This window comes from Nicotiana tomentosiformis, chromosome 9 (assembly GCF_000390325.3).
Source record: "Nicotiana tomentosiformis chromosome 9, ASM39032v3, whole genome shotgun sequence".
Classification (NCBI taxonomy): domain Eukaryota; kingdom Viridiplantae; phylum Streptophyta; class Magnoliopsida; order Solanales; family Solanaceae; genus Nicotiana; species Nicotiana tomentosiformis.
In genome coordinates, this window is record NC_090820.1 from 112,768,988 (window position 1) to 112,905,054 (window position 136,067).

Sequence of the window (136,067 nt, forward strand, 5' to 3'; positions counted from 1 at the left end):
CTTTTTTGTTGTCTCAAGTCCTGTCACATCTTGTCTTTTCCTTCATTTGACTATAGACTCTGTAATATTGTTATCTTTTTTATCTACCGTTGTCATCCATGTATCATATCTTACTCTTAATGCTTCATTAGCTCTCTTCTTATTTCCTGCTAACATTTCTGTCTATTACTTTATTCTGAAAACTTCATCAAGATAGTCTTTTTCTTTTAGCTCCCCTTTACTCCATCCACTGGCTCTTCGGGTTGCCTAGCATTATCTCTCTACTAGGGACGGCAGTCATACTAAGATAATATTTATCCTTTACAGGCTTCCAGTGCCTATCTTTGTAGCACTCATATCTAGTTGTACATTTTAGAGAACGCCACTAGGGTGTCTCACAAGGAGATTTATTAGCACCTTTGTAATATCCTTCGGAAATGTCAGCTAACGCTAACAATCCATTTACCATTTTGGATTACCCTAACCCCAGTTAGATCCTAATATCATGTCTTCTCTTATACTATGTCTGTTAGCTCCCATAAGGCATAATTGAGATCGGTGTGGCCGATTGTACATACATTTGTCACTGTTGAAGGTAACTCAAAATGATTATTTCTCCCTTTCTGAATAATGATAATCTTTATTAACTGGGTACCTCGTACCTTTCTTCATCTTGCTTCTTTTATTCCTTGAAACTTGTATTTATCTTCTGAATCTCTCATTGTCTTTCACCATAAAGGTGGATAAATATTTGTGCCTTAAGGCTCCTTATCAAGAGGCTTACACGTCTTAGTACAGACATGATCTGTTGAATACCTCATGTTTATCCATTATAAGCATGATGCAAAAATCGAGTCCCTCTTACTCAACTCTTCCACAGCTATATCTCTTACCAACCATCTTTCTGAATGTACGCATTGCTGTATTATGACTAGGATAGAGTTTAGGAAATTGAGTTCTTACAACTGAGCTCTACCACACGATCTAGAGTAAGAAGAAAGAGTGACAGTCCTAAATGCCCTGTAGCCTCTTGCTTATAAGTGCGGTGCACAACACACCCATAAACAAGACTCTACTAGAGACGGCTTGTAGACCCCTAGGACAGACCTGCTCTGATACCACTTTTGTCACGACCCAAACCGATGGGCCACGACGGGCACCCAGTACCTTACTCAACCGAGTACCAATGTAACATATCTTTCTTATTACTTCATCATATACACGTGACATACTGTCCTAATAGGCCAACATGATCATTTATAAATTCAAAACATAGGCCGGCAAGGCCGTACAATCTTTCACATACATGACATATGTCTACAAGCCTCTAAGAGTACATAATTGTCATAAAGGTCGGGACAGAGCCCCGTCATACCAAACTATACATATCCAAATCATACTAACCAAAGAAGCAACTCCGGAGCAAATGGAGTGCACCAATATCTTTTGCTGAGCTGATCGCCTACTTGGAAGACTCTCGACCTGTCTATCGAGACCTGCGGGCATGAAACGCAGTGTCCCCGAGAAAAAGGGACGCCAGTACAAATAATGTACCGAGTATGTAAGGAATAAAAATCAGTAAATAATAGACATGAGAGAAACTCTGTGAATCATTTCATTTTTATAACGTCATGCATATGCGTATAAATGTCATACTATGCATAGGTATATGTGTTCATAACATCATCAAGCCTCTGAGGGCATCCCATCATATCATTTCAGCCACTATGGGCAAATCATCAACGTATACCAGTTGATCAGGTGGTGGTGCGTATATAACGCCATAACCTTTTTTCATATCCCATATACATATAATATACGCGTATATAACGTCATTTGGTCATGGGTCAATGTACATGTATAAATGCATGAAATGCATAATAAATACGTTAATAAGATTTTCTCAGAATGTCATAAAAATAATATGTCTTTCCGATAAATTTTATCAAATACTATCGGTATATATATTTATAACAACATGTCTAATTGCTGGTGGATTGTGTTAGTGTATTAGTGAAATTCTAAGATCGTGCCCCATGCAATTACTTCGAAGATATCGGCACCAACGTGCAATCCCAGGATTTGGAATCGCCATTCATTCCCTTAGCTATAAATACCTAGCTATCCAAAAGCTATCCCCGCTTGTTAAGAGCATCAGAAAATAACTAACTACTAAAGCTCTTTTTACATACAAAATAGCTTTGAAATAGGATCTCTCCCATCAATACTCTAATTTGATTTCTCCCACTTTTGGAGATTACTTGAAGATTGGAAATCAAGAAGAATCTCTTGCTCTTTATTGCATTTCTCAATTTATTTTCGCTTTAATTATTCATTATTGTTTATTGTTCATCGAGGCTCTGAATCAATCAAATTGCTAGTACCTTACAGATATAAATTCAATTGTTTAATCTAAAATCAGTGTTTAGATCAAACAGTTAGATAAAGCGGTTTTAATTATCATATGAACAAAACCTCTCTTGATAAAGTACAAGTAAAAACTTTGTCCAATTTTTCTATTTTATTCTTTATAAGTTTTGATGATTAAAGGCTGATAATGATAAAATACTGAAATTGCAGATGTGTGAATGTACCTGCACCTTCATTTGCTCCCCATTTCCAAGGCCAAATCAAGTTGGTTGGTGGGATAAGATGCACAATCATCCCACTTTTTAGATGTCCCTCATCAAGTGATTTCCTTAGTTTTATATTTTGGATTGTCACTTAGGTTCATTGAGAAGCCAAGAGAAAAAATAGATGATAAATTGCAACAAAAAATTAAAATCACAGATTGTGGATAGACATGTGACATACCAATATTAAAGACTCTTATTATTTCTATTTCTGTTTCTATTTCTATACTAGCATTTGAGTTGTCTTCCCTCTCACGCAAGACGCGCATTAGTAGTACTTGACTAAAAAGAGAGAGGTGGACTTTACAAATCTGATCTAACAATTCATTCAACGAATTCAGGGTCACCAAAGACATAAGATTACTTACTTACCTAACTTAAAGCTAAACTGTAGGAAGTGACCTAAGTAAGCATCTCTCTAATGCAAGTGCCAATTCGGAAAAACTTGGGTGGAAATATTAGGGATGTCTTGGGATAATAACAACAATAATATATCCATATAAATGGGGTCCGGAGAGGGTGAGTTATACGTAAATCTTACTCCTACCTTGTGTGAGGTAAAAGAATATTTCCGATAGATCCCACTTTAGGGATGTCTTGTGAGCTGCCATGAAAAAAAAAAAACTTTAGTATTGTGATATTGAACATTGCATGTTACCCCATTGGTATAGAGACCTTATGACAACCATGTACTTGGGCATGATATACTCCATCAACTCTGAACTCAGAGCTCGCCCTATTAATTATTTTATACACATGCGATGTTGTGGCTTTTTGACCGAACAGATAAAGGGGGAAATGAAAAGGACTAGTGAAAAAAGTAGTGTAAGCAATGAGTTAAATTTGACAATCACATTCATTATAATTGCTGCTAAAAGCAAGAGCCTACAATATACTATGACTCTTATCTCTTCACTTTTTGACTCATTTCTGATCTTAAAAGCTAAAGTTGTGTTGTCACATGTGTGTATCCTCTATTAGAGTGTGATATGTTCGTGAGAGATTGATGGTGGTCCATATCTTGGTGGGGTTCTCTGAAACATATATATTAATTAATTCAAGAAAGAAAGTTATAAACTGAACTTGTAGCAAAATTTGATGAAGAGTTAGGAGGAGGGGCTAAAACATAAAAGGCTGTAAGTTGGTGTTTGAACTAGTTGAATGTTTCACTTTAACATATATATATATATATATATATATATAGAGCACTATTATCACCAAAGAATATGGTGGGATGAACGAGATTTCTTATACAAAGTCTCAGGTTCCACTTTAGGCAATATAGAAACTTCTGTTAGGATGCACGTCTTCCTTAATGGATCACGTTGTAAGTTGACGAAGGATTAGGAGGATTAGGAGGAGGGGCTAAATTATAATAGGTTGTAAAGTGATGCTTGAACTAGTTGAGTGTTTCACTTTAATATATGTATATCACCGTTATCACCAAAGAATATGGTGGGATGAATAAAATCTCTCCGTTCTTACATAAAGGCTTCGGGTTCAAGCTTAAGCAATGTATAGAGTTAAATATGATATGATACGTGAACGTCTAAAGAGAGGACAAATGGGACCCAAGGCAGAAATGACCGAAGACCGAACGCAGTCATTTCAATTGTCACCGGAAATGATAACGTTCATAAATGTGTGTTAAATACTCTGTGCCCGGTAGCATTTAATAGGGAATATTCTGCAGCATTAAGAGCGACGGTCCGTTACAGAGAATTTGGCATTTATGTTCACTGTTACGTCTTCATCAATGACCCTCGTAATTGATATTATAGGAGGAAATGATCCTAGAACTTCCTTCCCTAGACATAGCAATAAATAGTGAACTCAATTATCATTGTAAAACAAATGAATTTTCTATCTAAACTTACACTCTATTCTATACAAAGCTTTATAGAATTTTACTTTCTTGCTTTTTGATCTCATCATCGCTGTGCCCGGAAGCACTGTCCCGGAATTGTCATCTCTGCTATTTTTATCTATATTTCAGGATCAAATTAATTCACTTGTCTAGAAACCACGTATAAATTCAACTGTACAGTTTTACGGGTAAACAGTTTGGCGTCCACCGTGGGGCCTAGACAGTTGTGCAATTAAATTGATCCTTGCCTTTTTTACTAACGTGATTTGATATTTTGTCTTTGAAAAAATCATAAAAAATGGCAGATAACACTATTAACGACACGCACAACCCTGACATTCAAGGAGATCAGCCTCATTTCGAGGATTCAATTAGTGACACCCGCAATGAGGAGAATGACTCCATGTTGGTGCATGACAGGCAGTACCTTCGACGGGTTCGGGATACAACTCTCGATGATGCTGATGAGGAACATGTCGTGGATGCGATGAGGGTCCTGCGAGAACAACAGGCAATCATTCTAGGCCATCTCACGTGGCAGAACCAGGTTATGACGGAACTGAAACAGGCAATATCGGGGACTTCGAATAATGCAAACAGACAAGATCCAGTTTCTCCCATTGTTCCCACATACCAAACAATGTAGAGAGTCAATAACAACACTCCCAGGGGTAAAGCTGGCTCCGACGGGGCTGGGGGAGCAGATCCGGTCTCAACAACAAAAACTATCAGTTCAAGAATGAACTTTTACGGCTCGTGAGGGAAGTGAACGCCCGCATGGACCAAATCTCGGGCGCACCACTAGTATTGAAAGGCTCGAACTCAAAGAAGTATATTCAATTACCGTACAAGCTGAGTGCGGCACCCGAACTAATCCCGAAGCGGTTCAAAATACCTGAAATTTCAAAGTATGACGGAACTTCAAACCCACAGGAGCATACTACTACCTACACAATGACGGTGAAAGGAAATAATTTAGATCCTCGCGAAATTGAATCTGTGTTGCTAAAGAAATTTGGAGAAACTCTCACGAGGGGAGATCTAACGTGGTATTCATTATTACCCGAGCAATCCATAGATTCCTTCGAGATGCTCACGGATTATTTCATTAAGGCTCATGCCGGGGCCAAAAAAGTGCAAGCCCGGAAGGCTGACATATTTAGGATAGCACAGGGAGAATCTGAATTATTACAAGAGTTTGTTACTCGGTTCCAGAAATAAAGAATGTTACTGTCGGCCGTCCCGGATGAATGGGCAGCTGAAGCATTCACCAAAAGGTTGAATCCAAAAAGTTCAGATTCTTCCTGGAAGCTGAAGGAGAGCCTGCTTGAGTTTCAAGCAACAACTTGGGCAGATGTACACAATCGGTATGAGTCAAAGATAAGAATCGAAGATGACCAGGTAAGTTCTACATCATTGGCCAAAGGACGGGAGAAAAGCAGAGAAAAATTAAAGGATGACTACGACGCGGATAGAAGGACTTCGAGGGACCGGTTTTTGCCCTACTAGCGGACCGAAGGCCGTGGCAGAAACTTCCGGGAAGCAAACAAGTTCATCGCTAATAGAGGGACCAATCGTGGTCGAAACAATAGATCACTCCAGGATAAGGAGACGTCGGGATCTCGGGATCCTTCTTACCCCAAGTTATCGGAATACAACTTCAACGTCAGTATAGTGGAGTTGGTGTCAGCCATGAGAAACATTAATGATGCACGATTCTCGAGACCTATGAGATCCGATTCCAGCCAGAGAGATCCCAACTTATGGTGCGAGTACCATGGGACGAACGGTCACCGGACAGGGGGACTGCTGACACTCCGAGAGGAGGTGGAAACGTTATTGAAAAGTGGTCACCTCAGAGAATTCTTGAGTGATCGACCTAAGAACAACTATGGTCATAATAGAGACAATGCGGAACTTCCGAAAGCAAGAGAAGAACCCCCACGCCAAATGATCAATATGATCTTCAGGGGGCAATGAGATTAACGGGATCACCTTTTCGGCAGCAAAGAAGACGAAAGTATCAATAACTCATAGTAAAAGACTCCGGGAAGATGATTTCACTTTCACGGAGGAGGACGCAGATGAATTGTTGTTACCACACAATGATGCACTTGTAATTTCTTTAAATATGTTAGATTTTAAGATTAAACGTGTTCTAGTGGATCCAGGAAGTTCGGCTAATATCATACAATGGAGAGTACTGGAGCAAACTAAACTCACTGGAAGCATTATTCTGGCAACAAAGCAATTCATTGGATTCAACCTTGCAAGTATGATGACCGGAGGAGATTTTGTTGCTCACAAACGCTGAAGGAGTAATGAAAACAACTCTCTTCGAAGTAGTAAATGGTGACATGGGATTCAATATTTTCCTGGGAAGGCCATGGTTACACAAAATGAAAGATGTACCATCAACATATCAACAATTGTTGAAGTTTCCAACGCCCGAAGGAATCAAGCAGATAAGAGGTGATCAACAGGCAGCAAGAGAGATGGATGTAATCTCAGTTTCTAGTAGCAAAGGGAAGGAACGCATGGCATAGCAATTATAGGAATCGGAACCTATTGCCGAACTAGAAGGAGTTAGCTCGGAAATAAATTTGTCAGAACAATATTAGGTGCCAAGATATTTTCAAGTTCTAGAAGAGACGGATGCAACGAAGTCCACAGCAGAGGAACTGGAGCAAGTTGCATTGTTCGAGGAATTCCTAGAAAGAAAATTGCATCCGGAGCTCAGGTCTGGTTTTGTTGAATTCCTTAAATTTAATGTTGATTATTTTGCATGGTCGCACGGGGATATGACAGGTTTTCCAACAAAAATAGTCGTGCACAAACTGTGTTTGGATCCCAACATACCTTCGGTAAGGTAGAAGAAACATCCTATAGCCGAGGCCAGGAATAAATTCGTCAAAGAAGAGGTAACCCGCTTGCTTAAAATTGGTTCGGTCAGAGAGGTAAGATATCCAGACATGCTAGCCAATGTAGTAGTAGTTCCGACGAAGAACAATAAATTTCGCATGTGTGTGGACTATAAAGATCTTAATAAGGCGTGCCCGAAAGACTTGTTCCCACTGCCAAATATCGATCAAATGATTGATTCCACGGCTGGGCACGAGTTGATGAGTTTTCTTGTGCTTATTTCGGGTACAACCAGATTAAGATGAACCCAGAAGATCAGGAAAAAACTTCGTTTATAACAAATTTTGGTACATATTGTTACAATGTAATGCTCTTCGGGTTGAAAAACGGCAGAGCCACTAATCAACGGCTCGTAAATAAGATGTTTGAAAAGCAAATAGGAAAGACCATGGAAGTTTATATAGACGATATGCTCGTTAAGTATTTGAATGCAGGTGACCACCTTAAGCATTTACAAGAAACATTCGACATCCTAAGGAAGCATAATATGAAACTTAACACGGACAAGTGCGCTTTCGGGGTCAGTTCTGGTAAGTTCCTGGGGTTTCTGGTCTCACAACGGGGAATTGAGGTAAACCCCGACAAAATCAAGGCCATAGACGATATCCCGGATCAATTGTCAAACGTAAAGGAAGTCCAAAGTCTTACAGGAAGGTTAGAAGCTTTGAGCAGGTTCATTTTCCGGTCGTCGGAAAAATGTCATCGCTTCTTCTCATTGCTCAACAAGAGGAATAATTTCGAATAGACACCGGAGTGCCAGCAAGCTTTGAGGGACCTGAAGAAGTACTTATCAAGACATTCATTGCTCTCGAAACCAAAAGAAGGTGAAACATTGCTAATCTACTTCGTTGTTTCATAAGTTGCGGTAAGTGCGGTTTTAGTCCGGGAGGACGAAGGTACGCAATTTTGCATTTATTACGTTAGCAAAATTTTAACGGGAGCAGAAACTCGCTACCCACATTTGGAAAAACTGGCCTTAGCATTCGTAGTCACCGCTCAGAAGCTGAGGCCCTACTTCCAATGCAACCCGATAGCTGTGGTGACTACTTTCCATTTGCGGAACATCCTCGACAAACCCGAGCTCATGGGTAGATTGGCTAAATGGGTCACCGAAATGAGTGAATTCGACATAAAATATAAGCTAAGGACTATAATTAAGTCACAAGTCTTGGCTGACTTCGTGGCCGATTTTAGTCCGGGGCTACTACCTCTGGAAACCAAGGAGGCAATAATGGTGTCGGAATCTTTGGGGGTTTAGACCTTATTTACGGATGGAGCTTCGAACGTAAAAGGTCCGGGCTCGAAATAGTCTTAATCACGCCTTCGAGGGAAACCTTAAGGCAGACCATATCAGAACAATCCCTTTAACTAACAATGAAGCAGAGTATGAAGCTTTGATTGCAGGGCTCGAATTGGCCCAGGGACTCGATTCCAAGGTTATCAAAATCAAATGTGACTCACAGTTGTTGGTAAATCAGGTTCACGGGATCTTTGATGCCAAAGAAGAACGTATGCAACAATACGTGGTAAAGGTCCAAGCTCTTTTGGCACGATTCCGGGAGTGGTAAATCACTCATATCCCGAGAGAGGATAACGCAGAAGCGGATGCATTAGAAAACTTAGGATCATCGACGGAAATAAAGGGACCGGAGTCTGGAATGGTGGTACAACTGATGAGCTGAGTCCTGGATATGGATGGTTACTATGAGGTAAATTTGGCTAGTCTGGTCTGGGACTGGAGAAATGAAATAATTAACTACCACGAGCACGAAAAGTTGCCGGACGATCCCAAAGCATCACGGGCGTTACGCGCCAAAGCCGCACGTTATAGCTTCAGGAAGGGCCAATTGTATAGAAAATCTTTTCAAGGCCCGCTGGCCCGGTGCTTAGGAGTGTCAAAAGCTGACTATGTCATGAGAGAAATCCATGAAGGGATATGCGGCAATCACTCAGGCGCAGAGTCTTTGGTGCTGAAATCGGTGCGGGCAGGATATTATTAGCCTCGCATGGAATAAGACGCCAAAGATTTCGCATTAAATTGTGATAAGTGCTAATGCTACACATCATTAGTACATCAACCAGCAGAACCCTTATATTCGGTTCTGTCCCCATGGCCGTTCATGAAATGGGGGATGGACATCGTCAGCCCGCTACCACCGGCTCCCGAAAAGGTAAGGTTTCTATTAATTTTGACTGATTATTTTTCTAAATAGGTGGAAGCATATTCTTATCAGAATATAGGAGAACGCGAAATGGTCGATTTCTTATGGGAAAATATAATTTGCAGGTTTAGAATACCAAAAGAGATAGCATGCGACAATGGGCCATAGTGAATAGGTGCAAAAGTTACAACGTTCCTCGAAGACTTGAAAATAAAGAGGATCACATCTTCTCCTTATCATCCGAGTGCAAATGGTCAAGCGGAGTCAACGAACAAAATGATTATTGAAAACCTCAAGAAAAGGTTGGAAGCAACAAAAGGCAAATATCCCAAAGAATTTCCTGGAGTTCTATCGGCCTACCGAACAACGGCCAAATCGAGCACAGAAGAAACTCCTTTTTCCCTTGTTTATGGTGCTGAAGACCTAATCCCGGTAGAAGTGGGCGAACCTACTTTGAGATATTCTGATACAAATAAAGAATCGAATGACGAGGCAATGATAATCAACTCGGAACTGCTCGAGGAACGCAAGGACTTAGCGCATGTAAGGATGGCAGCTCAAAAGCATAGACAACAACAACAACAAAACCCAGTATAATACCATTAGGGGGTCTAGGGAGGGTAGTGTGTACGCAGACCTTACGCCTACCCTGGGGTAGAGAGGCTGTTTCCGATAGACCCTCGGTTGTCTCCCTCCAAGAACTCCTCACCTTTCTCTTGGGGTGACTCAAACTCACAACCTCTTGGTTCTAACCAAAGATCCAAGATCCAACTTAGTTTATTTCAAAGTAGAAGACTTGGTACTAAGGAAAGTAACCCAAAGTACCCGAGAGCTCAACGTGGGGAAGCTAGGTCCAACGTGGGAAGGTCCCTACCAGATTTCAGCTATCACTGGGAAAGATTCATACGAGTTGGAGAACTAGAATGGAGACAAGTTGCCCAGCAACTAGAACGTGGCACACCTCAAAAGATATTACTGCTGATGAACATTATTCAAGTGGAAAGTATGTGCTGCACTCTTTTTTCCTTAGTTCAATTTTTGTCCCAATTGGGTTTTCTGGCAAGGTTTTTAATGAGGCAGCGACAGAAAGCATACTACGAAGATAACAGCAATAAGACCTTTGATAACAAGGCAAACAAACAAGCTTCCACTCGGGGATGATTAGATAATCTTTGGTTCGATATCAAATTCCCACCGGGAAGTTAAGTTTGCTACCGAACAAGGGTTACCCGACCGTTCACGAGCGCAAACCACTAGAGGGTTGTTAGGTATTCTTTCGCTCGATAGCATGGATTCCTAAGGGGAAGTAAGCTATGTTGCCGAGTGAAGGGTTACCTAGCAATTCATTGGTAGAACCTTCGAAGATACAAGACTTTCAGTGTTCCAATTCGCACTCTCCACATTCGAACACTAGGGGGAATGATATGGGGATATGGCAACAATGACTGCCACGTCAACCGAGAAACAAAAATCTGGAAACAAAATGCATCATCAGGATCGGGGACTGCGTAGCCAGCCCTGTAGAAATAAGTTGTACAAGATAGCCACAAGTAATGGCAATTTCTTTTCCGCATAGCAAGATGATTATGTATTTTTTAAAATAGAAGGAATAAAATAAAATCCTTTTACTTTTATCTTGTTTCTTGTCTGAACGATGAGCTAACTTTGTCATTTGAAAGTTAAACAAGCACTTCAAATGTTAGTGTCGTAATGAACATGAGACGTTCTCTTCAAGAACATTATAAACATAAGAGGGCCCTCTCTTATAAAAATCCTCACGTTAAAGGGTTGGTTCTGGAAGAATCAATGCCCAGAATCTAAAATGCCATCGGGAAAAAATACACCTGAAGCCGCATATGAAAAGGACGCAAAAAGCAAACTTGCACAAAATATTCATAGAAACCCTCACATAAAAGGGATAATACTCGGAACCAAAATGCTTCGAAGAAAAGGCATCCGAGACTACACATAGTAAAGTGCAAATAGAACAACATGCGCATAATGCTTGAGCAAGTGCAAAAGTTAAAGACTTGCATGGATATTCAAACAAAAGTAGGACTCAAATGATACTTGAGAAAAACATATGTCTTTATTTACAAGAACGGGCCAAAACGATAAAAGTACAAAATGTGAAAAGAAAGATAAAGCTAAACTGCAGCGCCTCCGAAACCAGGAGGAAGAGAAGTATCCGCATTCCCGGGAAACGTAGGTGGTTCCACCGATGGTTCAACGTTTTCCCCAGTTTGGTCTTCGGCATCATCGCCTTCCGATACCTCTTCAGTTTCCGAAAACTCGAAACCAGAATCAGAAGAACCTGGAGCATCAGACTGCGCTGGGAGTCCATTTCTTGCAGCCAACTCAAGCTCTCGGGCCATAGCAATTTCGGCATCAACGTCAATGATTCAATCTTTGGCCTCTTCCAAGATTTTTCTCCTCATGCTATACATGGAATAAGTTTTTTCAACAACGAGGGAAGCCGCTCGGCGCTTAAGTTCTTCTTTGACTTGAGTAACCTCGGCAGGATCAGCCAAAATATCCTATTCGGGGACAACAACAAAACCCGCAGGTAAACCTAATTTTATGAACAAATCAGAAGGGTTCAAACAAGTTCTTCATAATGGAAGCAAGGTAAATTAAAATTTCATTATTTTTGGCTTTCCATCCGTATTTAAGGGCCAGTTCTTTCCATAAACGAGTTTCGGGCGTTGTGACGTCCAAGATCTTTTGAACCCACCGGTCCAAACCTTCCACCACCGGTGGGACCCATCGAGTTGCTGAAACGTGTGAAGGGTGAAGAGTTAATACGACCACAAAGGAATATATAGTAAAAAGAAATACAAAACAAAGAGCTTACGAGTGCGGTTCCAAACGACCGGAAAGGATGAAGCCGTTGTCGGAATGATGTCGTTGGTGGCAACTACAACGAATCGTTCCATCCACCCACGGTCGTTGTCATCATCCATGCTAGACAGCAAAGCATGGGGCCACGCTTGCAAAGGTTTATCATTCCCCCACGGAAGATTTTGGGGGAATAGAGATTCATCATATGAGCTAAGGTTAGCTCCTCTCCAGTTTCCTGGCACAAGTGTCGAAGACAGACGACCGTCCTCCACACTAAAGGACTTACCTGTGCCAAACACACTTGGTAGCGAAGGTAAAACTCCGCAATCACTGAATCAAACTCTCTGCTCAAAGAAAACTCCCCCAAAGTAAAGGGATACGTATAAAAGTATGTAAAATCTTCCTTGGGAAGGGCTACTCACTCCGATAGATCAGGAGCGATGATATCCAACTCATGGCAGCGATAGTCTTCCTTCACAGCAGGAATACTGGAAGGACGAATAGAAGAAGGGTATTTACTAACAGCCCATGTACGAGGGTTAGCAGTAGGGAATTTCTCTTCAAGGTCCTTTATGGTACTGAGTTTTCTTGGGATGATGGAACCCACCGTTGGAGGAACAAAGTCCTCAGTTTTATTCTTTGTAGAACCAACACGTTTAGAGGAAGAAGCCATTGAAAAAAGAAGAAGAAAAATATTTTGTGTTTGAAGAGAACAAGAGAAAGAATGAAAAACAAATATGCAGATCAGGAGCTCGAGAAATTATGAAACGCAAAGGAAAAGAATGTGGCGTATAAATAAAATTTTGGCAGCTAAATTCATGGCCATGATTACCTCGATAATCGGTAAAAGTTATGTTGGATCATGGGATGATACGTGTTCGGGGCATTAAATGCGGAGAGACGTGCGTCTAATCAACTGTCAGAAATTTTTAGAGGGAGTTATATTAATTCTCGCAAAAAAGTTATTTCTACCAATTTTCCGGTAATACAAAGTTATGTCACCGGAAAGCAGGGAGACTATCTGTATAGGGTAAAATATGATATGACACGTGGACATCTAAAGATAGGACACGTGGAACCCAAGGCAGGAATGACCGAAGACCGAACGCAGTCATTCCGCTTGTCACCGGAAAGGATAACGTTCATAAAGGTGTGTTAAATACTCTGTAGCATTAAGAGCGACAGTCCGTTACAGAAAATTTGGTATTTATATTCACCGTAACGTCTTCATCAATGACCCTCATAATTGACATTAAAGGAGGACATGATCCAAGGACTTCCTTCCTTAGAGATAGCTATAAATAATGAGCTTAGTTATCATTGTAAAACACATGAATTTTTTAGCTAAACTTACACTTTATTCTATACAAAGTTTTATATAATTTTACTTTTTTGCTTTTTGATCTCATCATCGTTGTGCCCGGAAGCACCGTCCCGGAATTGTCATCTCTGTTGTTTTCATTTATATTTCAAGGTTAAGTATTACACATTTCTTCAATTATTATATTATTATAGGATCACATTAATTCACTTGTCTAAAAATCACGTATAAATTCAATTGTACTTTCTTTTTTTTTTTTAGATAAACAAGCAATACAGAAACTTCTGCTACGAAGCGTGTCTTCTTTAATGGATTTTACATGACACAAATCTGAATTAATCGTATGATTTTGGATACAGAGTGTTTCAAGCATAGGGAAAAAAATGAGAGGGAAGATAGAAAATTGCAGAGAAAAATTCCTTCTCTATTAGTTATTGTCAAACCGACCATGACATTGAATGCACATGAAAAAATAGAAAATATATTTGGGTACGGCACTAGTGAGTGACTTTAGTTTTTGCATATCATTTATAATAGTTTGGTCTTTTTCCAATGTCAACACAAGCGTTTGCCAAAGCGAAAACTCGGGTATAAGAGCCATTTTTGCTCATGCCATTGATTTGGTCTTTTTTCAATATTGTTAAGGCAAGCGTTTGCCTTAACAAATTTCTCATACGCAAGCCGTTGACATATTGACATATATAAATATGGAGAGTATTACTCCTTCGGTCTCAATTTACGTGCACTAGAGAGTATTATGTCTGTCTCAATTTATGCATTATATATTTTTTTTAGTCTGTCCCAGAAATAATTTTTTTTACTTTCTAATTTAAAAAGAATATAACTTAAACGTTTCCTTTTACTCTTATTGAGATGATTTATAGCTACACAAATTTTTATACCCTGTTTTAGACCATAAATTTTAAAAGTATTTATTTTTTTCTTAAATCTCGTACCTAATCAAATACTGCAACATAAATTGGGATGTAAAGAGTACATTTTACGTACCTACATATATACCATCATAAGGCATGACTCTCTCCCTATCTCGTTTTTCATGTACAATATAATGAAGTATCTGTGTTTTCTTTTTTTTTTTAAGATGGATAAAATATAACTTGTACTTAAATAATAATACTACCATGTAATCTTACTTAGAAACTATTAGTAGTGTCATCCCGCTCAATAACCAGCTTATAGTTGATTACCAACTTATGACTTTTCAATTGAATCGTTTTTAGTTTAACTTCATATTTAATTTTGACCCATAAAATGCAATATGTGTTTATCGTCCATATTTGAATCAATAATTACTTACTTTCCAAAAAAAGGAAATGATGCCCCAGACTTGGCTCAACTAGCAAATGTTGAGAAAATATGACAGCATACAAAATTAGACCATTTTTCTATCATTAAAAAAAGAAATTAATCTCTTATGATCAATATTAATTTAGATTAAAAAAATATGACCTTACAAGAATCTCATATGTTTTATTTATAAATCCTTTCTATTACTCTTCTTTTACCAATATGGTATGAAAAAAGTGATATAAATAAAAGAATACTAAATAGATAAATCACATAAATGTAACAATCAAACATCTGATCCGACAGCGACAACAGAAACATCGAACATTAACTAACAGTCCCGCGGTTTTAATTTTGCCGCCCCCGCCATTACCACCACTTTCCACTTTAGTCACTTTCACCTTTCCCAATTTACCAAGCCCCCTCTCTGTTCTGGCGTGCTTATGTTATGACATTCAACCATCATTATCATTTCCATCAAATTTCACACTTCAATAAGTAAGAATCTTTCCTCCTTTTTCATATACTCCTACGTGCTTACTACCACACTTTTATCTTTTTTTTTCCTCATTTCTCCCTCCATTTTTGTTGTGACTTAATCCTCTTTTTAAATTCTTTTCTTGTCTACTTCGAAATTTTTCAGCACAAGTACTGTACAAAAATATCTGATTGTCCCTATTTTCTTTTGTAGTCGAGCACAGATCTTGTAATAAGGTAAGTATTTCAGGCCAACTGATGAGTTCAATCCATCTCATTTTGTTTGTTTAAACTTTTCTAGTTTAGTCATCTTCTTTAATTATAAAAAAAAAATTGATGCTTTGCCATGTGTATATTCTGGTATTCTCATTTCCTTCTGGTGGTAAGCCTATTCGTTGTGTATACTCTAAGCTTTAAAGTTTCTAACTTTTTCCTTAACCTTTCCTTTCTCTGTATATTCACCTTTACTCTCTTGTCCTCCTCTCTGTTAGGAGTACTTTTTTTTTGGCTTGAAATCTAGTAGGGTATTCACCTCATAATTATATTTGAGCTGTTGCTTTGTGGGTCAATCACCTTTTTGTCAATCCTATCTTCATGCATTAATAATGTTGTATTTTCTTGTTGTAAAATCTTTAATTGGGACATTTTTGGCCTAGAAAAATCTCTTGTTTATTGTTCAAGTTTTTCGGGTCTTGATCTCAGAGTCGGATCAAGAATTTAAACTTGATGAGTTAAACTTTTTAGATGTTTAGCAGTGAATTATTTGTAATTATGGGTTCAGAAATTAGTATTTATTGAAATTTTATTGATTATTTACTACACCTCTACATTCTTCTCGAAAATAATAGATTCAGTTGAACCGGTATTATATAAGCTCCATCCTGCCTTTGCTTGATCTAGGTGTCATCTTCTTGAGTTTAACCCTTGAAAGATTTGTTCTTTGCGTTTGTAGCTGAAGTTTTTCGGGTCTTGATATTCTTGCCATTACAATGCCTCCGACGTATTTACCTCTTCGATGGGAGAGTACTGGGGACCAATGGTGGTATGCTTCCCCAATTGATTGGGCAGCTGCAAATGGTCACTATGATTTGGTGCGCGAGCTTCTTCGCCTAGATGGCAATCACCTTATCAACCTCACTTCACTGCGTAGGATAAAGCGACTCGAGTCTGTTTGGGATGATGAAGAACAATTCGATGATGTGGCTAAATGCCGGTCACAAGTTGCAAAGAAGTTGCTTCTTGAATGTGAGAACAAGAAAGGGAAAAACTCCCTCCTTAAAGCTGGATATGGTGGATGGCTTTTGTATACCGCTGCCTCTGCTGGAGACCTGGATTTTGTTCGAGAATCGCTCGAAAAAGACCCCCTTTTAGTCTTTGGAGAAGGAGAGTATGGTGTCACCGATATATTATATGCTGCTGCTAGGAGTAAAAGTTGTGATGTGTTTAAGGTTTTGTTTGATTTTGCTGTATCCCCGAGGTTTATAGCACGTGGTGGTAGAGGGTTTGAGGAACAAATTGGGGAGATTCCGTCTGCTTATAAGTGGGAGATGATGAATAGAGCTATTCATGCGGCTGCTAGAGGAGGCAATGTGAAGATGTTGAAGGAGCTTATTGCTGACTGTTCTGATGATATATTGGCTTACAGAGACATTCAAGGTGCAACTCTCTTACATACGGCTGCTGGCAAAGGCCAGGTCGAGGTAGGATTTGTTTGCTTACCAGTTTTGAGCTTTTGCAGATTTCATGTTGCTTGGTTTTGGTTCTTTGTTTGTTACAAATCAATACAGGCAGTGGCGGAGCTATCTGTTAGCACGGGGGTTCAATTGAATCCCCTTCTCCGGAAAGTTGTATTGTGTAAATAGGGCAAAAACGATTTTTTTTTGGTTATATATAAACTGTTGAATCCACTTGATATAAGATGACCCTAGGCATGACATTCTAGGATTTATTTTGGAATCCCTTTGTATTGTAATCTTGGCTTCGCCACTGAATACACGGGTCTTGGAACTAACAAATAGTATAAATGCTTACTATTTATGTAGCAAGATCAACTATTTAAGTAATATTTGGTGGTGTAATTGCAACAAATCTCAGCAACTTTTCTATTTTAACTAGCCAAGGAGGATCTGGGTCTTAATTTAACCATAAGTTATTAGACTACAGAAGTTTCAACCATGAGGTTTTGACATAAGCACTCAATATTAGTATGAAATGGTAAAACCAGGAATCATCATGCTTTGCTTAATTTCTTGGAAACTTCTTTACTTTTAGTGAAAATGTTTACTGTAGAAATTTCTCCTAATAGGATTTCTGAGTCTTAGATTTCCTAACCATTTCCCATTTCAGTTCCAGATTCTCACATCAAACGGAGATGACCAATTGCTTTTGTTAACTATAGTTAAATGAGCGTTTAAGCCAATGCTAAATAGTGATGCATGTTAACCCGGCATTTCAAATGGATTTGCACCTTTACTTGACCAATTGAACTTTTCTACTGAGCTTTGCTTTTTGCGTAGTCAGAAAACAGAAAGATTATGCAGATGGTTTGCATCCCATTAATGAAACCAAGAAGTTTTAGTTGGATTTCAGATATCATATTATCATCTAATAGTAAATGATTAATCTCTGATGTGGTGGTAATTTATACTTGTTATCTTTGTCATGTTTGAACAATACCTCATAACAAGCTTAGATGTTAAACATGTGGCTGCAATTCTGAAGTATGCTAATGCTAATGGTTAGGCAATATTTATGTCCTTCATTTGCTCTATTTTATCGGTGCAGGTTGTTAAATATCTCTTAAAAAGTTCTGATATTATCAACTCCATAGACAATCAAGGCAATACAGCATTACACGTGGCTGCTTCGAGGGGCCAATTAGCTGTTGTTGAAGCTCTCATCGTTGCTTCACCTTCATTGGTCAATTCAAGAAACAATGCCGGAGATACATTTCTTCATGTTGCCATTACTGGTTTCCAAAATCCTTATTTCCGTAGATTGGACCGTCAAATTGATCTCATGAAGCAATTAGTTTGTGGAAAATTTTTCGACATTGAAGAAATCGTCAACGCTGAAAACAATGACGGTAGAACTGCTCTTCATTTAGCTATCATTGGAAATATACATTCTGAACTTGTGGAATTACTTATGACCGTCCCCTCTATTAATATCAATACTCGTGATAAGGATGGAATGACACCACTTGATATCCTGAAGCAACGGCCACGTTCTGCTTCATCCGAGCTACTTACAAGACAGTTGATCTCTGCAGGGGGAATTTTTAGTCATCACGATTATTCTGCAAGGATTGTTGTTGCATCCCATTTGAAGATGCTAAACATAAGTAGCAGTCCCGGAACTTCTTTTAGAATCTCTGACACCGAAATATTCTTATACACAGGCATTGAACATGCACCAGAGGACAGTAAAAAGGCTGAGCTTAGCAATACAAGTGAGCTGAGTCATCGATACATGAGTCCTGATAGCTATTGTTCTCGAAATGACAAGAAACCTGGTTCGGCAGATCATGCAGCTGAAAAGCTGAAACGCTTTTTCCATTGGCCAAAAATTAAAAAAAGAGATACTAAGAAGGTCAAGATATTAGTGGATCAATGTTCTGCAAGTAATTCGGACATGGCACCAGTCCCTCTTCGGGAAAGGTACTCAAAGACTTCATCATTCTCAAGTCACAAACGGACGCTCTCTGCTAGTAGTAACGTTCCAAGTCCAACAGCAAAGAAGAAGTTTGCTTCAGGGATAGTAAACGGTGTCATGCAAGCCATACCACATCTCAGCCTCCCTCGTAGATCACCTCGTGCTAGTTCATTCTCGATTTCATCATTGTCTTCACGCAGTTCTTTGGACAAACAAAAGGCAATCGTGATTGAGACTGAGCTCGCTGGACCTTCTTGTTCTAATCAGGTAGATGGTGTATCATCAGACTCGACACACAAACAAAGCGCAGGACATAAAAGATCGGTGAACCAATATTTGTGTTTTGGTGCCTCGGGACAACCTGTTAAGGCGAGTTCAAGTGGGATGCAGCCGTATGAACTTTATGAGCGGTCTGTTCTATCCACAGCTTGAACAATGGCACGTACGCATAGACTTCAATAATTTGGCAGGTCAGTGACCTCCCTATCAGACTTCCCTTGCCGATTGAAGAAAGCCTTATATGGCTTCAAACAAGCAAGAAAGGCCCTTTCCTGATTAATTTCCTAGTTGACGCATTCAGATGTACTATATAGCTCAAAAGCTATTGACATTTCTCTGAATTTAGTCTTTTTATTCCAGAAGAAAATGTAAATATGCTTAATGTTTGTAGCTGTAACTAAATGACTTTCTTTATGTAGCTCTTTAGTTGAATGTAATAAGGAACTTTCCGCAGCTGGTTGAACAAATTTACTTTTTCTCCATTGTGTGCTAGATTTTAGTTTAGAGCTATGTACATAATATAGTCTTGTCCTACATTGGAATAGGAGTAATATGTTCTTGTAGTGTATATCTATAAATAAGGACTTATTGTATGTATTCATCATCCAATATCAATTACATACTTTCTCTCGTGCTTTCTCACATGGTATCAGAGCAATTGTGAGAGATTTATCGTTGTATATAAATTCCAGCGACTCCGGGAAGAGAAAGCAGTCACCAGAAGTCTTTTTCCTACGACTTTTTCAAGGTTGTTTGTGTCTGCTTTATCTCCGTCAATGTTGTTCAAAATCCAACACTACTACAAAAATAGTCATTGCCCGGCGACCAAACCCCAGTAAAAATCTCCGGCAGAAGCCTCATCACGCGCGTGAGCTCATGCGCCGGCGTGTACACCCATTTCCGGCCATTTTTTGAAAAAGTCCCTTCAGAACAGTTGGGTCATCTGGTAATTCCGATCCTACCCTTACTGTTTTTGTTTCATTCCGACCACTTTGAGTTTTTTCTATCAGCTACAGTAGATTTCGGCAGGTGCAATAATTCATTATTCCGTTTCAGTGTTTCCTTACTCTGTTTCAGTGGATTACAGTTGATTCTTTCTTTTATTTGGTAATAATTTACAACGATGTCTTTGGGATTTGATGTTTTTGGGTCTAAAAACATGAGTTCTGGAAGCTCTAGTGTTATGATTACCTTGGAACCTTTAATGGGAAGTTCAGACTACTTAGCTTGGACTTCATTGTCGAGTTGTGGTGTAAAGGTCAAGGTATTCAAGATCATCTAATCAAACAGTCTAGCGAAGGAGATGAAAAGGCGATAGCACTTTGGGTAAAGATCGATGCTCAGTTATGTAGCATTATGTGTTATTAATTTCAAGTTAATGCTCTTATTTCGTCCATTCCAGACATGTTGTTTAGTTTGGGCAAAGGCTCGTATCTTATACACTAATGACATATCTCGCTTCTATGATGTGATATCGCGGATGACAACTTAAAGAAGCAGGAACTAGATATGTCTACTTACTTGGGTCAAGTACATGCAGTCATGAAGGAATTTGAGTAGTTGATGTCAGTTTTTGCTAGTGTGGAAAAATAACAAGAGCAGCGACAGAAGATGTTTCTAGTTCTTACCCTCGTTGCACTTCCTAATGATCTTGATCCAGTACGCGACCAGATTTTGGCTAGTCCGACTGTCCCTATAGTTGATGAATTATTCTCTCGATTACTCCAGCTTGTTGCAGCACCAAGTCACCGAGTGATCTCATCACAGATACTTGATTCCTCTGTTCTCGCATCCTAGACAGTGGATGTTCGGGCATCTCAAACTATAGAGAATAGACGAGGAGGAGGTCGTTTTGGAAGATCTAGACCCAAGTATTCTTATTGTCACAAACTTGGACACACTAGTGAAATATGTTATTCCTTACATAGTCATCCACCCAAAAATACTTACGTTGCTCAGACCGAGACTACAGGTAACCGGGGATTTTCTTTATCTAAGGAAGAATATAATGATCTCCTTCAGTATCGAGCAAGCACACATCTCCACAAGTAGCCTCGGTTGCCCAGACTGATACTTCTATTGCTGGTAATTCTTTTGCTTGTGTTTCCCAGTCTAGTACTCTTGGACCATGGGTCATGGACTCAGGCACTTCTGATTACATCTATGGTAATAAATCACTTTTGTCGAATATTGTATATTCACAGTCTCTTCCCACTGTTACTTTAGCCAATGGATGTCAAACTAAGGCAAAAAGAGTAGGACAGGCTAATCCCTTGTCTTCTATCATCCTAGATTCTGTTCTTTATGTCCATGGCTATCCTTTTAGTCTTGCATCTGTTAGTCGTTTGACTCGTGCCCTCCATTGTGGTATATATTTTACTGATGATTCCTTTATTATGTAGGACCGCAGTACGAGACGGACAATTGGTACAGGACGTGAATCAGAAGGCCTTTACTACCTTAACTCACTTAGTCCTTCTACAACATGTCTAGTTACAGATCCTCCAGACCTAATCCACAGATGTTTAGGATATCCGAGTTTATCCAAACTTCAAAAGATGGTGCCTAGTTTATCTAGTTTGTCTACATTAGATTGTGAGTCGTGTCAGCTTGGAAAACATACCCGAGCCTCCTTTCCGCGTAGTGTTGAGAGTCATGCAGACTCTATTTCCTCCTTAGTTCATTATGATATATGGAGTCCTAGTAGAGCCAGTTCAACATTAGAATTTCGTTATTTTGTTAGTTTTATTGATGATTACTCAAGATGTACTTGATTTTTCTTAATGAAAGATCATTTTGAGTTATTCTCTATATTTCAGAGTTTTTATGCTGAAATCAAAAATCAATTTGGTGTTTCTATTTGCATTTTTTGTAGTGATAATGCCTTAGAATATTTATCTTCTCAGTTTCAGTAGTTTATGACTTCTCAAGGAATTATTCACCAGACATCTTGTCCTTATAACCCTCAGCAAAATAGGATTGCAGAGAGAAAGAATAGGCACTTTATTGAGACTGCTCGCACACTTCTAATTGAATCTCGTGTTCCGTTGCATTTTTTGGGGCGATACAGTTCTCATAACTTGTTATTTGATTAATCAGATGCCTTCATCTCCCATCAAGGATCAAATTCCGCTAGGGTTGGGCATATATCGGGTATAACCGATAGCCCGAACCGATAAAATACTATAGGGTTATCGATATCGGGTTATGGGTAAATAGTTCGATAACAGTTTAATGTTGTTTGACTATTGGGTTATCGGTTCAGGTCTCGGTTTGCCCACTTTCATTAACGATTTTACCGATAGCCCAATAAGCTTTAACAAAATTATAATTTTACCAACTAAGTATATAAAGCCACCTTATGGCTTCATTCTCTCATTCTCTTAATATCTCTCGGTAGTTACTCTTCATCTTCAAACCTTAACCTTAGAGTAAGTTTTAAACTTTTCTGAATTTCTTATATTAATTTTTCAATTAAGATTTTTAGTTCTAAACTTTAAAGAATTAATTGTTCAGATTTTTAGTTTTTCTATTTGTTTCTTTTCTTGCACTGATTCTTTAGTATTTATAAGATTAGGATTTTATTATTTTCATGTGAATTATGCCCGCCCGCAGTGAGATAGTTAGTAAGATAAGATTGTTGAATGTCTTATTCCTTACTCCTACTAACTTATAACTTTGAAAATTTAGATCATTCATTAGGATCTTCAAATGCATAAAAAGTTTTCTTTTTCTAAAGTTGAAATTTAATCCCTCTTTTCTTGAGAGCAAAAATTCAGTTCCTTTCTCTTAACAATATGATCACGATTTCTATAATAAAATATGAAATTTTTGAATATTTTTTATTCTTATTGGGTAAACCGATAACCAAACCGATAAGGATTGATAACTGAGTAACCGATACCAGATACGATTTCTTATCGGTTCGGTTATCGGTTTAGCATATTTAAAAACCGATAACCAATATGCCTAACCGATAACATTCACAATCGAACCGAACCAACCGATACCCACCCCTAGATACCACATTCAGTATTGTTTCCCCAGTCAGCCTTATACTCTCTTCCACTTAGTATTTTTGGGAGCACGTGTTTTGTTCATAACTTAGCCCCGGGGAAAGATAAGTTAGCTCCTTGTACTCTTAAGTATATCTTCCTTGGTTATTCTCGTGCTCATAAGGGATATCATTGTTATTCACTTGATCTTCGTAAGTACCTTATATTAGCTGACGTCACATTTTTTAAGTCTAAACCTTTCTTTACTTCTGCTAACCACCATGATATATCTGAGGTCTTACCTATACTGACCTTTGAAGAGTTTACTATAGCTCCTCCTCCACCTTCGACCACTGTGAGCACTTATTTTTTAACCATGCTAAAAAAATTTCACTATCTCACCAATACCTTACTTCTCACTTCAATTTCCCTTGTCCCCCATATTTGTGCCCCACTCTTTATTACCGCTCCACTTTTCTTTTTTCTCCATACTTGTCCTCCATGCTTGTCCCACTCAAAATCCCCACATGTCCTTCCTTCAAAAGAATACACAGACAGAACCCCACCGGAGGAAGAAAAAACAAAAGAGGACCCTAGGAGCTGCATACACACAATGAGAGAACGAAAGGGGAGACAAAAAATTGAGATTAAAAAAAAAAGATGAAAAAGTTGTGGAGTTTAGAGGAGAAAACCACTACTCTGTTCTGGAGTGCTGGAGTTCGACTGAAGCGAGGTCGTACCTCGAGGCGTAGGTCCAAAGTTTCTCTGTTCGGGTTCGCCGAATCTCTATGGGTGTTTGAATTTCAGTGTTTGTCTGCTTGTACTCGCATATAAATTGAAAGCTTATCGAGGTCCATTCCTCTACTCTTAACTCTCTTTATCATTTTCATATGTTTCTGATTGTGTGATAATGTTAAGTTTGATATTGGCTTTGAGTTCTATTTGAATTTTCTAATCATGTTCCTTAGAGCTTCATCAAGATTAATTTATATCTTGTATGCTATGTGAGTTTTACAACATATGAGTCATGAATTTCGGGACTTTCGTTGAATTTTCCACAATATCCCTTAGTGAAGCTTATAGCGGGAATTGGATCGATCTTTGATGAATCCTTGAGATTATTTGTCCTTAGTTACTTCTTGCAACCAGTATAGTTCAGTGGGAAGTTTAATCAAGCAATTATTTGTTTCCTTGAAAAAAAAAAAAAAAAAAATCATGTCTTCGAGAAGATGGATATTAACATGCTTATGACACTTATATGATTCATTATTGTTTGGTTAAGGTCTTTAGGAGTAGGCTGCTATAGGATCTTATAGTTTAATTAACTTTTTAAGCTTTGGTGTATAAGTTCTCAAATGCAGTAACAACAACGTGGAGCCTATTCGCTTTAGTCGAAGTCATCTTTGTGAGGTTTATCATAAAAAAAAAATTCCGTAGGATCAGTTTACTCTAGTATTTCGTATTTCCCTTCATTTAGCCTTATCTAAGTCCATAGGTTATATCATGTTTAAGTTGCTTTATTTGGTTACTTAAGCTCCATTATTCTATGTGTGGTATTTGTATGTTTATGGTATTAGTTAGTTAAACACGTATAACATCGTAGCTTGCTTTAAGCGCGCCAAAATAAATTATCGTGACTATGGGTACAGCTCCCGTGGCATGATCACGATATGTAAATCCTAATTCGACTGTGCGTTTCACGTGACTCTACCACAACTTCAAATAATTATAAACATGTTGTAAATCATGGGTGCGTTTCACGTGACACGATTCATAATATGTACACAAACAACGAGTGCGCGACATCGCGACTCGTTCAAATAAATTTCATAAATACTAAAGACAGTTAATTGAATATCAAAAGCGGATAGAGAGTTAAAAATGCACAATATGTTTTAAATATGTATTAAATCAGATAATTAGGCCAATTATTAATAGTTGAGTGACCATGCTAAAATCACGAAATTCGGAAGTGCCTCACACTTTCTCTCGGGTTAACATAATTCCTTACCCAGTCTTTTAATTTTCGTAGACTTTAAAACAGAATCAAATTTCCTTGAGTTGGGATTTAAAATAAACCGATGACTTGGGACACTATAAATTATTCCAAGTGGCGACTCTAAATTAAATAAATAATCTCATTTCTAATAATGTCACTTTAATTGGAAAAGCTCCACCATCCCTCGGAAAAAAAGAGACGTGACAGCTCTGCCGACTCTGCTGCGGACTATTCAAGTATTCGAGCTTGTACATTGACTTTCTTTGGCTTTATCAATTTTTGTATATAATTGTGATCTATTTGGGCCTAATGTGCTACTTACATGCTCTTTACAGCTTTGATGTTGTTGAACTATATTATAAACTGTCTTCTTGCGCACTCCCTTTGAGTCTTCTGAATACAATTTCGGGAATCGCGGATACGCACCCCATTCTTTTTTAGATAAAGACGGTGGGCCTGGGCTCCCGATGAAGGATTATTAGTCACCCATATTTAAGAATGGGGAGGGTCCAGTAGTTAAGCCGGAGAAGTATTACTCCTGGTACGCTACCCCTTCCCAACTCGAGTTGTCCGCTCGTTTTATGGCCAGCCTAGATACACCCCATCTCCTAAGGGTTTTAAAACCTAGAAGAACAAGCCACATGCCTGGTTATCTCTAGTAGGATCGTTTTGTTACATCATGTGCATTTGACTTAGCGAAGCTCGGTACAAAGTCGGGCTCTTATAAGACAAGTATCCTTTTTGAGACCATCATGTTCAATTTTGTGCTATTTGCTACATCATCTGGAAGGGTTGCTTGCATTGTTGACCGGCTTTAGAAATTAGTTGCGTGAAATTATTAAAAAAAATTATTCTCCTACTTTGGTACAAATAATATTTTTTACTAAGATTTTGTAGTAGTCTAGCGCGTGGTGTAAAGATTAATTTTCATAAAAAATCAAAAAGAGAAATAGTCGGTTTGACCGAACTACGCGGGTCTGATTCTCACTCGATGTGAGATACGTAGGCAAACTTAATCGGTTCCAGCCCCCAATTGTCAAAAATCCAAAAAAAAAAAATTTTTTCTTTTACTTCCTTCTTTAGAAGTCTTTCTTAAATATATATATATATATATATATATATATTAGAAGTCGTTCTCCCAAAATTCAAAAAAAAAAAATCAAAATCGAAAACAAATATTTTCTTTCTTTCGAAAATTACCAAAACAAAAAAGCCAAAAATATTTTCATTCTTCTTTAGAAGTTTTTCTTTCAAAAGTCCCCCGGAAAAAAAACATAAAACAATATTTGAAAAAATCAAAATCGAAAAATATTTTCTTTATTCTTAAAGAAGTTTTTCTTTCAAAAATTTCTCCAAAAACATTTAAAACAAATAAAAAAAATTCAAAATTTATAATATTTTCCTTGTTAGAAGCTTTCGTGGTATGTTTTGTATATGAGTAGAAACAATAAAGGCAAAAAAAAAAGAGCTAGTTTATTCCTGATCTTTTCCTGAACTACGTAATGATCTGATTCATGCGACATGATACGTAGGCAACCCCAAAAGGTTCGATCAAAATATTTTTCAACGATTCTTAGATGAGAGATCAAAATGAGGCGTGAGTAAAAAAAACAAAAATGGTGATAATGTTAGGAGCGTAGCATATTATGTGTGATTCATATCTATAAAATGCCTAACCCTAACATATTTGTTGTCTCTTATATAGTAAGCTTAAGGTAGTTGGTTTGTGGTGAAACTGGCAACACATCATTACTTCACCAGATCAAAGGGAACGGTAGTAATGGATAACAATGATGAAATTGAGTTGGTTAGTGACAATCCCCAGGGTCCGTCAGTTGAGCAAGAGTCGGAGGAAATAAGAAAGTTGAGACAACAACTATCTGATGTATATCAAGCTTGGGTTTTCGGTCAGCCTCCACCCCAGGATCCCTCATAGGGAACTTCCACCGAACCCCGGGCTACTCAACCATCGCTCCATGCAGTGAGCAATCACATTCTACCACCAGGGTATATGCCAAACTACAGCCCCCATGCTGCCCCTAGTACCTCTAATATGCGGCCTCCACTTGCACCGGTCAGGAACACCCCTCTCGTCGTGTCTGGCGCACCGGTTCATACAATTCCACCACCACCTTCTATGACGAGTCCACACAACGAGCCACCACCTTAGACTTATGGTGGCCAATACAACTCTCCAAATATGGCTTTCAGGGTCTCGGCTCTATACAATCAGATTCCTCAGTCGAGTCACCAATTGAATGAAAAGCCTGCCAAGACAGTTAAGCCAGATGAGATGGCCAGGAAAATGAAAAGTCTTGAACAAAATATAAAGAACATACAAGGACTAGGTGGTCACAAAAGTATTTCGTTTAGTGATCTATGCATGTTCCCTCACATCCATTTGCCACCAGGGTTCAAGACCCCAAAATTTGAGAAGTGTGATGGACACGGCGACCCTATCAGCCACTTGAAAAGGTATTGCAACCAGCTGAGGGGTGCAGGTAAAAAAGAAGAATTGTTGATGGCTTATTTTGGGGAAAGTCTTATGGGGGTAGCCTCTGAATGGTTCATTGACCAAGATATCTCTCACTAGCATGTTTGGGATGACATGGCCTAGGCCTCCGTCAAACAATTCCAGTACAACATTGATATTGCACCAGATCGCAATTCCCTGTCCAATATGAAGAAAAGCTAACGGTAAGCTTTAGGGAGTATGCCATCAAGTGGAGGGAGCAAGAGGCTAGAGATAAGCCACCCATGGACAATCATGAGTTGATCACTGTTTTTCTCGAGGCTCAAAAGCTTGATTATTTCCAGAACATGATGTCTGCTATAGGTAGACCATTCGCTGAGGCTATCAAAATTGGGGAGATGGTCGAAAATGGTTTGAAAACGGGCCAAATCTTGAGGCGGGCTGCTTTTAAGGCCACATCACATGCTGTTCAGAATAGTTCGGGGGGTTTGATGCACATAAACGAGAGAGAAGAGAGAGCCATGATGGCTTCCAGCTCGAAGGGGTCCCACAGGGCATTCAACCAATAATATATGCTTCCTGAGGTCCCACTACACTAGTATCCCCATCAAGATGCTCCTTATGGCGTGGCACCGCCTCTCTATGCGGTGACGAATGCGCAATCTTACACGTGGCCACAATATTATACACAAAACTGAGCTCCACCTCCCAGAAAAGTCTACCCCTACCAAGCTCCATATAATCCCCAACCAAATATTTCCCAATACACTCCTAGCCCAAGAGAGCCCCTCAGAGGGAATCAGTTCACCCCTATTGGTGAATCATACTCTAGCTTGTTCCAAAAGCTAGTCAGGCTAGGTCAGTTGCAGCCAGTGGCCCCGAACCGGCCAAACCCCGAGTCCCCCTCTCACTGAGCTGATGCTAGATGTGAATACCACTCCGGAGTGGTGGGACATGATACTGAAGATTGTTGAACTCTCAAAAGAGCAGTAGAAGACCTCATCGAAGTCAAGGCAATAATTCTTCAGGACGAGGAGGCTCATGATGTGACATACAATCCCTTGCCTGCTCACAACACTAGGCCAGTGGTTTGAATGATTTGTGAAGATGAGGAATTTGATCTGGCACTGAAGGCTATTGCATACATTGCCGAGACAGAATAAAAGCCAAAAAACGGTCGCCAAACCTGAAAGTTCCCTATCAGACGAGAGTCTCAATAGCCGGTCTTGCTATCCTTTTTGCTTTCGGATTATTTCAGGGTGTGATCCAGATGTTCAACTTTGTTGTCTTACTTTCCAATGTAAACCTTCTATCTTTAAAATTTTAAAAAAAATAAAAATAAAAATAAAGTCAAATAAAATTAATATTTCATTGTCTAGGAATGTCTCTTTTCTTAATCTTGTCACTTTTCTTATTCTCTTTTCAGTTCTACTAAATGCAGATTTTAATGACAAGATATGCTTGCGGACTTCAGGCCCAGATCCTAAAACGCTGTCAGACTTTGAAATAATGAATCAAAAATCAGAATGCAATGAAGATAATTTTAAGCAAATAAAATAAAGAATCGGAAATGTCAAAAGGTCCATACATTGTGACGAGGGTACTACCAAAAAGAGTGTTGTACTTGGGAAACAACGAAGGAAATGTCCTTGAAACAACAGTCAACGCAGGTGCAGTCAAAATGTACTATATTTGATCCTTTATATAAAATTATCGGTTGGGATGAAGAAGGCTTTCTTTCTCACTATGCAAGTACTATCAGCCTTTTACAAACCCTTTGAGCCAGTTCCCTTTTTATTGATTACCCTCTTTGGAACTTGGAAGTTATTATAATAATAATGAATGAAAATGTAAAAAAGAAGAAAAATAAAAAAAAAGATAAAACAAAACAAAACAGAAGAGAAAACAAAACAAAACAAAAAAGAAAAAAAAGAAAAAAAAAGTAGTCGCTTGAACTACGTTTGACTTGATTCCGAAAGGATACGTAGGCAGCCTCTCTCTAGGGTTCAGTCACACCAAAACAAAAATCTACATTCCCCCAAAAGTTGAAACTGGGGCAGATGTTATAATGGTTCGGTGATGGTTTCGCTTAAAAGGTTCCAAAGTTGCAATTCAATCCAAATCTTTTTTACCCAAATTCTTTTTAAGTCCTTTCGATCAATCAACAAGAATGTTCAAAGTTGGAGGATAAAGTCACTTGGATCTTATGCAACCAAATTAGAGAAATTAAATGAGAGAGTCTTATTGGTAAAAACTCTCATGGTCACCATAAGGCAATGGTGAGTAAAGAAACTAAAACGAGAGTATCTTTTTATTGAAAACTCGCAAGGAGCACTATAAGGCGATGGTGAGAAGAGAGATGTCAACTGGTGAAAACCCACAAAAGGCGCCACTGATCGAAAAGAAGATCCTCACAGCCATTGGCATCGACACACACTGGGCAAGATTTTTCGATTTCGAGGCAAAGGTTGTGATGCGTTTCTGAGAGTCGGACGGTTTACACAAATCATGCATCCAGTCCAAAAAGCATGTCATGTTCATTGAAGTCCGCATAACCTTTTCAGGATAACCATTCCCAATATTTTATTGCTTTTAATAAAGAAGTAGTTTATAATTTTATTACAATAACTCACGAAATTTTCCTAGTGAAAATTAGGGCAGAAAAATTTTGTTTGTTTGTTTGTTGTGGTGTCTGAGAAGGTTTTACCTTGAGGCACAGGGTTCGAGATGAACAAAAGAAGAAGTCTTAATCCAAAATAAATGAATAAAAAGAGAGAGAGATGTGAATCCCAATGCAGAAGCAGATGGAAAGGATATGGACTGCTCAAGACGACTCAAGTCACAAGCATTGCATTTCTCGTTTTGATTAGAAGAAGTCGTAGAAGAATGAACTAGCACCTGCAGCTAGCAAGCATCAAGATTCAAATCAGAGTCTGCATAAATAACCAGTCAAGACTCAAGACCTAGTTTTAGAAGACTTATAAATAGGAATCTTGTAACTCATAGTTGATAGGTTTGTTTAGTTTCTTTTGATTTTGACGTAATAACAGGACCACAGACCGGAGCATCGACGGAACCTCACTCGACTCTCCAACTCATCATTTTATCACTCTTTTTAAGCTACACGCGACCTGATTCCCTTATAACCCGGGATATGTAGGTTGTCCATAACCAAGACTCGGTCGTACTCTTTTCCCTTTTCTCTTCCATTTTGAATAATGGTATGGCCATCGCTCAGTTTTTCTTTGCCTGAAAACTCTTCATGTTTCAAAGTAAACGGGGGCATGCTGTGAGCACCTATTGTTTGACCATGATTGAATTTTTTCACTCATCCCACTAATACCTCACTTCTCACTCCACTTTTCCTTGTCCCCCAATCTTTATTCCCACTCCACTTTCCCTTGTCCCACATGCTTGTCCTCTATGTTTGTCCCAATTCACAAACCCCGCATGTCCCTACTTCAAAAGAACACACAGACAAAACCCCTCCGGAGGAAGGAAAAAATAGGAGGACCCTAGGATCTGCATACACACAATGAGAGAATGAAAGGGGAGACAAAAAATTGAGATAAAAGAAAAACGAAGAAAAAGTTCTGGAGTTTAGAGGAGAAAACCACTACTCTGTTCTGGAGTGCTGGAGTTCGACTGAAGTGAGGTCGTACCTCGAGGCGTAGGTCCAAAGTTTCTCTGTTCGGGTGAATCTCTGTGGGTGTTTGAATTTCAATGTTTGTCTGCTTGTATTCGCATCTAAATTGAAATCTTATCGAGGTCCATTCCTCTACTCTTAACTCTCTTTATCATTTTCATATGTTTCTGATTGTGTGATAAGGTTAAGTTTGGTGTTGGCTTTGAGTTCTATTTGAATTTTCTAATCATGTTCCTTAGAGCTTCATCAAGATTAATTTATATCTTGTATGCTATGTGAGTTTTACAACATATGAGTCATCTTATGAATTTCGAAAATTTCGTTGAATTTTCCACAATATCCCTTAGTGAATCTTATAGCGGGAATTGGTTCGATCTTTGATGAATCCTTGAGATTATTTGTCCTTAGTTACTTCTTGCAACCAGTATAGTTCAGTGGGAAGTTTAATCAAGCAATTATTTGTTTCCTTGCAAAAAAAAATACTAAAATCACGTCTTCGAGAAGATGGATATTAATATGCTTATGACACTTATATGATTCATTAATTGTTTGGTTAAGGTCTTTAGGAGTAGGCTGCTATAGGATCTTATAGTTTTATTAACCTTTTAAGCTTTGGTGTATAAGTTTTCAAATGCAGTAGCAACAACGTGGAGCCTATTCGCTTTAGTCGAAGTCATCTTTGTGAGGTTTATCATAATTTATTTTTTCGTAGGATCAGTTTACTCTAGTATTTCGAATTTCCCTTCATCTAGCCTTATCTAAGTCCATAGGTTATATCATGTTTGAGTTGCTTTATTTGGTTACTTAAGCTCCATTATTCTATGTGTGGTATTTGTTTGTTTATAGTATTAGTTACTTAAATATGTATAACATCGTAGCTTACTTTAAGCGCGCAAAAATAAATTATTGAGACTATGGGTACGGCTCTAGTGGCATGGTCACGATACGTAAATCTTATTCCGACTGTATATTTCGCGCGACTCGACCACAACTTCGAATAATAATAAACATATTGTAAATTGCGGGTGTGTTTCAGGTGATGAGATTCGCAATATGTACAAAAACAACGAGTGCGCGACATTGCTACTCGTTTAAATAAATTCCATAGATACTAAATGCGGTTAATTGAATATCAAAAGCGGTTAGAGAGTTAAAAATGCACAATAATAGGTTTTAAATATGTATTAAATCAGATAATTAGGCCAATTATTAATAGTTGAGCGACCGTGCTAAAACCACGGAATTCAAAAGTGCCTCTCACCTTCTCCCGGGTTAACAGAATTCCTTACTCGGTCTTCTGGTTGTCACAGACTTTAAAACAAAGTCAAATTTCCTTGATTTGGGATTTAAAATAAACCGGTGACTTGGGATATCATAAATTATTCCAAGTGGCGACTCAAAATTAAATAAATAATCTTATTTTGATTAATGTCACTTTAATTGGAAAAGCTCCACCATCCCTAGGGAAAAAGGAGGTGTGACAACCACAGAGGTTTCAACCATACCAACTGTTGAGGAGTCTAGTATTGTTCCTCCTAGTTTCCCAGACAGAGGAATACCACTCTTGACTTATCATCGTTGTCCGCGCCTTACATTATGACCAACTTGTTCCCGTCTTGCACTTGACCCTGTTCCTACTGCGGACCTTGCTCCTAGTACACCGATTACACTTTGGAAAGATATACGGACCATACTCAACCTTAATCCTCATTATGTCGGTTTGAGTTTCATTGTCTCTCATCTCCCAATTATGCTTTTATATCTTCTTTGTTCTCGGTTTCCATCCCTAAGTCTACAGGTGAAGCTTTGTCTCATCCAGGATGGCGACACGCTATTAGAGACGAGATGTCTGCTTTACATATAAGTGGTATTTGGGAGCTTGTTCCTCTTCCTTCATGTAAATCTACTGTTGGTTGTCGTTGGGATTATGCAGTCAAAGTTCGTCCCGATGGCCAGATTGATCGACTTAAGACCCGTCTTATTGCCAAAGGTTATACTCAGATATTTGGGCTCGATTACAGTGATATCTTCTCCTCCGTTGGTAAAGTGGCATCAATCCGCCTTTTTTTATTCATGATTGCGGTTCGTCATTGGCCTATCTATCAGCTGGACATTAAGAATGCCTTTTTTTACGGTGATCTTGAGGATGAGGTTTATATAGAGCAACTACCTGGTTTTGTTGCTCAAGGTAAGTCTCGTGGCTTTGTATGTCGCTTGCGTCGGTCACTTTATGGTCTAAAGCAGTCTCCTCGAGCTTGGTTTGGTAAGTTCAGCACGGTTATCCAGGAGTTTGGCATGACTCATAGTGAAGCTGATCACTCTGTGTTTTATCGGCAGTCTGCTTCAAGTCTCTGTATTTATCTGGTAGTCTGTTGATGATATTGTTATTACTGCAATGATCAGGATGGTATTACCAATCTGAAGCAGCATCTATTCCAGCACTTCCAAACTAAGGATCTAGGCAGATTGAAGTACTTTCTAGGTATTGAAGTTGCTCAGTCTAGCTCAGGTATTGTTATTTCTCAAAGAAAATATGCTTTAGACATTCTTGAGGAGACAGGGATGATAGGTTGCAGACCTGTTGACACTCTGATGGATCCGAATTCTAAACTTCTGCCAGGATAGGGGAAGCCGCTTAGTGATCTTGCAAGCTATAGGCGGATGGTTGGTAAATTAAATTATCTCATAGTAACTAGACCCGACATTTCTTATCATGTGAGTGTTGTAAGTCAATTTATGAATTCTCCATGTGATACTCATTGAGATGCAGTAGTCTGCATTATTCAGTATATAAAATCGGCTTCATGCAAAGGGTTACTATTTGATGATCGAGGTCATGAGCAGATCGTTAGATACTCAGATGTTGATTGGGCAGGATCACCTTCTGATAGACGTTCTACGTCTGGATATTGTGTTTTAGTAGGAGGTATTTTGGTGTCTTGGAAGAGCAAGAAACAGAATGTAGTTGCTCGGTCTAGTGCAGAAGCAGAATATCAAGCAATGGCTATGGTAACATGTGAGCTAGTCTGGACCAAACAATTGCTCAAGGAGTTGAAATTTGGTGAAATCAGTCGGATGGAACTTGTGTGTGATAATTAAGTTGCCCTTCATATTGTATCAAATCTAGTATTCCATGAGAGAACTAAACACATTGAGATTGATTGTCACTTCGTCAGAGAAAAGATACTTTCAGAAGAGATTGCTACAAAGTTTGTGAGGTCGAATGATCAACTTGAAGATATTTTCATTAAGTCTCTCACTGGTCCTCGTATTGGTTATATATGTAACAAGCTCGGTACATATGATTTGTATGCACCGACTTGAGGGGGAGTGTTAGTTTAGAGCTATGTACATAATATAGTCTTGTCCCACATTAGAATAAGAGTAATATGTCCTTGTAGTGTATAGTTATAAATAAGGACCTCTTGTATTATATTCATCATTCAATATCAATAACATATTTTCTCTCGTACTTTCTCACAGGTTATATATGAGTTTTTTATATGGTAGAAATTCATGTCTGTAAATTCACAAGTTTGTACCTTCATAGTTTTGACAAGGGCGTCTCTTAGTTAGATTTAAGGGAAAAGGTTAATATTTACTCCTCAAATATACGAAATGGTCTACATTTGTTCTCTGAAGTATCATATTGTTGCCGTTCATTTTTGCCCTTATTTTCAAACGGCTCTAGCTATTCTGTGTAGCACCAGAAAAAGCCACGTGTCCCAACCTAGAGACTAATTAGTCTTTAACTATCCAAACTTTGAAAATAAGGGCAAAATAACCCACCTATTAACTGATGCCATATCATTTTGTATAGTTCTTTCTAAGGAGCAAATATGGACAGTTCTTCCCATATATCTCAATCAAATCTTTCAAATTCGTAGAAAAATCGTCTTTGCTTTCCTTTTAACTTTCTCATTCTATAATATTTTCACAAGTTTACTCCGGAAAATTAGACTATTTTGTTAGATAATTTTTTTTATTTTATGTATATTTATTATACGTTGACTCCCCTTAACTTTTTGATGTATCTAATTATTTATATTTTGATATCCCTTGATGAAAATTCTGGATCCGTCATTGCCTAAACCGTCGCTGATTCTAGAACATTGTATGTGGATTTTCAGGAATTCATTAATTTCTGCATAGACCCTGCTTTGCTATTAAAAATTTACTAAATATATATATCTGATTGTAATCTCAATTATTATTGTATATTAAATTGAGATTATGGTAGAAACTCATAAATTTTAACAACCTGACTCGGATACTAAATAATAGTATTAGGTAAGAGTTGGAGGGTATAACGTTAAGACAACAATATTAATTTCACAATACGACCAAGTAAAATAAAAAAATTCGACCAAGTAAAAGAACATTTAAAGAGAAAGAAAAAAGAGACGAGCTACAATTGCTAAGTGATGTCACGTTTAGTGACGATTTTTAAGCAGTCTGTATAGAAAATTCCAAACGATCCACATTTTTTTCAAATCGACAGCAAGTATATGTTGACTAGAAGTCTAGAAATAAGTTTGAGAAAATGATACTTTGCGACCGCTCAAAATTTTAATAACCCATATTTTTTTTTATTGACACTAAATGTTCATCCGGCCCAAATATATTGCACCTAATAGTTCGAAATGTCTATTTTATATAAATTTTGTATAGTGATAGTCTATTTTGTATATTGGCGATCTATTTAATATATTTTTTGTATAGTAACAGTCTATTGTATATAAATTGTACAGTGTCAGTCTATTTTTATATATGTTTTGTATATTGATAGTATATTTAGTATATTTTTTATATAGTGACAGTGTATAGTATAAAAATTATACAGTGACAGTCTATTTTGTATATTTTTTGTATAATGATAGTCCATTTTGTATATATTTTATATAGTGACAATCTATTGTATATTTTTTGTATAGTGACAATCTATTTTGTATATTTCTTGTATAATGACAATCTATTTAGTATATTTTTTATATAGTGACAGTCTATTTTGTATTTATTTCAACGTTATGCATAATGGATATTCAGTGATATCCAGGTTTTTCTTTTTCATCTCCATATACAAGCACACACTCATTTTTTATATAGTGACAGTCTATTTTATATATATTTATATATAATGACATACTATTTTAGTATATTTTGTGTATATTGACAATCTATTGTATACAAATGAAATTTGCTCAATTAGTTTTAGGAAACAATTTTTGTTGAATTTGGTATTCTTCAAAGTATTTTAAACAAAACAACAATTGTTGTCTACTACGTATCAATACTCAGCTATTTAAGACATGACTCCCATTATACATTTCGCTCAAATAATATGATGATTTTCGAAATACAACAAGTATTTATTAACTTTTGAAAATACATCAGCAAAACCTAAAGTCTTAAGTCACTTATTGGTCACATTGCGTTGTGCCTATTTTTTTTTTAATAATTTTTTTAAAATATTAAAGTTGATCAATTCCTTTTTTCAGTTTGATAAAATATTGTTATTTTGGAATATTTGATATCCAAGAACATTCTTGGAGTAATTCATCACATCGAGCAAAATAAACCAAGTACTAGGTAAAGAATTAAAAGGCACTTGTGATAATAATGTTATTTCATATCCAACAATTGCAAAAGCAAAAGCGGTATTTTTACAATAAGAAACCTGATTTTGCATATCATTAGTGGAAGATTGGAACGGCTCGATGGCAACAAAATCTACTGCATTTGAGCAAATTTAGGCTAGCCATTATAATTTGTTTGGGGTGATAAATTGTATGGTTTAATTGATGGCTAGCGAATGATAATTGTTTCCACCGACCGGCTACAAATGAAATTTGCTCAATAAGTTTGTTGCGTATATTATAGCAGCCTAACACAAGTATTTCATAGTTGGTTAATTGGTTTTAAACATCAACTGGTGGAACGAATAAGTAGTTGATGTATGATAGTAGGCTATATTTATGCAATTTAGACACTACTTACACTCTAATTTAGCTGCACTTTATTGATATTTGAATGCTAAAAGATAATAAAATGCTCTAATTAAGAATTTGATGCTTTGCAGGAGCTACTCCGAGCTAGGAGGGAGCTAACGAGTATTTTGGAGTTAACATGGAGTGTGAAAGGCCAATCGAAGATTAGCCCGATCGAAAAGGAGCGAGAAAAGCAAGCGAGATGACCCCTCAAGGTGCGCGGCCGTGAATTGGTCTGTGAACTCAAGGCAGTGAGGCAGTGGAAATTCGCGATCGGATCCGCGGTCACGGACGGGCGGACGAAAGCCAAACACACAGGGTTAATTATGTATTTTCCTAGGCGACTAACCTAAACCTATATGAAACCTAAACTCGCCCAGAAGTGGGAGATATCTATTTTTAGAAGATTTTAGAGGCAAGAACGAGGGAAAGAAGACGGATAATTTCCTAAGAATTTTCATCTTCTTCTTTATACTTCTATTTGTTGATTATGAATTATTTTAGTGATTTATTTTCCATTAGTATGAGTAACTAAATATATTATCTAGGATTGATGGAACCAATTATTGGATGAAGTCTTGAGTCTATTTTGTTATAATTGAGCTGTGTTTGTTCTATGATTGTTCAACTACGTATTGTATTATGGTTAATTAGAACGGCCCTCGATTAATCGTGTCTAGTTACCTTATGTTGCTTGAGAAAGAACACTTGGTTAGATTGTTGTTGAACAATACCACTTTTGGGTAAGTTAAGAGATTAATTACTTGAATTTAAAAGTGGGGTTAGAAATAACGAAGCTTTGGTGGGATAATTCTGAGTTGCAAAAATTATTAGTTAGAGTAGTTCGAAAGAATACTTCTAGTAAATTATCGTAATTGATCGAGAGGTAATTACGGTAGTCCGGAACTCATAATCCTCATAGAGTATTACGGAGAGATTATAGCTAAAGAGTTAAGATTTAATCCGGCAATTAGGGAAATCAATAGCTCTAAATCCTTTTACCCTTGAATTCCATTTTAGTCTTGATTATTGCTAATTTTATTGTCATTTTCCCTTAGCTAAATAAATTCCACTGATTATTCATAAAACTCTTGCATCTGGAAGTTGCCTGAGCTTATCATTAGCATTATTTAAAGTTGTAGTAAATAGGTAAATTCCATGTGGGATTCGACTCGGGACTTGAACTAGGTTATATTTACAGCGACCGCTTAGTCCTTTTTACAAGGCATAGTTGGGCGTGATCAAATTTTGGCGATGTTGCCGTGGAACTAACGGTGTTATTTATTACAACTTAGAAGAATTGCTAGGATTCTTAGTTTAGATCAATTTCTTACGGTGTTTAAATTTTTCCATTGAAATTCTCACGTTTGAATTCTCCTGTGACTCAGGTGTATGCCTAGAAGCTCTTCGAGGACTGGTGAATTTTTTGAAGGACTCTCAGACCCCGAGAAAGCATTCAGGATATTAAATCGAGCAAACAATAAGAACAAACAGTTACAACAAAAAAAAAACACTCGAAATTGAAATGGACAACGTGGACGATGTCAACGAAAATAATCGGAATAATCGGGTTGACCCAAACAATGGAGTGATGGTACCTCTTATGCCAGAAGCTGCTCTTTATAAGTGGGCACAACCATCTGCTGATAACTTAGCCACCGCCATTGCTCTACTTCAGATACAAGCGGAGACATTCCAGATCACCAACAATATGATGCATCTGTTGCAAAATAAGGGATTGTTCTCCAGGTAATACGTTGAAGACCCACAACAACATCTGAAGAATTTTCTATCAATATGTGTGACCCAAAGACAGCCGAATGTGACTCCTGAAGCCATCAAGCTATTACTGTTTCCATTCCCTGTGACTGGAGAGGCTCAAACTTGGCTGAATTTGCTCCCAATAAACTTCATTGCCACTTAGGAAGAATTAGTCAAACAGTTCTTAAACAAGTTTTATCCTCCCAACAAGACTGCAAGGCAAATTGATGAGATATTGTAGTTCCGGCAGAAATCAACTGAGACCTTGCAAGAAACCTAGGAGAGGTTCAAGGGTATGCTAGTGAAGTGTCCACACCATGGCATTCTAAATCAGATGCTGGGAGAGAGATTCTACATGGGTTTAGCAGATAGTTTGAAGGCCAATATAGATGCTTCAGCTGGGGGTGCTTGTTTGAGCAAGACATTCACATAGTGCAAGATTCTTCTTGACAAGATGGCTCAAAATTCAGGCTGGATGGCTAGAGATACGACACTTACACCAATAGTACATTATGTTGCTCTTGACCCAAACAATTACCATGCAGAGAACATAGCCACTCTCATGACTCAGATGAGTATACTGACAAAGAAAATTGATGAGATGGGTACAAAGCAAGTGCACACTGTTGATACAACGAATGGAGGATTGTGCACTCCTTGCATAAACCAGTCGTATGTGTGCTCGTGGAGTGGAGAGAATGACAATCAGGGCTTCAGAGAAGACATGAATTATGTCAATAATTTTGGAGGTCATAGGTAAGGTGATCAATAATGGGTACCAGCAGTACAGACCCAACCTGCCACAACACAACCCCAATTCTGGAGGCGCACGACCACAAGGTCAAGTTGTGCCTTATCAAAGGCAGCAGGGCTATAATCAGCAGCACCAGCAACAGTTGCCTACCAACCACCTCATCAACAACAGAACAACAACATGGTAGAAATCAGGGGTATGCTGCACCAACTCATTGGAACAAATGGTAAGATGCAAGAACAGTTAGCAGCACATGATTCAGCAATCAAAGGCATTGAAACTCAGCTGGGACAGCTATCTATGGCCTTGAACAATCACCCCCAAGGAACATTGCCTGCGGATACAAATATTAACCCAAAGGAACAGAACCCAAATCAGCTAATGGCAGTGAGTCTCAGGAATGGAAGAGATTTAGACAGAGAGCAAGAAGTTGCTCAATTTATGAGAGAGACTACGCCAACTACGCCAGTTACATTAAAGGCATATGAGTCAGCAAAGCTCACCGAGGTTGTAATTGAACAAGCACAGGTTGATAAGGGTAAGGAGAAGGACGATGAACAAGTCTTAGAACAGGTGGCACCTCTTGTGCCAGAAGCTTCCAACAAAGAAAAGACATTAAGTAGTGGACAGAGGTTGACTCCTGCACCATTCCCTTAGAGATTGGCAAAACAAAAGAAAGATGATCAATACAAGAAATTCATGGAAATGCTTCGACAGATTCAATTGAATATTCCACTGATGGATGCTTTGAGGGAAATGCTAGGGTATGCAAAAATGATGAAGGACCTGATGTCGCAGAAATTTGACTTCCAGGACCTGTCCACTATAACTCTGACACAGACCTGTAGCGCGGTAGTGACAATACATATGGCCTAAATGGTGTCTGATCCAGGTAGATTCAATATCCCATGCACTATTGGGAGTTATGCTTTTGCTAAAGCATTGTGTGACTTGGTGCCAGCATTAACTTGATGCCCTAGGCAATCTATACAAAACTGGGCATTGGCAGAGCTAGACCGACCTCAATGTTGCTGTAACTGGCAGATCGCACAGTCAAAAGACCGACAGGAATTCTTGATGATGTGCTTGTGCAAGTGGGGAAATTTGTATTTCCTGCAGACTTTGTTATTCTTGACTGTCAGGTGGATGAAGAGATACCCATCATTCTGGGAAGGCCATTCTTAGCCACTGGGAGAGCATTAATTGATTGTGAGACTGGAGAGTTAAAAATGAGGTTGAACAATGAAAAATAATATTCAACGTTCAACAATCCATGAGGAGACCGAGTGAATTTGCAAATTGCTCACTAATGGAGGCCGTAAATGTGATACTGCAAGAAGAGGATGAGACCCTTAATGTCAAGGATCCACTAGAAGCCTGCTTGATGAATTTGGAAGAGATGGACGGTGAAGGGTTGGCATAGTGGGTCATGGCTCTCGAAGGTCAAGGATTCTGGAAAAGGGAACCTCAGTTCGAGCCCCTACGCTTAGAAGAGAGAGAAACACCACCTGCAAAACCATCAATAGAGGAGCCAAGTTTAATGTGATTAAGAAGCTGTCACCGCCCACTTCGGTAAAGGCAGTGAGAAGTTTCCTTGGGCACGTCGGGTTCTATAGGCAATTCATTAAAGATTTTTCCAAAATTGCTAACCCCTTATGTAAGCTGCTTGAAAAGGATCATACCTTTATGTTTCCAATGATTGCAGGTTGGTTTTTGAGGAGCTGAAGAAGAGATTGGTGATTGCACCCATCATAGTGGCACCCAACTGGGAGCAACCATTCGAGCTCATATACGACGCCAGTGATTATGCTATATGAGCAGTCTTGGGGAAACGCAAAGACAAAATGATACACCTGATTTACTATGCAAGCAGGACGCTCAGCGGTGCACGGCTCAATTACACTGTAATGGAAAAGGAAATGCTGGTTGTAGTGTTTGCCTTCGACAAATTCATGTAGTACTTAATTGGTTCAAAAGTTATTGTTTATACTGACCATGCAGTAATTAGGTACTTGATTGCAAAGAAGGAGTCAAAGCCACACTTGATTCGCTGGGTTTTGTTGCTACAAGAATTCGATCTGGAAATCCATGGCAGAAAGGGGATGGACAATCAAGTGGCAGACTACCTCTCAAGATTGGAAGGAGCTGAAAAGAGAATGGAGATTGAAGACATAACAGAGACATTCCTGGATGAATAGTTACTTGTTGTGACAATGGAGGAGACGTCATGGTATACTGATATTGCTAAATATTTAGCAAGCGGTATTTTACCTTATGAACTCTCCTCAATTCAAAAAAAAAGTTCTTCCGCGATTGTCGAGCCTATTATTGGGATGAACATCTATTGTTTAAAATATGTGTAGATAACATGATCTGGAGGTGTATCCCCGAGAAAGATCAACCTTCTATTTTGCAGGCTTGCCGTGCTTCACCATATGGTGGACACTTTGGAGGAATCCGAACAGCAGCAAAAGTGTTGGAATCGGGATTGTATTGGCCTACCTTGTTCAAGGATGCCCGTGCTAGGGCCAAAAGTTACGATGAATGCCAAAGGACAGGCAATATATCTCGTCGTCACGAGATCCGATGACCACAATTCAAGAGGTAGAGGTTTTTGACATGTGGGGGATCGACTTTATGGGGTCGTTCGTCAGCTCGTATGGTAACAAATATATATTGGTAGAGGTTGACTATGTTTCCAAGTGGGTCGAAGCGGTGGCTCTCCCAACCAATAATGCAAAAGGGGTAATAAATTTTCTAAAGAAAAACATCTTCACACGTTTTAGGACCCCAAGAGCTATAATCAGTGATGGTGGAACCCATTTTTTCAATAGAGCGTTCACACGTCTGTTGGAAAAGTATGGAGCTTTCCACAAAGTAGCCACACCGTACCACCCACAGACGAGCGTGCAAGTTGAAGTGTCCAATAGAGAAATTAAAAGTGTCCTGACAAAGACAGTGAATGCAACAAGGACTGATTGGGTGAAGAAGCTGGATGATGCATTATGGGCGTACCGCACAGCATTCAAAACTCCAATTGGTATGTCACCGTACAAGTTAGTATTTAGAAAGGCATTCCACCTTCTGGTAGAGCTCGAACATAAAGCACTTTGGGCATTACGGCAGTTGAATCTGGATATAGAGACCACAAGCACCAACAGAGTCACTGAGTTACATGAGCTCGAGGAATTCAGGCTCCATGCATTTGAGAATGCTAGATTATACAAAGAAAATATGAAAATGATCCATGATAAGCACATCTTAGATCGGAACTTCAAACTCGGAGATCTAGTGTTGTTATACAACTCGATATTGAGATTGTTTCCGGGTAAGTTGAAGTCCCGATGGTCAGGACCCTTCAGAGTGGTGCAAGTACTCTCAAGTGGAGCTGTAGAGATTGAATCTGAAGATGGGACACACAAGTTCACGGTAAATGGGCAAAGACTGAAACGTTACCTTGGAATGGTCGAAGAGAAAGGGGATAGAGTGGTGATAACTTTGGAAGAGCCCCAGTACGTGAACGAGGAGTGATAATGAAAACCTGCGTCGTGCCACGACGTTAAATCAGGCGTTTCTTGGGAGGCAACCTATGGTTTGTTGTAAATCGTCGGGCCACGACGTTAACTTAGGCATTTTTTGGGAGACAACCCATTAATTTCTTACTTTGATTGTTGTAATTGATTTTGAATGACTTTGACCGATCTACTAGTGTGCAGGGCAAAAATTATGCGCATTGGAAGGATTCAGGGGTCGAAATTAACCCGAGAATAGGTAAAAATATGGTAAAGATAAAAATTGGCTGGAGACGGAGATCCGCGGCCGCGAATTGGACCGCGGATTTTGGCATGTGTTCTGTCCCCCTTCCGCGACCGCGGATTGGGGCGCGAAATTTTGGCTCCCCTCTGCGCAGATTTCGCGACCACGGATTGGACCGCGGATTGGGGCGCAAATTTGGGGAGGTCTAGGTAAGTTTCTTCTTTTTTTTTTTAGTCAAATATTTTTTTTTATCCCCCCTTATTTTTCCCTAACTTCCCACAATCCCCACTTCCCTTCCCACTTCCCCCACGTCTCTTCTTTCCTCCCTAACTTCAAGTGCCCAAACCCCTCTCCTTCCTTCTATTCCCCACTCAACCACTCTACCACCTCCATTCTTCTCAAGATCTCCAAGTACATGATTTTATTCCTCTTTCTTAGTATTATTTTTCTTTTTTTTGCATTTCTGTATAGGTTAGTAAAATCATAGGTACTTTTGTCTGGGATTTAGATTGTGGTTTATATGTGGTATATGGAGTATTTGAATTGATTGATTTGGAGGAAGCCATTGTTGGGTTTGTGAGGAATGGTAGTCTAATTGGGTCTTTGGGTGACTTGGGAGAACATATGCACACTACATGTTTGTTGATTTGCTTTAATGAGCGTTGAATATAAATTGTGACCAATTGTGTGAGTGAAGTCTGAGTAACCACCATTGGGACATATATTCCTCTCTCTACTGATAGTAGTATTTATTGTGTAGGTAACATGAAACCTTCAAGGAAGAGACGCGCTACCAGGGCCTCATCAAGTGGTCACGGAGGCTCATCTCGGGGACGGGCACCGACCAGTGCAGCTCAGTTTGATCGTACCAGGTTTGTCTCCAGAGCTGCCCAAGACCATTTCAGTTTGAAGGCCACTAAAAAACTGTACCGGAAAGGAGTATTGATAGGGCATCCCTCCAGGATGAGTGCCCTAATATGTATCGGGAGTTGATCAAGCGCAGATTGGATAGCTTTTTTGAAGAGCCAGAGGAGGGTAACTTGATGCTTGTTCGGGAGTTCTATGCGAACTACCCCGAACATGAGGATAGAATATGCACTGTGCGACACACGAGGGTGGATGCCTCGATTGAAGCCATCAGGAGAGTGTATCGATTGCCTGAATTCAATGGGGAGGAGGATTTCTATGATACTTATAGGAGAGAACCCATCACGTGGAAAAGGTTTTTCAGAACTATTTGTGCACCAGATAAAGAGGTAGTATGGGTTGTGCCGGGATCGAAGCTACACTCTTCCTCACTCACTTTTGAAGGAAAATCTCGCTTGTTGCCGTCCCACAACACCATGGAGGTAAATGGTACGAGAGTTGCCTTGATATGGTGCTTCGTGAATGGCCACGACTTCGATATGGCCAGGGTTATTCAGTTTGAGATGTCCGTTCGTTCACCACAGAAGAGGTATGGGTTCTTTTTCCCCTCTCTGATCACTAGATTGTATCGGGCAGCAAGGGTGCCTGAGAACCCAAATGCGGATGGCATGGTAAAGAAAGAAGCAAAGTTTCGGGAAGACAAAGTGACCATCGAGAAAGACCCGGTGGCACTAGGGGCAACTCATAGTGACGATTCTAATGCGTCGGAAGAGGGCGATAAAGGGCAGGAGGAGGTTGAACCTACCTCACCCCCACAGGAACAAGCTGCAGTAGCTGAAGGACCATCTGAGGACAGCCAGAGCACGTGAATGACAGCCCTAGAACAAGACATGGCAGGACTGTGCACTTCCCGTCACGGAATTGGGGACCAGAGTTAATGCTTTGACCACCTAAAATGCGAAGTCAGAAAATAAAATCATGGGCTCGCTGCGTGCGATGGGGAGAGCATGTCATCTCGACCCTGGCACTGTCTCCGATCAAGACTGATCCACCAGGGAGGTTCCTTTACCTCACATCACTTTACTTTGTATGACATGGAGACATGCCATCTTTTTAAGTGTGGGGTGGGGAATACTTTGTTGTATGTTGTATGTAGATAGTTTCGTAGTTTATTTGTATAAATCAATTTTGACTTGGCCCGGCGATGGATATCATTCGATGGGTTTTTTGAGGGACTAAAGTCGAAAAGAAAAAAAAAGAAAAAAAACCAAAAAGATTTTTATTTGTAGTAGTGTATCAATTCCCCCTTGATTTTTCTTCAAACCACAGTTCTTTTCCAAGGGTTTTGTTTGAACCGGGTGTAGTTAGCTTTTTATTTTTAGTTAGGAACTTATGGGCTATGCGTAGAATTAGAATAGGATCCCGTAATTTCGTAATGCCTTGAATATAGCAGTTACTTCAGTGTGACGCTTAGGCTCATTTGTTGACTCTTGTAAGAAGGCCTTAAAATGTATGTTCTTAATTTGGCTTAAGTACCCTGATCTGAGTGTTTGATGATCTAATCTGGAATGAGTTATGTGCCATGTGTGTGAGAGGCTTGTTATATTCTGTGCACGACATTTAACGCCTAGAACTTGCCCCGTGTGTCTGCAAAGCGAAATGGTAGTCTTGTTTAGTCTGGGAAGTGATATAGGCATTTCTTTGTTGAACCATATATATACATACTCCACCCACCTATTTTCTATGTACCATAGTTAACCCCGTTGAGCCTGTAATCCTGTTTTCTTGGCAACCACATTACAAGCCATATCCCTTATTTGAATTAACCATCTTTTTGAACTCTTTACCTCTCGTAAGCACTTGAAATGCTGTGAATTTACAAAGGATAAAGTGTGGCGTAGTTGGTGGAGCTTTTGAGTAGAACTAGGGAAATAAGGAGAAAAGTATATCTTGTTAGAAAAACCACTTGTGAAAAAAAAAAACATTGTTAATAGTATATCATGTTGATTGGTAATAATTCTTTGGTGGCTTTTAAGGTGATTGTGCTCAAAAAAAAAGTGTGGGGTGGTATATGTGGTGTTAAAGATGAAAATATTGGTTTAACTTAGGTGTATAAAATAAATGTATTAAAGTGCTTATGGAGATGTAGTCACTATTATATTCAAATATATCACACCCAACATGTAGCCTACATTACATCCAAATAAAGTCCTACTTGATCCTAGACTGAGTGAGCTCAATTAGTAGAGTCGTACACTACGGGAAAGCCTATGGTGCATTTTTTGTGGCACAAGAATGTCATTTCTGAGGGTGAGTGAATTCTGTTCCTTTTAAAGTTTCTCAGTGTGTGTGAAATTTACTAACTTTGAAATGAGTCTCTTTTGTTGTGAGCAGACACTTGATTCATGAAGGAGAGGTAAGTCTGGACCTATGAATTAGAGTAAGTAAGCCGGTTAGGAACATTGCGTGGCTAGAGGGAGTCAACTCTTGAGGTGTAGATGTTGCACTAATGTCCTCAATTTATGTGAAATATTCTTTGTGCGATGAGTAGGGAAGTCGCTCAGTGAAGTTAGGCCTCTTAGAGTGTGGTTTAATTGCTTGGAGACGAGCAATGGTTTAAGTGTGGGATGTTAAGAGTAGGCAATATTTATGCAATTTAGACACTTCTTACATTCTAATTTAGCCGCACTTTATTGATATTTGAATGCTAAAAGATAAGAAAATGCCCTAATTAAGAATTTGATGCTTTGCAGGAGCTACTCCGAGCTAGGAGGGAGCTAACGAGTGTTTTGGAGTCAACATGGAGTGTGAAAGGCCAATCGAAGGTTAGTCCTGTCGAAAAGGATCGAGAAAAGCAAGCGAGACGACCCCTCCAGGTGCGCGGCCGCGAAGTGGGCCGCGAATTGGTCCGTGAACTCAAGGTAGTGAGGCAGTGAAAATCCACGGTCGCGGACGGGTGGACGAAAGCCAAACACGCAAGGTTAATTATGTAATTTCTTAGGCGACTAACCTAAACCTATATAAAACCTAAACTCGCCCAGAAGTGGGAGATAGTTATTTTTAGAAGATTTTAGAGGCAAGAACGAGGGAGAAAAGACGGATAATTTCCTAAGAGTTTTCATCTTCTTCTTCATACTTCTATTTGTTGATTATGAATTATTTTAGTGATTTATTTTCCATTAGTATGAGTAATTAAATTTATTATCTAGGGTTGATGGAACCAATTGTTGGATGAAGTCTTGACTCTATTTTGTTATAACTAAGTCGTGTTTGTTCTATGATTGTTCAATTATGAATTGTGTTGTGGTTAATTTGAAGGGCCCTCGATTAATCGTGTCTAGTTACCTTGTGTTGCTTGAGAAAGAACACTTGGTTAGATTGTTGTTGAACAATACTACTTTTGAGTTAGTTAAGAGATTAATTACTTAAATTTAAAAGTGGGGTTAGAAAAAATAAAGCTTTGGTAGGATAATTCTGAGTTGCATAAATTGTTAACTAGAGTAGTTCGAAAGAATGCTTCTAGTAAATTATCGTAATTGATCGAGAGGTAATTACGGTAGACCGGAACTCATAATCCTCATAGAGTATTACGACGAGATTATAGCTAAAGAATTAAGAATTAATCCGGCAATTGGGGAAATCAATAGCCCTAGATCCTTTTACCCTTGAATTTAATTTTAGTCTTGATTATTGCTAATTTTATTATCATTTTTCCTTAGCTAAATAAATTCCACTGATTATTCATAAAACTCTTGCATCCGGAAGTTGTCTGAGCTTATCATTAGCATTATTTAAAGTTGTAGTAAATAGGTTAGTTCCCTGTGGGATTTGACTCCGGACTTGGACCGGATTATATTTGCAGCGACCGCTTAATTCTTTTTACAATGCATAGTTGAGCGTGATCAATATACAACAAGGTACCTTTCGTAATAATAAGATTAGTATTTAAGCTATATATATTGTCAGTGGAATAAATTGTTTGTCACTGTAATAAATTATTTGCAACATTATCGTAATTTAAGTTGCTATAGCCGATTATTTACTATTTATTTTAGACTATCAAACAATGCTATTAAATAGAGTACTTATAATTTCCTTTTAATTAACTTTATTATGTAAATATCTTTTACATCGTACAGAACTTAAACCCGATAAGACAACTAAAAAGTAGAATAATAACACGTTACATCATACAACTAATTAAAATCGTAAAATGTGGTGAAATAAAGAGTTGACTCTGAGTAGTTGAAAGAAAGAAAATCTTTATTTAAATTAAAAATTGTTCACAAATGAGCGCAGCCCAAGTGTTTCCTAACATGACCACAAATTAATTGGATCAGTAGGTGTTTCCTGGACGCTAGCTAGAGTGAAGACTACATATCTATTCTAAGGATTTGAGTGAAATATATTAATTGAAGGTGTAAAATGTTAATTTAATTTCAAACATAGTATAAATTTATTTTCAGTCTTTATACAGGATATTTCATCTTACCCCATTAAATTTGGGATTATATTATTCCAATTTGGATAAATTAGTCCAGAGATTATAATCTCGATATAATTTAATTCGCATACCAAACAACCCGCCATATCTATCACAACCAAAAATTGATACAAAGAGGAGGACCGAACCAAATCTCTTGCAGATACATTTGTGAACAAGCATTATGCTTGTTAGATACAGAAGAAAAATACTCCTATACATGTTTAGCTACCAAAATCAGTTTACTAAACACTTATACCTACTCCAAAAATTGCCATATAAGTGGCATTTCCTCGGCCGAATTCTGAAATTGACAATTCCTATTTTATCACTCTTCATTCTTCAATGTAGCTATAACCTGTTTAGGTAGGGAAATAGGTGTAAGGTTTAGTTAACTTTACAACATACACGAATTGATATTAGAGGTAGAGCCGTAATTTAAAGTTTATGAGTTATGAACTGACTACCGAACTCATAACTCGTCTTAGTTACTGGATTCTCAATTAAATATTTATATATAATTACATATTTGATAGATTTTCCATACAAATATAGGATCTAAAAGGCCGAACCAATACCTTACACTCTACCTCTGATTTTTTGTTTCCTTAAATTGAGCACGAAAGCAAAAATTTCTCCTTCATTTGTTGTGCTACTTAATAATTTTAATTCTATAATTAATTAACTAATTTGTTGTTGTTAGTCATACAAGTAGGAGTATATATCTAGTGCAGTGCACAATTGGTGGCAAAAGTATAAAAAGATCGTGCTATGTTCGTGGAATTTTCTTTGGCATACGACTAATTAAGCTGTGAAAGGAACGTGTAAGTATAATATAACTACATAATTATGAGTTGTTATAGCAATTCAAAATTGCTATACTATGATACCCGGAGACTCATCGCTTTCGTTTAAAGACTTTGTTTGTAAAATAATATTCTTAGTCAAGCAAAAGCATTACCCACAACCTCTTCCTGTTAAAAAAAACTATTGCAGGTCATATAAAAGATAATCATATAGGTAATCGTTGATATAAATGAAAATTGGTAACCTGTAAATACATTGCAGTTTACCTGATTACAACATATTAAAATATAGAAAAATCATCAGACGAAAAGTGTATGTATATGTTAAATCCTTGTTTAAATATTGGCAAATTAATCGCGGCCAAAGAGCTAGAGGGTGGAAGTGGGTTCACTCAAATCTCTTTCGCGGAAAAATTATTTTTTATTTATAAGATTAATTTTTGTTTAAATATATACTCCCTCTGTTTTAATTTATGTGAACTTATTTGACTGGGCATAGGGTTTAAGAAAAGAGAGAAAACTTTTGAACTTGTGGTATAAAATGAAGCACATATATTTTGTGCGGCTATAAATCATTACATAAAAGTAAATAATTTTCAAATAAAAAATTGATCATTCTTTTTGGCACAGATAAAAAGAAAATAAATTTACATAAAATCAAACTTACAGAGCATATGATAAATGTTGAACCTCTCGGTAAAAGTCCTGCCTTTTAACTATGAACCAATCATTTTCTTAGCTAAGAGCTATTATTTTGTTTATTTAAAGACAGACAGCTCCTATAATTTTCGGAAAGTCCCATATTCCTTCAGTTTGGATATTGTTTTCTACTATATGAATCCTCTGTACCTTTGGTCTCTCTCTCTTTCTCTCGTTTTAATTGCTAAAGCCATTGATTTCTCGAGTCTTCAGAAATGCAACCTGCAACTATGGGAACGCAAACTCCAAATATTTCCAATTACTACTGCTCCAAGAGTGTAAGTTTAATTCAAACTTCTTACTCGAATTATAGACAAACTTCTTTTTATCTTTTAGCAACCAGGGTTGGAGTCAGTGGTGGATCCAGCATTTTGTGTAAGCGGGTTCAATATTAGAAATAAATAAGTTTAGTCGTAAAATAGTAATTTTCAAGTGAATGAATCGGGTTCAGTTGAACCCGCTTGCCACCACGTGCGTCCGCTACTGGGTGGAGGTAGCATAGGGTTTATGAATTCGATCGAATTCAGTAGCTTTGATCCATAAATTATTTACTTATTATCTAATAAAATTCGTTGAATATATACAAATTATTAGTTTAGAATTCACTAAAATAACTTGTTTGGTTCCCATGTTGCGCCTTCATTTTGTTTTTTCCTTGCGCTGACTTTTCTGTTCCCAAGAAACACCAAACAACTAGTTAGAGATTTATCACTATTTAAATTTGATAGGTTTAATTTTTTAATTTTTATGTTAGATTTATTACAATTTTGAAGTTATGGGTTGTGAATTCAATATTTTTTAAATCTTAATAAACTTTTATATATATTTATGTGTGTATGAAAAATATTGAGTTCAGTTGAATTATCGATTACTTTAGTATCAAATTTTTTTTTTGGTCATAATTACTTCATTATCAAATAATGCTCTCCGTCCTATTTTATTTTATATGATACATTTTAATTTGATTGAGTATAGAATTAAAAAGAAAGAAGGATATTAAAAACTTGTGGTTTAGAACAAGTCATAAATATTTATATGATTATAAATTATCTCATTAAGAATAATAAGAAGATATCATTCTTTTACAAATAGAAATATACGATCGGAAAATTAAATTAAGATATCTGCTTTATATCATCTGTGGAAAGGAACATATAAATTCCAAGTTCAAGGGACGCTATCTAAATTTGTTGGCAAAAGGTAAGATGCCCGTGACGGGAGATTATAAATTAAGGACCTATCTACAAATTGTCTTTTGGTACACCTCTTAAGAAAAAATATTAACTCCTAGAAAAATAAGTATTTTGACTAAATTACCCTTAATTTTAATAGGTATATTGTTAACTTGACACATTGGTATATGTAAAGGGTAAATTTGAAAAATCAAAGTTAATTCATTCTTGATTATGTAGAAAGGGCACTTATTTTGAACCAAAATAAAAAAAAGCAAAAATATCATTTATTATGGACCGAATGGAGTAATAATTAATTGTAGAGGTGGTATAGTGCATTTAAATTTGTAACATTCTCACAAGACTTTTCACTTCTTTTGCCTTTAGTCCTAGTTATTCCACCTCCAGAAAAAACTTCCTTTTAAATATACTCAGAAAAAAATTGCTTTGCCTTTATTCCTAGAGGTGGTTGAATTTTATTCTAAGTAAACGCTAAGTACACATCACAGAGCACTAGACCGATAATGTAATGTGTGAGTTCACTAAAACACAATAACTTTATCATATATTTTAAAAAGAATTCACTGAATATCTATAAATATTTAGTTATAAATCCAATTATTAGCGCATGTTCCTATTAATTTGAGATTGTCGTAAAGTCTTATAAAAGTTAAATCTTGAATAGGTTATGTTCTCAATTCTATTTATAATGGTAACTAAATGTACTTAATTTAAAATAATTAATGGACCTATAATCAATGACAGGCTGATGAAAGATCTGCAGAAGAGAGGGCAATAGACGCATGGCTTCCTGTTACTTCAAACAGGAATGCGAAATGGTGGTATTCAGCTTTCCACAATGTTACTGCCATGGTCGGAGCTGGTGTACTCGGTCTTCCTTATGCCATGGCACAACTTGGATGGTATATACGTAAAAATTCTTTTTGATAATCCTGAGACTAGATTTCATGACTTTTGTCTTCTCTTATACGTATCGTGTTAGATTGTTTAACCATTTCATTTAAAAATTTAAACGGCTAGCTAGATAAAACACATTTTTATTTACTTAATTATGACTTCAACAGAAGCTAATAAGCACTTAGGAATATTCGCCAACAACGAAAAAATAAAGTATCTCATTGTTACTTAATTTTATATGTAAATTAATTTGAAGCAATAACAATAAATTTAATATAATCCCATAAGTGGTATCTGGGGAGAATAGCGTGTACGTATACCTTATCTCTGCCTGGCGAAGGTAGATAGACTGTTTCCACTAGATCTTCGATTAAAAAAAAAGTGAAAAAAGGATGCAATAGTAACAAATTAAACAGTAACAACAGCAGAAAAATAAGATAACATGTAACTAATTTGAAGATTTAACCTAAATATATAGTTGTCCACTTAACCACTAAAACTAACTAGCCGGCAGATGCATACCATGTGTATAACCCTGTATAATCAGTGTACTATCTATATATATCGACTAGGAAAAATAAAATAATGAATTAATTCGACTGATTATTTGTGTAAAGATCCCATATAATTTCAGGGGACCAGGAGTAGCAGTGCTGGTGATTTCTTGGATTATAACATTTTACACATTATGGCAAATGGTTGAGATGCACGAAATGGTTCCTGGGAAACGTTTTGACAGATATCATGAACTTGGGCAGCATGCTTTTGGGAAAAAACTTGGGCTATGGATTATTGTGCCACAACAGTTGATTGTTGAAGTTGGAGTTGACATAGTTTATATGGTAACCGGAGGACAATCACTCCAGAAATTCTATGATCTAGTCTGTAAAAAAGATTGTAAAGACATAAAACTTACCTACTTCATTATGATCTTTGCCTCTGTCCATTTTGTTATCTCTCATCTTCCTGATTTCAATTCCATAGTAGGTGTGTCTTTGGCTGCAGCTGTCATGTCCTTAAGGTATGCATATTACTTATTTCTGTATAAGTTATATACGTTGTCAGTATAAAATATTTTTTATACAATCAAGTCATCCAAAGTTACGTACAGGTAAACCTTATTAAAATGTGATATCTGTAATACTGAAAATAAGGGAGGTACCTGCTATAACAGGTAAATGTGACCTGATTGTATAAAATTGTCTGACGGTGTATATAACTTAAACTCCTATTACTCATACTCAATATTGTTCTTTTTCCAATTTTTGGAATTAGGGTGTGTTTGGTGTGATCGAAAATATTTTTTGAAATTTTAAATATATTTTTATCAAGCATTTTCAGGTGTTTGATTGCCAATTTTTTTTAATCACCAAAAATCATTTTTGGTTGTCTGATGTAGATAAATATTTTTCAAGGAAAATATTTTTTATTAAAAGGGGAACCATTTTCCAAAAAATAAGTCATTTCCGGATAATATTTTTCGAAGAATGTCTTCCGTTGTATCAACCACACACTTGTAGTAGAGGAATTCTGATGAAAATGTAGAGTTTTAGTTGCTCCCAAAAATAATAGTACCCCATTAGCTAATAAAATATATATTTTTTGTTTATATGTATATTATATATAAAAAATATATATATAATATAAGAGTGGGTTGCTCTAGTGATGAGCATCCTCCACTTCCAACCAAGAAGTTGTGAGTTCAAATCACCTCAAAAGTAAGGTGGGGAGTTCTTAGAGAGATAGAGCCGAGTTTCTATCAGAAACAGTCTCTCTACCCCAGGGTAGGGGTAAAGTCTGCGTACAAACTACTCTAGACCTCACTAGTGATATTGTACTGGGTTGTTGTTGTTGTATTTATTAAAAAAAATATCCATATTTAATATACTTTTTAGCTAGCGAATATAATTAGCTTCGGCGGACCGACTAATTTTATATTTTGTCCAATTCTGATTCTCTTGATTTTGTGATATGTTATGATTGAAGTTACTCAACAATTGCTTGGGGAGCTTCAGTTAAGAAAGGTGTAGTACCAGATGTGGAATATGGATACAAGGCAAAGTCAACAGCAGGAACAATTTTCAACTTTTTCAGTGCATTGGGAGATGTTGCTTTTGCTTATGCTGGCCATAATGTGGTGTTAGAAATTCAAGCTACAATCCCTTCAACACCTGAAAAGCCTTCAAAAGGACCTATGTGGAAAGGAGTTATTGTTGCTTATATAATTGTTGCTTTCTGTTATTTCCCTGTTGCTCTTATTGGCTACTGGATGTTTGGGAATCAAGTGAAAGACAACATTCTTAAGACTTTGGAGAAACCTACCTGGCTCATTGCTATGGCTAACTTGTTTGTTGTTATTCATGTTATTGGGAGTTATCAGGTCCGTTTCTCATCTCTTTCTATTATTCAATTTTAATAATGTTTAGAGCCTATATTAATTCACGAGTTTGAGTTGTGGAATTAGTCGCTAAAGTCTTGGTAAGATAAGCTGCCTGCATTAAAAAAAGGGACCTTTGGCGTAACTGGTAAATTTGTTGTTATTTGATCAGGAGGTTATGTGTTCGAGTCGTATTGTAGAAATGCAGGGTAAGGCTGCGTACAATGTAGTCTGACCCTTCGCTAGATCTCGCGCATAGCGGGAGCTTAGTACACTGGGTTGCCCTTTTTTTAAGCTGCCTACATTATACTCTCTTGGAGTGTGGCTCTTTCCCGAATTGTGCGTGAACGTGGGAAGCATGCTTTGTACATCAGATTGCTTTTTATCTTTCCTTCTATTTCCTCCGATCCAATTTATCTGACGGTATTTGACTGAACAGGAGTTTAAGAAAAAAAGATTTTGAAACTAATGGTCCAAAATAAGCCATAAACGTATATGTGGTTATAAATCATCTCATTAAAGATAAAACTGAAAATTTAAAATTAAATTATTTTTAAATAAGAAAGTGTGATATTCTTTTTGAAATAATTAAAAAGGAAAAAATAAAATATAAATTGACGCAGACAGAGTTGTTTTTTTTTATATATATATATTTATGTTTAGAGACTAGATTTTACCTAATGAGGTGTTTCTATGATTTGTGATTGTAGATATATGCAATGCCAGTATTTGACATGATAGAAACAGTGCTTGTCAGAAAACTTAAGTTCAAGCCAAGCTGGATGTTGCGCTTTGTTACTAGGAACATTTATGTAGGTAAGTAAGCTGGGGTGCCTTTCATTTCTCTCTGTGTCAAAATTTAGCTCATTAAAATATAACACGCCTAACTTGTTCAATATTGGACAAGTCAGGCTGAATATATATTCATAATTAATTAATGTGTTATTCTGCGCAGTCTAAAAAGTTTTGGTCAATTGGGGACGCAAAAGAATACTTGTCAAAAAAAAAAAAAAAAAAAAAAGGTTTTTTTTTTTTTAAATGTATTCATGATATGAGTAAACTCATTTATTGATTCGATCAATTTTAACCCATCCAAATATGTCAATTTTGCTTTCCGTTTGAACTAGAATTGTAGTAATGCATTTTGCTTTTGTTACAGCTTTCACAATGTTTGTTGGCATTACCTTCCCTTTCTTCAATGGGCTGCTTGGATTCTTTGGAGGATTTGCTTTTGCCCCAACAACCTATTTTGTGAGTGATTTTCAATCTTTTTCTCTTTCATTTTTTGCTTTGTGGATCATTTTTTTCATTTCTATTATATTCAGCTCCCTTGCATCATGTGGCTAGCAATCTGCAAACCAAAGAAATTCAGTCTCTCTTGGATTATTAATTGGGTAGGTACAACTTACTCAGCTGCTAATTACATATATACAACTTTCGCTATTCAGTTTAAGTTATATATACGGTCAGTGTAAAGAATTCTTACATTATCAGGTCACCAAAAGGATATATACAGATAAGCCATCTTAAAATGTGAATTTTATAATTTTGAAAATAAGAGAGGCTGCCTGCTATATAACTAAAGTTGTCCTGATAATGTGAATATTCCTTTCACTTAACAGTTTATATAACTTAACTCCTCCCTTTATAGCTTAAAATAAAAATCTAAAATGAAATTTTGATGACAGATTTGCATTATTCTTGGAGTACTATTAATGGTTATAGCACCAATTGGTGGCCTAAGATCCATAATCATGCAAGCCAAGGGCTACAAATTTTACTCTTAATCTATACAATGGAAAAGCCTTCGTCATACCAAATTTCTTGAGGGAAGTCTAATATTTATTACGGGCGCTGATACGGTGTATTGTGAGTTGTGACTAATATAGTATTTTTTTTTCTAAATTATTAAGATGAATGGCTCAATGATCCATAGAGCGAGTCTTGTACTCATGCTAGTTATATTGAGATAAAAAAAATTACAAAGGAAAAGTAAATCATCTATTATTATATTATATAGGATATAGCAATATTATAGTTATGTACACGAGTTATCACATAAAAGTTTCGATTGACAAGAATATTGGTGTCTACATAATATGAATTGCACTTCCTTGTTGAATGCATATGATTTTCAAAAATGTTTAAATGGTCATGAATTACTTCACTTATTAGCTTAAGATTTTGGATTAATTGGATTAGATTATTTTACATTTTACTAGAGTCTTAATACGTCTGTTTTTACAATCACATCTTACTTATCTTTGTTTGTTATTCGATCGCTAAGGACTTTTCTCCCACTCCACTCAGCCCATCGAACCATTACCTTTGCTCCATGTTCATTATATTTTTGTAGCTTACTCACTCTCTCTGCTCCGAGCAGCGGCGGAGTCACTTTATGCTAAGGGATATCTTTATCGAAAAATTACGCTGTTTAACTGGATTAAAATTTTATTTTTATGTATATATACTACTTATTATGTTAACTTTCCTTATTTTTTCGTGTGTTTTTTTTATTATTATATATTTTGATATTTTTTAGTAAAATTCTTGGCTCCACCACTGGCTCAAAGCCCATCCTTCAGCATGTTGAGCCTACTGTAGCTCCCTTAACTTCAGAGTTCAGACCATTCTTCAGCTGATTTTTCTGTTTATTTTTCGTCTTCTCCAAAAATTGATAAAAACGAGCAAAAAAGAAAAAAATAGTAAAAGACCTCGCATAATAATAGTCTACATATTACTTCATCCATGGAATTGGATGCTCAAAATTTTCACAATTTCAATCCTCTCAAGCAAAAAGAGATTGGAGACACGAGGTAAAAGCAGTGTTTTAAAAGACGTTTTCGAGGTGAGTCCTGGGACGAGGCACACCAAAAATGCCCCGAGACGATGATATAGGGCAAAAATCTCAAAAGGCGTACGCCCAGCGATTCGGGCGTATGCCCGGGCGTTTGAGGCGTGTTTATGTAGTGAGGCGTAAGCCCAAGAGAGTTTTTCAAATTAAAACAAAATTTGTTGAATAAGTCCTTCATATAATACCCAAATTCTCAAAAGTTAGCTTGTAATTACTCAAAAGTTTTAAAAAGGAACTAAAATGTATTAAATTTAAAAGTCAAGACCCTTTTGATTGATTGAAACCCTAATTTATGGTCTTTCCCAATTCGTTATCTTGTCCGTTAGTATGTTAATATCTCCCAAAAGCAATAAATGTTCAATTTTAGTTCAAAGTTCAAATTGCAGGGTAGTCATCCTTTTTGTTCCTCTATGTAGAAAACTTTATTCTTTTCGACTCAAATTACTTGTGTTTGTAAGTAGCGCATGGTAGATTGATTTGACTAGTTTTTTATGAGGATTGAGCACATCTCTATATATATATTTCACATATTTATCGTTTTCTTCAATTTTTATGCAATTTTACATATTTATAAATATTTACTGTAATTATATTATTTAATAAATATTAAAAATTAAATACTCATGAGACTTACACTCGTGAATCGCGACTTACGACTCGCGACTCACGACTTACGACTCGCTGACGCATACGTAAATTGTCTCGCCTTAGACACACGACTTTTAAAACATTGGGTAAAAGAACCAGCTTCAAACACAAGAAAGTTAAAACATAGTTGTCAGGATAAATATATAGTAGTTGCAATCCTTTTACTAGCTGTCATTATACATGCTGGTACAGAGTGTCTGATATTTGAATGACTGCACGACATTTGTCAACATTACATTATCAATTTAATGTCTAAAACATATCAACTTTGATAACTTATCCTTAAACAATTGAAAGCACATTTAAAGGAATTTAGAATGGGTACCAAGTTTGAGAAAAACGACAAATATACCAAAGCTACCACGAGTTATTCCGATTTTAAACATGACATAATATTTTTGTGACTATAAAAGTATATAATTATTGATAAAGATGAAACTTTAAACTTTAAAGTTACCCAATTTCCAAACATGAAAAGTTTTTCTTTTAGAACAAACTAAAAAGAAAATAGTGTCTTATAAAATAAAACAAATTAGGAAGCCCTAGATATCTCCAAAACTTAAGAAAAAAGACTAAGTAGGCGTTTGGACATAAAAATTATAATTTCTGAAAAAAAATAGTATTTGATGTTATGTTGAAAAATGACATTTGAAATTTGAATTTATGTTTGGCATGCATTTCACAAAAAATGTTACAGTTTTGTGATTGAGAAAAAAGTTTTTCTGAAAATTCTCATTTTCAAAAAATTTTCAAAACCTTACAAAATTTCATGGACAAACACATTTTTGAAAAAAAAATTTAAAAAAAAAAGAAGAAAAAAATTTATGGACAAACAGGGTCTTAGACTCTTAACACCGGAGGTTGCTAGAGCATTCTTTTCACAACAAAAAGAAAATTTTCTTCTTATGGGGTACATATTTTTTGAAAATAGGGAAATATGAAAATCTTGCCTAATTTAGGAAAAATTTAAACGATAACGGACAAATTTGAAAATAACATGTAACGAGATAGAAATTAAGTGAAGTGGTACGTTATCAGCAATTTTCTACATTTGTTTCTGTTGAACAAGGCCAAAAAATAGAGATATTCATTGTAAAAGGAAGGATATATAGGGTTGTAAATATATTGAATATTAACGTAATTTTCTGAAGTTTGCGAATAATTTTATTTGAAAGAAATTGAGAAAGCAATATATAAAAGTATTTTTCTAAAAGAAGCTTCGAAAAATTTAAATTATACTCCTATAATGAGTAAACGAGTAAATTTGTCGTAATCAACCAAACTACATAAATAGCATAACCTATGCTTTGATATATCAAGCAACATTTTTCAGTTTCACAAATCTTGAACTTTCAATAAATGTCTCCAAACTTTTATATATATAAAGCTTTGAACAAGAAATTAAAGTGCATCATCTTGAGCTAGATTTTATGCACCACGGTTCCATGATTTTCAACAGATACATATATTACTACCAAACGGATTGAATCCCGCTGACTTTAATCAGAAGTCTCGAGTTTGAGCCTTAAAATATCGAGCGAAAACAAAAGGAAATTACTACTCTTACTATATTAAATTACCTGCTGGTTTGAGAGTATTCTTTAATTTCTTGCTTGGGAAAGGGTTTAGATCCTTTAACAACCCAATCTAAGTACAGTCTTAGTATCAAGCCTCCATGCAAATCCTCCAAACTCCATCTTCCACACATCACAGGGTATTGTTTGTGAGTTCTTCTTATTCTTCAATGTATACACTACCCTCACAGTGCATGCAAAATTTGGCAACTCTTCACTTTTTTCCTCCTTCCTCACAACCAACCTCACCACCATCTTCGCCGGTGCTCCTCCGCCTTCTAGAGGATTCACCATTCTCCGGTATGCCGGATTCACCCACTGAACCCTATTTAGGGCATCAGATATCAACCCTGGACAGGTGTCTTTCTCTAGATTCTTCATCTTCTCTGTATCTGTACTTCCTAAAGCTTCTCGATCTACAAACATTTTTGTCATACCTTCCACCATCACCCAAGATTCTACCATTTTTGGTGTCTCCATAGCCACCTGTTGAGACATAATTATTCAGTTAAATAAATAAAAGTGTATTCCCTTTGACAACTTAAACTTTTAAATGAGATAAGCATCCAAAAAATAAGAAAATATTTTCGAAGTGTTTGCCCCAAGAAAAATCACGGTCTCGCCACTTTCTCAAGATAGGGGTAAGGTCTTGTACACACTAATCTCCCCAGACCCCACCCAGGATTACACTCTGCCTCTTGTTGTTATTGTTTTAATTTTCCCCAGGCCACATGTAATTAAGGAGGGGCGGATGTAATTAAGGACTTAATAGTTCATCCAAACTCAATAGCTTTGGCTTAGATCGTGTAGACGTGTTAAATATCCACATCTAAATAATTGAGTTCGAACCAGAAAATCAAATGGTTTATGGTAGAATTCCTAATTCAAACTTATAATGATCGATTCCTCTATCCACCGAGGAGGTGTATCGAAACATTATATATATAGTTAAGCAAATGGGATGGTCACACAAGTCTAACACTACCTTCAGATCTAGCTCAGAGAAAGTGATTTCCTTTTGAAAAGATCCATTATCTGGAAGGTTAGTAGTGCTGCTGCTACTTTCCGGTAGTAGCTGAAGAGTTACTACACTTCCATTATCATTAAACTTCTTCAAAGATCCATCTAATTTTCTTTCTTCTTTCTCTGTACTATTGTTAGTACACTTCCTACTTTTCTTAACTCTAACGTACTTTCTCTTCCCTCTCCGTTTGCTGACCGGTTCAGCCTTTTCACTCTTCGGTTTAGAACCAGGACCTGAACCGTCGGCAACAGGTTTCGGCGCAATCGGCCGGAATCTTAACATTATCCGGTTCATTATCGTCGTATCATAAGGTCCAACGTGGCATCCATCGGAGGGCCCACCATCCCCAACATCCATACCTGTTGAAGAGCTCTGTCTCATAGCTATTTTTAGATTGATAGAGTGAGATATGACAATATTTTGAGCCAATTATCATAGTTGCACAACTCATGTTTGTTTTAGGGCAAAGTTGAAACAGTAGTGACGAAGATGAGGTGGGGCCTAAGACTAAAGCAGCGTATCGAACAAAGGATGCAGTTATTGGTGTGTACGTAAAAACCAATCAGAAGCTGGACACATATAAAGCACTTAGGAAAAAAAGGGAGACACGTATGTACATTGATATAAACAAATTAGAAGCTAGATCCGTAGCTAAGATTTGATGTTAATGGATTTCGAATTTTAATCTTTTTGTTATCGGTTCTAACTTGATAATGTATACATATTAAATATTTTTTAAGATAAATATAAAATTTAAATTAAAGTTAATGGTTTGTCTGAACTTTTAATAGAAACTCTAGTCCTCGCTCTTATTTGATCACCTTGGTGTTTTAATGGTCATGCATTTTATGACAGCTCGGTACACTAAGTTTTCACTATGGACGGAATTCGAAGAAGGGCCGGATCATAAGAGTCTATTGTATGCAGTCTTACCCTACATTTATGTAATAGACTTTTTCTACGGTTCGAACCCGTGACCCGACATCAACTTTACCAGTTACACCAAAACTATTTTAGAGTGATGCATTTTATGAAGTTGTAAAATAATCTTAGTTCCTTGTTGAGAAATGAGAATATGTAAAAGGTGGCTGAAAACCAATAGAGTTATATGTATGGACAAAGTTACAGCTTTTAATAGAGTTATAGCTGGATATATACCGAACACCAAGCTAAAATAGAAGTCCTAATAAGGGTCATGCAGGGACGGAGCTAGAAGCGCAAATACGTTCGAATTTAGTAGCAGTGTATTTGTGTTAAAAGAATTATTCAACATATGCATATATCAAAATCTAGAACTCATTCAGTAGCACGTGAAATCATCATTCAAAATCTAGAACCTGAAATTATGGTTGTGGCTCTGGTGTCATGTGAACTTTCACAAAACTAGCTAAAGATTGTATATCATTCCGGTCAAAGCATTAAAAATAATGGCTGTATGCATTTTAATCTGGTTTGCTTTGTGGGTAGCTTAGTGCACATTCATCCTAAGATATAGTTCAGCAAATATTGCATGTTACAAGATCCTTTTTTTGAATGACAAGAGGATCGGAAAGGTAGATCAAAGCGATCTGTTTGATATGCGTAGGAAGAATTTATAAATAAATCCAGACATATTATTATATATGTTTATACAAGTGAACAAAAGAATGGTTCTGTCCAGTGCAAAAAGTATCCTGGTTTATGTAGTCATGCAAAAATGAGTGGTTGATTCAACCGGTTTCGAGGACCGCGAGAATGAATGTTGGAAGTGAAGTCTTAGCTAGCGAGTGAAGAGAACGCTCTCCCATGTGGATGTGGTGTTGGGATACTGTGAAATGGTTGTGATTAAAGGGTGTGTGTGGTGTTGGGCCTCGTGGATGGTCGGATGACGTCTGGGGCCCAAGAAAATATTGGTTTCTGATTGGAGCACGAGAAAGAAGATCTCCCAGGTGTATTGCAATTAGGGCCGTGCATTATTTGCGTCAATCCGAAAATCCGAATCGATTCGTATTATTCGGATTTTAGCTCTTAGGATCGAATTTTGGATTACGGTTTGACTCAATTTACCTCCAAATCAATTCGAAATTCGAAATTTATATTTTACATATAAAAATGAGAGTGTCGTTTTAAAAATTATATGATTTCTTTGTTATTTCTCTCATTATTTTTATCTTTTCTTTTCTTTCAATATTAAAAGTAAAAGATATGAAAATGAATGAATTTTGCTACTGAACATGGTAGGAGATAGCATATTAAAATTATTTATTTTAGTATCTTAATAAGGCGTACAATTCGAACCGAAATTCGAAATATTTATTCGATCCAAACATCAAAATCCGACCCAATCTAAGTTTAATTTGGTTCGAATTCGGATTGCAATTTATAAAATTAGAAATCCGAAATTATGATCTGAAATGTGCTAAGTCTGATCGAATCTGGTCTATGAACATGCCTTCTTCTTTTTTTTGTCTTTTTTCTTTCAACTTAAATCCCTCAAGAAACCTGTCGAATGGGATCCATAGTCGGGAAAAGTCCAAAATTTTATGATTTTTTTTTCAATTTTCGTTTTTTAAATTTTTTTAACAAAAACTACTACACTAAGAACGAGTACTACAACTAAGCTAAGATAGCACAGAAAAATACCCAGACAATCTCCTCACCCCACACTTAAAATTGTGCAATGTCCTCAATGCACACTATAAATAACAAGAAGGTAAAAGAGACTCCCTAGTAGGCCAAAGGTCAAAAAATTAGCAGCTCATGGGATACTCAGACTTCTCCCATGTATGATTCTTTGTGCGAGTACCTCACACTTAGTTTCAACCACCTGCTCGCTTTTGCACTCTCCTATTGCCTTTGACTCCATGCTCCTACTCCTACAAAACACAAAAATAACACTACAAAAGAAAAACACAATAAAAAACTAAGCAAAAAAAAAAAATAGAATTGGGTTGCCTCCCAATAAACGCTTGATTTAACGTCGCGGCACGATGCCATCACTTTCACTATTTTTCCTTTCACTTTGAGGATATGAATTGCGCCCCCAATTTTGCATCAATTTTTCTATCACGTTCCTGGGGCAGTGGTGTAAAAATAAAGGAACCAAGCAATAGATATCGCATATTGCACTTCTTGGACCTTTAGTGAGGAATGTCATTTGGTCTTTTTGGTGTGGAAACTTTTAGAATATAAGGGTCTTGTTCTTCATCTATACATCTCTCCAAAAGCTCGATCTCCATGTCTCCATCCAAACATAATGTAGAAAAATGATTATAATGAGGACCAACACGCCCCCAACTCCAAAACTGTATTATTTTTGACATCCTCAATAATATATACTTCCTCAACCTCAACATCATCTACAAGAACATGGTCTAATAATTGGTATTCTCGTTTTAGCTCCTCAATTTGGCCTAAAAGATCTTTTTCAACTTCACACAACTCATCACTAAATTGTTGGGCGTTACACGCATCAACCTTTGCACTCAATTGAGCCTCCAAGTCGCGAATACAACTGCCAAATTGGTCGATCTCTTGTCCCAGTTCAGCTCTTCCTTCTATAAAGTGTTGTATCTCATTCGTAATTTTCTCACGGAAACCAACATATTCCTCTATTAATTTTATGTGCATATCAAGAATGCGAACATCATGCTCCACATCATCAAATTCGTTACTCATGTCAAACTTACAAGAATTATTAGAATCAACATAAAAAGGGATTGGAGTAGGATAACAACACTTAGAACAATTATTCCAATTACCATCACAAATAGTACAGGATTGAGAAAGTGCACACAACTCGGTCCTGGGAATATTTTTACAATATTACCACAAGTGGGGTCCTTTACAATATGGACAAGGATTACAAAAACAAGAATACTTACTATCCCACCACTTTTCGTTCAAAGATGTCATTTAAAAATATATATAATACTAACTACACTAAACTAAAATAAAAATAATTAAATAGATAAAAAGTAAAAATCTAATCTAATAAAATAGTTAATTTCTAAGTCCCCAGCAACGGCGCTAAAAAATTTGTTGCTCCCAAACGCACACGCAAGTATACGTGGTCGACAAGTAATATATGATTTATAAGTCCAGATATCGTACCCACACGGACTTGTAATTAACTATCAACTAAATTAAACTCAAACAATTAATCTATTCAAGCGAATCCTAACGTATGAATATTTAACTAAAATTAATCTAGAGTAACAAATTAAGAGATTAAAGAAACCAACGACAAGCTGAAAGACGAATTCAATGTGAGTGAATATTCTAGAGCTATGGGTTAGCTAACAATCCCGTTGAGTTTTCCACTTAAATTGTCAAATTAATTTATCTGGTTTATTAGTTGACAGGGTTAATATTGCTCGTAGCCTTCTCCCGAAGTACAACTCGTCTATTAAAGCTAATCTAACGCTTATATTCCTATAGAATTAGAATTAACAAGAACGCATTTATAATTCGTATATAGTAATCAAGCAAGGCGATTAGGTATATTCCTATCCTAACCGCAAATCCGCTTCCCCTCAGAGTTAAGATCTTGCTCTACTCAATCTTATATGCAATCTAGAATTCAATCTCCCGAGTTCAATCCTAGATTCGTAGATAGTATTCAATTGGTGATCAAACAATTAAATAATTAAGCGCAAGATTGAATAAATAAATCAATATGATAAACTAATAAGAACAATTCAAGTTTCAAACTACAACGTTCATGCAACACCCAAAACTCTAAAACTAATAAACTATGAGATTAAAAGATAAGAAGAGAAGAAAAACTAGTTAGAAGCCTCCTCCAAGCCTGATGTTCTTGCCTCCGGTCGCAAAAACTCTCTAAAATAATATTTAATAACTATTTATATGTGTAGGGAAAAGACCCAAATAAAATACCAAGTGTAAAACCAAATATAAGACAAAATGGGCTTTAAAAACCCGGAACACCCTCGCTACGGCCTCGTCTCGCGAGGCAAAACGCACGGTACACCTCGCGTTACACTGTTCGAAGCGACCTCCATAGCGAGCAGCAAAGCTTGCGTCGCTCACTTTTTTAATTTAATTCTCATTTTCTGATTTCTCATGGAGTTAGTGCTAGCTGCCTAACTCCTCCATTTCTTTTCCTTTCTTTTTCAAATTGTTTCTCTTCATTGTTTTGCTTTCCAGTTAAACTTTTAATCTTTATATATCCAATAATCAAATAATCATAGTTTCATTCTTGTAGTGTATAAAATACCAATAAAATCTCTATTTTGCATTCGATTTCGCCTTCAACGTACCTACACATAAAACAGACTCAATTAAGCACAAATATAGTATAGTTTAACATTAAAGCCCCAAAATGCAAGACAAACAATGCACTAAAAATATGTAATTATAACCAAATATCAAATATCGAGGCGAAATACAGAAATATAGAGATTTACCGGAAAATTCCTCCCCCGAAATACAAAAATACAAGTGAATATGCTATAAATTTTAAATATAATTATGAATAGTAAATACATCGTATAAGTTACCTACACTATGTAATTTTACCTTAATATTTCTTCGTCATTTATCATAGTTCAAGTTTTGACATGAAATCCTCTTTAATAGAGAACGGTAAAACCCTTTAAAAAAGCTTTTTTCAGTTACTAGTTCTTGTTTGTACAGAAAATGAAGCTTTTGTTCTAAGTTTTTCAGTTACAATTTCTTGTTTTTATTTATCTAATCCTTTCTTTTTCGTTTTCACAACCGCCTGGTGAAAGTTGGCCAGTTGGAGGAAAGTGCAAAATTCAGGAATTTTAGTACTAGTACTCGATATTATATGGTTTCTGCTAGCTTTACCACCAACAATGGAAGAGGACAAAGAAATTATTTTTATCTTGAATTAATCTAATTGGTAGAATGTCTTAGTAATGATCAATGCTGAAAACAGTACGGAAGGGAAAGGACTTAAGGTCGAGCAGAATTCAAGCGAGGAATAAAACTAGCAAAGAAATTTACCCCACATGAGTCATGATTATGTGATATACATAATTTATTTTTAGAAGTCAAATTAACTAAATTTTGAACGAACGGGCACTAACTTTATTTAAAGTTTAAGAAAATGAAGAATTCCGGTAATTACTGACTTTCTACCAAAACTAAAAAGTGGAGGCTTTCAGTATGTAATAAGCGAGCATGCATTTGACAGATAACTACTAACGAGTCTAATATTCTATTGTAAATGGGAATGAGATTAAAAAAGGCAGCCCGGATATTCCGTGTTCGAGTTCGAGGATTGTTGTGTGACTTAGACAGTAACTACTTCTCCGGCTCGAAAAATAAATTACTATAAAAAAATTAGTAGGTTGTATTGGTAAAGGTCTCCATCACACAGTTGTATAAACAATTTTAGTCATGGGTACACACACTTTTTTAAAAATTCAGTATATGTTGTCCTAAAATACTAAGAAGGGAACGATTTCAAGATTTTCTTTTACGATGATTGTTATATGCGTATTGTTATTTTATATATAATGTTTGTGTTAATTATTATTTAAATCTATTGTATTGTATCGTTAAATTCTTCGTTATGTAACGACGAAATGTGTCATCGTCATTATGAAATGATGAATTTGATATGATGATACCGTTATCTTATTTTTTTCTCTCATCTTGTCCTTCTTTATTAGTATTAAATAATTATATTTTATTTAAATTTTAGAACTTTTAAGTTATTAAATTTTAAATTAATAATTTTTATATATCAAATAAATATTTTAAGATAAATATAAGTTTGTACCAAAGTTACTGAATTCGGACCAACTAGCGCTTCTCCCTAGTTTCGCCCCTGCCCAACTGTATATATAACCACCACTAATTTAGTTGAAGTAGCTCCCCAGCTGAGCTGCCGCAACTACTTCCTCATATGGATACTATAAATTCATCCTCCTCCGACCCAAACAGCGGATTCTGTTCAAAAACCAAAACTTTCCACAGTCTCCGCCCACCTCTCTTACTTCCTCCAGAAGCTTCTCCTTTTTCCGCTGCTTCTTACGCACTCTCTCTCCAACAATGCTCCGATTCCACCGCCGCCGCCTTCATCGACTCCACCCCCGGCCGCCGCATCTCCTTCTCCGAGTTCCGTACACGTGTCATTTCGCTAGCCTCCTCCCTTCAGAACACGTTCCGCTTCCCCAAAACCGACGTCGCATTTATCCTTTCTCCGAATTCAACTCACGTTCCGGTTCTCTACTTTGCACTCCTCTCCCTCGGCGTTATAGTCTCTCCCGCTAATCCTATGAGTACGGAATCCGAGCTTTTTAAACAAATTAAGTTAACGAATCCTGTAATCGCCTTTGCTACGTCGAGAAACTTCCAGAAGCTTCCTAAATTGAAACACGGAACAGTTCTTATTGACTCACCGGAGTTTGAATCTATGATGACGAATACGGAGTTGAAATTCGAGCCTGTGGAAGTGAATCAATCGGATTTGGCGGCGATTATGTATTCGTCGGGGACTACAGGGGAGGTAAAAGGAGTGAAGCTGACTCATCGGAATTTTATAGCGATTATTGCGAATTTTTATGCTCAGAAACAAGAGCGGACGTCGCCGGCGGTGATGTTGTATACGGTGCCATTGTTTCATGTGTTCGGTTTACACTATACGTTGAAATCGGTAGCGTTGAATGAGACTGTAGTGGTGATGGAGAGATTTGATTTGAGGAAAATGTTGAAGGCGGTGGAGGAGTTTAAGGTGACGCAATTGGTGGTGGCTCCGCCGGTTGTGGTGGCAATGACTAAAGGAAGTGTTACCAGTGGCTATGATTTGAGTTCGTTGGTAGCGGTTGGTAGTGGAGGTGCTCCGCTTGGGAAAGATGTGATCCAAGCATTTTCATACAAGTTTCCAAATACCATATTATTTCAAGTAAGTACCTTCATATCTAGTGGCGTAGCCAAGACTTATCACTATATATACAATAAAAATAATTTTGATATTACGTGTATAATGTAGTTTTACTATGAAAGGGGCACCCTGACTCTGCCCACGTTCATGTCCGTGTAAGAATATGTGTGAAATCCTTAGAAAACCTTACTTTGCTTCAAAGATAATGTTTTTAGTAATGGAATGAAATGTGGCATCATGTAAAAAATGACCACATTTGGCACAATGTACAAGATGCACAATAAGGATAAAATAAGAGGTTGCTCGAGATGACTTAATGATATCTAGTGTTGACCTCCAAATACATCTACCAATGGGTGTGAAATCATGGTCAATATAGGGGCAAAAAAGGGAGAATATGTGGACCCAAAATCACATGAAAGGAAATTATTTCGACAAAACTACAATCTCTTGAAATTCGAGCAAATCTAGCAAGGAATAAAAACACGGAAAAAAATGCTATATAGGTGATACCAATTACTTAGGATTATTTGTTAGACATGTTTGTACGTTTATAGTAGGTCATGCATTTTCTAGGAGTCTTATTTTCTTGGAGTCTTTGGTCCTGTCAGAAATATAATAGAAGATATAAAGAACTCCTATTACTTTATTTTTATTTATATAATAGTCTATTGATATGAGATAGTCTAAATTAAATGACATGATCCATAAAGATTCATATAGAGGCATAGTTGTTAGTATTGTTTATTGAAATGAAATCACAGCGCAACATTATAGTATAATGCATGTAGTCACACCTTGAATAGTGTAGCACTGGGGCGTACTTGATACATTACTGATTGGTGTAAGGCCAAATTCTCGCTAAGCTAAGGAATTGCTTTTTAACATGTAACTGAACTTTGAATCTTGATTTGAGGGTTATGGACTAACTGAGACAAGCGGGACAGCATTTCGAGCTGCGACTACAGAAGAAATGCTTCGTGGGGATTCAGTGGGAAGACTAATAGCAAATACTGAAGCAAAAATTGTAGATCCAGATACTGGGATTGCTCTGCCTCCCGGTGAGAAAGGAGAGCTCTGGATTAAAGGTCCAACCATTATGCAAGGTACCTTCAATTACAGGACTACTCGGACTAGTTTGAAATTGAGACAGCATTCCTTGTTTAGCTATCTGCTAAGCGATCAAATGATATAGTGATACTTTTTTGTAGGTTATGTGGGTGATCTGAAGACAACTTCTGAAACTCTGGTGCCGGGTGGATGGTTGAGGACTGGCGATCTTTGTTATATTGATCGTCATGGATACCTTTTCGTTGTAGATAGGCTGAAGGAGCTAATCAAATATAAAGGATACCAGGTTCCCATTGCCTGTTTCCCTTGTAACCTTTAGCTTCTCTGGCCTCTTATATTGGAAATGCCTAATTATTCATGCTTGGTTCTTCAGGTTGCTCCTGCTGAACTAGAACAACTTCTTCAGTCGCACCCGGATATTGTAGATGCTGCTGTGATACCGTAAGATTTTGCATTTCTGTTTTCTTGTAACTTGTCTTGTATTTACTCGCAATCATCTGATGCAAGTAAACTAGAGCTAAGACGTAAAAATGGTCCATATGTGAAAAGATGATAACTTGAATGTTGAAAAATGTTAGAAGTGGAACGTTGATGAATTTTATACATAAAATTGGCAGATACCCAGATGAAGAAGCTGGTCAAGTGCCCATGGCATTTGTCGTGAGACGTACCCAAAGCTCTCTAGACAAAGAACAAGTGATTGATTTTATTTCAAAACAGGTGCTTTCTTTAACTATTTGATTTAAACAGTTTGCTCAGGAATCTCATGTTATGCTGTGAATCGCTAAGGTCAATTCACTTGATTTATCATACATCTCACATATGAAAGTGAAACACATGGGATAAAGGCACATGACCTTTGATCCTTGAACCAATTCAGAAATGTTTAGTGTGATTGTCCACAACTTGCTAATGTGACGTTAAATTTTTGTTGCAGGTTGCTCCATATAAGAAAATAAGGCGTGTGGCATTTGTTAGTTCCATACCCAAGAATCCATCTGGGAAGATATTGAGAAAAGAATTAAGGAGGATTCATATACCAGGATCTAAGCTGTAACCCAGGTCCTTTTAAGCCGTTTTGCCTGTACATTATTCCAATGCTGCAGTGCAAGATTCTCTGATTCAAAGATAAATAATTTCATATGATTTCTGGACAGCACAGTTGGCAAACCACGGTGAATGACTAAGAGAGAATGTTAAATAATAATTGATGGTTCTACTTTCAAGCAAGCAAAGGTTTTAATGTAGCGAGCACGGAGCTCACTGCGCTAGTCATCCACTTGACAGGTGGAAACAAAAATTCCTTATATACCAATGTAAACTGTCCTGATCATTTATGCCTTAACCCAACATTAGAAGACGAGAAAACTGTCTTTTTTCAATAGCATAGAGCATTTAAGTCCACTGGAGCCATTTGTGGAAATAATGGAACAAATTTTGCTTTCAATGAATAGTTCTGTTATCGTTCTTACATATTTACTCACAAAACTCAATTGTGCTGGTCTCATATGTTGAATCTCTGAGGAACACTATCAAAATCATCAAAATCATATCTCTGCCTCTCCCTGCCAACCTGCGCAAGCAAATAAACCAAAAGTTAGTACTTAGAACATAATAAATGTCACACTTCTTCCCTTCGAGGCTGGCAGATGAGAGAATCTAGAATTACGCAATTAGTGGCAGAGGATGTTTAAACAGTCTACCTTCGCTAGGTACATCGGATCACAAGACATAAGCTCATCCATTGAAGTCAGCTTTTTCGACAGCGACATTATTCTGCAATATAACGAACATAGACTTTATTGCAGCTTCTACATGTACTCTTTTTCCCTTCAGGCACTTGCAAGAATAAGTGATGTCAACAAGCATTTCATTTTGTTGGCAATGACAAGGAGAATAATCACCAAAAATTTCATTCTTGGTTACAAAAACCCATCCTAAAGTTATTGAACTACTGACACCAGTTTCAGGAGGGTACTATAATTTCAACATCACCCTCCTCTATGTGGACGTGATTGACGTAAAAACAATGGACTGAGTAAAATATGTTACTAGAAGACAAGGAAAAGCAACATTGAAGTAATGTATTTATAAATAGTGTGGGTATTGTAATACCACAATGGGTGCTAGATTCAAGCATCACCATCTCTTTTCCCTGCCATGCAGGTAGGATAAAAGCAATAATCTAAGGGTCGAATAAAACTCCAAACACATTCGAAATTCATGCATCACTAGTAGTGGGAGAAATTTTTTAAACACATATAAATTCATTAGGACTTTAGATTTAAAGAGGAGGTTTAAATCCAATCAGTTGCTAAAGTCACGGATTGGAAAGCAAAAGAATGACATAACTAAAAGAAAAACCATGCACAGATTTATTATAGCATTAAAACTGAATATTTTCATAATCAAGGGACAGAGAAAATTTAAGTTCTAAGAGACAATAAGGATTTTTTTCTTATGATTAGACACAAATGGAATTATTAGGATAAATTTACCTAATCAGCTCCTTAACCAACTAAATTATAATCGCGATAGCGATAATAATGAAAATCTGACCTCTTCATTGATGAATCAATGTATTCGATCATTGCACATGTTTTATACTGCTCAGGATCCTCCAGGAATCTAACCATACCATCCTTCTGATTTATAGTTGCATATATCTCACCATCTTCAATCTACAACCAAATGTGAATCATCTGTTGTCAAGCTTCAATCATGAAGCAAAACCCAGGTGCAGTAGTAAAAGAACTGAAACCTCCACCTACCATTTGAAGTACGTGCATTTCTGCCTCTTTAGAGCTACTTAGTTGGACAGTGTTAGCAATATCTTGAAGGGAGAGAGTGAGGTATGTTTGAGTTAATCGTTGAATATTGCGCTTATACATAGAAGAGACTACTTGCTTCACTAATCCAAGATTATTGTCCTGAAAAAAGAGATTGAAATGTAAACCCCTTAGTGGTGATAGACGCACATGCAGAATCTGTGAACCGGATTACAGAACTTAACTATGCACTCATGCTTTCATCTTAATCCTTAAAACAAAGAACTGTGCCACTTCGACCACAGAGAACTTACACTTTCAAACTTCTCCATGTTTGTTTGAACAAATGTTTCAAGCTCAGAGATTTTCCCAGTGCCATAACTATTTGCCAACTCCAGGTAAGGCTGCGCAAAGAGGGAGTTCATGAGTAATTTAGTATTCGGGCCTGATAAACCTTAACCCAAGAAGGCAGATAACAAGAAATGTTTGGCAATCATGTCTACAGTTCTATGCTACAAGTACTGGTTAAAGATTAAGTAGCCCTAATCATAAGAAATTTATTATTTGAACCTATTCAACATTTCTAACATCAATAATTCTAACTCCAGTTCTTTGTGCAGCTGATCTTGCATCGTCTTAAATCATATAAACTTAGCAGTCTCTCTTATATTTGGTATGAGCAAATGAAGCAACCTGATTTCTCTTTGCACAGTAGGAACTTTACCTGAGAGAAGGTCTTCAAATTTCTTTGAGCCACCGATGAAGTGTGCTTGGGAAAACTGGCGGAAAACTGCCATTAGAAGTTAAGCACAATTTAATCAGGATAACTAACACCAGGCAGGATGATAGGTTCAGAAACAAACAATCAATTTTTTTAACGGGAGTCAGGAAGGTCACGCTCACAGCATTTAAAATGAAAATTTAAAATCCGGAACCATCTTAACACGGAAAATATAGCAAGATTAAAATGCAAACAGAAACTTGTCAGCTTGAGTGATTTGCCACATTTATTCTTTGATAGACTTCCTTTCTTCTTTGCAACAGTAACTCAACTATGTAACTGCCAATTGTTTCTTTTACTCTGCACTGACCTAGCACTATTTTGATATAATAAAACTTATTTCCCTATAAAAAATATATGAAAGAGAGTTTATCTAATCTAATGATGAAGTGATAGTTGGTTATAAAAATTAAGTTATACAGCTCAATTTTCTTTTAAACTGATTGTTCTTGGTACAAAATCATATACACAAGAACAGACAGAATTTTACATGTTCAGTTTCCACAACCAGTTCAATTACCACGCTTTTCGCATGGCTTATCTAGTCCCAAGCACATATAAAACAAACTATATATGGTCCTTTAGCTCTATACAGAAAGTCACTCTGTGTGGCTCACAACTAGATAAAATACACGGATAATATCTCATCTAGAAAATAGCAATTTATTAAATGCATATACATACATATATCACTACACTGAAAAGAAATCAAATAAACCTTACATGCTGCCTTCAAGAGGTATGTCACTCTTAGATATTAGCCATCTGTACGGGAATAAACAAATTTCACCAGTAAACACTAAGTTGAAAATGGTGACAAAACATACCTGCCCAAGACGAATGAGTGAAACCAGAATGTACTTCTTGTAAGCTTCAACCGCTATAGCATTTAAAGTGGACATAGGTGCCGTCACAACCTTAAAGCAATAGTAGCTAAATCAGAACAATCTTACAGCTATAAATCACCTAAAGCAAATTAGGAATTGGGAAATCATTCTAGCAAGAATAAACCCAGGATAGAAGGTTTAGTCATTAAGAAGTTACAATTAAAAACATTGGCATACATTGTGTAGAAGTTCCAAAGCTTTGCCAAATTGCTTTTGTCCAATGCAAATCATCCCCCTGTTAAGTACCAAATATATGAGACATAAATATGTGCTCGATGCACAACCCACAAGACTGAACAATTGGAAGCATTTAACTAGAGGATATTAAATTACTCTTTGTGATTTATAAGTTTGGCGCATTGCAGCACACCACATGTTTCAACAAGGGGTTAGTTTTGCCTTTACTTAAAGTCAAAACATTAAATGCAGATGGAAGAACAAATGCACATAAAGAATGGTCAAAGAGAGTATCTTTGTAAAACAATGGAGTAACACCACATAAAAAAGCATGATCTGTTAACAATTAGGGGAAGTGAATGCAATAATGTGTGAGAAGTGGCCTCGAGACCACCACAATAAAAATAACTTCAATGCTGAGGAAACTGACCCGTAGTAACAATAAAGAAAGAAGTCCCTTGGCTGATCAACCTCAAATATGTCATCCTCCAGTATAGAAATACCAGTTTTATAGCACTTTGCTAATACACAAAGAAGAAGGAAATCGGGATGCAACGCTGTCAGCTGCTCAGAAGAAACTTGCAGCTTGCGAACAGCAGTCAGCATAGGAGCCACACCACGAATTGGTGCTTCCAGTAATATAACTTGATTCTTAAACCATCTACAAATAAATATGACTGCAACCACAAATTGAAAAACATATCTTAATACAACTTGGACCGAAAGCCTGAAATATTCAGAAAAAGAAAATCTGAAAGTGAAGGATAATACATTTTTCAGGTGCCAAATGAATTTGCTCGACAACACATGAATTGATAAATCTTGCAAGGGAAACGAATAGTCCATTAGCTTCCTCCTTTGAAACTGGGGCAGACAAGATCGCCTTCCTGTTATAGCATAGAAGCGAGTTTTTAGTACACCCAGAAGTTGACATAACTAGTTCCATAAAAGTCAACAGCAAGTACTCCCTCCGTTCACTTTTACTTGTCCAGTATTCTAAAAATAGATTTTCACTTTTACTTGTCACTTTTAGCATATCAAGGAAGATAATTTCTTTTTTCCTGTTATACCCACAGTATTAATTACTCATTTTAAATCATTTTCTCATATCCATTATAAATATACATTAATTAATATGGGTATCATGGTAAATTAGACACTTCATTTTTATTTTTTAAGGGGTATGCAAAGTCCATAGTGGACAAGTAAAAGTGAACGGAGGGAGTAAGAAACAACACGAGAGAGAGAGAGAGAGAGAGAGAGAGTTAAACGAGACACACATGAGATTGCCTGCAATATAGCTAGATTATGACCATTACACGATTTTTCCCTTATTTCTTTTTTCTTACACAATTAACAATATGATGCACTACGTATCTTTTAACGAAATAAAGTATCCACCTTGATCATCATAAACTGTTCCACGGGGTACCTGTTACCTCCCACCAGGCATCGGAAAACTCTACCACTTAGGCAGATGAGAAGAAATTACCTAGTATTTATGTCTTTGTTGGTAATTGAACCCTTGTCACCGAAGTTTGCACACTCCATAGATCACTAGGTTGCACCCTTGGGTGCTACCTTAGTCATCATAATTGTGCCACTTTTTCTCCTCATGGTCAATCATATTACTTTCAAGCCACCAGAAGAGTGCCACAATGTAGCAAAAACAGGGAACAATATATGCATTGCCTAATAACTAGTGACAAAGTTAGCACGCAGGGGAATCTACATTTACCATAAAACTCCATTTATAACACTTCGCCAGCATGTGGATTACTCCAAGATTATCAATGCCTTGTATTAAAAATCCCTTTTTTTTGGGTCAATCCACCTTGAGGTTGCGTTTGCACATGACACCATACCTCAAGGGCAGAGCTAAGGGGTTCACCTCAAAATTACATTACATATATAAAAAAGGGATTGTTAATATTACATTACGTAAATATTAGATATTGAATCCCTTGACGTATTTACTTTTTTTATTATTTTTTTGGTTCCCTTGGTGAAAATTCTGCCTACTCATATATTTATATCCAGAAAAGTACTAACTATCGCACTATCGTATCATTGTTTTTAATTCTATAACCTCACATGATATCAGAAACCCTAAATTGGATACATAAGCATATGAAATAAAGAATAAAAAACACGGGTACAAGCAAAATACGTTCTTCCGGTGGGGAAAAAGGAACTTACAAGAAATAGAGGTAGCCAAGTGAGTGAATAGAAGGGTCGAGTTGAGAGAGCGAAGAAATTAAGCGAGTCGACTCAGAGTGAAGTAACTCTTCCGATTGTTTGAGAAGGTTGTGAAGATGATTAATATCTGATAAATTTCCAGAAAGCCCTTGGATTTGAGCCACAAGAGATTCAACGGAATCCATGTTCAGATTCATTTCTTTCCTCTTCTTCTCTGAACGAATCTCTGCTACTTCCTTCTGGTTCTCAAGGAGCAATGCAATTGATCAAAGGTGCAAGCGTTCGACCAGTTTTTGTAAAAGGATTATGATTCCTTTAACGCGTGTCTTCTTGGTATGACCGAACTCTGAAGGTTTTACAAATTTTCTTTTTGGTAAATAAAAAATTAGAGAAATTAACTTTAAAATATAACGTTTTGGCGCACGAAACATCCCGTATTTAGACAATGTTCAAAGAAAGATAGAGTATGATAATCTATTCTAATACAAGTACCGATGACTACTTTTGTGGCTCTGAACTTGTGACTTATAGGCCACACGAAAAATTAACTTCAATTAGCCAGAAAAATTATATTATGTACAATTAATAATAATATATGTATATTGGATAAGCAATATAAATATTTTTGGTCGGGTTCTTAATGCGTAACTTCATCAAGAAATTACGATAAAAAACTATATAATATTAGAAAAACTATCAGCTATGCTCATTTATAAGTAACTTATTACTGGCTAATTCATTAAATATTATTAATATTAGCCAATTAGCTATTTGTAGCCAAAAAAAGGTCAAATCTTTGTTTTCTTTTGAGTGGGTGTTATTAGAATAGATTGGGTACATCATAAGGAGTTTGAATCTCAGTTTTGGGATGATTTTATGAAGTTTTGAGGTGGTTTGAATTGAAAATTCGAAGTAGAAGATGAAACATGAAAAGAAATTATATATGTATCATTTGTGTATCACATATATATCATATTTGTATCAAATGTGTATCACGTGTATATCCATGTATACTTGTATGTGTGATACATACGTGATACTTGTTTGATACACGTGTCGCAAAAAAAAATTTTGAACTCGATTTTAACTACGAATTTTGATACCAAATCAGTCCAAATCACCTTCAATCTTCTTCAAAAATTGTATATCGACTCATATATATATTTTCAATGAATTTCAACCACACCCATTAAAAAAAGTCCTTTTTGCTTTGGTTTTTTGAATCTTGTATATTTTTTTTTTATTTCATCATCTTGTTTGCTACCTCATCCATAAAATTTTCTTTCCGTCTTGCATCTAATGTTGCTGATCACGCTTAAAAATATGGAAGAAAATTTTTGTGTGTGATTCTTGGAGAGAAAGAATCTTATTTATTTGGGTTTTTAATTTTTATATGTGCTTGACTTGTTTTGGTAAGTCTATGATTATTGGCTAGAGGTTAGTAAATTAAAATTTATTTGGGATATTTATGCAAGATGCATATCCAATTATACGCTATATATATATATATATATATATATATATATATATATATATATATATATATATATATATATATATATTTAAAAAAACTTTCTATAAAAATATGAGTTTGAATATTTTTTCCATTTTTATAAGGTGCTGAGTATTCATAGTTTTGAAAAATATTAGTTATATATAAAGAGGAAGAAGAATTTTGTACGGGGTTAACCGAGGATCATGTGGGGAGCCTTGACTAAGAATAATGCTCAGACTAACGACTATGGCAGCCTGGAGTAGTGGGGACGCTAACGTTATGTGGACAACGACGGCGGAGTGTATAAGGGAGGCGGCGAGAGAGGTGTTATGGGTCTTGAAAGGTTACTCTGACGGACACCGAGGCGATTAGTGGTGAAATAACATGGTCCAAGGTGAAGTGAAAGCAAAGAAAGCGACGTACCTTAAGTTAGTGGAGAGCACCGATGAGGAGCAAAGGAGAGCGAACTGAGAAAGATGTAACGAAGCTAGGAAGAAGGCAAAACTAACGGTCACGGAGGCTAAGACTGCAACGTTTGGTCTGCTGTATGAGAAAATGGGGTCAGAGGTGGGGACAAGAAGTTATATCGGTTGGCCAAGGTGAGAGAGAGGAAGGCTCGTGACCTGGATCAAGTGAGGTGTATCAAATACGAGAAGGTAGAGTATTGATGGAAGAGGCCCAGATTAAGCGGAGATGACAAACTTACTTTCATAAACTTTTTAATGATGAGAGGGGGATAGAGACATCGTGCTAGGGGAAGTGGGACACTCCGAGAGTCACCAAGACTTTAGGTACTGTAGGCGTATTAAGGTTGAGGAGGTCATGGGAGCTATTGGTAAGATGAGTCGGGGCTGAGCTACCGGACCAGACGAAATTCCGGTAGATTTTTGGAGGTATGTGGGTAGAGCAGACTTGGAATGGCTGGCTGGGCTGTTTAATGTTATTTTAGGACGAAGAGGATGCCAGGTGAGTGGAGATGGAGTACGATGATTCCGATGTACAAGAACAAATGTGATATCCAGAATAGTAACAACTATATGGGTATCAAGTTACTAAGTCATACCATGAAAGTTTGGGAGAGAGTGGTGGAAGGAAGGGTAAGGAAGGCGGTGTCAATATCAGAAAACCAATTCGGCTTTATGCCTGGTCGTTATACTACGAGAGTTATCCACCTTATCAGGAAATTGGTGGCCCAGTACAGGGATATGGAGAGGGATTTGCAAATGGTGTTTATTGACCTAGAGAAAGCGTATGATAAGGTCCCTAGGGACGTTCTTTGGAGATGCCTGGAGGTGACAGGTGTGCATGTATCTTATATTAGTGTGATAAAGGATATGTATGATGGAGCTAAGACTCAGGTTAAGACTGTGGGAGGTGACTCAGAGCTTTTTCCAGTAGTTATGGAGTTACACCAGGGATCTGCGCTCAGCCCATTCTTATTTTCCCTCGCAATAGACACACTAACACACCATATTTAAGGGGAGGTGCCATAGTGTATGTTATCCGCTAATGATATAGTTCTAATTGATGAGACGCGAGGCGATGTTAATGAGAGACTGGAGGTATGGAGGCATGTCCTAGAGTCTAAATGTTTCAAGTTGAGTAGGACTAAGACGGAATATTTGGAGTGTAAGTTCAACAACGTAATGAGGGAAACACACGTGGAAGTGAGGCTTGACTCATAAGTCACCCCCCAAGAGAGAAAGTTTCAAGTACCTAGAGTCAATTATTCAGGGGCGACAAGGATATCATGCATCGCATTGGGGTGGGGTGGATGAAATGAATGTTAGCGTATGGAGTCCTGTCTGTCAAGAATGTGCCGCTGAAACTTAAAGGTAAGTTCTATAGAGCGATGGTTAGACCGTCCATATCGAATGAGACTGAGTGTTGGCCAGTCAAGAATTCACATATCCAGAAGATGAAAGTAGCAGCAATGAGTATGTTGAGATGGATGTGCGGGCACACTAGGCTGGATAAGATTAGGAATGAAGATATTTGGGAAAGGGTGGGCGTGGCTCCCATGGACGTCAAGATAAGGGACGCGAGGCTTAAATGGTTCGGGCAAGTGCGGAGGAGAAACCTAAATGACCTAGTTAGGAGGTGTGAGCGGTTGACTTTGGCAGGTATGAGAGGAGGTAGATATGTTTAAGAAGTATTGGGGTGAGGTGATCACACAAGACATAACACGGCTTCAGATATCCGAGGACGTGGCTTTTGACAGGAAGGTGTGGAGGTCGAGCAATAGGGTTGTAGGTTAGGGGATAGTCGATCGTTTTTCCTCTTTGTACCGGCTAGTCTGATGGTGTTTGGTTTAGGACTGTCGGTGGCTTATGTTGTGCTCACACTATTTTTTTTTCTTTTTCTTTTGTTTTCCATAGTGTTACTGCCCTTCCATTTATTTGTTATCTCTTACATTTTTTCTGGTTTATGTTGTTGTTACGAATCTATTATTTTTTTTCGTTTTCTTGAGCCAAGGTTTTTTCGAAAATAAATTCTCTACCCTCCCGAGTAGGGTTAAAGTTTACTTACATTCTAACCTTTCCACGCCCCAGTAGTATAATTCCCGAATAAGACTTAGTAGCATTGGTGAATGTGATTTATAAATTGCATACTGTGAATGCAATTTATAAGTTGCATTTGTGGAACGCATTTTTTATTCGCATATAGTGAATGACATTTATAAGTTAGCATTGACCGCATACGATTTACAAGTCACATCATCGGCAAATCAATTGAGTGAGGATTAAAATCTGGATAACCAAAACCATTTCATTCTTAAAGCAAATTTGCAGAATTAAGGTGTTAAACACACACTTAAGAGCATAGCTTGCAAAACACTTCAGCTCGGGTTCATTTCCCATTTGGAGATTATCGAAACCAGGATATGGCTCCTTCTGCCGGAGAAGATAAACACAGTAAATCTCTCTTTCCCTTCTCATACCATATATTATTTTATTTGTAATTTATACTCCAAGCAAAATTGAAGGAAAAATTATTCATTTTCTGTAGGTTCTGCGAAGAGAGTCGCAGTCATTGGTGCCGGCGTCAGGTTTGTTGATTTTACAATTCTGTTTCAAATTTGCTTCTGTAGCTTTTGCAATTGTTCTATTCTCTTTCAAATTTCGCTTCTGTAGCTTTTGCAATTGGTCTATTCTCTTTCAAATTTTGCTTCTGTAGCTTTTGCAATTGTTATTCCGTAAATTACTCCTGTCTTGCATGTTCTGCTGTTCTAGTTTCTGCAATTGTTCCATCTCATGAGTTAAATTTACCTAGTTTTACTGATAATTAAAAAAAAAAGTTAATTTTACCGAGTTTTGCTATTCTTTTGTCATTGCTCGTGGATAATATAGCTAAGAATGCAAGTTTATGTTCATTCAAACTTCAAAGTTATTTAGTTTTACGTTATAATTAGATGCCTCATATTTGATAATTAATTGAAGCGATGTTGACTGATCATATTTGCTGTTGAACCTTTTTCTGGTATTAAACTATAAGTTTAAATTTTATGGATTGATGCTGTAAATTAACATTCAGGAAAATTAAGAGCCCATCGACGCGTGAATTTAGTAACACAACCCTGGTACAATCGGTTAAAGACACTGAACATATTTTGTATATGGTCAATTGATATAACTTAAAGCTGAAACTCTAATCCCAGATCTCAATCTGAAAGCAAATATGTCTTCACTTGAAAGTAGAATATTCTAAGACTATGGTAGAGTAAATTGAGGCCTTCCATTTGTGACATAACTGAGTTCATTACTTTTTAAAATAAAATAAAATTATTGTTCAGCTATATTTCCCGAGCTTAAAAATGGCGTTGCAATATAATGTGTATCATTTTCTAATTTTTGTTTTCCTTTTTGATCCTTTACTTTTCAAGTTATTCTTTCAAGATGCCGCTAACTTATTTCATATTCAAGTGGGCTTGCTGCAGCATACAAGTTAAAAATCCACGGCTTGAATGTGACAGTATTCGAAGCAGAAGGGAGAGCTGGAGGGAAGTTACGAAGTGTGAGCCAAGATGGCCTGATATGGGATGAAGGGGCAAATACTATGGTCTGTTAATTTCTAAATTTCCATTGAAATTCTGTGAATGTCAGTGGACTTCCCGATTCTCTGTTTCCAACTTAGATATTCTGTTCTGATTATAGTAAACAAGTGGCTTTTGACATTTTGCAGACTGAAAGTGAAGGTGATGTTACATTTTTGATTGATTCTCTTGGACTCCGAGAAAAGCAACAATTTGTAAGGCTTTCTGCTTTTATTATGTGTCGTTACCTTATAAAAAAAGGCTTTGGTTCATCTTTTGTCCTGTTGAATAAGCTATAGAACATTGGAAGGTTTGATTAGAAGTACTTTTCCATGCTTTCACTCTGCAGCCACTTTCACAGAACAAGCGCTACATTGCCAGAAATGGTACTCCTGTACTGGTAAGATTGGCCCATGGCAAGCTTGTTGACTTGCATGTTCCTTCTCAGCGTCACTTGCATTCTTCTGATATGGTGTTTTAGGAGTTTTATGATTAATCATGTCCTAAGCTAGATTTTTAATTTCAGTTACCTTCAAATCCAATTGACCTGATCAAAAGCAATTTTCTTTCCACTGGATCAAAGGTATGTTGGTCGTCGGTCATCCTATCTTTCTGATTTAGATACATATTTTGCTAAGTTCATGTTGCATCTGTCAAGTTGCTCCTTTAGGAAGTATCTATGAAACATCATATGTGGCTCGATGTGAGTTGCAATCCCATATCTTCAAGTCTCGTTGCTAACCCTGTTTGAGCCATGAGCTTATCTTTACCATAGCTTAGCGAGAGTCGTGCACCAAAATTATTTCTTGTAAAAAGAAATATAGCTTCTTTATAGATCCTTTCAACTGTATTTAAAATGCAGTTTAAATTCTTTGTTGTCCTGCTGTTTCAAAAATTTAGAATTTATTTATAGTGATTTCAAGAAAGACATGGTAAACTGCCTGCAGAATAATTAAGAAGTTTAATAAGTGTAACTTTGGCAACCTAGCCTATGTACCTTTAGGTGATCATTTCTATCAATCAACAGTTTGTTGGGGCAAATATACTTGGGGCTTTTGATTAATTTCGGAAATATCATGAAATATGTTTCTTCTTAAAAAAGCTTTATCCAATTAGGTGATTTCTTGATACGTAGACCCAAATACCAGGGAACAGATATGGTTGGGTCTATGTGATTCAGAGACACTACTATAATATCATATTCTGAACATATTGGTTTCTGAAGTTCGGGCACAACCTTGGAAGTTGCTCTTTTGGAGCTTTTTGGTGAGTAGAAGGAACACCTGAACTTAGATCACATCACAGAATAACTTGAATTCAATGTATATCATGACATGGGACTTGAAGTGATTATTAATAGTGGATACTGCAGTGAAAACACTTCATAAAAATGTATTTACCATCTGTACATTCAGTTTTCATCTTATATCTCATTTCTTTCTTCTATCCTTTTGTAAGCGATGATGGTTAATTTTCAAAAATATTGTCTTATAAAGTAGCTTCATAACTGCAGCTACAGCTGCTTTTGGAGCCACTTTTATGGAAGAATAAAAACCTCTCGAAGGTGTCTGACTCACACGAAAGGTATATGATGCGGTTCAACCTCTCCATGAAATTCCACGCTTTTCTGATGCTACTTCATTTCATGTTTAGTAGTTCTTTTGTTTAGACATCTTGGAGGTCCAAATTTTTTATTAGTTGTTTAATACATACTTGCTGTTCTAGAGAAACAAAAAATTGAATTTGCATGTGGATTTCAATTGAGTTCTCGAATTGTAGAGCATCTGTCAATTCCACATTTTCGGGTTTGGTCTGCAGACTGAAACTGGTTTCCTCTGTCCAATTTATGTGGTCGTTTCAATGCATAGGATTGTTCACATTGCAGCATCCAGAAGTAAATTGCTATCAAATTTGGGACATGTTACCACCCCATTCTAGCCTCATATACATTTCAATGGTCTTCAGCTTATTGCTTATGTATTTTACTCTGTTGAGTTTGCAGCTTTTATGATCAGATGATGTGTTTGAACTCGGAGGAAAATGTTTTTCTAATAAATATAAGATATTCTATCCAAGCTAGCGTTGTGCATACGCTTTCTGTTAATCCGTCCTTTTGAAATCTAGCCTCTTCCCATTGTTTATAGAAGCTATTACCACTATAGTGTCTGCATAGAAATGTTAGCGATTTCATAATCTACATTCTGAAGGTGATTTTCTTATTAGCTGCATCAGATTCGCTTGCTCTTGCTCATAGTGATAAGTACATTTCTTGGTCCAGTATGCCTTCTCAATCTAGTAGTCATTCAACCTCCAAATAAAGCATAGAGGCAAGTTAAATTGACATGGTTGTGATACTTTTCCATATTATATGCAGTGTCAGTGGATTCTTCCAGCGTCATTTTGGAAAGGAGGTCTTTGCTCACCTTTGATTGACTTTATCTCTACGTCCCTCGAATCTTCTGACATTCCATCACAAAAGAAAATCTCGCTATGTATAGAATAACTTTAATTTAATATCAGTTATACATGAACATCCATTTGTTTACTTGTTACCTGCTAGGTTGTTGACTATCTGATTGACCCTTTTGTTGCTGGAACGTGTGGTGGTGATCCTGACTCGCTTTCAGTGAGTATTCATTTATACCACTTGTTTGTCCATCCTATATTTCTTTCAACAAACATCACAGAGGGTAAGATAATGAGGTCAACATGCCTTTGTATACTTACTGAATATCTCAAACTACATTCAAGTATAAAAGGAAAAATGGGGTAGGATAATGTGAACTTGGTATATAGCTAGTTTATTTCAAGAGCCTTAGATTCAGGTCATGACTTGTCATCTAAACATCATTCTTGCTACGAGTCAAATTTCATTTTTCTCCCTCTCTCTGAAACAGATGCACCATTCATTTCCAGAGTTGTGGAATTTAGAGAAAAGGTATGTACGTTCAAATTTCTGCCATCACATGGGTTGGCAATCATTCTCCTTGCTTTCTTGTCCTACCGTTGGAGAGGTGCTACTGTAAAAATCGTCCTGTTGATTGAGAATGCAGTTCGTTGAGCAAATTCATTTTATCATGCAAATAGCCCTCTTATGGCATTTGGTGTCATTACTTGCTAGGTTTGGCTCAGTCATAGTTGGGGCAATTCGATCTAAGTTATCACCTAAAAAGGAAAAGAAGCAAGGACCACCGAAGACTTCAGCAAATAAGAAGCGCCAGCGGGGATCTTTTTCCTTCTTGGGCGGGATGCAAGTCAGTATACTTTAATTCTTTTTTTCTTCATGCATTGAAGGTGAAGGGCAGAAAATTTAAATGATTATACCCCCATTATTTATGCATCATGTATCATTTGAAGGTCATCCATCCATTTGGCCCCAGAGATGACTTGTCTAACATTTTGACATGAACTTCACACACTAGTTCTGAGATGTATTTCTTGCCCTGTTTGGGTGATTTCATACATTTAAGTTTCTGCAAAAGAGGAGGTACAAAGGGATGATATACCAAACTTGACTACTTCGACCAAATTCTCATAGTCTTTCTCTTTGGGCCTTGTTATTCATGAAAAATTTATTCTTAATGATAAATTATATCTCTGTGGGTGAGAGCTAGATATAATGGGCAGTCAACTACTTGCATCACTTATGTCTTATAGAATCTTGATCCTGTGATTTCTCTTAGTCATGTTTCATCTTACTGTTATCTCATCCAAATGCTTTACAGACACTTACTGACACAATATGCAAAGATCTCAGAGAAGATGAACTTAGGCTAAACTCTAGAGTTCTGGAATTATCTTGTAGCTGTAATGAGGACTCTGCGATAGATAGCTGGTCAATTATTTCTGCCTCACCACACAAAAGGCAATCAGAAGAAGAATCATTTGATGCTGTAATTATGACGGTGAGACACTGGATTGATTGAGTCCTTGTATTTGCTTTTGTACAACTAGCTTCACTCAAGCTCAGTTCATGACATGTGATTGCTCAATTCTTGTAAATACCCGAGTCCTGTGCAGATGTCAAATGTTGCCGTTATTGACTAAGCTTCTGTAAATTAGGCCCCACTCTGTGATGTTAAGGGTATGAAGATTGCTAAGAGAGGAAATCCTTTTCTACTCAACTTTATTCCTGAGGTTTGTGCTTCTGTGGCTTTTTGGTGTTAACTGTATAGTATAGACATTCTTGTTATGTGAAATTAACCTCATTTCGACAAATCAAAATGTGTTTCCACATGGAAATTCACTCATTTCCTCAGTTAATGCTTTGAAAAGTGAACATGCAAAGTAAGTTGGTCTCATTTCCAAGAGGAAAAAGGTGCACAAACACTATCTACTTGGACTCCTATTCTCCGTCGTTGTGTCTTGAGAAGAGATATTATATGGAGGACTGAATCTGAAGCTATATGTTCTGTACTGTGTATATGTGTATGAACTGTTATGTTCGTTGGCACTGTTGCGGTCTAGCTGAGCGTATGATGTGCAGGTTGATTATGTACCGCTATCTGTTGTTATAACCACATTTAAGAGGGAAAATGTAAAGCATCCCCTTGAGGGTTTTGGAGTTCTTGTACCTTCCAAGGAGCAACAACATGGTCTCAAGACACTAGGTAATGCAAACACATTAGTTTAAAAAGTGCAGTATAACAACTAGAAAGTGTTGTGCCCTTATTACTTCTGCACCGCATGCAGGCACCCTCTTCTCTTGTATGATGTTTCCAGATCGGGCACCCAACAATGTTTATCTTTATACTACTTTTGTTGGTGGAAGCCGAAATAGAGAACTCGCAAAAGCCTCAAGGTTTCTAAACTTTTTCAATTTTGTTGTAATCTGCTTTACTTCATTCCTACTAAATTTTAATGATGATGCTTCAGTATGTAACTATATTCCTGTAATCACAGGACTGAGCTGAAAGAGATAGTAACTTCTGACCTTAAGCAGTTGTTGGGAGCTGAAGGAGAGCCAACATATGTGAAGTACGTGAATTCCTAGTATATAGCTGATCTAATTCAGCATATGTAGGCTTTGGTTTGAAAAGGTTGAGATTCTGAAAAGCTGGCTATTTCTTTAATTGTAGTCATCTATACTGGAGTAAAGCATTTCCATTGTATGGGCATAACTATGATTCAGTCCTACATGCAATTGACAAAATGGAGAAAAACCTTCCTGGTTTATTCTATGCAGGTAATATTTCTATTTTCTTTCCTTGAAATAGCATCTTCCATTTTTTCCCGTTGATGCAGCTTCTTTCGACGAGGAAGGTTCATAAATTACTCTCTGCTAGAGGCCATGTATCATGTAACCTTTAACTTAGTAAAAGCTATGTATGCTCGTAGAATTCTTTAGCCTAGCATATGCTGGCTTCATATTGATTTACTTGGCAAGAAAGCTGAAGCTGACTTTCCACTGACTTAAATCCCAGTTAAAATAAATTATTGCCGCTGTACTTTAACATGTCTCCTGTAATGCTAGGTAACCACAAGGGGGGATTGTCAGTTGGCAAAGCATTATCTTCGGGATGCAACGCAGCAGATCTTGTTATATCATATCTTGAGTCTGTGTCAGCTGACACCAAAAACCAGTGATGATCTTGTTATATCATCTCTTGCAGGTAACACTCTCTCTCTCTCACTAGTTATAGTATACTTCAATAATTTCATCTTGCTGTAGCGGAAACAAGTTGTTTCCTTTCCTCCACCTCATTTTCTCCTCTCCTTCCAATTTGAGTACAAGTTCCATGTATCCAACTTTGTGACTGCTTTTCTTGTGCAATATTGCTTATTTCCTGATTCTGATTACTAATTGCATCTCAATTAAAATACTTATTTCCTGCAGCTTGCTAGGTTGCTAAAATTGTTTAACTTATATCGCGAGATGCAACTTTGACATGTAGCTCAAGCAGTAAACCAGTCCTTTATGGGCAGTTGTATTTCCGCAAAAGGCTCTCCGCGCATATTCTTCTGTTAGCTGTTACTAATAGATGTTGTGAATCTTTAGCATAGTTAAAAATAGGCCTTTTGCTGCTCTCGTCTCTAATGAAATTTGTAAAATGGTTCCTACCCCCCCAAAGCGAGTTGCCTTCTTAACTGCTCAATTCCTCTGCAGATCAGCAGCCTTACATTTCTGGTCATGTTTCTCAATATTTAATCCTACCACCTCATTATTTTGTGACCATCTAGTTGTTATTCACAAGGGTCGGGCACGGTTTATAAAAACGTGTGGTTCGTGGTATGATTAACTTAATAAATGAGTCAATTTCAAATGTAATCAACTCTCATGATTTAGTCCTGAATGGCCTAATGGTGAGTGGTGAGCGAGCTTGCCAACAACTAATCTATAGATACTCAAAATTACCATCTTTAAGCTCACAAGTTCCTTTTAAGAGCAATAACTAGTCTAAGTATTTCGTGGTTTTCAATAAAGGCATGGTCTGTGTACCACGTGACTCCAAAGTCGAGATAAAATGGTCCTCCTAGTAATTAGCGAAAATGAAAAGGAGATTGTTAGTAACAGTTTTGTCGTCTGCCCAGTTGGACCTTGGTATTTGAATAATTTAGTGGGTGTTTGGACATAAGAATTGTAAAATTCCAAAAAATAAAAATAAAAAAATATTCAAGTGAAAATAGTATTTGAAAATTAGAATGGTGTTTGGACATGGATATAATTTTGGGTTGTTTTTGAAGTTTTGTGAGTGAAAATTTTGAAAAACGACTTTTTAAAGTTTTTTTAAATTTTCGAAAAATTTCAAAATTCATCTTCACGAGAAAATTAAAAATTTTATGGTTAAACACTAATTGCGAATAAAAGTGAAAAAATTCTTATGTCCAGTGTCTTAACGGGCTTAGTCACAATTCACTTTACGTGTCTATTTAAAAGGGGGAATATATTGGTAACATCTAAAATTTAGGTATGTTAATACATTTGATTTTGGTCTTTTATACGAGGACGGTCCTAAATCTATTGTCTTTAGAAACAAATTAGTGGTTCTTTTAACAAGAGTTTCTCTAAATCTCTAAACAAGGCTATTTTGTACGCTGTAGAGTTTTGCTCCCCCGTGAACGAATTTTGAATATTCAATCGAAAAAGATGAAACATATCATAAGATTATTGACACCTTTTGATTCCAATTATTTAACGTACCACCCAAACTTCTCAAGTAAGTTTGTATAAATCTGTAAAGTCGGCGGAAGCGTCCAAAACCAAATAAATTACAATCCTAGGCATACCCCACTCTCATTATCAATACGTTCATTCCACTTCTTGGTTTCGGAATATATTTAAATTTGCTCCTGCATTTTTTTTTAATTGAGTAATTTTATCTTCTGTTACACTCGTCGTCTAATCTTATTTTTATCGTAAAAAAAAAAGTAAAAAAAATTGTGAACGACAAGTGTATGAATGGAATCAATGGTAAATTAAACAATTTCGAATAATAAATGGGCAAATTTAGACCTTTTTTCTTCCATCTCTGTGGACCTCCAGCTCCCTAATACTCACTAATAGGATTCTGGACAATATTTACGTTAAAATTTAAAAAGAAATTGTAGAAGTCAAATTATGTTTCAAACATGACATTAACTAATATAGAAACTACAAGTATTTTACCGGTGACCAGTGATGTTTAGGGGTGTACAAAGAAAACTGATAAATTACACCAACTCAATAATCCGAGTAAAATTGAGAAAAATAAATTCGATTGTGGTTTGGTGTTGGAAAAAAAAATCCGACCATAATTGGTTTGGTTTTAACTAAAAAAAGTCAAACCAAAACCAACCCAACCCGACATTACATTTATACAATTTAAAAAAATATTTATACATATAAATATTTATTGTAATATAATTTATAAAAATTTCTTAAACTTGTTCACAGTTTTATCTTTAAAAGTATTATTTAAAGTTTGGACTTAACATTCTTGAATGGTCCAATAAATTTTATAGCCTGTCACGACCCAAACCGATGGGCCGTGACGAGTGCCCGAGTTCTACCTATCGAACACCCCTAAGCATTCATCTAAGATATAAATATGAAATAAGTGTAGGTCATACATAACGTCTGGAAATAAACTACTGATTCATATGAACAACATACGTGGGAAAACATGTCCAAAAGATATATATATATATATATATATATATATATATATACGGAATACAGTAGGGCGAGCCGACAAGGCCACATACTATCAAACTATACATGACTGTCTACAGACCTCTAACAGAGTGTACAACTGTATAAAGGACGGGACTGGGCCCCGCCATACCCATATATATACAAAAGTATCGTACCAAAACTCAATAGCAGCTACAGGTCAAATGGAACACACCAACTCTCGTTGAGCAGGGATCCTAAGATGGGGGACCGTCAGCCTGTCTACCTGCACCTTCGGGCATGAAACGCAGGCCCCCAGGCAATAAGGGCGTCAGTACGAATAATGTACCAAGTATGTAAGGCATAAAAATTAATATATAACAGACATGAAAGAAGCATGGAGTAAAGGACTCAACCTGTAAGTCTGAATAGCTTTGTGAATCATAAAACATTTATAATGTCGTGCATATGCGTATAAATGTCATATCATGCATATGTATATGCGTACATAACATCATCAAGCCTCTGAGGGCATCCCATCATATTATCTCAGCCTCTGTGGGCGAAGTCATAAACCTATACCAGCTGATCAGGTGGTGGTGCATAATGAAGTAAGTCAATAAAATCTCTCAGAATATCATGAGACCCATGAACATACGATATGATAGTAGGACATATGAGGAATCCAGAACCTAGGCAGCCCTAGTACTTCTAAGAATAAAATTATTTATGAAAGTTGTGTGCTTACTTGTTTCGTTGTATTATATGGATCATGCCAAAAGGAAAGAAGAGATAGCCTTAACATACCTCAAGTCGTCAATGCAACTCAAAAACAAGCTTATGACAACTAGCGCGCCAACCCTATAACAAAGAAATACGTGTACAGCTTATATGGCGGTGGTATATCACGTATCTCAAATGATAACTCGATTCTAAAATAAAACGGGCAGCATTTCCCCTAATTTCACTGCTCCCTCAAGCCTACTATAGTCGAGATACAAACACAATACAATCAGCAACTAAAAAATAACCCAACTACAATTCGGGACCTTCAATACAACAAAGCTCCCAAATATACCATAACATACCCAATCAATAAGTTATCAATTAGCCTGAAATTGCAACGACGAGCGACCAGCCTACTACCCTACCACATGTGGCATTTCACCACGCCCTTCGTCATTTCAAACTCCATAAATCAACAACACAATAGGCCAACATGAGTGGACTACAAAACAATCCACTAAAAGTGAAATAAATCGAACTCACGGCTTCCGATCACCGTCCCGTAAGTTCTAAATATTAGAAAACTAATTTATCAACCTTCCTTGATATTTAAACACTTAAATACAGAAATTAGACATTTTTAACTATGAAGTACCTTACAAAACTCGAATTACAAAGAAACAAGAGAGGCGGTCTAACGATACTTACGTCGTAGGGATCGTTCTGATGTTATCGCTTCTCGATTTTGTACCCGGGATATTAGTATTCTTTGAAACCCTATTAGAAAGCTCAAGGATAGGTTTTATGGTATTCTCTAGTCGGATTCTATATAAAAATGAAGAGAGGCGAGTTAAGACCTATATATCAACTTTTGAAAAGTCAAAGTGGTGCTAGCTTGGCACCCTCGCATTGGCACATCTTCTGATGATTATATCTTTTTATCCGGATGTCGTATGAACGAACGGTTAATAGCGTTGGAAACTACATTTAAAGACCTTCAATTTGGTATATAATATGTCCCAAAAGACCTCATATAACACACGAAACTTACTTCTCAAAAAACTCTATTACAAGGCAAATCCTTAGTCGGTTTTTCCGCAACTTAAATCCGATTTTTCCCAAACTTTATATTTTTTATCCAAACATCATATATAGTCATATTATGACTTTAAACTCATTTAAATCATGATTAACAAGTCTTATATTCATTATATGTCACCTTAGGACGCATATGGTGTAACATAGCCCATAAAGGTAGTAAGTCAAATGAAGTTCAAATCAATACTAATGCTAATAAAAGAAATTCAATTCAACACTAGGAATGACAATAGTGTTGGATATCTATTTTTTAGTTTTGCACTGATTTATAATGAAAACGTATAATCTAGTTTATCTTTTTTTTTTTTTTATGCTTAGTATTAAAATTAATAGTACTTATTAGTTGTACTTATTTTAGCACGACCTATATAGTATTTTTAGATTATGTTAATTTTTATTATGGTGTATTAATTAGTTATATTTTCTTTGTGCGATTTTATTATCTATGTTGTTGAATATTTTAATACAATGTTATACCTCATCTCATATTATTATTTTATTTTCATGGAAAATACATTATATAGTTGTATCCTACTATGACTAAAATAAATATTTGGAGCACAAACTATATATTTTGTGCTATTAAAACTTTACCAGAAAAAAATTCAAAAAATCGAAAAAAATCAAAAAACTCGAGGAAAACCGAGATTGAAAACATGACTTTATTGGTTTGGTTTGGTTTATAAATTAAAAAAATATGACACCATTGATTTGGTTTGGTAATTAAAAAATGCGAACCAACCCAACTTATGTACACCCTTATTGATGCTTAATAACTACAAATACTTGTAATTAAACTCATATTTGTAAATACTAAGTTCAATATATCTGTAAATACTAAAAATAGTAATTCATGAACGGATATTTCGGCTTGATATCTCCAACTTCCAAATCGACACTTGGAGTTAGCTTTAACTGGAAGTAGACCGAACTCTGTTACTCCCTCCGTCTCATATTAATAATTATGGTTATTAAAAATAATTATCTCAAATTATTTGTCATTTTAAAAGTTCAAGACAAAATTGATTTTTTTTTTTTTTTTTTTACCCTTAGTAATAATTATTATTGAAGATAGAGATAACACATAAATAGAACAAATATTCAATGAAGAGAGATTATATCTTAAGACATAAATAAAGATAGAATAACCTAATCTTTTTTTTAATTAATATTTTTAAGGGGCGTGTTAAAAAAAATACGATACATAATATGAGATAGAGGGAGTAATTGTTAGTAGAGTATTTGTTATTGCGAATACAGCTTCGACTTTTGGACAAACGTAAAAAGCCATTTAATGTTAAAACCCAAATGAATAAAGTAGTTAAAGAACACGACACCCACCTACCCTCCTTCACTCTATCTTTGGTTTTTCCATTTTTTTATTACTACTTATTAGTACTTCCTATCATTGGCCAAATCAAATTTTGGTTGAGTAGTGTCAAAATATATAAAAGTAAATATACCAAAAAATTAATGAGAGTCAATATATAGTATATATACATATAATTTATATTTTTACCTATCTACACAATGTATTTTTTTCGCGAAGGGGTGTCCTTCCTATAATGTGGCTCCGCCACTTCTCCCTATGTCCTAATCTATGTGACATAATTTGAAGTACGACGTTCTAATTATTTAATTTTCGGTGTAAATTCAAGCATAAAACTTTCAACAACAACAATAACAATAAATTCAATATAATTCTACAAGTAAGGTCGATAATATATATGCGGACCTTACCCCATTATTTTCGATAGACATAAAACTTTCAATGTTATTAAAATAAAACTTACATATTAATACTTAAAGAAACTATATAAAAAATATTATAAGTCACAAACAAATTTCATTGACTTGACTCCAATTAATAACTATCTCACATTAAGTGGACAGAGGGAGTACTTATTAGTACTAATTTAATTCCCATTATCAATAGGAAAAAGACATTCTTTTCTCTGCTCACTCTGCACTTCTCACTCACAGACTCAGAGAACTCAAAACACCCCACCTTGGGTTGTTTTACTCATATTGTCTCTCACGGGCTCATGAATGATTAATCATTCATCTTTTTACTCTGTAAAGACAACCATCTTGGCCTTCCTTTTTCTCACATTCCTTTGATTTTTCTGGTGTTGTGTTCTTTGTAAGTCTAAAGTTTCTCATTTTCTCAATCTTGATATTACTACTATTAACATCATTTCTAGTCATTATTTCATGTAACATTGTGAATTTGTGAAGTAGCTGTTTAGTCTTATTTGCTTAATAAGAACTTGGGTTATTCTCATTTGCCTCTGTTAGTCTTCAAATCTGCTACTTGTGGTGTTCACTCTCTGTTCATTATGCTTTTATTGTTTGTCGGATTAAGCCGGCTCAAAGATACACGTGGTATGATATAGTCCGCCAAAAGACTTCATACAATTTAAAACTATCCCTACACCTTATAAGTAGTTTCATTTTCGTTTCAGCTACCAATTTGGGGCTTTGTTCGCGCATACAACAGTTTATGTAGCGACAAAGTATTTTAGCCTTGAGGATATCTTGTTCCTTCTAGTTTTTCGTTTGCTCTTCGTTCCTTAGATTGATTTTCTTATCCTGCAAAAAAACAAATCCTTTTTTTCCTTTCTAAGATCTTGTATAGTACTTAATGTGTTCTGGTTAATTGACTTAAGCATCCAAGTGTTAGAATTATGAAGTCATTGGAAACTGACTTGTGAAAGAGAAAGGGGCGTTTCTTGGACATAGAGCATGTACAAGCATAAGGATTGTTAACGAATAACTCGAATTTCTAAGTATAAAAGGGCAGCCCGGTGCACAAAGCATCCCGAGTTCCCATAGGGTCCGGGGAAAGGCCGCACGCGAAGGGGGTGTGATGTAGGCAGCCTACCCTTATGCAATATGCAAGCATCAATGGCTGATTCCACGGCTCGAACATGTGAAATTATTTAATTATAGAAGTTCTACTAACTTGAGAATGCTACTTGGTTCAATTGCAATGTGCATGTGGGAAAAGGATAGAATGAACACTAAGTTCGGAATCTTTTGCTCTTTAATACAGCTTGAAGATGTGTTTGCTATTCATTTTTGTGCAGGCTCATATTGTTCAATTGATGACCATTCTATATCTGTGTTACTAAAATCATGGTTTTGGGACTGAAGGCCAGAACTAGGAATAGCCCCTCAGTTCAAGTCGAATATCTAATCCATATTAAGGAGATTAAACCTTGGCCACCCTCGCATTCATTGAGAACTCCCCGTGCTGTTTTAATCGAGTGGGAACACGGAGATAAGCACTCTGGATCTACTAATCAAGTTGTTCCATCGTCGGGAACTGGTTCTGGTATTGGTGACGGAAGAATTGAATTCAATGAGTCGTTTAGACTTCCTGTGACACTTCTAAAGGAAACTTCACTTAAAGGTGGAGATGGAAACACTTTCCAAAAGAATTGCATCGAATTCCACTTGTATGAACCCCGGCGTGATAAGACCGTAAAAGGTCAACTTTTAGGAACTGCTATCGTTGACTTGGCAGATTATGGTGTTGTTAGAGAGAGTTTGAGCATATGTCCCCCTATTAACTGCAAGCGAACTTATAGGAACACAGCACAGCCTCTTCTTTTTCTGAAAATTCAGATAGGTGAGAGGAGTCGCGTAAGGTCATCTTTGAGGGACAAGTTAAAAAGAGAAGCTTCAATGGACCGAAATGGTTCTCTTTCTAGATTACTGAGTGAAGAATATGCTGATGAAGCTGAATTTGCTTCATACACTGATGATGATGATGATGATGTTTCCTCGCATTTATCAGCGCCTGTTTCTTCTTCAGCTAACGAATCAAACTATGGTTCACCACCTCAAGAAGAGGTATAGTGATGCTTTTCTATCAGTATCCTCTGCATATCTGAATGTAATTCTTCCGTTGTGTTACTTCCAAAATGCATGACACAGGTCCTTTTGCAGCAAATTTGCATTCAATACATACTATGTATAGAAGATGCAATGTCCATTTCCGTGGCATGCATTTTTGAATAAAACGCACTCTGTAAAACTTTACATCATTGTAACATGATTGGTGGTTGTATTACATTGCTTTCCAGTATTATGAAAATCTTAGATTGTTTGATAGCCAACTGGCATATGATTGCAGGATATATCCGAGGGAGTAAAAAGTAGCGCTGGACAAGATGAAGATGAAAATGTTCTAGATTATAAGGAAAGGCTTGCAGATGTGGACGAGAATCCTGAGACAAAATCTCTATCTAGTTTGCAAGGAAGTTTGTCGCACTCCTCAACTGATATGTCCTCTGATCTGGCTTGGATCTCAAAGAAAATTGGTGGTTGTAGTAGCGTTCAGTATTCAACATTTAATGTGAGTGATATAAATGAGGAGACTCAGAATGCCTGCATGATAATCAAACAGGACAAACAGGTACAATGCATGGAACAAATAGCGGCCAATGGCAAAAGTGTTGGTGAAAAATCCAGTCGACAGAACTCAGATCCAGCTGAAAGAGCCTGTCCAATTCCGTGTATCACAGATGAGAGTAGCAACTTTGAGAGCACAGTTAGTATTTTCTCCAATAGTGTGATGGAAGAGAAAAAGTCAACTCTATCTGTAAATGGGCTGTGGGATGATGCCAGAGATGCGGGTACCGAAAATGGTTCTGTTGAAGGTGAAAACAGTGAGGATCATCAGGAAAATGGACAAGAATGTGTTCTTCGCAATGGAAAGCAACACCAGGAGAACGAACAAGGAAAAGAAAGCTCGGAAGATGAAGGGCAATGCAAAAAGGATGAGTTAATCAGTTGCTATTCAGAAGTGGATACTATAAAACTTGACTTGATGGAAATTAATGCAATTTCTTCTTACAGGGACAGTTCCGAAGCAAAGAGTAGTACCTCCCATAGTGAGATAGTAAAGCATGTGATGTCAGTCAGGTCATCACCAGAATCAAATAGAGGTGACGGATCTGTCGGAAGTAATCAGATTCTAGTGCAAGACACTCCGAAAGGTGCTCGAGGTTTTTCAAGCAATGAGAGAAAAGAAAAAGTGAGTCCAAGAGACACAACAAACATTCTTTTGGAAAGCCAAATCCATAAGTTGGAGCAAAGAGTAAAGATGCTTGAAGGAGAATTGAGAGAAGCTGCAGCTATTGAAGTTGGCCTTTACTCAGTTGTTGCAGAGCATGGATGTTCCGCAAATAAGGTCCATTCTCCGGCAAGACGTCTGTCTAGGTTCTATCTACATGCATGTAAAGAAAACTCCGTATTGAAAAGAGGAAGTGCTGCTAAAAGTGCTATTTCTGGAATATATTTGGTTGCCAAGGCATGTGGAAATGATGTTGCTAGGTACTTTTCAGTTTTAAGTTTTTGCGGAAGGAAGTTAAGCTACATGCACAAGACAGTTATTTGTTTTTCTTCTAAATATTCACTTATTTTTCTGAGCACAGGTTAACTTTCTGGCTATCAAATTCAGTGGTGCTGAGAGCAACTATAACCAAATTCCATGGGCGGCAGCAGCTACCTCTTTCTACTGAAACTATGCTTGGAAAATCTGTTGTCGCGGACAAGAAGAAATTTTCTCCACTTAAGTGGGAGTCTCACTCTAGCAACGGTGTCAGAGATGATATTTGTGAGAGTTTAGGCAATTGGGAGGACCCTGTTACATTTATAAGAGCACTCAAGAAAACAGAGGCTTGGATATTCTCCCGCATCATTGAATCTATTTGGTGGCAGGTGCACAAAATGAATCTTAAAGATGTCATTTATTGATTTTGAACCTGAAGAATCACCTACCTATCAACTAACTCAACTTTTTTTTATTCATTTATTTATTTCTTCAGACTCTCATTCCACATATGCAGTCTGGTGCTTCAACAGCGATCTGTAATAGCATGGGTTCCGAGATAAACAATGTCTGCAGTAGGACGTCTAGTTTTGGTGCTGAAGATGGAAAATTTTCCTTGGATCTTTGGAAGAAGGCTTTAAAAGATGCATGTGAAAGGATTTGCCCTGTTCGAGCTGCGGGACATGAGTGTGGCTGTTTGCATATGCTCTCTAAATCGGTATGGCCTGGCCTACCTTTCCTTCCATATTGTACATGCTCTTACTTCCATAATCATAACATGCTATTTTCTGTCTTTGTTTCACTTCTCAGGAAAATTTGTCTTCTAATTAAGTAGTTGTTAGCTCATATACTAATTAGTGTAATATGTTAAGAAAGACTACCAAACATGAACTTCCTTGTACTGAGGAAAAGTTGTTTTGCTTATGTTAAACCAGCATCTCCTGTCTTTCTTTGGATGGGTTTGATGTGGACCAAACTGTAATGATCTAGATTTTGGTCCATCTTGCCGCTAATAAATGGTTCTTGAAACCAGATAATGGAACAATGTGTGGTTAGATTGGATGTGGCTATGTTCAACGCTATCCTTCGAGAGTCTGCTGATGAGATGCCTTCAGATCCTATATCAGATCCTATCAGTGATGCTGAGGTGCTTCCCATTCCAGCTGGAAAAGCTAGCTTTGGGGCAGGTGCACAACTGAAAAATGCGGTGAGTATCATGGTTGTAACCTTTCCAGTTAGAGTTTTATAATGTAGATATGATTGTTAGGCTACTGCTTACCGTGATGCATTGTAGCAGGAGTTTTGTCCTTCATCACTTCTCTCCCCTATTACCCCAAGAAAACAAACATTTTTTTGTTCATAGCAGATGTGCCATACTAATATTTAGACTTCCTTTTCCCCAGTTTTCCAAATCCGACCCTTCGCTCTCTGTTATTTTTCTTCCCTCATTCTTTTACCAATTTTTACACCATCTTAATTTTCTTTTAGGTCACATTCTGCAAACTCTAAGATAGTATTTATCCGTTGATATATATATATATATATATATATATATATGATTTTTAAATCACATTGATTGCAGATAGGGAATTGGTCTAGATGGCTCACTGACCTTGTTGGCAACTCACTAGTAGACGAAAATAGAGAAGATAATGACGACAATGAGAGTGAAGAATATGATACATCTTCCAAGTCTTTCTATCTCCTCGACGCACTGAGTGATCTTATGATGCTTCCAAAGGATATGCTGTTAAGTAGGACAATAAGAAAAGAGGTTTTTCCTCAAAACCTTGAAAGCATCATGTTTTTCGCAGCCCGAGTGTTTTGTATTTTTCTTTCCCCTTATTTTTGGTGCTACTTGTCTCATTAATCCTCAGGTCTGTCCCACATTTGGTCCGATTATAATAAGAAGGGTTCTTAATGTTTTTGTCGCGGATGAGTTTTGCCCTGATCCAATACCTGAATGTGTACTTGAAGCTCTTAACACAGAGGTAAGCTCGCCTCTTTGTTCATTTTGCCACGCTAGAGTTTAAGCTCATCCCTTAAGATGTCTTTGTTCATTTTTCCAAGTAGATTTTGAAATTAGTTCTCCATTCAGAGCTTGGAGTAGGGTTGATGAGCTAAGCATTTTACTATTACAATGAACCAAGTCTTTTTAAATCAGATTCTGCTTCTGATATTTTTCCCTGGTTAGGATCCTTTTGACGCGGAAGAAGATTCAGTCATGAGCTACCCATGCACAGCAGCTCCTATAGCATATAAGCCACCTTCAACAGTTTCAGTGGATGGTCTATTAGGTGACATTAGTAGCCATTCTAAGCTGAGACGAAGCGGATCTTCAGTGCTCAAGAAGTCATACACAAGCGATGATGAGCTCGATCAAATGGATATGAACTTCATCATTTCTGAGGGCATTGAAACTTCACCACTTGCAAAATCCAGTAGGATATTGAAAGGTAGTGTTGATGGAAATTCTGTGAGGTATCAACTCCTTAGGGAGGTATGGATAAACAGTGAATTATAATTTGATCTGTAGTAATTATTAGTTCTGTTAATAAATATTTTCAGCTAACGCAACTGCTGCATTCCTTCTAATTTTCTACCTTAAAACTAGAATATATCTTACGTATGAACAAGCTCAAAAATCTTGTCCGTTAGGAAGGAAATATTTATATTCTAGACTTACTAAAAATATTCTTGAGGACCTGTTTATTATTCAAGAATCCCAAGTAATTTTTTTAAACTTAATCCCGAATTTTTTTAGAAACAATTTAATCATCTGTTGGTTCAATTTCTGGTATTACTGAAGTTGGATTTTGATATGAGCAGTGTCAGTGAGATGGCAAGAAATCTCATTTATGTTAAGAGTCCAAACTCCAATTATCAACATCAGGATGATATAACAAGTACTGTTGAAGTACAATGTGCAGCTTTTTACAGCTCCATTAATAGAAAAAATAGCCAAACTTTGCAGAACATAACACAAGATTCATACGGGTGCCACAGCACGAGCTAATAAACGTAGCATTTCCATGGGGTTAAAAGTATTACACACCAACACAAGCATTCACTAAAAATAAGCTTTGTAGAATCTATATATATAGAGTATTATAAGCTTGTCTGATGCTCTCGCATCTTGATGTTTCTCTCTTCAGGCAGATAAAACTAGGTTGCACTCTTTTAAACAAAAATGAAAACAAAATTACGCATATTCCCGCCCAAATCTTAAGACTTTGTTCACTCATATTTCCTATACCTACTATGCTCGCAAAAAGAATGAAGATCAGCAGCAAATCAGATTAGCATCCTGCACTCAACTGTGTAGAGCCAACTGCATTCCTGTGCTGAAGATGCAAAGCAGCCAAAAGGCCTTGCCATGTTTCTCCAGGTCCTCCAGCCACTTGAAAATCAAGGAGCTTTCTCTGTTTCCTGTAGTATTCTTCTAGCGGTTTGATCTACATAAAACAGAATGATGACGTGCATTAGTTGATTTTGTAGTTCAACTGAGAAAATACTGAGTTATGACTCTGTACAACCACATTTAGCATGCTGACTAGCAATAAAATGAGAGCTGAGGAAATTTTGAACCAAGTCCATGCAATTAGTTTTATAGCTCTAATAGATAAAAGAAAATTAAACAGTGTATTTTAAAAAGTTGATCACATGCACCGCTACCTTCAGGTTACTGACATAAATATAGCTTAGGATAGATGCAATCATCTTTTTTTTTGTTTTGTTGGTAATAGATGCAATCATCTTTGAGACATTAACTTGTTTAAGACATCAGCACGAACAAAGTAAAAACCCGTGAAGAAGATCAGGTGAGAACCGAGAGATGTCAGAGTCAAGAACAATATGGCATTGACATTTAAACTATTTCAGCATGGTTTGTTCAATGAACATTCAGGTACTCCATATACTGGCTTTCTAGCAAACAATCTTTGATTTGTATTTTCCTCAAAGGAAGTGCTACGAGAATGAGAATTTGAAGCAGATGATCTACGAGCACATTTGCATCTGTGTGATTCAGTAGGCAATAGTATTTACTTACACATCAAGAACGCTAAGAAAGGCGATCTATGATCCTATTCGTCAAGAATGCTAAGAGAAGCAATCTACAATTCTGTTTGTCTCAAATTATGACATCAAATTTTTCTAGTGTTTCCATCTGTAAAATTTCAGGACATCAGATAGGTACCTGCTCTGCATGCACATGCAGCTTCTTTCTCGAGACATCATTCATGGTATTTGAAGGCCTAAAATGACCACCCTCTGGCTGAAGACTCATATTAATTCCAGAAGTCCTGCGAAGGAATTCTAGAGGTGAATAAAGTCCAGTACTTTTGTCTTTCTTTGACATCTCACCCTCGGCACATTTAAGATTCAGAACTAGATCTATGTCCACAGTTTTGTCCAGGATTTCCTGCAGGAATAAACAAGAAGAGTATGTAATTTCCAACATTGTTTCCAGATGAATCATAACAAATACAATAAAAAAGAGTCCTCTTTGAACAAAATCTGAGATAAGTAAAAATAAATATTTTATACACTTGAATATTATTAGACAATGCAGATTACTGTAAAGTGAATAATCTTGGCCCAAACACTATCCGTCTCAAGATACAGAAACAGGATTTCAGAAAGTAACAAACAGCAATCATTTACCGGCTCTTCTCATCAATTACTCCCTCCATACCTTTCACAAGTAATATTGTGATTTTGTTAACCAACTACGTGTTGAAACTAATACCAGTTAATTCGAAATCTCAAAACAAAACTTGAACAACTGAAAGCGACTATACGACTTATATATAAGGTACTGGTTAAATTTTCAAAGTGTTTATTTATTTATTTATCAAGTAATTAACACCACCATAAACAAACTACAAAGTTCGATCAATATGTGAAGTATGAACTTTTAGCTGGAAGCTTGAGCAAGAAACTCAATTGTTTAAGGAAAATACAACAACACAAAAAAACCCAGTGAAATCCACAAATGGGGTCTGAGAAGGGTAGTTAGTGTGTACGCGGACCTTACCCCTACCTTTAAGAAGGCAGAGAGGCTGTTTCCGGTAGACCCTCGGCTCGGGAAAGATAAATGGAAGGAGCAACAACAAGCATGTTTAAGGAAAATAGTGTGAAACGAAAATGGAAGAATCCAAGATAACAAGAAAAAAGAAGATGCCATTTAAGTCTACAGAGAGAGAGAGAGAGAGAGAGAGAGAGAGAGAGAGAGAGAGAGAGAGAGAGAGGGGCTATACTTACAGCTTGAATCTTTGATCGAGGAATGCCGTCCAAGATAAATCCACTTTCACCCCTGCAAAATCCTTCTTCTAGCCTCTTTGACAACAGACCAAATATAACGTCTTCTGGAACAAGTTTTCCCTGATTTACAGCCTCTGCTATCTTCATAACAAAAAATGAGAGGTTTTATTAGGTGAAACAAATAAAAAGAAAAGAAAGAGTAATGCACCACTATCTTTAAACAAAGAATGTACTCCTGTACTCAATTGTTACATGACAAATTACTACTATTTGAGAAGCCAAACAAAATCTTATGTTCAAATACTTCGACTGAAAAATTCTGACTTATAGCTCATCATTTCGGATTATGTATATTTTATTCTTTATCGATGTTTTAATCTCACCAAAAATTAAATGGTTTTGACCCTCTGCTCTGAAATCGACATTCTTTGGAGAAAGTTTATTTTTTTATAAAGCTGAAACAGAGAAACTAATAATCGAAAATATGACCAGTTAACCAATCTTTTATGCTTTAAATAAGCTAGTATGAGTCAAATACATGGATCTTTCACCTTCATTTCCTCCATTCGAGCTCATTTCTTTCTATACTAAATTATATGTCAAAATAAGACCAGTTAACAACTAAAAATACAAATTTTCTTTTCATTAGCCATTCCCAATGAAAAGAGAAACAAGACCAGCTCAAACAAGCCTTTATACTCTAATTCCAGACTAGTATGGATCAATTATCTGAAAATTTTGGTATTCATTCCCTCTATTCAGGCTCATTTCTTTCTATTACTCCCCTGACCCAAATATCTTATACTCTTTCCTTCTTAATCTGTCCCCCCCCAAAAAAAAATATCTTTCTACATTTAGAAACAATGTCACATCAAAATTTTCATTTTACTCTTAACGAAATGATGTATAATCATACAAATATTATGACCTGTTTTAGACATAAGTTTCAGAAGTCTTTTTTTTTTCCATAACGACCGTGTCAAATCAAACAACATCATATAAATTGAAACAGAGTGATAAATAATATGTCAAATAATACAAGTTAAACTAAAACAATTTTTTCCTTTAAAGAGCTCACTAAGGCAAAAAACAAACAGAAATAAAAGAAATTAAAACCTGCTTATAGATAGAAGAACGAGGGTGAAGTTCTTGACGAACAAGTGAGCCCATAGAAATATGAGGAACATCTAGAAGCTTCGAAAGCCATTGGGCGTACACGTGTCTCTGAGCCATAGGATCGCCCATGACCACCCACTGCACTCCTCTTCGTGGAACTGACCCTTCAGATTCCTCCATTACCCCTGAGCGTACACGTGTCTCTTCATAATATTCGTAATCATCGTCGTAATCGTAGTCGATCTGAGCTGCAGCTGATCCGTAAGACCGAAGAGATGACCGAATAATATGTGGCTGCGTCGCCGCTCTCAGACGGCTGAGCAATGCCATCGTCGAGAGAAAAAGGGTTTCTCTAAGGAAGGGAAATTGGGGTTTTACAGAGTCAGAGATGGCGGGATGAAATATTGACCCTGAATGTGGGGTTTATTTACGGAAATGCCATGATTTGAATGACACGTGTCAGATAATAAACGGTGGGGAGATGAATCGTGGGTCACGTGATTTTTATATGAGGAGGAGGCGGAGGGGAAATTGCAATCCACACAACTGGGGAGAGAAGTATGTGGTTGAATGACATGTGGACTGTCTCCGCTGCTAATGTATTTGTTACTCGACCGCGTCCACCGGCATATATATAACGAGTAATTGTATCCATCAAAATTTAATACGATAAAAAAAAGTTAACTAACGTTTTTATATCTCTTGAGATTTGAATCTTAATTTCTTGAAATTTTCACTCATTTCAATAATCATAGGCTACGATCTCACTATCATACATCCACTTTACTATGCAAGTAACTCTCTATTTTTCTCGATAATTAAAATATTTCATTAATCACCAAGAACAGTAATTACAAAATAAGCTAAGTCATTCCATATAATTTCTATCTCTATACCCAGTACATAATCAACACACTAATATCTAGCTAGCTGGTCAATATATGATTGGTCTATGTCTGAAAGAAAGCTGCTGCATATTTGTCCTCAACTTTCCATGTACTTCCCTAGCAAGTTGCTCAATGATCTTTGTTTGGTCTTCAAATATCCTACTATTCCTCTCTTTCCATAACACATAGATATATTCAGCATATGGCATTTTAATTATCCTTGCATTCATCGATTTTCCTTTGGTGTGTGGGATCAACCTGATAATCAGTTGTTGTCATGAACTGGGCTGATAACTGGAGCCATATCAGTAATCTCATCCACACTGAACACTCACCAAACAGATCATCTACTGCCATACATAAATGCACAACTTGAGTTTACTTGAATTCCCCATTGAGCCACTATTAGCAACCTTCCATGGCATTGGAGCCATATGGTTAACACAACTTTGGGCCTTGCCTCATTATTGTGAAACAGCGTGCCTCTCCACTTTACTCGATTATGAACTCCCAACAGATGTAGATATATCTGTTTAATGAGGCTCTTCAATTCGTCTGATTCAAAGTAGGGATCTGATGTGCCTTGTCCCTAGCAGCCAATATCAATAGCCATATCTTGTAAGCTTTGTCCTTTAACGTAGTATGCATGTATCCACCGCATCCACACTTTATCCTCCTTATGAGCCAGGTCCTTTAATGTAGTATGCAACTCTTTATCATAATTCTCATGTAATCTTTAGCCATTTTTTCATTACATGTTCCTTCATGTACTAGAGTATTAAAATTTTGATTTAGTTTTCAAAAAAATTAAAATTGAGAAATTTTATTTGTGTTAATATATTGAAAAACTTAGCTTGGCTTTGATATTGTTTTTGTTTAATTTCTAAACAAAACAGGCCTTGTAGCTGTAGTTAAAAGGCTAGTAAAGTAATAAGAAGCTTTGAAATTTGTTACGGTCAAATTTGCTTAGCTGCTTAAAATGAAATGTGCCGTCCAATACATAACACGTTCAACGTAACTTAATATTCAGTGTGTCAATGGTGTGAAAAATGCCATATAAAATAACACCCATGCTTCATATTCTCAACTAGCAACATGCATGCTTTAAACTAATGCAAAAGGCTTAGATAAATGAATTTATATATACATACATATATCTTTAGTTGTTATTTATGGCTTGGTTATTTCCTTATATTTTTTAGGAACTATAATCCCTATATGTTTGGGAAAACTCATTGTCCTAATAGATTTGAGAAAGAAAAATTTATTGTCCTTGTCAAATTGAAAAATCTTTTTTCATAGGTTTGAGACTATTTGTGATATATATAGGGGTTGTAGTTTGGATTCTATAAACGGTATTGTGCTTTTCTTCTCATTCATAGAGGAAAACTCTCTTTGCTTCTGCCCCGAGAATTAGGCTTAGCCGAACCTCGTTAAATCCTTATATTGACTTTTTCTTCTCTATTTATCTTGTGTATGATTATGTGTTAGTTAACCCACAATCTTTCAACATTAGTCAACTATCAACTTTACTATATTAACGCTTAACAGGTCTTAAAGTCAAATGATGCAGCAACATCACTTACAACCTAATTAACTTAGAAAGACAGATTCCCAAATTACTCTATCTAACAGCGAAATAGAAAATTTAGCTAATGGACGTTATGCATCATATAAATACTCTTATCTCTTGCTTATATGCATATATTTCTTGCATATAGTTATTCTACATGGACTAAGGTTGTGTCACGTGAATTGTCCGTACGAGTTGAGGTGATTTTGACATATGAATTGTCCGTGCGAGTTGAGTTGATTTTGGTACCTGAGTTATCCGTGCATTGAGCATGCTGGTCATGTTTCGTTTTACGTGTGGATATGGATCCATTCCTCTAGGGTCGCCCTTCTATTCTAATGGGCCCACAATATTTTAAGCTATTCGGGACCGATCGCCCGAATTCATGAAGATTGCGTGGACATTAGCATATGCAAAATCGAAAATCGTGCTGAATCCTATTTTATGGCCCTAGAAGGCCAAAAAACGAAGACGACCATGGGGAAGCAATGACTATAGTTCATTAGGTCGTTTCTGATGGAGGCACAAAAGTTTAGGTGATTCAGGGCCGATCGCTCGAATTCATAAGATGGCATGGACATTAGCACACGAAAAATAAAAAATTTGGCTGAATTCCTATTTTATGGTCCTAAAATGCCAAAAAACAAGAAAACGTTATTGTGAGGCAATGTCTATTGTTCATTAGGTCATTTCTAATGGCCCCATAAAATTTTAGGTGATTCAGGGCCGGTTGCCAGAATTTAGGGGTGGGCATCGGTCAGTTCGGTTGTAAATATTATCGGTTTAGCGTATCGGTTATCAGTTTATAAATATGGTAAACCGATAATCGAACAGATAAGATATCGGTTATCAGTTATCAGTTAACCGGTTATCGACCATTATCGATTCGGTTATCGGTTTACCCGATAAGATAACTCAATCTAGAGTTAAGTAAAAAAGAGAAGACAATTCACATGTAGTATACTAATTTCTACGTTCTGGCCACAACTAATATTTGAAGTTTCTGCTTGGAGAAACTAATATTCACATATTGAAATAATTTGACAACATTTGCTTCTGCTTCTATAGATTGAAGATAATATTTTCATACAGCAAAAATAGATTTGAATGAGAATCTACAGAAATACACAATCCCTTTTGAAAGATAAGGTTATGTCTGTGCTTGTAGACCAAGTCAACTCTCACCAACCTACCACCTTTTTGTGGAGAAAACGGAAGAACAAAGAACCCAAGAACCAACTTTGCAATGCTACAAACATCAACATAATTAGAACAAGAGACTATGAAAAAACCTCAAGTACTACCACCCACATGTAAATTAAAAGAGTACCATTTGTCATCCATCATCCAAAACACAATGACCGAGGCAGTCACAAAATTTACAACTAATATTCACATATTGAAGTAGTCAAGAATGGGATGGCATCGATAGAATCAAAGAAGGAAGATAGAGTACTTTGCAGCAGGTATTTGCACCAAAATGCCATTCAAGTATTTGCACCAAAAAACAATGCACTCTCTGTTGCTGCTAAGCCTGAACTGCAGAATTTGGTGTCAAAGCTACTAGTAATTCAATAGTTGTCCAAAGTCCAAAGAGAACTGAAATAGTACTAATTCTTCAACAACAATTGTCCAAATACATTAATAACAATACAAAGTAGTAGCAATTTCACCTTAAGATTAACAAGTCCAAACATAATACTAATAGTTCAAATTCAAGTTAACAAGACAACAACTACTCAATCCTTATAGGTTTCACCAAATTGCGCTCCAAACAACGCTCAACATGCCTCATTAGGGATTTAGTACCAGTTTGTCGTGCATTGTAACATAAAACAAGATGACAAAGACTACATCTTACTTTTCACAATCCATCATCACCTTCTTCAATCCTTTCATAGTGACTCCAAACATGTGAGATAACTTTGAGACCACAAAGTCGAGGCATGGTTACACCTATTAAACATAAAAAGAAAAAAATATTAATTTAAAAAAATAATTTTTTAAACATACTATGTATTATATAAGTTGAATAATTAACTTACCAAAGTTTTAACTCACAACTATCTAAGATTCTACGCATCATTATCGCAAGGTTTGTTTCCAAGTTTGGCAAAATCTATGAAAATATATATTAACAAGTCAAACAACAAAAATATTAAATAAACTATTTATAAAAATAATATACAATCAAATAAATTAAAATATTGCTACCTTGTTCTAGTTGTTCGAGAACATCTAAATCTTCCTCAACACTTACATGTAATGACTCACTCCGAAGCCAATCTTGAAGGCACACTAGAACTTCCACCAATTTAGGAGTCAATGAACTCCTAAATGAATCAAGAATACGCCCTCCAGTGCTAAATGTACATTCGGATGCAACACTTGAAATAGGAATAGATAACACATCCCGAGCCATCTCAGCAAGAATGGGAAATCTAGGTGAGTTTACTTTCCAACAAAGCAATATATTAGAGTCTGCTATTTCATTTTCAACTTCTTCTGTAAGATATTTTTCCAATTCTGATTTAGAATCTGAACCTCCAATCCTAGCTTTATGTCTTTTTAATTCTTCAAAGAAAGAACCAAAATCTCCTCCGCTTTGGACACTAATAGTATTCGCTAAAAGCGATGAAGTAGAAATTTTCATTGTGTCCAATGAAGAGTTAGATAAACATGAAGAAGGACGATAACCTTTATCTTTTGAATGAGACTTTATATACTCATCAAACAATGAAGTCATGTATGTATGCACTTCCTTCGCGATAATTGGCCCTTTTTCTTCAAACATCTTCACAAGTGCAAAACTAACAGAATCAAACTTGTACCAAGGATCCAAAACATATGAAATAAAAATTATCTTGTTCATTTTTTCTGGATCACCCCAATGCTTATCAAATTTCTCCTTTATTTTCTTTGCCATTGAACCAAAAAGAACATCTTCATTTAATATCAATTGTTTCAAGTAAACAACAATTTCATAAATTTCAAGAAAATAATATTTTGATGTAACATAAAGTGAGCTAGATACCTTTAAAGTAAGCTTATAAAAAATTTTAATTTTTTTTGTCAATTTCTTTACATCCACCCAATCACTACTCAAAAGTGTATCTGCAGGATTGCCATCCACAATATCAACAAACTCAAGATGATGTAACAAGCCAATATCATGATCAGCATATTCTAAAATTTCACTCTCATATTCAATAGCCATGTTCAACATCAAGTATGTAGAATTCCACCTTGTAGGAACATCCAAACATAAAGATTTCCTAACTAGATTTCCTTCATCACAACATTCCTGAAACTTTTTCCACCTAGCAGGAGACTGCCTGATATATCTCACTGCTTTCCCAATACATTCAATAGACACAGTTGATTCTTTTATACTATCCTGAACAACAAGATTCATAATATGATCCATACACCTCACGTGAAGGTGCTTACCATTCACGGAATTGGTCCCCCACTTAGTTAACTTCTTAGAAAGCTCTTTCATCGTCACATCATTTGAACTAGCATTATCAACTGTGACAGTGAAAATCTTTTGTAACCCCCACTTTTTCAAACAATTAACAATACTATTTTACCCCTATGATTAGAAATTGGACAAAAATTGATAATTCTTTTATGCATTTTTCATTCATTATCAATCCAATGAACAGTAATACAAATATAATTTATTCGTTGTAAGGAAATCCAAGTATCAGTGGTAAGGCAAACTCTCTGATCTTTAAAAAGCTCCACCAACTTACGTTTTTTCTCATTGAAAAGATCAAAACAGTCCCGAGTCACAGTTCTACGTGAAGGAATTCGAAAAAAAGTTGTGCAACTTTCATAAAATTCATAAAACCTTCCTTTTCAACAAAGCTGAAAGGAAGTTCATCAACAATCACCATACGACACAAAGCCTTCCTACATTGTTCTTGATAAAATTTCCAAGGAACAACTGCTATATCACCCTTATTACCCCCCGGAACAGGTTGAAAGGCTAATTTTGATTGACTTGTTACAGCATCTAAAGGCATTTTTTTACAATTGGTCATATGCGTAAGCAGTGATTTCGTACCATTATCTTTTGTGTCAGCAAAATATTCTCTTTTGTAATGTTTACAGACACCCTTTTTATTTCCTTCAGAATCAATAATTTGGTCAAAATGATCCCATGCAGGAGACCTCTTTTTTCTTTGTTTCCTTACTGTCGATTGAACTGATTGAGATTGTGCCGTCGCATTTGAATTAGAAGCTCCACTTTCACAAATCACCTTATCAATTATGATATTTTCAGCCATGCATTTGTGTCACTGTGAGTTTGAATTTAAAAGAAATCAAGCAACGAGGCAACAAGATCTTAAAAAATGAATTAGAAGAATCTAGACATAAGGCAACTGAAGATGAAGAATCTAGACATAAGGCAACTGAACAAAATAAATACTGGACCTTCCCATTCACAATTTATATGTGCCTTTTAATGTACAAAATCTTACCATTCAAAGACTAAAATAGTATTTTACAGTGCAATTTAAGAAAGTATTTTCCAGATTGACCGTGTAAAGCAGTAAAGGTATTAATTCTTAGACAGTTTCAATAAGTTTTTCTCAATAGAAATGCCATGTGTTGGACTCCCTGAAGCCTAAGTATATATTCTGCAGCTACTAGAAGATCAAGATAGTGTTGTCTATTGATTGTTAGGTCTTTTTATCTTTTTTTTACTTCCTTTTAGACTATTTCAAACAATTTTTGCTCAATAAGAATGTCACGTATAGCATATATAGAAGTTTAATTTATGAAAGTTTTGTATATTCAAGGTATCTTTGTGATTATTTAGGCATAAGTTCCTTCTTCTCTGTCATCCACTTAATAAACGATTGAATGAAGAATGAAGATGAAGCAACTAAAGACTTACACGAAGAATGAAGATGAAGCTGAAGAATGTGACTGAGAAATGTGAAGCAACTGAAGAGTGAAGACTTAAGAATGCGGCTGAGAAAGAATAGGAAAGAATGAAGTGAAGCCTTAGCATATATAATTATGTATATACTTAAGGGTAAAGTAGTAATTTTATTAATCCTTATTAGGTTATCGGTTAACCCATTAACAGAATTGGCAAACCGAGGCCCAAACCAATAACCCAATAGTGAAAAAATTCTAAACCGTTACCGAACCGTTAACCCAATAATCCAATACCGAAAACTCAATAAATAATTAACGGTTCGGGTTATCAGTTTTACCCGATATATGCCCAGCCCTACCCGAATTCATGAAGATGGCGTAGACATTAGTATACAAAAAATTAGAAATCGTGCTGAATTTCTATTTTATGGCCCTAAAATATCAAAAAATGGGGAACGGTCAAGGTGAGGAAATGACTAGGGTTCATTAGGTCGTTTATTATGGGCCCACAAAATTTTAGGCGATTCGGGGCCGGTTGCCTGTATTTATGAAGATGGCGTGGACTGCACACAAAAAATCAAAAATCGTGCTAAATTCATGTTTTATGACTCTAAAATGCCAAATAATAAGGAACGGTTATGGAGAGGCAATGTCTATTGTTCATAAGGTTATTTTTTAACTGCACGCAAAATTTTAGGAGATTCCGGGCCGATCACCCGAATTCATGCAGATTGCATGGACTATAAAACTAGAATTCATGCATCCGAGCGACCAGGCCCGAACCGCCTACAATTTTGTTGGGCCGTCAAAAATGACCTAAGGAACAATAGTTATTGTTTCTCCATGAACGCAACTCATTTTTTGGCATTTTAGGGCCATTAAACTAGAATTTTGTCTAATTTCCAGATTTTCGTGTGCTATAACCCATGCCATCTGCATGCATTCGGGTGACCGAACCCGAATCGCCAAAAAATTTTCCCTCCCATAACAAATGACCAAAGGAACAATTGTAATCAATTCGCCATGACCGTACCTCGTTTTTTGGTATTTTAGGGCCATAAAACTGGAATTCCGTCAAATTTTAGAATTTTCGTGTGGTAGCCCATGCCATCTACATGCATCCGGGCGACCGGACCCGAATCGTCTAAAATTTTGCCGGGCAATAAAAAATACCTAAGTAATAATAGTCATCGCTTCGCCATTACCATTCCTCGTTTTAGGGCGCTTTAGGGCCATAAAACTGAAATTATGTCCGATTCCAGGATTTTCGTTTGTTATGCCCACATCATCTGCATACATCCGGGCAACCTGATCCGAATCGCCTAAAATTTTGCCGGGCAATCAAAAACGATTTAAGGAACAATAATCATCGATTCGCCATGACCGTTCATCGTTTATGGCATTTTAGGACCATAAAGCTGGAATTCAGCCTGATTCCCAAATTTGTGTGCTATAGCCCACAACATCTACATGCATCTACGCGACCGGACTTGAATCGCCTAAAATTTTGCCCGCCAGTCAAAAACGACCTAAGGAACAATAGTCATCGCTTCGCCATGACCGTTCCTTATTTTTTTGGCGGTATAGGGCCATAAAACAGGAATTCCACCCGATTCCTAGATTTTCATGTGTTATAGTCCATGCCATCTACATGCATCCCGACGATCGGACCCGAATCACCTAAAGGTTTTTTGGACCATCAAAATTAACCTAAGGAACAATAGTCATGGAATCGCCATGACCATTCCTTATTTTTTGGCTTTTTAGGGCCGTAAAGTTGGAAATGTGCCCGATTCTCACATTTTCGTGTGCCAAAACCCACGCATCTGCATGTATCCGGGTGACCGGACCCGAATCACTTAATTTTTTTCAGACCATAAAAATGACCTAAAAAATAATAGTCATTGTCTCTCAAAGGACCATTCCTCATTTTTTGGTGTTTTAGGGCCATAGAATTTGGATTCTACCTAATTCCTAGGTTTTCATGTGTTATAACCCACGCCTTCTGCGTGGGCTCGGGCGCCGGACCTGGATCGCCTAAAAATTTTCTGGACCATCAAAAATGACCTAAGGAAAATAGTCACCGCCTCGCAATGACCGTTGCTCATATTTTGGAGTTTTAGGGCCATAAAATTGGAATTTTGCTCGATTCCTAGATTTTCGTGTGCTATATAGCCCATGCCTTCTGCATGGGCTCGGGCGCCTGGAAGCCTAATATTTTGACGGACCATAAAAAATGAGCTAAGGAACAATTGTCACCGCCACGTCATGACTGTTACTCATTTTTGGCGTTTTAGGGCCATAAAATTAGAATTTCGTCAGATTTCCAGATTTTCATGTACTATAACGCCTTCTGCATGGGCCCAGGCGCCAGGACTCGGGTCGCCTACAATCTTGTCAGACTATAAAAAATGACCTAAGGAATAATAATCACCGTCTCGCCATGACTGATCCTCGATTCCTAGATTTTTGTGTACTATAACCCACGCCTTCTGCATGGGCCCGAGCGCTCAAACCCGGGTTGCTTACAATCTTCTCAGACCATAAACAATGATCTAATGAACAATAGTCATCATCACAACATGACTGTTCCTTGTGTTTTGATATTTTATGGCCATATAACTTGAATTTCGCTCGATTCCCAGATTTTCGTGTGCTATAGCCATGCATTCTGCATGGGCTTAAGCGCCCCGACCGGGATCGTCTAAAATTTTGTCGGACCATCAAAAATTACCTAAGGAACAATAGTCACCACCTCGCCAAGACCGTTCCTCGTTGTTTGGTATTTTAGAGCCATAAAATCGAAATTCCGCCCGATTCCTAGATTTTCGTGTGCTACAGCCCACGCCTTCTGTATGGGCCCGGGCGTCCGGACCCGGATCACCTAAAATTTTGTCGAACCATAAAAAATGACCTAAGAAACAATAGTCACTGCCTCGTCATGACCGTTACTCATTGTTTGGCGGTTTAGGGCCATAAAACTAGAATTCCGCCTGATTCCCAGATTTTCATGTGCTATAGCCCACGCTTTCTGCATGGGCCCGGACGCCCAGACGTGGATAGCTTAAAATTTTTCTGGACCATCAAAAATGACCTAAGAAAAAATAGTCACCGCCTTTTCCATGATTGGTACTCTTTTTTTAGCGTTTTAGGGCCATAAAACTGGAATTTTGCTTGATTCACAAATTTCCGTGTGCTATAACCCACGCCTTCTGCATAGGCCCGGGTACCCGGAACCATATCGCATAAAATTTTATCGGACCATCAAAATCGACCTAAGGAACAATAGTTACCGGCTCGCCATGACCGTTACTCATTTTGTGGCGTTTTAGGTTCATAAAATTAGAATTCTGCCCGATTCCTAGATTTTCGTGTGCTATAGCTCACGCCTTCTGTATGGGCCTGGACTCTCGGACCCGGATCACCTAAAATTTTGTTGGACCATAAAAAATGACCTAAGGAACAGTAGTCACCACCTCGTCATGATCGTTCTTTATTTTTTGGTGTTTTAGAGCCATAAAAACTGAAATTCTGCTCGATTCTCAGATATTCGTGTGCATAGCACACGCCTTCTGCATGGCACAGACCCGGATCGGATAAAATTTTTCAAACCATAAAAAATAACCTAAGTAACAATAGTCACAAGCTCGTCATGAGCTTTACTTATTTTTTGGTATTTTAGGGCTATTAAACTGGAATTCCGCCCGATTCCTAGATTTTCGTATGTTAATAACACACGTCCTCTTCATGGGCAAAATCACCCGGACTCGGATCTCCTAAAATTTTTCCGGATCATAAAAAATGACCTAAGTGACAATTATCACTGCCTAGTCATGACTGTTACTCATTTTTGGCATTTTAGGGTCATAAAACAGGAATTGCGCCTCATTCCCAAATTTTCGTGTACTATAGCCCACGCCTTCAGCAAGGGCCCTAGCGTCCGGACCTGGATCACCTAAAATTTCGTCGGACCATAAAACACTACCTAAGGAACAATAGTCACCACCCCATCATGATCGCTACTCATTTTTTGGCGTTTTAGAGCCATAAAACTGGAATTCCGCTCGATTTCCAGATTTTTGTATGCTATAACCCATGCCTTCTACATGGGACCGGGCGCCCAAACCCGGATCGCGTAAAATATTGTTGGACCATTAATAATAACCTAAAGAACAATCGTCACTGCCTTTCCATGACCGTTACTATATTTTGGCATTTTAGGGCCATAAAACTGGAATTCCGCCTGAATCCTATAATTTTGTGTGCTTTAACTCACACCTTCTGCATGGGCCCGAGCATCCGGACCCAGAATGCCTAAAATTTTAGAATTTCGCACGATTCTCACATTTTCGTGTGCTATTGACCACATCTTCTACATGGGCTTGGGCGCCCACACATAGATTGCCTAAAATTTTGTTGGACCATCAACAAGACCTAAGGAACAATAGTCATCGCTTGTTCACGATCGTTACTCGTGTTTTGGCATTTTAGAGCTATAAAAACTGGAATTCCGCTAGATTTTTAGATTTTCGCATGTTATAGCCACGCCTTCTGTATGCGTCCGTGTGCCCGGACTTGCATCGCATAAATTTTTTCGGATCATCAAAAATGACCTAAGGAACAATAGTCACCCATCGTCATGACCGTTACTTGTTTTTTCGCTTTGGGCCATAAAACTAGAATTCCGCCGGCCAGACCCAAATCGACTCAAATTTTATCGGACAATAAAAAAATGGCCTAAGGAACAATTGTCACTTCCCCGCCATGACCATTCCTCATTTTTTTGGCGTTTTAAGGTCATAAAACTAGAATTCCACCAGATTTCTAAATTTTAGTGTGCTATAACCCACGCCTTCAGCATAGGCCCGGACGCCCGAACTCGGATCTCCTGAAATTTTATCGGACTATCAAAAACAACCTAAGGAACCAAAGGCAACGCCTCATCATGACCGTTAATCGTGTTTTGGCATATTAGGACCATAAAACTGAAAATTTCACCGGATACAAGATTTTCATGTATTATAGCCCATGCCTCTGCATGGGAATGTACGACCGGACTCGGATTACCTAAAATATATTGTTCATAAAAAATAAACTAAGGAATAATAGTCACTGCCTCGTCATTACCGTTACTCCTTTTTTGGCATTTTAGGGCCATAAAACGGTAATTTCACCCAATTCTTAGATTTTTATGTGCTATAGCACACGCCTTCTGCATGGGCCCGAGCGTCCAGACCCGAATCGCCTAAAATTTTGTCAAACCATCAAAAACAACCTAAGGAAAAAATAGTCACCGCTTCTTCATTACCGTTACTCGTATTTTTGTAATTTAGGGCCATAAAATAGGAATTCCGCCCGATTCTTAGATTTTCGTGTGTTATAGCCACGCCTTCTGCATGGGCCCGGGAGCTGGATCCGAATCACCTAAAATTTTGTCTTGACCATAAAAGAACGACCAAAGAAACAATAGTCATTGCCTCGTCATGAATGTTTCTTGATTTTTGGCGTTTTAGGACCATAAAACTGAAATTGCACCCGATTTTTAGATTTTTGTGTGCTATAGCCCACGCCTTCTACATGAGCCCAGGCACCCGGACCCTGATCGCCTAAAACTTGGTCGAACCATTGAAAATGACCTAGGGAACAATAATCATCGCCTAATCATGATCGTTACTCATATTTTAGCGTTTTAGGGCCATAAAACCGAATCTCCGCCCAATTCCAAGATTTTCGTGTGTTATAGCCACGCCTTCTGCATGGGCCCGGACGTCCGGACCCAGATCACCTAAAATTTTGCCGTACCATCAAAAATGACCAAAGGATCCATAGTCACCGCCTCGTCATAACCGTTATTTATTTTTTGGTATTTTAGGGCCATAAAACTAGAATTCACCTCGATTCATAGATTTTCGTGTGTTGTATCCTAAGCCTTCTGCATGGGCCAGGTGCCCGGATACAGATCGCCTAAAATTTTGCCGGACAATAAAAAATGACCTAAGGAACAATTGTCACCTCCTCTCCATATTTGTTCCTCAATGTTTAGTGTTTTAGGGTCATAAAACTGGAATTTCGTCCGATTACCATATTTTCGTGTGTTATAGCCCATGCTTTCTACATTGACCTGGACCTGAATCGCCTAAAATCTTGCTGGACTATCAAAAATAACCTAAGGAACAATAGTCACCATATTTTCGTGTGCTATACCCTAGATTTTTGTTTGCATAGCCCACGCCTTCTACATGGGCTCGGGCGCCCGGACTTGGATCGCCTAAAATTTTTTCGGACCATCAAAAATAACCTAAGGAACAATAGTCACTTCCTTATCATGACCGTTACTCGTGTGTCATGACCGTTACTCGTGTTTTGGCATTTTAGGACCATAAAACTCAAATTCTGCCCGATATCGGATTTTAGTTTGCTATAGCCGACGCCTTCTGCATCAGCCTGGGTGCCCGGACTCGGATCGCCTAAAATTTTTTTGGACCTTAAAAAATGACCTAATGAACAATAGTCACCTTCTCGCCTTGACCATTCCTCTTTTTTCGTTTTAGGGCCATAAAATTAGAATTTTGCCCTATTTCTAGATTTTTATTTGCATAGCCCACACCTTTTGCATGGGCCCGGGCACCCGGACCTGGATCGCCTAAAATATTTTCGGACCATCAGAAATAACCTATGGAACAATAGTCACCGCCTCGTCATGACAGTTAATTATATTTTGGCATTTTAGGACCATAAAATTAAAATTCCGCCGGATACCAGATTTTCATGTGCTATAGCCCACGTCTTCTATATGGGCCCGAGTGGCCGGGCCCGAATCGCCTAAAAAAATTTTGGACCATAAAAAATGACCTAAGGAACAATAACCATCTTCTCGCCATGATCGTTCCTTAGTTTATGGCATTTTAGGTCCATAAAAATAGAATTTCACCTGATTTTTAGATTTTCGTTTGCATAGCCCTTGCACTCTGCATTGTCCCGGGCACGAGACCCGGATAACCTAAAATTTTGTCGGACCATCAAAAATAACCTAAGGAATAATAGTTACCACTTCTCCATGACCGTTCCTCGATTTTTTGCGTTTTAGGTCCATAAAACTAGTATTCCGCCCAATACCAGATTTTCATGTAAAATAGCCCACGCCTTTTGCATATGGCTTGGGCGCCAGGACCCGGATCGCCTAAAATTTTTCCAGACCATCAAAAATGACCTAAGGAACAATAGTCACTGCCTAGTCATGACCTTGCCTCATTTTATGGCGTTTTAGGTCCATAAAACTAGAATTCCTCTTAATTTCTAAATTTGCGAGTGCTATAGTTCACGCCTTCTACATGGGCCCGGGTGCGGATCGCCTAAGATTTTGCTAGAACATCCAAAATGACTTAAGTAACAATAATCACTGCCTAATCATGATCGTTACTCAGTTTTTGGCATTTTAGGGCCATAAAACTGAAACTTCGCCCGATTCTTAGATTTTCGTGTGTTATAACCTCGCCTTCTGTATGGGCCCGGGCGACCTGATCCAGAAACCTAATATTTTGTCGTACCATTAAAAATTACCAAAGGAATAATAGTCACTGCCTCGTCATGACCATTACTCATTTTTGGCGTTTTAGGGCCATAAAATTGGAATTAAACTCGATTCCTAGATATGTGTGTGCTATATACCACACCTTCTGCATGGGCCACGATGCCCGGATCCGGATCGCCTAAAACTTTGCTGGACTATCGAAAATGACCTAAGAAATAATAGTCACCTCCTCTCCATAATCGTTCCTCATTTCTTGGAATTTTAGGCCATAAAACTGTAATTCTGTTCGATTACTATATTTTCATGTGCTATGGCACACGCTTTCTGTATTGACCCAGACCCGGATCGCCTAAAATGACCTAAGGAACACTATTCACCACCTTGTCATGACCGTTACTCGTTTTGGCATTTTATGGCCATATAATTGGAATTCTATTTTATTCCTAAATTTTCGTATGTTATAGACCATGCATTCAACATGGACCCGGGCGCCGAACTCGAATCGCCTAAAATTTTGACGGACCATCAAAAATGACCTACGGAATAATAGTCACCTTCTCGCCATGACCGTTCCTCATTTTTTGGCATTTTAGGGCTATAAAGCGAGAATTCCGCCCCATTCAAAGATTCTCGTTTGTATAGCCCACGCCTTTTGCATGGGCTCTAGCGCCCGGACCCGGATCGCCTAAACATTTTTCGGACCATCAAAAATAACCTAAGGAACAATAGTCACCGCCTTTTCATGACCGTTACCCGTGTTGTAGAATTTTAGGGTCATAAAACTGAAATTCCGCTTTATACTAGATTTTCGTGTGCTATAGCCCACGCCTTCTGCATGGGCCTGGGTGCCCGGACCTAGATCGCTTAAAAAATTTTCAGACCTTCAAAAAAGACCTAAGGAACCAAAATCACCTTCTCTCCATGACAGTTCCTCAATTGTTTTCGTTTTAGGGTCATAAAACTAGAATTTCGCCCTATTTCCAGATTTTCGTGTGCTGCATGGGCCTAGGCGCCCGGACCCAGATCGCCTAAAATTTTTTCATACCTTCAAAAAAGACCTAAGGAACAAAAATCACTTTCTCAACATGACTGTTCTTCATTGTTTTCGTTATAGGGCCATAAACTAGAATTCCGTCTGATTTCCAGATTTTCGTTTGCATAGCCCATGCCTTCTGCATGGGCTCGGGCGCCGGGACCCGTATTGGCTAAAGTTTTGTTGGTCCATCGAAAACAACCTAAGAAACAATAGTCACCGCCTCGTCATGACCGTTACTCGTGTTTTGGAATTTTAGGAAAATAAAATTGAAATTTCGCTTGATACCAAATTTCATGAGCTTTAGCCCACGCCTTCTGCATGGCCAGGGCGGCCGGAACCGGATCAGCTAAAAAATTTTCAGTCCTTAACAAATGACCTAAGGAACAATAGTCACCTTCTCGCTATGACCGTTCCTCATTTTTGGACATTTTAGTGCCATAAAATTAGAATTCCGTCCGATTTCCATATTTTTGTTTTAATAGACCACACCTTCTACATGGGCTGAGATGCCCGAACCTGGATTGCCTAAAATTTTGCTGGACCATCAAAAATAACCTAAGGAACAATATTAACCGCCTCATCTTGACCGTTACTCGTATTTTGGCATTTTAGGACCATGAAACTGAAATTCCGCCCGATACTAGATTTTCATGTGCTATAGCCCACGCCTTCTACATGTGCCTGGGCGGTCGGACAAGGATCGCCTAAAATTTTACCAAAACATCAAAAATGACCTATGAAACAATATTTATCGCGTCTCTATGACCATTCCTCATTTTATAGTGTTTTAAGGCCATAAAACTGGAATTCCCCAGGATTTCCAAATTGTTGTTTGCATAGCCCACGCCTTCTGTATGAGCTCAGGCGTCTAGATCCGGATCGCCTAAAAAATTTTCGGACCATCAAAATGAATCTAAGGAACAATATTCACTGTCTCATTATGACTGTTACTCGTGTTTTAGCATTTTTAGGACCGTAAAATTGAAATTTTGTCCGATACTAGATTTTAGTGTGCAACCCACACCTTTTGCATATGCTCGGGTGGCTGGAACCGGATCACCTAATATTTTTCGGACCATCAAAAATGACCTAAGGAACAATATTCACCTTCTCGCTATGACCGTTCCTCGTTTTTGGACATTTTAGGTCCATAAAACTAGAATTTTACCCGATTTCCAGATTTTTATTTGCGTAGCCCACGCCTTCTGCCCGGGCTCGAGCGGCTGGACCCGGATCACCTAAAAGTTTGATGGACCATCTAAAATAACCTAAGTAACAATAGTCATTGGCTCGTCATGACCGTTTCTCGTGCTTTGGCATTTTAGGACCATAAAACAGAAATTCCGCCCGATGCTAGATTTTCGTGTGCAATAATAGCCCACGCCTTCTACATGGGCCCGGGTGCCAGACCCAGGTCGCCTAAACTTTTTTCAGACCATCAGAAATGACCTAAGGAATAATAGTCACCGCCTCTCCATGACCGTTCCTCATGTTTTGGCGTTTTAGGTCCATAAAACTAGAATTCTGCCTGATTCCCAGATTTACGAGTGCTATAGCCCACGCCTTCTGCATGGGCCTGGGCGCCGGAATCCGGATCGCCTAAAATTTTTTCGGACCATTAAAAATGACCTAAGGAATAATATTCACTGCCTCGTCATGACCGTTACTCATTTTTTGGCATTTTAGGGCCATAAAATTGGAGTTCTTCCCGATTCTCATATTTTTCTGTGCTATAGCCCACGCTTTCTGCATGGGCCCAGACCCGAATGGCCTAAGGTTTTGCCAAACTATCAAAAATGACCTAATGAAAAATAGTCGCCGCCTAATCATGACCCTAAACCTGGACCTAGATCATCTAAACTTTCGACGTATCATCGCAAACGACCAAAGGAACAATAGTCACCTCGTCAAGACCGTTACTCGTTTTTTGGCGTTTCAGGGCCATAAAACTAGAATTCGGCTCGTTTTCCATATTTTCGAGTGCTATATCCCATGCCTTGTGCATGGTCCCCGGCGCCCGAATCCGGATCACCTAAAAATTTTCGGGACCATAAAAAATAACCTAAGGAAAAATAGTCACCTCTTCTCGATAACTGTTCCTCATTTGTTTTTGCCTTTTAGGGCCATAAAACTAAAATTCTATCCGATTATCATATTTTTTTGTGCTTGCATTGGCCCGGACCCGGATTGCCTAAAATTTTGCTGGACCTTCAAAAATAGCCTAAGGAACAATAGTCACCGCTTTGTCATGACCGTTACTCATTTTTGGCGTTTTATAGCCATATAATTGGAATTCCGTCAGATTCTCAGATTTTCATATGTTATAGACCACGCCTTCTACAAGGACCCGGGATCCCGGACCCAGATCGCCTAAAATTTTACCGAACCATAGAAAATGACCTATGGAATAATAGTCACCTTCTCGCTATGACCATTCCTTGTTTTTTGACGTTTTAGGGCTATACAATAGGAATTCCGCCGATTTCCAGATTTTCATTTGCATAGCCCACGCCTTCTACATGGGCTCGGGCGCCCGGACCCGGATGGCCAAAAAATTTGCCGGACCATAAAAAATGACCTAAGGAACAATATTCTTCGCCTTGTCATAACCGTTACTCGTGTTTTGGTATTGTAGGACCATAAAATTAAAATTTTGCCTAATACCAAATTTTCATGTGCTATAGTCCACGCCTTCTACATAGGCCCGGTCGGCCTAAATTTTTTTTGAATCATCCAAAATGACCTAAGGAATAATAGTCACCTTCTCTCTATGACCGTTCCTCCTTTCTTAGCATTTTAGGGTAATAAAACATGAATTCCGCCTTATTTCCAGATTTTTGTTTGCATAGCCCACGCCTTCTGCATGGGCTCGGTCGCCCGAACGCGGATCGCCTAAAATTTTATCGGACCATAAAAAATAACCTAAGTAATAATAGTCATCGCCTCGTCATGACTATTACTCATTTTTTAGCTTTTTAAGACCATAAAACTGAAATTCCGCGACATACCTGATTTTCATGTACTATAGCCCACACCTTCTGCATGGGCCTGGATGGCTGGACACAAATCGCCTAAACTTTTGTCGGACCATCAAAAATGACCTACGAAATAATATTCATCATGTCTCTATGTTCGTTCCTCGTGTTTTGGCATTTTAGGGCCATAAAACTAGAATTCCGCCCGATTTCTAGATTTTCGTTTGCATAGCCCACGCCTTCTGCATGGGCTCGGGTGCTCGGACCCAAAACGCCTAAAATTTTGTCGAACCATCAAAAACAACCTAAGGATCAATAGTCACTACCTCGTTATGACTGTTACTCGTGTTTTGGCATTTTAGGACCATAAAACTGAAATTCCGCCTGATACCAAATTTTCATGTGCTATAGCCCCACACCTTCTACATGGGCCTGGGCGGCCGGACTTGGATCGCCTAAAATTTTGTCGGACCATAAAAAATGACCTACGGAATAATATTCATTATGTATCCATGCCGGTACCTCTTTTTTTGCTTAACATTTACAGCCATAAAACTGGAATTTTGCCCAATTTTTAGATTTTCGTTTGCATAGCCCAAGCATTCTACATGAGCTCGGGCGTCCGGACCCGGATCGCCTAAAATTTTGTCAGACCATCAGAAAAAACCTAAGGAACAATAATCACCGCCTCGTCATGACCGTTACTCGTATTTTGGCATTTTAGGACCATAAACCTGAAATTTTGCCCGATACCAGATTTTCGTGTGATGCATACAATCCACGCCTTCTGCATGGGCCCAGGCGGCTGGACCTGGATCGCATTAAAATTTTTCAGACCATCAAAAATGACCTAAGGAATAATATTTACATTTTTCCCATGACCGTTCCTCATTGTTTTGGCATTTTAGGGCTATAAAACTAGAATTCTGCTTGATTTCTAGATTTTCATTTGCATACCCACGCCTTCTGCATGGGCTCAGGCGCCCGGACCTGGATCACCTAAAATTTTGCCAGACCATCAAAAACAACCTAAGGAATAATAGCCATTGTCTCGTCATGACCGTTACTCGTATTTTGGCATTTTAGAACCATATAACTGAAATTTCGCCTGATACCAGATCTCTGCTATAGCCCACGCCTTCTACATGGGCCCGGTTGGCCGGACACGGATCGTCTAAAATTTTACTGGACCATCCAAAATGAGCTACGGGACAATAATCATCATCTCCCCATGACCGTTTCATATTTTTTGGCATTTTATGGCCATAAAACTTGAATTTCGCTTGATTTCTTGATTTCGTTCGCATAACCCACGCCCTCTGCATGGGCTTGAGCGACCGGCCCTGGATTGCCTAAAATGGCGGATCATCAAAAATGACCTAAGGAACAATAGTCACCGCCTCATCATGACCGTTACTCGTGTTTTGGAATTTTAGGTCCATATAACCGAAATTTGGCCTGATACAAGATTTTCGTTTGCTATATCCCACGCCTTCTGCATGGGCCCGAGCAGCCAAACACAGATCGCCTCAAGTATTGTCAGACATAAAAAATGACCTATAGAATAATAGTCATCGCTTTACCATGACGGTTCCTCATTTATTGTCATTTTAGGGCAATAAAACTAGAATTCTACACGAATTCCAAATTTTTGTGTGCTATAGCCCACCCATTTTGCATGGGCCTGGACGCCCGGACCCAGATCGCCTAAAATTTTTCCGGACCATCAAAAATAACCTAAGGAACAATAGTGACTGTCTCGTCATGACCGTTACTATTTTTGTCATTTTAGGGCCATAAAACCTGAATTCCGCCTGATTCCCAGATTTTGCGTGTGCTATAGCCCACGCGTCCTGTATAGTCCCGGGTCCGAATAGCCTAAAAGATTTCTAGACACTCGAAAATGACCAAGGAACAATAGTCACTGTATTTCCATGATCGTTCCTCATTTTTTGGCATTTTAGGGGAATAAAATAGAAATTCCGCCTAATTTCCAGATTTTTATTTGCATATCCCACGCATTCTGCATGGGTTCGAGTGTCCGGGTCTATTTTGCCTAAAAGTTTTCCAGACCATCAATAACGACCTACAGAACAATATTCGTCGCCTCTCCATGACTGTTCCTCATTTTTTGGCATTTTAGGGCCATAAAACTGGAATTCTACCCAATTTCTAGATTTTCGTTTGCATAGCCCACGCCTTCTGCATGGGTCGAGCGTCCGGACCCTGATCGCCTAAAATTTTGCAGGACCATAAAAAATAACCTAAGGAACAATAGTCACTGCCTCATCATGACCGTTACTCGTGTTTTGGCATTTTAGGACCATAAAACTAAAATCCCCCCTTATACCAAAAGTTTTGTGTGCTATAGCCCACACCTTCTGCATGGGCCCGGACGGCCGAACACGGATTGCCTCAATTTTTTCCGGACATCAAAAATGACCTATGGAACGATAGTCACCGTCTCGCCATGACAATTACTCTTTTTTATTTTTTATTTTTTTTCTTTATCATTTTAGGGCCGTAAAACTAGAATTCTACCCAATTTTCAAATTTTTGTATGTTATAGCCCCGCTTTCTGCATGGGCGCAGACGCCCGAACCTGGATCACCTAAAATTTTGTCGGACAATGAAAAATAACCTAAGGAACAATAGTGACTGACTCGTCATCACCGTTACTTATTTCTTGTTATTTTAAGGCCATAAAACTTGATTCCGTTCGATTCTCATATAATGCGTGTGCTATAACCCACGCCTCCTGCATAGGTCCCAGCGCCCAGACCCGAATCGCCTAAACCAGACCCAAACAATGACCTAAGGAACAATAGTCACTGTATCGCCATGATCATTCTTCATATTTTGGTATTTTAGGGCTATAAAACTGGAATTTCGCCTGATTCTCAGATTTGTGTGTACTATATATAGCCCACGCCTTCAGCATGAGCGCAGGCGCTCGGTCCTTGGTCGCCTAAAATTTTTCCAGACCATTAAAAATGACCTAAGTAACTATAGTCACCGGCTCACCATGATCGTTCCTTCTTTTTAGCGTTTTAAGTCCATAAAACTGGAATTTCGTCTGATTCCCAGATTTTCGTTTGCTATAGCTCATGCCTTTTGCATGGGCTTAGGTGCCCAGATCTTTCCAGAGCATCAAAAACAAACTAAGGAACAGTAGTCACCATCGTTCCATGAACGTTCCTCGTTTTTTGGGGTTTTAGGGCCATAAAATTGGAACTCCGCCCGATTCTCAGATTTTTGTGTGCTATACCCACGCCTTTTGTATGGGGCCAGGCGCCCGACCTGGATTGCCTAAAGTTCTCTCAGACCATAAACAATGTCCTAAAGAACATTAGTCACCGCCTTTCCATGATCGTTCCTCATCTTTTGGCGCTTTAGGTCCATAAAACTGGAATTTCGCTCGATTCCAGATTTGCGAGTGCTATAGCCCACGCCTTATGCATGGGCCCGGGGGTCTTAGACACAAATCGCCAAAATTTTTTCTAGACCATCAACAACGACCTAAGGGTCAATAGTCAACGCCTCGTTATGACCTTTACTCATATTTTGGCATTTTTTGGCCATAAAACAAGGATTTCGCTCGATTCCCATATTTTTGCATGTTATAGCCCATGCTTTCTGCATGGGCCCAGACCCAGATCGCCTAAAATTTTACCGGACAATCAAATACGACCTAAGGAACAATAGTCACTCCTTCCCAGATTTTCATGTGCTATAGCCCATGCCTTCTGCGTGGGCCTCGGCACCCGGACCCGGATCGTTTAAAAGTTTGCAAGGGCAGGGCGTCGGACCCTCGATTGCCTAAAATTTTATCGGATCATCAAAAATGGCCTAAGGAACAATAGTCACTGCCTTGCCATGACCGTTCCTCATTTTATGGCGTTTTAGAGCCATAAATTGGAATTTTGCCCGATTCTCTAATTTTCGTGTACTACAGCCACGCCTTCTACATGGGGCAGGACCCATGGATCCGAATCGCCTGAAATTTTGTCACACCATCAAAAATGACCTAAGGAACAATAGTCACAGCCACGCCATGATCGTTCCTTGTTGTTAGCGTTTAGGGCCATATAACTAGAATTCCGCTCGATTTAAGAATTTTCGCGTACGATAGCCCACGCCTTCTGCATGGGCATGTAACAGACCCGATTGCCTAAAATGTTATAGGATCATAAAAATAACCTAAGAAATAATAGTAACCGCCTCTTCATGACCGTTTGTCATGTTTGTGCATTTTATGATCACAAAATTGGAATTCCGTCCGATTTCCAAATTTTTGTGTGTTATAGTCCACGCCTTCTGCATAGGCCCGGGCGCCCGGACACGGATCGCCTCAAATTTTGTCGTACCCTGAAAATGACCTAAGGAACAATAATCACCGCCTACTCATGACCGTTTCTTGTGTTTTGGCATTTTAGGACCATAAAATTGGAATTTCACTTGATTCCCAGATTTGCGTGTGCTATAGATTTCCCAGATTTTACATGCGCCTAGACGGCCGGACCACGATTGCCTCAAATATTATCTAACAAATAAAAATGACCTAAGGAATAATAGAAACTGCCACTCCATGACCGTTCCTCGTTTTTAGGGGTTTAAGGCCATAAAACTAGAATGTCGCCCCATTCCCAGATTTGCGTGTGCTATAGCCCAAACATTCTCCATGGTCACGGCCGCCTAGACTGTAACGACCCGACCGGGCGTTTTGAGTATTACAGCCCCGTTCCCTCATTTACTGCTCAATTTATGCCTTACAGTTGATATATGACTTACTAGGTTAGTTGGTTTGGGTCCAGAAGGAATTCGGAGTGAAATGAGACACTTAGTCTCATAATTAAAATTTTAAGTTAGAAAAGTTGACCGGATAGGGACTTATGGGTAAACGACCTCCGATTCGAATTCAGATAATTCCAATAGCTTTATATGGTGATTTTGGACTAAGGAGTGTGTCCGAAAAATTATTTGGAGGTCCGTAGTGGAATTAGGCTTGAAATGGCAAAAGTTGAATATTTGGGAAGTTTGACAGGGGGTTGACTTTTTGATATTGGGGTCGGAATCCGATTTTGGAAATTTGAATAGCTTCGTTATGTAATTTATGACTTGTGTGCAAAATTTAAAGTCATTTCGGATTGATTTAATGTGTTTCGGCACAAGATATAGCATTTAAAAATTCAAAGTTCATAGATTTTGATTTGAGGTGCAATTCGACATTTTGATATTATTTGAGGCCTCGAGTAGGTCCGTGTTATATTATGGAACGTGTTGGTATATTTGGTTGAGCTCCCTAGGGGCTTGGGCATATTTTTGGATCATTGGTTGAGAGATTAATAAAGTTAAGAAATTTGGGAATTTGGCCATGGTCAATATCGGGTCAAGACGACCTCTTTTCAGTGTTTTGAGTGTGCGAGCAGGTCCGTAGCGTATTTTATGATTGAAATTTATATATGGTTTGTGTCCGGAGGTTCCGGATGAGTTTCGGGGTGAATTTTGAGCGAGTCCGGGCATTTCGACAATCTAATATTATTCTGGCACTTTTGGGGGTGCGGACCGCACATTTTTGGGTGCTGAGGCGAAGGAGGGGCGCGGACCGCAAATAAGAGTGCAGACCGTAATAGAAAAATACGGACCTCAGAGAAGGGGCGCGGACCGCACAATTCTGTCCGCGGCCGCACTCCAGGGAGTTCTGCAGATTCGCCGGTCCGATTTCGGAAGCTTATAACTTTTGATCTACAAAGAATTTTGAGATTCTTCAAAAACGAAAGTTGTATCCCTTCGTGTCTAGTTTCCAGAAAAGTAAAGAAATTATAATTCGGACATGTGTAGAGAAAGTTATGGCCAATGTACTAAAGCCTATTAGAGGAAAAGGCTGTGAAGTGCGACCGCACCATTTTTGTGCGACCGCAGGAGCTGGGGATGTGCGGCCACGCTATTTTTGTGCGGACCGCACATTGGAAGTTCAGAGTATGTACTATATATCCAAGGTTTAGGTTATTATTTCATTTTTGGACTTTGGGAGCTCGGTTTGAGACGATTATTTGTGGGTTTTTCAAGAAATTCATCGGGGTAAGTGATTCTAACTCGGATTTGGTTAATATATATGAATATATCATTGATTTCACCATTTAATTAGTACTTTGAGATGAAATTTGGGGAAAATTATAGAAATTTCATAGAAATGAATTTTTGGGATTTGAACACCGATTCGGAGTCGGATTTGAGTGAAATTAGTATGGTTGAACTTGTAATTGAATGGGTTGTCGGATTTTGTAACTTTTGTCGGGTTCCGAGCATAGGCCCCACGAGCGATTTTTGAGCTAATTTTCGGATTTTTATGGAAAATTAACATTTTCTTATGGAGTTAATTTCAATGAATTTTATTGACTGAAACGAGTTAATTGTGACTAGATTCGAGGCGTTTGGAGGCCAATTCACAAGGCAAAGGCTTAGAGGAATAAGAATTTCATGGTTTGAGGTAAGTAATAGTTTTAAATCTGGTCCTGAGGGTATGAAACCTCGTAATTTGGTATGATGCGATTACTTTGGAGGTGACGCATATGCTAGATGACCGGCGTGTGGGCGTGCACCGAGGGGATTGTGACTTGGTCCGACCCGTGGAAACTGTAAAGTTGAATAACTTGTTGATATTTTATGTGCTCTCTATGTGTTATAGAAACCTGACTATAAGTCTTACTAGAAACCATGTTTAAGTTATACGTTGGTATTGTCGGGACCCACATAGGTCGTGTACATGTTGAATTATCTGTTTAAATTGTTGTTTTGTACTTAGTCACAACTTACTTGATTATTTTATCTTAGTCTCTATTGTTCATTATTGATGTATCATATCATTATTTTTTGGGTTGATTTCTATGATTTTGGAGAGCCCGAGAGACTGGAGAGCTTTATGACTGAGTGAGGTCGATGGCCTGATTGTGAGATATTATACTATAGCACGTGAGTTGGTTGTGCAGCACGTGAGTTGGCCGTGCGGATGCTTATATTATACTATTGCACGTGATTTGACCGTGCGGATCCTTATATTATACTATTGCACGTGAGTTGGCCGTTCAGCACATGAGTTGGCCGTGTAGCATGTGAGTTGGCCATGCGGATCCTTATATTATACTATTGCACGCGAGTTGGACGTGCATCACGTGAGTTGGCCGTGCGGATCCTTATATTATACTATTGCACGTGAGTTGGCCGTTCAGCACATGAGTTGGCCGTGTAGTATGTGAGTTGGCCATGCGTATCCTTATATTATACTATTGCACGCGAGTTGGACGTGCATCACGTGAGTTGGCCGTGCGGATCCTTATATTATACACGTGAGTTGGCCGTGCAGATCCTTATATTATACTATAGCACGTGAGTTGGCCGTGCGGATCGAGATATTTATATTATGGCACGTGAGTTGTCCGTGCAGCACATGAGTTGTCCGTGCAGATTATAGCGCTTGGGCTGTAGGAGCCCCTCCGGAGTCTGTACACCCCCAGTGAGTGCGGGTACCCATTGAGTGTGAGTGCTGAGGGCTGAGAGCCGAGTGGATGAGTTATTATGACGAGTGGTATGATTGTTGGCCTGAGAGACTGTACTTTCTTTTCATTTGTTGTTGTACTTAGTTGCTATCTGTCATTGTTGTGAAATTCTCTGAAAGATTTTATATCCGAATTACATGAACTTGAATAGTATAAAATTGATTTGACTTAAACTGTCGGATTTGAAAGCATGTCTATTCTTTGCTGGAATTACATGAAATGAACTGTAACTGTGTAGCTCGTCATTATCTTCAGTTCCTTATTTATTATTATTACTTGCTAGGTTGGTTGTACTCATACTACACCTTGCACTTCGTGTGCAGATCCAGGTGCTCACGGTCATAGCGGGTGTTGATTCTTTCGCAAAGTTGATTTTCCGGAGATTCAGAGGTAGTTGCTGTGTTTCGCAGACCTTGCCTCTCCTTCTCTATCTCCTTATTTATAGTATTTGGTCTCAGACTTTTATGGACCATATTTTCTAGACTTATATTCATATTAGATGCTCATGTACTTAGTGACACCAGGTTTTGGGGAGTGTTCGTATTAGTATTTGTGAAATTTTGTATTGTATTTAAATATTATATTTTCAACCTTAAAGAGAAGTTTTGATTTATTGAGATTATCGGCTTGCCTAGTATCGAGATAGGCGCCATCACGACAAGTTAGGATTTTGGGTCGTGAAAAGTTGCTACCGTAGCTCTAGGTAACATAGGTCTCATGAGTCATGAGCAGGTTTAGTAGAGTCTTGCGGATCGGTACAGAGACGTCTGTACTTATCTTCGAGAGGTTGTCGAACCCTTAGGAAAATTTCACTTTCTTGTATTCTATAGTGCGGAATTGATTCAGCTTGAAACATAACTCTTTGAATTCCTTCCACGCATTTTGTATGCGCATATGAGCGCTCGGTATCAGCTGTGCATCGCCGACTTGGGATTCTATGAACGAGGTTCAAGATGTGTATTCTGTGTTTTGGTGATGGGCCAGTCTGGAGGACTTGAGGCCAGGTTTAGATCGCAGCTTAGGCTCTGTAGCTTCAGTTGTAACCTGTACATTTGGACTCATATATCCGGTAATATCCCTACGAGTGGAATTTATGGCTCGATGAGTGGTGGAATGGCTTTGTGATGAGTATGATGTAATTGCGAGATATATTAAGACGATTTGAATGTGACGAGAAGTGTTTCCATGAAATGTAAAGGAAGGCCATTGGGTGCTTTATTTTTGTTTTGATGTGACGTACAATCTCGAGTGTGAATGTTGTGAAAGATCTTTTACGTTGTTAAATTTTGGGGAAAATTAAATTCTCGTGTCTAGTTAATGAGTTTGGACTCAGAAAGATTATGTGATTTCATAGTAATTGTGGCTGCGAAAGGGTATAACAGGATTCTAATTTGAGACTAAGCAGGTGGGTTATCTCCTGCGCAGTAATCTATGTAGGTGTGTTCCTTATCATGTGAATAGAGAGTTGCTTTTCTACCAACGGGGCGTAGATGTTGGTATTTGAATTTGAATCGGGTTGAGAAAGTTGACTTGATTGTCGCGAGAATAAATGCTAACTTAGGGGATGATTGAGGTATTTTATGGGGGGTGTTTCATAAGCTTGAGAAGAATTTTCGTTGAACTAACTGCAGTATTCTGGCAATAATGAAGTATGGGTATTATGAGTTATCGAGTGTTTTGTTCTATGGCTTTAAGCCAAGTGGGGGAGTTTGTTATTGACAATTCAATTTCATGGGTATATGTTAAATTTTAGTTTTGGTTTGAGGCATACTTGTGGGTTAGTTATGATTTACAGAGGTGGAGATCGAGGATGACTCGGGTAAGTAAATTCCTGGATACGGGTTACATTGAACTTTATGAAAATATGAAAATTATGGAATGATTAAGTTGTTATTTTGAAGGATGTAGTGCGAACGAAGTATGAATTCGATTGGTCATGTTAAGGCAGGGTTACTTCTTTGGGTGTTGATCGTGCTAAAGGAGCACATGTCTTTCGGCTCGTTTGGGGCTGAGTAAATTAGATTTGAGCAGAGTGGATTACTCTCGAGAGGGTTCTAATGGATTCAAAATGTATACGTGGAAATTAAAAAAAAAATCGAATTTGTATATCACTAGAATCGGTTACTTACATTGGATGGTATCGGGACGTGCGGTAATTCTGTTTGACTACGGATTCTACATTTCAGTATAAGAAAGGAAAGATGAACAATTTTAAATTCGCATAAGGTATTTTCAGAGTGAGTGTTACAGTTGTGGTATTTATGGAGGTGCTTAAGAAGAATACAGTGGCTTATGGGCCTTAGGGCGGTGTAGTTTTATGTTAGGATGTCTTGTAGTGAACTTTGGGTAAAGTGGTGGTGTTCTGACAAGCAGAAATGGCAACTTGAGGATAATCCAGAAGAAACTCGGAGAAAATAGGACAAATGGGTAACATGTTGGATCAATATGGTAATGGTATGCTCGATTCTTTTAGTTCTTATGATTAGGTGAGGCTTTACGGGTATTTTATGGCAATACTCTTGGATTTGGCAACCTGTGTGGCTTGGTCGAGTTAGAGGAATTCAGTTCTGATAGCTTGGTTATGTGCAACTGGATTTCAAAGTGTTTATGATGGTTTCTACCATGGTTTGAACCAGATATTTTCTACTGGTGTGGGGAACATGTTGTGTATTGTGATTTCCTCCTGGAAAGAAGCAAGAGAGAGATTTCTAACTAACCGGGTATGTAATTTATTGGTGACTCAGAGTTGATAATGAGATTCTCGTGCCTTTCACATGATAGATGTGTTGTGTTGTGTGGGATTAGGATTTACATGTACAAGGTAAAAGTTTATTCTTGAAAGGAAGATTACGAATTTTGGACATAATGGTCAATTTCAGATAATTAGATAAATGTTATAACTGGTCGGTAATCCCTGAGAAGGGTGCGCATTTCAAAAGGCACATTGTGTTTTGATTTACGGATATTCATTGGTATTGCAGTACTCACCTAGTTGATAGACTGCCGATATTTAAATTATTGTTATGTGGCACGGAAGAATTATGAAAGTATTCCGTATGGAAAGATCGTGAATGAAAGATGTGTCATTCATTCTAGTGCTAGAGTTGGGATCAGTTACGGTGATTCATGTGTTTGATGAATTTGGAGACTGGGAGTTCTCAGAAGTATATTGTTTCGGGTTGCGGCCTGTTTGAGGTGAGTATTTTATTTTTAACTCAGTGGAGGCACTAGTTGCGTTAATTATTTGTGATAGCTATGCGCTATGAGTGCGCATATATGTGAGGTTTGAGCCTATGTGCGGGCATTAGAGCAAATATTCATACTCAGAAGAATGCTTAGGCTATAATATGCCTAGAGTTGACTGTTAAGCGTAAAGTTATAACGTTTTCCGTATTCGTGCCTTCGTTGAGAACTATCTGGGTGATACTTGAGGTCACAAAGAAAATGATTTCCTAAATAAACTGGGTGGTTACTAATTCTGCGTAAAATTGCCGATTTGAAGTGTGATAGCAGACTTTGCACATGCTTACAATATGGCATTTTATTTATACTAGTCGAGGAGCATATGAATCTTATTTCATTATCATATACAAGTGTACTTGATTAATTGCTCATGTATGATATGCTGGGACTGGAGGCCTCATGCCGGGCGATTTATACTATTGGCACGTGAGTTGTCCGTGCCGTGTATGAGAATTTTATTTCTTTGATAATTTATCAGATTTCATTGTTTTTCTTCCCTCTACGATAAAAAATACATGAGCATCGTATTTGAGAAATTGTGTACATGCGCTTACGGTTATCCTCTTCATGAAATTTGAGGGTTGGTTGTAACATTGTGGTTATGGTGGTGCTTGTTAAACTTGCAATATGGTTCTCTTCCTTGATATATCTCCCATATTTGGGTACACGGATTGCGTAGTGGTGGTTGGAGTTATATTGATGTGGCGTATCTGTGGGATAGTTGTGTTGAATAATATAAGGTCATTGGACCTAGAATGAGTACTATCATGCTTGATTATGGTATATTCAAGAGGGTTATGGTTTTGGTTGGGGCAAGAAAGCTCCATGGCTAGTTGATCTGATGAGTGGTTATGCGTTTTTTATTGTTCTTTTCATCATTGGCAGTGTACGAAGGTTGTAGAATGAGGTTCTGTTGACTTCGGGATTTTATACTAGTACTTGGTTGGTTTGGAATAGTTACTGTGATCAGGAATGGTACTACGAGCGGGCGAGTTGTGTAATATGCTGGGTGATTATATCCGTGATTATAGTTATAGCTCGATGCAGCTTGTTTAGATTCATACAGTGTCTAATGTAAGATTCGTGTCTTGAAAAGAAATTCTGAAGGTTGGGAATTGAATTCCAAGGTTTTTGGGCTAAGGCTAAATTAAGGATTTTCAGTTGTATTGTTTATTCAAGCCTATGTGAAATAGGGTGACGTGGGATCATCCCCGGGTATGCGAGTGGTAAGATGGAATAGTGATTTGATGGCTTGGAACAACTCTTGGCACGTTCGAGGACGAACGTATGTTTAAGTGGGGGAGAATGTAACGACTCGGCCGGTCGTTTTGAGTATGACAGCCCTGTTCCACCATTTACTACTTAATTTATAACTTACAGTTGATTTATGACTTACCGGGTTAGTTGGTTCGGGCCCGGAAGGAATTCGGAGTGAAATGATATACCTAGTCTCATAATTGAAAATTTAAGTTAGAAAAGTTGACCGGATGGGGACTTATGGGTAAACGACCTCGGATTCGAATTCTGATAATTCCAATAGCTCCGTATGGTGATTTTGGACTTAGGAGCGTGTCCGGAAAATTATTTGGAGGTCCATAGTGGAATTAGGCATGAAATGGCGAAAGTCGAATTTTTGGGAAGTTTAACAGGGGTGTTGACTTTTTGATATCAGGGTCGGAATCCGATTCTGGAAATTTGAATAGCTTCGTTATGTAATTTATGACTTGTGTCCAAAATTTGAATTCATTCCGGATTGATTTGATGTGTTTCGGCACAAGATATAGAATTTAAAAATTCAAAGTTCATAGATTTTGATTTGAGGTGCGATTCGACATTTTGATGTTATTTGAGGCCTCGAGTAGGTCCGTGTTATATTATGGAACGTGTTGGTATATTTGGTTGAGCTCCCGAGGGGCTTGGGCATATTTTTGGATCATTGGTTGAGAGATTAATAAAGTTATGAAATTTGGGAGTTTGACCATGGTCAATATTGGGTAAAGATGACCTCTTTTCAGTGTTTTGAGTGCGCTATCAGGTCCGTAGCGTATTTTATGATTGAAATTCATATATGGTTTGTGTCCGGAAGATTCCGGATGAGTTTCGGGGTGAGTTTTGAGCAAGTCCAGGCATTTCGACACTCTAATATTGTTTTGGCACTTTTAGGGGTGCGGAGCGCACATTTTTGGGTGATGAGGTGAAGGAGGGGCGCGGACCGCACATAAGAGTGTGG

At 37.5% G+C, this 136,067-nt stretch overlaps 9 protein-coding genes and 1 non-coding gene across 14 annotated transcripts; 6 read left to right on the forward strand and 4 right to left on the reverse strand.

Moving 5' to 3' along the window:
• Positions 1-15,408: 15,408 nt before the first annotated feature.
• Positions 15,409-19,896, forward strand: LOC104106489 (uncharacterized). Of its 2 annotated transcripts, none has more exons than XM_009615044.4 (3): positions 15,409-15,531; positions 16,463-17,210; positions 18,295-19,896. In XM_009615044.4, exons 2-3 carry the CDS (start codon positions 16,500-16,502, stop codon positions 19,594-19,596), a joined length of 2,013 nt encoding a protein of 670 aa, XP_009613339.1. In that variant the 5' UTR covers positions 15,409-15,531; positions 16,463-16,499; the 3' UTR covers positions 19,597-19,896. The 2 variants fall into 2 exon arrangements, with proteins under 2 accessions (XP_009613339.1, XP_009613338.1); XM_009615043.4 differs by having other exon boundaries at positions 15,515-15,747.
• A 670-nt stretch (positions 19,897-20,566) lies between these two features.
• LOC138899377 (uncharacterized) lies at positions 20,567-34,655 on the forward strand. Its single transcript, XM_070185543.1, has 4 exons — positions 20,567-20,707; positions 21,555-21,810; positions 33,355-33,744; positions 34,327-34,655. Exons 1-4 carry the CDS (start codon positions 20,567-20,569, stop codon positions 34,653-34,655), a joined length of 1,116 nt encoding a protein of 371 aa, XP_070041644.1.
• A 4,866-nt stretch (positions 34,656-39,521) lies between these two features.
• LOC117279250 (small nucleolar RNA R71) lies at positions 39,522-39,628 on the reverse strand. The gene has a single exon (XR_004509660.1). It is a non-coding gene; the product is annotated as a small nucleolar RNA R71 (small nucleolar RNA).
• An 11,114-nt stretch (positions 39,629-50,742) lies between these two features.
• On the forward strand, positions 50,743-57,262 carry LOC104106493 (lysine histidine transporter 1-like). 2 transcript variants are annotated; one of them, XM_018774259.3, is made up of 8 exons: positions 50,743-50,947; positions 52,607-52,764; positions 53,394-53,780; positions 54,746-55,139; positions 55,847-55,952; positions 56,296-56,387; positions 56,462-56,530; positions 56,825-57,262. In XM_018774259.3, exons 1-8 carry the CDS (start codon positions 50,885-50,887, stop codon positions 56,921-56,923), a joined length of 1,368 nt encoding a protein of 455 aa, XP_018629775.2. In that variant the 5' UTR covers positions 50,743-50,884; the 3' UTR covers positions 56,924-57,262. The 2 variants fall into 2 exon arrangements, with proteins under 2 accessions (XP_018629775.2, XP_018629774.1); XM_018774258.3 differs by having other exon boundaries at positions 50,745-50,947; positions 53,377-53,780.
• A 2,790-nt stretch (positions 57,263-60,052) lies between these two features.
• LOC104118038 (uncharacterized) lies at positions 60,053-61,871 on the reverse strand. Its single transcript, XM_009629208.3, has 2 exons — positions 61,198-61,871; positions 60,053-60,698 (listed from the first exon to the last, which is right to left on the reverse strand). The coding sequence occupies exons 1-2, from the start codon at positions 61,615-61,617 to the stop codon at positions 60,273-60,275; spliced, it is 846 nt and encodes a 281-aa protein (XP_009627503.1). The 5' UTR covers positions 61,618-61,871; the 3' UTR covers positions 60,053-60,272.
• Positions 61,872-68,068: 6,197 nt separating this feature from the next.
• Positions 68,069-71,635, forward strand: LOC104118040 (4-coumarate--CoA ligase-like 9). The gene is made up of 6 exons (XM_009629210.4): positions 68,069-69,112; positions 70,008-70,197; positions 70,303-70,448; positions 70,536-70,603; positions 70,780-70,882; positions 71,100-71,635. Exons 1-6 carry the CDS (start codon positions 68,114-68,116, stop codon positions 71,217-71,219), a joined length of 1,626 nt encoding a protein of 541 aa, XP_009627505.1. The 5' UTR covers positions 68,069-68,113; the 3' UTR covers positions 71,220-71,635.
• Positions 71,451-77,322, reverse strand: LOC104118039 (COP9 signalosome complex subunit 3-like). 2 transcript variants are annotated; one of them, XM_009629209.4, is made up of 11 exons: positions 76,975-77,322; positions 75,547-75,662; positions 75,206-75,452; positions 74,776-74,833; positions 74,539-74,628; positions 73,655-73,720; positions 73,245-73,334; positions 72,934-73,092; positions 72,722-72,843; positions 71,866-71,938; positions 71,515-71,735 (listed from the first exon to the last, which is right to left on the reverse strand). In XM_009629209.4, the coding sequence occupies exons 1-11, from the start codon at positions 77,169-77,171 to the stop codon at positions 71,667-71,669; spliced, it is 1,287 nt and encodes a 428-aa protein (XP_009627504.1). In that variant the 5' UTR covers positions 77,172-77,322; the 3' UTR covers positions 71,515-71,666. The 2 variants fall into 2 exon arrangements, with proteins under 2 accessions (XP_070041998.1, XP_009627504.1); XM_070185897.1 differs by lacking the exon at positions 71,866-71,938 and having other exon boundaries at positions 71,451-71,735; positions 76,975-77,288.
• A 3,897-nt stretch (positions 77,323-81,219) lies between these two features.
• Positions 81,220-88,677, forward strand: LOC104099062 (protoporphyrinogen oxidase, mitochondrial). Its single transcript, XM_009605939.4, has 19 exons — positions 81,220-81,384; positions 81,479-81,518; positions 82,393-82,528; positions 82,652-82,717; positions 82,852-82,902; positions 83,029-83,085; positions 84,016-84,086; positions 84,877-84,913; positions 85,063-85,128; positions 85,400-85,440; positions 85,624-85,756; positions 86,228-86,407; positions 86,565-86,639; positions 86,989-87,112; positions 87,195-87,303; positions 87,405-87,479; positions 87,581-87,687; positions 87,976-88,114; positions 88,339-88,677. Exons 1-18 carry the CDS (start codon positions 81,354-81,356, stop codon positions 88,086-88,088), a joined length of 1,512 nt encoding a protein of 503 aa, XP_009604234.1. The 5' UTR covers positions 81,220-81,353; the 3' UTR covers positions 88,089-88,114; positions 88,339-88,677.
• A 5,747-nt stretch (positions 88,678-94,424) lies between these two features.
• Positions 94,425-100,336, forward strand: LOC104099060 (uncharacterized). 2 transcript variants are annotated; one of them, XM_009605938.4, is made up of 10 exons: positions 94,425-94,561; positions 95,508-96,276; positions 96,560-97,209; positions 97,285-97,761; positions 97,863-98,148; positions 98,256-98,477; positions 98,793-98,966; positions 99,342-99,533; positions 99,637-99,750; positions 99,954-100,336. In XM_009605938.4, the coding sequence occupies exons 2-10, from the start codon at positions 95,557-95,559 to the stop codon at positions 100,281-100,283; spliced, it is 3,165 nt and encodes a 1,054-aa protein (XP_009604233.1). In that variant the 5' UTR covers positions 94,425-94,561; positions 95,508-95,556; the 3' UTR covers positions 100,284-100,336. The 2 variants fall into 2 exon arrangements, with proteins under 2 accessions (XP_009604233.1, XP_009604232.1); XM_009605937.4 differs by having other exon boundaries at positions 96,560-97,761.
• Positions 100,337-100,825: 489 nt separating this feature from the next.
• Positions 100,826-104,506, reverse strand: LOC104099059 (probable adenylate kinase 7, mitochondrial). The gene is made up of 4 exons (XM_009605936.4): positions 104,141-104,506; positions 103,025-103,165; positions 101,958-102,182; positions 100,826-101,214 (listed from the first exon to the last, which is right to left on the reverse strand). Exons 1-4 carry the CDS (start codon positions 104,468-104,470, stop codon positions 101,059-101,061), a joined length of 852 nt encoding a protein of 283 aa, XP_009604231.1. The 5' UTR covers positions 104,471-104,506; the 3' UTR covers positions 100,826-101,058.
• Positions 104,507-136,067: the final 31,561 nt, after the last annotated feature.

Excerpts from the sequence above, each read along its gene's own strand:
- LOC104106489 (XM_009615044.4), top strand. The coding sequence starts at position 16,500 with ATGCCTCCGACGTATTTACCTCTTCGATGGGAGAGTACTGGGGACCAA. Across the intron at positions 17,211-18,294 it reads CTGGCAAAGGCCAGGTCGAG|GTTGTTAAATATCTCTTAAA; the intron begins GTAGGATTTGTT and ends TTATCGGTGCAG.
- LOC138899377 (XM_070185543.1), top strand. The coding sequence starts at position 20,567 with ATGTCTTTGGGATTTGATGTTTTTGGGTCTAAAAACATGAGTTCTGGA. Across the intron at positions 20,708-21,554 it reads GTTGTGGTGTAAAGGTCAAG|TCTAGTACTCTTGGACCATG; the intron begins GTATTCAAGATC and ends TGTGTTTCCCAG. Across the intron at positions 21,811-33,354 it reads GACTCGTGCCCTCCATTGTG|GTGAAGCTTTGTCTCATCCA; the intron begins GTATATATTTTA and ends CTAAGTCTACAG.
- LOC104106493 (XM_018774259.3), top strand. The coding sequence starts at position 50,885 with ATGCAACCTGCAACTATGGGAACGCAAACTCCAAATATTTCCAATTAC. Across the intron at positions 50,948-52,606 it reads ATTACTACTGCTCCAAGAGT|GCTGATGAAAGATCTGCAGA; the intron begins GTAAGTTTAATT and ends AATCAATGACAG. Across the intron at positions 55,140-55,846 it reads ATGTTATTGGGAGTTATCAG|ATATATGCAATGCCAGTATT; the intron begins GTCCGTTTCTCA and ends TTGTGATTGTAG.
- LOC104118038 (XM_009629208.3), bottom strand. The coding sequence starts at position 61,617 with ATGAGACAGAGCTCTTCAACAGGTATGGATGTTGGGGATGGTGGGCCC. Across the intron at positions 60,699-61,197 it reads TCTCTGAGCTAGATCTGAAG|GTGGCTATGGAGACACCAAA; the intron begins GTAGTGTTAGAC and ends ATGTCTCAACAG.
- LOC104118040 (XM_009629210.4), top strand. The coding sequence starts at position 68,114 with ATGGATACTATAAATTCATCCTCCTCCGACCCAAACAGCGGATTCTGT. Across the intron at positions 70,198-70,302 it reads AGGTCCAACCATTATGCAAG|GTTATGTGGGTGATCTGAAG; the intron begins GTACCTTCAATT and ends ACTTTTTTGTAG. Across the intron at positions 70,883-71,099 it reads TTGATTTTATTTCAAAACAG|GTTGCTCCATATAAGAAAAT; the intron begins GTGCTTTCTTTA and ends TTTTTGTTGCAG.
- LOC104118039 (XM_009629209.4), bottom strand. The coding sequence starts at position 77,171 with ATGAATCTGAACATGGATTCCGTTGAATCTCTTGTGGCTCAAATCCAA. Across the intron at positions 75,663-76,974 it reads CTTGGCTACCTCTATTTCTT|GAAGGCGATCTTGTCTGCCC; the intron begins GTAAGTTCCTTT and ends ATGCTATAACAG. Across the intron at positions 73,093-73,244 it reads ACATGGAGAAGTTTGAAAGT|GACAATAATCTTGGATTAGT; the intron begins GTAAGTTCTCTG and ends CTCTTTTTTCAG.
- LOC104099062 (XM_009605939.4), top strand. The coding sequence starts at position 81,354 with ATGGCTCCTTCTGCCGGAGAAGATAAACACA. Across the intron at positions 82,903-83,028 it reads GAAATGGTACTCCTGTACTG|TTACCTTCAAATCCAATTGA; the intron begins GTAAGATTGGCC and ends TTTTAATTTCAG. Across the intron at positions 84,914-85,062 it reads AGCGTCATTTTGGAAAGGAG|GTTGTTGACTATCTGATTGA; the intron begins GTCTTTGCTCAC and ends GTTACCTGCTAG.
- LOC104099060 (XM_009605937.4), top strand. The coding sequence starts at position 95,557 with ATGGTTTTGGGACTGAAGGCCAGAACTAGGAATAGCCCCTCAGTTCAA. Across the intron at positions 98,478-98,792 it reads TGCATATGCTCTCTAAATCG|ATAATGGAACAATGTGTGGT; the intron begins GTATGGCCTGGC and ends TCTTGAAACCAG. Across the intron at positions 99,751-99,953 it reads TTGAAGCTCTTAACACAGAG|GATCCTTTTGACGCGGAAGA; the intron begins GTAAGCTCGCCT and ends TTCCCTGGTTAG.
- LOC104099059 (XM_009605936.4), bottom strand. The coding sequence starts at position 104,470 with ATGGCATTGCTCAGCCGTCTGAGAGCGGCGACGCAGCCACATATTATT. Across the intron at positions 103,166-104,140 it reads GTTCTTCTATCTATAAGCAG|ATAGCAGAGGCTGTAAATCA; the intron begins GTTTTAATTTCT and ends TTTGTTATGAAG. Across the intron at positions 101,215-101,957 it reads TGCATGTGCATGCAGAGCAG|ATCAAACCGCTAGAAGAATA; the intron begins GTACCTATCTGA and ends TGTTTTATGTAG.